At 36.2% G+C, this 139,925-nt stretch overlaps 17 protein-coding genes and 1 long non-coding RNA gene across 26 annotated transcripts; 7 read left to right on the top strand and 11 right to left on the bottom strand.

The window, feature by feature from the left end:
- Positions 1–2,622: 2,622 nt before the first annotated feature.
- On the bottom strand, positions 2,623–3,852 carry LOC120004751 (adenosine kinase 1-like). Its single transcript, XM_038854040.1, has 6 exons — positions 3,816–3,852; positions 3,651–3,748; positions 3,479–3,549; positions 3,315–3,381; positions 3,036–3,219; positions 2,623–2,946 (listed from the first exon to the last, which is right to left on the bottom strand). Exons 1-6 carry the CDS (start codon positions 3,850–3,852, stop codon positions 2,804–2,806), a joined length of 600 nt encoding a protein of 199 aa, XP_038709968.1. The 3' UTR covers positions 2,623–2,803.
- Positions 3,853–6,019: 2,167 nt separating this feature from the next.
- Positions 6,020–10,264, bottom strand: LOC120004750 (thioredoxin-like 3-2, chloroplastic). Of its 2 annotated transcripts, XM_038854039.1 has the most exons (6): positions 9,817–9,955; positions 8,993–9,108; positions 8,395–8,469; positions 7,880–7,946; positions 6,702–6,719; positions 6,020–6,405 (listed from the first exon to the last, which is right to left on the bottom strand). In XM_038854039.1, exons 2-6 carry the CDS (start codon positions 9,019–9,021, stop codon positions 6,301–6,303), a joined length of 294 nt encoding a protein of 97 aa, XP_038709967.1. In that variant the 5' UTR covers positions 9,022–9,108; positions 9,817–9,955; the 3' UTR covers positions 6,020–6,300. The 2 variants fall into 2 exon arrangements, with proteins under 2 accessions (XP_038709967.1, XP_038709966.1); XM_038854038.1 differs by lacking the exon at positions 8,993–9,108 and having other exon boundaries at positions 9,817–10,264.
- Positions 10,265–11,187: 923 nt separating this feature from the next.
- LOC120004954 (protein WHAT'S THIS FACTOR 9, mitochondrial-like) lies at positions 11,188–13,465 on the bottom strand. Its single transcript, XM_038854337.1, has one exon. It carries the CDS (start codon positions 13,150–13,152, stop codon positions 11,932–11,934), a length of 1,221 nt encoding a protein of 406 aa, XP_038710265.1. The 5' UTR covers positions 13,153–13,465; the 3' UTR covers positions 11,188–11,931.
- A 19,323-nt stretch (positions 13,466–32,788) lies between these two features.
- LOC120006503 lies at positions 32,789–34,949 on the bottom strand. Its single transcript, XR_005470025.1, has 2 exons — positions 33,238–34,949; positions 32,789–33,130 (listed from the first exon to the last, which is right to left on the bottom strand). It is a non-coding gene; the product is annotated as an uncharacterized LOC120006503 (long non-coding RNA).
- A 2,063-nt stretch (positions 34,950–37,012) lies between these two features.
- On the top strand, positions 37,013–40,717 carry LOC120005745 (putative disease resistance protein RGA4). Its single transcript, XM_038855553.1, has one exon. It carries the CDS (start codon positions 37,152–37,154, stop codon positions 40,485–40,487), a length of 3,336 nt encoding a protein of 1,111 aa, XP_038711481.1. The 5' UTR covers positions 37,013–37,151; the 3' UTR covers positions 40,488–40,717.
- Positions 40,718–41,006: 289 nt separating this feature from the next.
- On the bottom strand, positions 41,007–47,209 carry LOC120005748 (OVARIAN TUMOR DOMAIN-containing deubiquitinating enzyme 9-like). Its single transcript, XM_038855557.1, has 12 exons — positions 47,012–47,209; positions 46,296–46,347; positions 45,747–46,129; positions 45,397–45,662; positions 45,115–45,188; positions 44,974–45,028; positions 44,087–44,161; positions 43,874–43,947; positions 43,721–43,769; positions 43,098–43,182; positions 42,240–42,296; positions 41,007–41,311 (listed from the first exon to the last, which is right to left on the bottom strand). Exons 3-12 carry the CDS (start codon positions 46,120–46,122, stop codon positions 41,265–41,267), a joined length of 1,158 nt encoding a protein of 385 aa, XP_038711485.1. The 5' UTR covers positions 46,123–46,129; positions 46,296–46,347; positions 47,012–47,209; the 3' UTR covers positions 41,007–41,264.
- An 832-nt stretch (positions 47,210–48,041) lies between these two features.
- On the bottom strand, positions 48,042–50,157 carry LOC120005747 (lysM domain receptor-like kinase 3). Of its 3 annotated transcripts, none has more exons than XM_038855554.1 (3): positions 48,793–50,157; positions 48,532–48,632; positions 48,042–48,221 (listed from the first exon to the last, which is right to left on the bottom strand). In XM_038855554.1, the coding sequence occupies exon 1, from the start codon at positions 50,119–50,121 to the stop codon at positions 48,907–48,909; it is 1,215 nt and encodes a 404-aa protein (XP_038711482.1). In that variant the 5' UTR covers positions 50,122–50,157; the 3' UTR covers positions 48,042–48,221; positions 48,532–48,632; positions 48,793–48,906. The 3 variants fall into 3 exon arrangements, with proteins under 3 accessions (XP_038711482.1, XP_038711483.1, XP_038711484.1); XM_038855555.1 differs by having other exon boundaries at positions 48,580–48,632; XM_038855556.1 differs by lacking the exon at positions 48,532–48,632.
- A 58-nt stretch (positions 50,158–50,215) lies between these two features.
- LOC120005749 (probable acetyltransferase NATA1-like) lies at positions 50,216–52,974 on the bottom strand. Of its 3 annotated transcripts, none has more exons than XM_038855558.1 (2): positions 52,223–52,974; positions 50,216–50,352 (listed from the first exon to the last, which is right to left on the bottom strand). In XM_038855558.1, the coding sequence occupies exons 1-2, from the start codon at positions 52,884–52,886 to the stop codon at positions 50,276–50,278; spliced, it is 741 nt and encodes a 246-aa protein (XP_038711486.1). In that variant the 5' UTR covers positions 52,887–52,974; the 3' UTR covers positions 50,216–50,275. The 3 variants fall into 3 exon arrangements, with proteins under 3 accessions (XP_038711486.1, XP_038711488.1, XP_038711487.1); XM_038855560.1 differs by lacking the exon at positions 50,216–50,352 and adding an exon at positions 51,502–51,539 and having other exon boundaries at positions 52,223–52,973; XM_038855559.1 differs by lacking the exon at positions 50,216–50,352 and having other exon boundaries at positions 52,021–52,970.
- A 352-nt stretch (positions 52,975–53,326) lies between these two features.
- On the bottom strand, positions 53,327–64,440 carry LOC120005789 (probable lysine-specific demethylase ELF6). Its single transcript, XM_038855611.1, has 7 exons — positions 62,886–64,440; positions 62,220–62,298; positions 61,604–61,671; positions 59,082–59,232; positions 57,739–58,292; positions 56,618–56,770; positions 53,327–56,117 (listed from the first exon to the last, which is right to left on the bottom strand). Exons 1-7 carry the CDS (start codon positions 64,042–64,044, stop codon positions 53,590–53,592), a joined length of 4,692 nt encoding a protein of 1,563 aa, XP_038711539.1. The 5' UTR covers positions 64,045–64,440; the 3' UTR covers positions 53,327–53,589.
- Positions 64,441–66,006: 1,566 nt separating this feature from the next.
- LOC120005523 (phenylalanine ammonia-lyase G4) lies at positions 66,007–69,534 on the bottom strand. The gene is made up of 2 exons (XM_038855192.1): positions 69,077–69,534; positions 66,007–67,991 (listed from the first exon to the last, which is right to left on the bottom strand). Exons 1-2 carry the CDS (start codon positions 69,460–69,462, stop codon positions 66,242–66,244), a joined length of 2,136 nt encoding a protein of 711 aa, XP_038711120.1. The 5' UTR covers positions 69,463–69,534; the 3' UTR covers positions 66,007–66,241.
- Positions 69,535–76,891: 7,357 nt separating this feature from the next.
- On the top strand, positions 76,892–82,346 carry LOC120006666 (long chain base biosynthesis protein 1-like). 2 transcript variants are annotated; one of them, XM_038856795.1, is made up of 13 exons: positions 76,892–77,049; positions 77,753–77,878; positions 78,095–78,189; positions 78,494–78,585; positions 79,105–79,198; positions 79,276–79,348; positions 79,442–79,574; positions 79,751–79,925; positions 80,645–80,785; positions 80,896–80,991; positions 81,191–81,332; positions 81,680–81,807; positions 81,912–82,346. In XM_038856795.1, the coding sequence occupies exons 2-13, from the start codon at positions 77,776–77,778 to the stop codon at positions 82,086–82,088; spliced, it is 1,449 nt and encodes a 482-aa protein (XP_038712723.1). In that variant the 5' UTR covers positions 76,892–77,049; positions 77,753–77,775; the 3' UTR covers positions 82,089–82,346. The 2 variants fall into 2 exon arrangements, with proteins under 2 accessions (XP_038712723.1, XP_038712724.1); XM_038856796.1 differs by lacking the exons at positions 76,892–77,049; positions 78,095–78,189.
- A 1,151-nt stretch (positions 82,347–83,497) lies between these two features.
- Positions 83,498–89,426, top strand: LOC120006286 (synaptotagmin-3). 3 transcript variants are annotated; one of them, XM_038856275.1, is made up of 13 exons: positions 83,498–83,683; positions 83,851–83,977; positions 84,759–84,857; positions 84,945–84,995; positions 85,067–85,190; positions 85,671–85,789; positions 85,894–85,995; positions 86,105–86,179; positions 86,317–86,393; positions 86,966–87,215; positions 87,987–88,358; positions 88,842–88,970; positions 89,054–89,426. In XM_038856275.1, the coding sequence occupies exons 2-13, from the start codon at positions 83,867–83,869 to the stop codon at positions 89,204–89,206; spliced, it is 1,662 nt and encodes a 553-aa protein (XP_038712203.1). In that variant the 5' UTR covers positions 83,498–83,683; positions 83,851–83,866; the 3' UTR covers positions 89,207–89,426. The 3 variants fall into 3 exon arrangements, with proteins under 3 accessions (XP_038712203.1, XP_038712201.1, XP_038712204.1); XM_038856273.1 differs by having other exon boundaries at positions 83,498–83,977; XM_038856276.1 differs by lacking the exons at positions 83,498–83,683; positions 83,851–83,977; positions 84,759–84,857; positions 84,945–84,995; positions 85,067–85,190 and having other exon boundaries at positions 85,686–85,725.
- Positions 89,427–94,762: 5,336 nt separating this feature from the next.
- Positions 94,763–99,455, top strand: LOC120005379 (E3 ubiquitin-protein ligase WAV3-like). The gene is made up of 2 exons (XM_038854988.1): positions 94,763–95,468; positions 97,207–99,455. Exons 1-2 carry the CDS (start codon positions 95,238–95,240, stop codon positions 99,112–99,114), a joined length of 2,139 nt encoding a protein of 712 aa, XP_038710916.1. The 5' UTR covers positions 94,763–95,237; the 3' UTR covers positions 99,115–99,455.
- Positions 99,456–100,244: 789 nt separating this feature from the next.
- On the bottom strand, positions 100,245–102,615 carry LOC120005921. The gene is made up of 5 exons (XM_038855806.1): positions 102,568–102,615; positions 101,921–102,104; positions 101,271–101,472; positions 100,567–100,693; positions 100,245–100,488 (listed from the first exon to the last, which is right to left on the bottom strand). The coding sequence occupies exons 1-5, from the start codon at positions 102,613–102,615 to the stop codon at positions 100,411–100,413; spliced, it is 639 nt and encodes a 212-aa protein (XP_038711734.1). The 3' UTR covers positions 100,245–100,410.
- A 613-nt stretch (positions 102,616–103,228) lies between these two features.
- On the bottom strand, positions 103,229–107,959 carry LOC120005260 (BTB/POZ domain-containing protein At5g03250-like). The gene is made up of 4 exons (XM_038854801.1): positions 107,662–107,959; positions 106,142–106,211; positions 104,376–105,599; positions 103,229–103,947 (listed from the first exon to the last, which is right to left on the bottom strand). The coding sequence occupies exons 1-4, from the start codon at positions 107,718–107,720 to the stop codon at positions 103,417–103,419; spliced, it is 1,884 nt and encodes a 627-aa protein (XP_038710729.1). The 5' UTR covers positions 107,721–107,959; the 3' UTR covers positions 103,229–103,416.
- A 1,803-nt stretch (positions 107,960–109,762) lies between these two features.
- LOC120006167 (dolichyl-diphosphooligosaccharide--protein glycosyltransferase subunit 1B) lies at positions 109,763–116,339 on the top strand. The gene is made up of 8 exons (XM_038856100.1): positions 109,763–109,921; positions 110,836–110,880; positions 111,548–112,179; positions 113,611–113,758; positions 114,332–114,511; positions 114,660–114,728; positions 115,074–115,163; positions 115,830–116,339. Exons 1-8 carry the CDS (start codon positions 109,808–109,810, stop codon positions 115,953–115,955), a joined length of 1,404 nt encoding a protein of 467 aa, XP_038712028.1. The 5' UTR covers positions 109,763–109,807; the 3' UTR covers positions 115,956–116,339.
- Positions 116,340–118,463: 2,124 nt separating this feature from the next.
- Positions 118,464–126,452, top strand: LOC120004920 (protein ENHANCED DISEASE RESISTANCE 2-like). The gene is made up of 21 exons (XM_038854269.1): positions 118,464–118,920; positions 119,412–119,486; positions 119,608–119,661; positions 119,744–119,809; positions 119,889–119,950; positions 120,105–120,235; positions 120,316–120,362; positions 120,440–120,540; positions 121,760–121,855; positions 121,929–121,993; positions 122,102–122,173; positions 122,907–123,053; positions 123,161–123,480; positions 124,030–124,093; positions 124,216–124,391; positions 124,880–124,981; positions 125,126–125,176; positions 125,257–125,400; positions 125,506–125,601; positions 125,769–125,870; positions 125,987–126,452. Exons 1-21 carry the CDS (start codon positions 118,768–118,770, stop codon positions 126,077–126,079), a joined length of 2,217 nt encoding a protein of 738 aa, XP_038710197.1. The 5' UTR covers positions 118,464–118,767; the 3' UTR covers positions 126,080–126,452.
- An 8,020-nt stretch (positions 126,453–134,472) lies between these two features.
- LOC120005821 (GATA transcription factor 8-like) lies at positions 134,473–137,561 on the top strand. Its single transcript, XM_038855668.1, has 3 exons — positions 134,473–134,741; positions 135,485–135,740; positions 136,388–137,561. Exons 2-3 carry the CDS (start codon positions 135,516–135,518, stop codon positions 137,147–137,149), a joined length of 987 nt encoding a protein of 328 aa, XP_038711596.1. The 5' UTR covers positions 134,473–134,741; positions 135,485–135,515; the 3' UTR covers positions 137,150–137,561.
- Positions 137,562–139,925: the final 2,364 nt, after the last annotated feature.

The raw sequence follows: 139,925 nt of genomic DNA, 5'->3' as shown, positions 1-139,925 counted from the left end.
TTTTCAACTTTGTTGAGAATGCTCGTGCATCTCATTACTATTTCATTTCTGCATGAGTTGACTGGTCAAAGTCAACTCCTTTTTATATCTCTTTCGATTTTAAGTATTTTTTGTTGCATTAAGGCTTTAGGGATTACACACTATTGAGGCCGTGATCTTGAGCCAAATCACCAAGAACCAAGTAGCTAGGCAATTAGAGAGCATCGACGAACGTGGCAACGGTTGATGGGGCCACGTGGAGGAGTAGCTTACCTGTTTGACCGACCGATTATGTTTTTACATACACGTTGACACTTTGACTTGTCTTCGCTTCATCAAGAGCCACGTGTTACAAGCAAATCTAGTTTGATAATATGGTACTCAAATCTCGACCGTCACCGAAAATCTTAGTTACAATAACTGCTGCCAGCAAAGAAAGTGTTGTCAATAGATTAGATTTTTCAAGGCAATTTCCTGGCTTTGATTCTCCAATAAACTTTTTTCAAGCTGTTTTTTTGGGCGAGAAACTTGGGATTGGGCTGACATCTTGAGGCCCAAGCTTCCAAGCCCAACATGGCTTGAGAAAGAGATGTCATACTAAAGCCCATCCCTATAAGCCCATGACCACCATATAATTTGGGTTAGAGCGAGCGTAAGCAAATTTTTTATTCACTTAAGCACATCCCAACACATATGGGCTTAGAGCAACCACAATGATGGGTTTTTACTGGAGCATGAATAATGTATGAGGATTTATGTTTTGCTGATGTGGTTGAGAATTGATATAAGGTGGGTATAATGGTGTAAATTTACCGGCTTGATTTTTGTGTAATAGAGATGAGACCCACCAAAAAAAATGTGTGTATCATATGAGACCCACCAAATAAGCCATTTGCAAAGACCAACCAACTTTCATAGCTACATGGTTGCCCAAGCAAAATGCACCCAACAATATGGCTCCATGCCTCTATTGTACATCTTTTTCTTTTTTTTCATTAGCCTTTATTTTAGACAATAAAATCCCTCCAGGGAACAACAAAAATGCATTGTTGTGAATGCCCTTATACAAACAACTTGAAAAAGAAAAGAAAATTGAAAGAGAAAAAGATATTAAAGAAATGAGGTACTAGCCTACTAGGTTGTTTTTCAATAATTTATTTATTTAATCACTATTCTTGAAAGCAAAGTAATATGTACTAGGTTGTTGGCCATTTAAGCATTTGTATGTGTGTGTGTGGCTGTGTGCTCTCCTTTACAGCACTACTAACCACTCTAACTAGTTTTCTCTTCAATTAATTCTTCCACCATTTATGTTAAAAGATAGCCTTGTTCTTCAATGACCTTTTTTTTTTTCTCTTGATATTCGTTCATATGGCTTCAATTAATCTCGCTATTCTCTTCACGAATACTACTTGTGTTGATCATATATATATATATATATTTGAAATTTTCCTATGTGAATCTAAATTGTGAACTAATTTCGTGAACCTACATTTCAACCATAAATGTGACGGGTCTTACGAAAAATTGGTGATCCCCACTTTTGTTTTGTTTTATTACAAACATTGGATTTGAAATTCACAAAGTTAATGGTGTGGATGAGTGAGATGACAAATATAAGAGTCTAATATAAGGGTGTAAAATAAGGGTCATTTTTTAATGGTGTGGATGAGTAAGATGACAAATGGGCCCCATTACTTTGGTCCCACATGTTTTAAATCAATGGTGTAAACATAAACCCTTATTTTACACCCTTACATTAGACCATTATGTGTGAATTTCTCTCTATATATATATGTATGAAAATTTCAAACGAAAGATCTTGGACTTCTCAGGTACTTCGTGGGCATCGAGGTCTCTCGAAGTAGAAAATGCATTTTTCAATCTCAGAGAAAATATGGTCTTGATTTATTCGATGAGACAGGTATTATTGGAGCACTATCGTGTGATGCACTTATGATACCTAATGTAAAACTTACAAGTGAAGATAGAGATTTATTTCTTGACCCTGAGCGATACAGGCGATTAGTTGACAAATTGAATTGTTTTACGGTGACATGTCCTGATATTGCCTTTTCAATCAGTGTGGTTAATCAATTCATGTACTTCTCTTAGAATGCCTCACTGGGATACCGTACTTCATATTTTGAGATATCTGAAGAGTGCACCAGATCGTGATATTGTGTACAGGTATTATGGCCATAATAGAATAGAGGGATTCTGTGATGCAGATTGGGCTGGGTCTCCAATAAAACGATGATCTACTATAGGGTATTGTGTATTTGTTGGAGGAAATTTGGTGTCGTGGACAAGTACGAAGCATAATATTGTGGCGAGGTCTAGTGCAGAATCTGAATCTCGAGCCATGGCCCCGTCCACATGTGAGCTTATGTGGATCAATCATTTACTCAAGGAAACGAAACTTAATGATTCCACTCACCACTGTAATGCAATTATGGTGTGATAATCAAACCGCCATCCATATTGCTTCTAATCCTGTATTCCATGAGAGGACGAAACATATTGAAGTTAATTGTTACTTCATTCACGAGAAACTAGAGTAGGTATTAATTTCTCTTAAACATGTTAGAATTGGTGATCAAGTAGCTGATGTATTCACTAAAACTACTTTACTTAGTAATAAGCTGGGCATGATTAACAACATCTTTGCTCCAGCTTGAGAGAGAGTATTAGTGGATATAAGGGTAGTTTAGTCATTGGGGCTTTGCTGAGACCCATATATTATTACGTGTGTACCTCTTAGAAGTTACGAAATATACAGTGAAGGGAAGTCAACCAAGGGGGAAATGGAATAGCTTATAGCTTAGTGAAAATCTGGCTTGTCTGGGTATGTGCAGCCAGACCTTTGGATGATAACATTGGCAGCATAATTCCCAGCTCTCACACATTCTTCAATTGGTTTCTCTTGAACCAACTGTGAGAGGAATCCTCCGACAAATGCATCCCCTGTACAAGACAAATAGATTGACTCAGTTTTGCCTATTTGTGATTTTGAAGCTTTTAAGACCTCTAGGTCCAGGAGAACAAATATTTACCTGCCCCATTTGTATCGACAAGTTTTTCCTTAGGCAATAGTATGACTGGGAACTTCTTAACTGTCCCATCCTCGGCCACCACAACGGGATCTGCACCCTGAGTAATAACAGTGATTCTTTTGTATGTTCCAGAAGCTTTGGACAACTGGGAAATCTTTACTGCTATTTCTTCAACATTATCTGTCTGTTCATCAAAAGGAAAACCCACTTAAACCAACCGGTCAGCATTTCAAAATAGAAATTAGATCTGATCACATGAAGCACTGAGCAAGACATTACATTCCAGCCATGAACTTTTGAGAAGGCTCTTGCTTCTGTCTCATTGCCGAAGACATAGTCCATATACCTGAACCCCCCAAAAAAAGAAATCCTCTTTGAAATGTCTTTCTTGAAGAAATCTGACTAGCTAGCAATATAGAGGAGGAAGAAGAAGAGTTGCTTACGGCAAAACTTTCTCCTGTGCATCCTTGGAAAACTCGCAGATAAATCGAGAAGAAAGGTTCATTGCGAATACCTAAAAATAATGTTGAGGAGTGCTTTATTTAATTTTAAACCCCTCTTGAAAAACAATCCATATCAGTGTGCCTGCCATAGATATATCTCAAGATATGATACCTTGTTATTTGCAGCTGCATGTTCGGCAACGAGCTGTATGGAGTCTGGTGACCCAGTGAGAAAAAATCCAGCAATATAAAAGTACTTGGCTTTCTCAACTGTTCAAAAAAGATTACAATCAGTTACTGCATATTTAATCAGAACAGGGGATTTAAAAATATTTACCTCCCGCGATGCACTCCACGTTGTACTTGCTACCCATTTCTTCATTCCTGGTTAAACATTCAGGTGAAATCAGGCTTACTACCTTTGCGATCTTTCATTCTTTCCATGGTTGAACTAAGGCAATTGCACAGCACTAGAAGAAAGAACTATCATAGCAAACTAAAATATCAACCATGATAAGAATCCCATTTCCTTATAACCTTTTCAAGTTGACTTGATGAGGAAAAATTAGGCAGCATGCTGAGCACAAATATCATAACAGATTGTGCATTATATAGTTGATCATAACCTTAATTATTGGGATAAATCCAAAGAAATTACTTACATTGGTATGTGCTTTTCCTCTGCACGAATTGCATTATTCAACTTGATATCATACCTTTCACCAAAAAACTTAAAATCAAATTAGATCCCAAAGCAGTGAAGTTAAAAATATCCGTAAAACCGCGCAACTCTTCATTCAACTTAAATAGATTATGTTGGGTGAAATTCAGTATAAACCCAGTATTAAGTATGAGAAACACCATTCATTCAAAAGCTTAACAATCCTCCTAAAGCTTTTTTTTTGAATGGCAAAGCTACAACGAGGACAGACCAAGTAAATAACATAGTACGGACATACTTGTTCAAGAACTCATCGTCGACAACAGCCAATATATCCAAGAGAGGGTTGCCCATCCCCAATAGAATTCCCTCGCTCGCCATTACAAGCCGAGCCATCATCAACTAAACCTGACCAATCCGATGAGTTTTGTCTACCGACCAAGCCCTGAGAACTGTCAGAAATGAAGCCACAACAACTTCACGCTTTAAGCTCTTAATCCAGTGAATTAGCCACCACCCAGTTCTTCCCAATGAAGCCACACAAGCAATGTTTCCAAGCCCAGTGATGTCTAATCAATCTTAAAGACAAGCAGATGCTGCATGATAAAAAGGTTCATTTTACACCAACTGTAAATGTACTGGATACCTTGTGTCTCGGACCACTGTCTTTGCAAAATGGTGAAATACTAATTGAAATAGCCAAAAAAGAAAAGAAAAAAGAAGCCACCACCAAGCAAGAAAACCCAGAATAAATCCCTGAGACAAGTTTGGAAATGTTGATGACATGATTGATGATTCTAAAAATGGTTTGAAGTTGTTTTTGGTTCATGTGGAACGAACACCAAGAGGTGGTTGGTTTGGTGAATTTATTATAAAAATTTAAAATTTTATGATCTACGCTTAACAAGATTAATGTATTTAATAAATATTGGGTGTGATTAAAGTTTTCCGATAGTTGTTGAGTCACTCCCATGAAACTATTCTAAATAAGGCGCATCTTATTTAGTGGCTATAGTTAAATCTCGGATCCAGTGTAGATAGTTGCTAACTCTGTACACATAACAAAATGTGCAGAAAGCTCATTATCAATCATGGCAACTGAGGCACTCAGGCTCACAGGGCGAATTTGTGAGCCCACAATCACAATGGCAGTCTCTGCAACAATTCTTGATTTGAAACAAAAAAGATTTCACGGGATGGAGACCAGAAGGAAATTTTGGAGGACAGTCGCACAATTGAATCATAGTCACTCCTCCACCATGTAATATATGTAAACCCTGAGTTTCAGCAAATCAATGTTATCGTCAGGCACCGATCGCAATTGCAGAGTATAGTGACGGTGAATGAAGGACATGCTGTGGCTCTGTTGAACTACAACATTGAGAGGGAATTGAATTGGGGTTTGGTTCATTCATTCACAACACCAAAAGTAGCCATGTCTATAATTTATCTATAGTATGAATGATTTCTGTTTTAAATCTTGTAAGCCAAATCGGTTTCATGAGCAGAATTTCTCTCCTTAATGTTGCCACTTGGTTTAAGAATAATTGAAACTTTTAAGTGGCTTTAACTACAATTAACTATATGAATAATCCCATCTTAATAAATTGAATTAAGCATTGGCGTGTCAATTGATACCCTAAAAAAGTAGTCCGCAATTTAAACCCTTATTGTAAGTCCGCATAGGAGAATTTATACTTTAAGATAAATTTTGTCGAATGCAGATTATTCTACTACAACCAAAATAACTTTTTTCAAGAGTTCCTCCTTTCAGATTCATACGAACAATAATTTAAGGTCAGTATACATTTTATCTATCCCCGACACTGCCCACATTGCGGGAGCCTTGTGCACAAGTGTCGGTTTTAATCACATCATGATCTTGCAACTTCAACATCTAGATTTCACTTCAGAATCCCCGGAAATGGCACAAAATACCAGAAGAGAATGTCGACAAATTCATAAATCTAGTAGACATACTTTTTTTCTTTATTCTGTGCTCTAGATTTTCAGAAATAGCTCGTAACAAACTAAAATTTTGGGATTTCTTTATTCTGTCCCCAAAATACCACCAACTTTATTACCGGTGAAATGAAACTATTTGTAAGAAAAAAAAAGTGAATACGAATATCAAAGAATGCTCGCTGCGTCGTAGCGTAACTCACAAGGCACAATCGTTCTCAATCATTTCCCGTACTTCGTTGACGACCAAGTATGCCTTATGGCCACCAATCAACTCAGCCTGTTTCTTACCATCCTTCCATAGCTGCAAAACACAAGTTTCATTAGAATGCAAGGAACACGGATTAGAGTCTACAGTTTCAAAACAAACCAATGTCTTCACAATTAGCTTGTCATGGAACAAGCTTGAGATTGTTCATAAATTAAAAAGCTGATCCTGATAAAGGTACTTTTCAGTAAAAAGGCTAAGTATAAAATATGCCTGGGATGGACTGCACCATAAGCCACTGCACTTTGAGTTGCAACCTATATTTACAACTTGTTCATAAACAGAAAGGAGCAAAAACAATCTCAGATATGTCAACTAAAAATAGAATTTACCTGAATAGTCGGCATTTTCTGCAAAATGTTGTTGTCCATGAATCGAGATACATGAAAAGAGAGAATTTGAGAGTCAATCACCATTCTGGAGACATATTTTGGAACTGTGACTTTGATGAGATCAAATGATTCGCACAATAATTGGATGCATTATGCTCTAACACATGCACTCATTGCAATTAAAACTCTTAACTCAGGTGAGAGAGAGAGAGAGACAAATAATTATTCAACCTTGTCCACTGACTTTGAGCTTCACAAATGATTTGCCAAAAGATATTTGGTTCTCTTTGTGGCATCATTTGTGAAGCTCAAAGTCAGTGTCTTGCAATGCAGTTGAAGAGACGGGTGTAGAACATTTAAACTAGCATATGTAAAACAATTAAGTTGCTCAACTTTTGGTGACTAAACTTCAGCCCAATGTTACAGTGTGGAGATTTATAAACCTATACACTAGAAGAAGTTGCACTTTTGTACAGAAGCTTCAATGGTTGGGGAACCTGCAGATCCATTTGCAACTCCTTTTGAAATATTGTCTGAGCAAGGTTAGCACTTAGCAGTCAGTTTATTCTTGGTACATTTGCATGTACACATGTAGGACGTCTAGCTGACACACACTTCTATCTAAGCTTGTTTGACTTGTAATCCATTAATGTGGTTCTCCTTTTTTTTTGAATGTAGAAGAATATTATTCAGCAGACACCAAAGTTACAAGCTATTTATGTGGTTCTCAAAAGTCTGGATGTGTATGCTCGACAAAATGTTATAGCAACACCAAGTGGTTAGTATATAGTGTTCACCTCAAAGGAGGTGCTTTGATTTGCAGCTAGTGCATTGCATAGCACAAATAAAAAAAAGTACATATACCACTAGGTTTGATAATTGCTCATATTCTGGGACAAGATCGGAGAAGTGAGAACTATTGTCGAACTTGAACAATACTTTGATTAACGAAAAAGAAAACAAAAGGTTTTCATAACTTCTATAACTAGTCATAGGTTAAAATTCAGGCTTTCTGGTGGTGGGTTAACAATCAAACCAGAATAAAGAACTTACACTTGGTTAGCATGTTATATATATATATATATATGTTAAAAATGCGGTAACACCTTGTGCAAATTAAAATTCTAAAGTTGACGAGCCAAAGTTATGACAAAAAGTGGCAAGAGAGCATAACTTACAGTGACTCCTGCACGAGAAACAAGCTTGTGAGGAACGCTGTTGACATTCACACTATAGAAGCGCAATCTAAATACAATCATAACCAAAAATATTCCAGCGAGCCACATGTTAGATATCATAAAGAGAATGCAAACTGCATAAAATGTCAAGTTTAGGTAACATAAGCATGCACAAGCCTGAGGTTCATGATTGTGCGTGTAAGAGGGGGCGGGGGGAGGGGTTTGGGCCCTGGACAAGTAGTAATATCCGATTTCATCTCAAATAATGTCGAAACTAAAACGAATGAACATGATTCAACTGAGACAGTTTGGAAACTTCAGGTGAAAATTACTTTTCAAATTCGTGCAAAAGAAACATGGAAACCTGAAGGAAATAATAAATGTGACTTTGTTTGGGAAGGAAGTAAATGCAAAGTGGTGTTAGTGCAGCAAAACAAAGCAAATATACATCGCCCTAAATTTTCAACGTAACAAACCATTAAAATCTTGATACGAAAAAGGGCAGTCAATCAAACCTTGGGTGGTAATCAGCCGCCAACTTTTCCAACTTTGGTTTCAAATAAATACATTTTCGGCACCAGTTTGCCATCCTACAATGTCATTTACTGTGTATTCAGATGCAAATCAACACAATTTTTTACTTCAGCGACAAAAAGAAAAAGGATAAGCTAAATCACAATATGAATCAACCCTCAATACTAAAACGAAAACAAACCCTATTATGATAAATTAACAACTCAGACTAGGAAAGTTTCACCTATATGGCAACTATAACAAATCCGAAGAAAACCGAAAGTAAGGTGGTAGCTCTGAAATATTATTCCAAGATTAAGGTTCCCATCAACATGAGCCTGCAAACATCAACAACGCATGGGCAGGTTCGCGGGGTAGTTCTATTGTGCTTGACTTGACGCCATGTCAGAGGAACAGTAGGCAGTAGTGCACTAGTACTTTAAGGTCCAGAAAAGAAATCTACAGATTTGAAGCTCTCTCTTATATCTCTTCTCATTGGATCACTTGGACCTGCTTGTCAGTTGCTTATTTCCAACTTTTGGAAGTACTTTGATTTGCACCTTGGTAAATTTGAATTTAAGTCCAAAGAGAATTTCTAACCGGGTCACTTCACCAATGCAAGTCTCCATTGTATTCTACAATGGTCCAATGCAAGTCCCCACTGGAATTCTGCCTTGATCCTCAGCAGTCAGCTGTTGATATGATCTTACCCTTGGCTGTGGGATATGGAAAAGGGGGACAAAATGCGTGTTGCAACGAAATAAGAACAGAAACGTCTACTAAAACCCACATCACACACTCAAAAAATTGGCCTAGAGAGGTCAGATGATCATATTCTTTTGAAACTGAAACCACAACATATCATGGATAAAAGAACTGGAGGAAGGAACAGTCAACCCGAACTGGGTTCTTAGTTTCTCACTCATTTCTATGATAACAAAAAACACAAGAAAAATGGAAGACAAAATTTCCACTTTCCTGCAATCTCCACACTTCTCTCACTTGGTGACCAGATTTCAAAATAGGATAAACATCAAATTCCAACGAAAGATCCAACCACCTTGAAATCCAAGTGACTTATTGAAATATAACGACTATGCACAATTCTCATATGTTCTCAGCCACCAAAACAAGAGAGACCAAGGTGAATTAACCTCAGCGAATGAAAAAGAATACAAGAAACTCAACAAAGCAATGATCCTAAAGTACTTCAAATAGAATACCTTCAAATTCCCACCTTGCATCACAACACATAACTCAAACAAAGAAATCAGGTACTTCAATTATTAAATTGAAACCCATAAATTTATTGATACAGCAGGTCATTGCTTATATTTCATCTCCAGTCCAAAAATTTTCCCAGCTCCCCCAAGACATTATAAAGAACCCAAGCACCACAAAAATATCAGAACGATAAAAATTACCAAACGATGATAACAGGTTCCTCGAGCTGGTGCGCCTCTGCAATGACCCGATCGAACTGGCTCTCACTGCAAATGGGTTCGAGCTCGATCGACACAGGCGAGTCATCGAGTTCCTGCACGGTGCCTCCTTCATGGCCCCAAGAATCTTGTGCTCTGATCTTACCTCCTCCAAAGACGGGTGTTTTCCCGTGAAAATGAAAAGACAGAGACTTTGTAAGCAAACAAATTGATTTCGAGATTGGGAATGAGAGAATTAGCGGGGACGTGCACGAATCACGTGAGCAGTCACGGGGGACTGGTACAGACGTGAGAGATGCAGAGAATCTCGTAGTATCTGTCATGTCGACGGGAAGAGAAGATTCAAATACTAAAAGCGATGAAAACCTCCTTTGACGGAGGTACTGTAGACCCACTCACCAGAACGAAAATAGGCACTACAAGACCAAAAATAAAATAAAATTGTAAATTCGCTACCACCCAAATTTCATAAGGAAAAAAATCGGTTACAGGTCGAGGTCGGATAATGACATGTCTTCCACAAAATAGAATAATGCTTGAGACCCCCAAAAAGTGACCCAAAAAAGATCACTATTTAATGTGGAGTGTTAGATATGAAGTGGTCCCTACATATGTGTTTTTAATCAATGACTATTTTAATGCCACATATATTTGGGGGATTTTTTTGGGTTAAATTTTGGGGGTCTCTATCATTGTCCCACAAAATATTTATATGTCCGGATTCTATACCAAATTAGATTTCGGACATACTTAATTGATTAAATCTGAATAAGTAAATCATGCATAAGTTAATCCGAATTAGGGTTTGGATAAGTAAAACGAATAAGATTTCTGTTTTTGGACCTAGAGCCAGTTTTAAATAGGACAAAAAATTTATATTCGGATTCGGATTTCAGATATATAAATATAACGTATGTCCAAACTTGATTTAATCCGAATTGAACAAATTCGGTTATCTAGACAAGACAGAGTTTTGTCACTTCTAATTACATCCACCCAAAATGAAACCCTCATTTTACTCTAAATATATTGTGTGAAATATCCATTGACTATAAAACATGTACAGTCCATTTAACATTCAACACTTCATATTAATTAAGAGTTATGAGATTACATTTTGGATGCATGAAACATTATTCTTTAGCTTATTTTACTGCTGATAGAAAAACAATGGGAGCCTGGGAGGTAGGTTGGAAAAGTTAAACAAGATTGACGACTTTACTCCATGTCCTTCCCTAGCATAAGGATGCTATTTGTCACAAGTAGCAATAAAACAGCCCTGAAAACTTCGACAAGTAGAACATCAAAACAGACCGATTTGGAATTAACTGAACACATTAATACAATCTAATATAAAAAAAATGTCGCTTAGTTTTATTCAAATTTTGAATGTTTTACTGGTCTGAAATCAATGATATTGCTTCTGCAGACCATGGTCTAGTATTTCTCAGCAAGATTTTCAATAACTTGTCAGTAATAACATGACATACTCCACACAGACAGACATATATATAGATATAGATACATACATATATAAACAACTGATCTTTTCTTCTTGTTTTGTTATTGTTTCAGTACCCTAGATAATTCTTTTGAGCTTAAGTCCTACTTGGAAAATATAGCCATTGAACCTGCAGAACTAAATTATATCTTCCATGCTAACCTGCATGTGACAACGCAAATGGTTTTTGTGCAATGACCTTAGCATGTAAATGACCCCGAATTTAAATATATACGCCTCTCTGACAATGGTCATGACAAAACGCTTGAGAGAAACTTCCAAATCTGCTGTGTCTTAAATTATCTCAAGAAAACTTATCTCGAGTAAAGTCTTCATGTAAGCGCTCTCCATGCCTCCAATCATCTTTAATTCAGCTCTGCCTGCTCAGGGAACTCTAACATAATCTTCATCCATGAAAATATTTATCATCTAATGGTAAAGGGCAACCCACAGCACACGACTTCTGCCAGGGCAAGAGCATTGCAGATTGTTCCCACGGTATAAACTCATGACACGAAGATTGTCAGAAAATAATCCACCAATGCATCAAAGGCTAAAGCTCATAATTAATCCCCTGGAAATTGGGACAATCCAGTCTATAAAGTGGATTCTGCCATCTCCCCTCCATTTTCATCCACATTATCCAAATCCAGATCCAACTTTCCTCTTTCAACAACCCGATTATTCACCCTCCTATGCTTCAATAGACCCTCCGATTCCTTGATCAACGTAATGTACTTCTTCCTCACCCATAATATTGGGTGCTTCTCTGTAGCTGATTTACCATTATAGGCTTCCTTGAGAATTGCAGTACAAGTCTTGTTTCTAAAAGATATATAGAACATATGGGGATGCCTCTCAAACGCTTTGTGTACTTTCTGCGGCAAACCAAAGTATTTCTTAAGGCACAAAAGCTTCTTTCTCTCAGCTGAATGCTCAACAAACAGAGAAAGCAACTCGTGAAGAAATCCCACAACCCTCTTCTCAGCTATATCACTACTTGGATCCAACCGTGAATAATCCTCATAAGGTGAAACATAGGGAAGCTTTTGGAACTCATCTAACCAATTCTCAATTTTGCACCTCAACCTCAAACCTTTTGATGGAAACAAAGGAAAGGCAAGTGCCTCCATTGGCTGTCCAGAATAGATCCCTTTCGTCATCGCAGTTTTTTGCAACACAGACAAAACCCTATCCTCACTCTCGACAGCCAATCCCCTTAACCCATCTCCTATCTCCACAAACCTAAAAGACCCATCAAGATTTATTTCCGGATGATGCAAAAAATCTTCAGGCAACCCCAAATACCACTGCATACCCCGAATTATTTTCAAGGGCAAAACCTTCTCCTTACTCATCGATATCAACTTCTTCAACCTATCCTTGAAATCCTCCCTGCAATCCTCATACACCCTTCTCTCTTCTCTATCAATCCCGGCAGCTTCAGGGGTAAGTCTAAACCAAGGCAGATTGTAATTGGGGCCTGTAAATTCCTCAAAGATTGCTGGGTATTGCCTCAAAAATTTAGCAACCTTGATAGATACATCAAATTCTAAGCCCCTCTTAGACACTGCAGAAATTGGGATGCAGCCATTGGGGTCTCGAGCAATGCAATTCTTCAAAGAAATGATGGGCTTGAGCTCTATAGACCTGTATATATGCTCAATGGAGTCGTAGTATGGGTCTTTCTTCCACTTCATGTACACATCCACATAACCCTGCTTCTGGGTGTATGCGTATGGAGGTTTCTTGGTTTGGAGTAAAAGGGAAAAGATTGGAGCTTTTAAGGCTCTGAAGCAGCGGTTTTTCAAGAGCATGATTAACGTTTAAAGGACATTCGAATTCTGAGTTTCTAACAAGTGAATATCTGAGCTATAGAGACTGAAAAAATATCCAAAACAACTCTCGAAACTAATATGACAAGAACTAGAGGAGGAAGGGAGGACTCACCGGCGACGGCCAAGATTTTGAGGGACGAAATCAACTTGAACATCAATTAAGATGAATTGAATTGAAGAAGTGGAAGACGACGACGGAGGAGAACGCCCACAATCTGAAAAGAGAAGGGCCGCCCAACTATCATGCGGCCCAAGCCCAAGTTGTATTTTTTAACACTACATATTCACTTTGGCAATTGACACTGCAAGTTTTCGCAGACTGAAGCTCCACCAAAATCAATTTTCTGATCTTGTACAAAAAGAAAATATGTTTTAAGGTAAATTTCATATAAGAATAATTTGGTAAACTTAAATTCTTAAAAAAAAAAAAAAAAGTGTATGCAGTGAGATGAAATTTGTGTGGAAATAACAACTCCCATAACAAAATTGCTTTTAATTGGGATATATTTGGTAGTTATGTTTGATGCACTTATTTCTCTATTATTTAGGTAAGGTTGGGGTTAAAGGCAACAAATTAGAGAATTTCATTAGGGGTGGCAAAAGAAAAAAGGTTTTTGGTTGGACAACATCACGTTTTTACGAAATATTTACATGTTCGGAGCTTAATCTGGATTAGATTTTGGATGTGCTTAATTGACAAAACCCATATTGGTTTAAGTTAGGATAAATAAATCGGACAATAACTTAATCCAAGCTAGTGTCCGGACAAGATTTCCGTGTTTGAAACCGGATTCAGACATAAAACTTATGTCCAAACTTATTTTAATTCGGGTCGAAAAAATTTGATCATCTTAGCCTAACAGAGTTTAGCCACTCCTATAAATGATGCGTTCCCTTAGTAGCATTTGCAGTCTGTAAAAAAATGAAGACAGGTTGAGGAAGCATTACTTCTTCTTTTTTCGATAAAGGGTTTAAAACCCAACACTTCATTCCATAGTAGCAAACGTTATACCTAACGTTACGTTAACGGCCTAAGAATTTAAAAACACTAACAAAGGAATTACAAAACCAAAGAATAAACGTCAAACTAGCACCGGACAACACCGGAGCATTACTCTCTTGTTCAATGCATAATGCATATTTTTACTTAGGTTAGTTAAAGAAGGTATGTCTGAACTTTTTGTGGTAGAAACGGAAACGATTATAAGAACAAGAAATTATAAGCAGAGGAGAATTACCACTTGGTCAAGTATTTAATGCAATTTAAGATAGAAGAATTCCCATTGCACAGATTTCACATATATTACATTTGATGCATAAAATGTAAGTAACCATTTGAAATAGACATTTCCAAATTGTAACTCCCAGTCTAGGGATAGCAAAAAAAACCGATCCGAGCATTATCCGTAAGGTATTCGATCCATTTAAAATTCGAAAACTGATCCTATAGGTTTTGGAAACGGTTTTGGTTTTGGTTTTCAAATCCGTCATGGTTTAGGGTCGGGTTTGGTTTTTGGTGTCGGGTTTAGGGTACCCGAACCGTTTAATAAAAAGATTCATTATAGTAATAATATTATAAATCATCTATAAATGTATACTACTAGGATATTAAATTATAACATGATAAAGAATATTAAAACATATATATTTATAGAAGCAAACTAATAAAACTATAAATTAGACTAATTTGAATTATAAAATCATAATTAATATGGTAAACGATTATGAAACGGTTCCGGGTTTGGAAATTTAAATAGTTTTTTAAACGGCTTTGGAACGGTTTTGGTATAGAGTATCTTAAATGGAAACTGTTTTGGTATTTCCTAATTGGAAGGGTATCCGACCCGTTGCCATCCCTAACTCTCACTCCCCCCCATAGTCTCATTGTATCAAGAATACTCAGAATTCAGGAACTATTGAGAAAAAGAAAACACAGGCACAAAGAAACATTTCTATCCCCCGAGAAAGCCTAAAGTGCAAGAGGCAAGCACTGTATGAAACTGTCATTTATTCAATTAACAATGAGATCATCAATTTTATATTGACTTATTCAAATTCATAGTTTTTTTGTTCCATGGGTAACATTCCATATGAGATTTAACAACTCTACATGGACCTGTTTCATAAATATTCCAGATACATCCCCTGCATGAATCTCTGTGAGCTACGTAGATATCAAATCACGGAAACTGCCCTGGCCATGAAAAGCTACAATAGAAGAGTGTACTACTATCAATCCTAAGGATAAACTTAAAGTGATAATCTTGTTGATAAGTGATCACGTGTTCTTCAAGATCATCATCCCCTGAATGACAATGAATGGTGAAATTTGCATTGGGATCGCCGAATTTTTTGTTGACATGAACATGTGTTCTGAAAGGCCAATCTGCATCGCAAATGCTAATGCAAAATGAAATTGACACCAAAACTAGTATCATATATTTTGTGAAAGAATCCATATATGTGGGATGAATATGTATGCGATCTTCTATAATATTGTCAAAGACTACATACACATATATAGTGCCACATATACCATATTTTTTCAAAAGCTTTGTTGGGGAATTAATTTTTTTTATAAAAAGGAATAATGCCATATACGTATATACACGTATACTATTTAATTTTTTCCTGCCACATATGCCATGTACGTTTTCTCAAAAGCTTTGTTGGGGAATTAATTTTTTTATTAAAAGGAACAAAAAATATTTTCTTATGCATATTATAATGCCATATATGTATATACAGGTATAATATTTAGTTTTTTCTGCCACATGTCATGTACATTTTCTCAAAAAGCTTTCTTGGGAAAGTAATTTTTTTTAAAAAGGAATGATAAAATATTTTCTTATGGATATTATAAAGCCATATATGTATATACACGCATATTATTTACTTTTTCCGGAATAGAAACATTATTCATAAAATATTTTCATTTTCTAACTAGCAATCTATAACATTCTAAATAATTAAAGATTGTATTTTTTTTTAATGTATCATGCAAGTGGTTCTCTACCATTTGAATAGTATAGTAACGTGTATAATATTGCAAGATATCAAGTAATTAATATTAATTTTTTGATGATAAATTAGAAAGAAAAATACTACAAAACTTACCTATATATAATACACATTTTCATTTTTATGGTAAATTTCTATAAAGATAATTTCGTAAACTTAAATCTTTAAAAAAAAAAAAAGTGTGCAATGAGACGACATTAAATTTTGGTTACTAAAAGATTTTCCATGTTTAATTTACACACCCAAAGATTTTTTGTGCCAATTTGACACACCAAAATTTCAAATTGTGCCAAATTACACAATTTGATAGATTTGCCTAGTTTTGGTCAGTCAACGTGCTCATGTGACATGTTGACCGTTAACTTGGGTATTTTGTATAATAATGAATTTCCACTTTGGAAATAATGATTTTTTTTTAAAAAAAAACAAGTGGCTAAATCTAAGCCCTTGTTTAAATTATAACCAATATCCATTACCCTACACCCAGTGCCCACTCGCATAAGCAAAAATTTATCAAGTCCCGATCTTCCACACACAGCGCACGTTAGCAGCCCCACCACCTAGAGATCGCGGTGACTCCGGCAACACCTATGGCCCCACCACCTATTGCCTCTCATTCCAGATGGGTGTGCGAACTGCGAACATTCCCTACTCGGATGACTCCGTGATCAGATGGAAATATTTCTCATAAATATTTTATTTTGATATTTTAGGAAATCAATTGTTTGAAAATCAATTAGTATTATTTTTTTAAGAGTATAGTATCTTTTTAAGTATTTGTTTCCTATTAGAATTGTTTAGGGTTTGACTAGGGTTTCGTTTAGTTTACTATTTAAGGTTGTAACCCTCATTGAGGAATGACAGTTTTTGAATGAAATATTAAGACTTGACATACAAGTTTTTCTTTCCAATTCTTGGGCATTCATAGAATTCAATGAGAATTGAGGGCTTGATTTCGGCATCCATTGGATCAACGAAATTGAGTGGGTTTACCCTGGTATTCACTTGCGGATCAACGGGTTTAATAACACCATTATGCTATAATTGCATCAGTTGGTATCGGAGCTTTGCACGTTCTTAGTCATGCAGCCAAGGAGAACAGTTGCCGCAAATCACGCAACTTTGGAGAAGGTGTATGCAAGGGATGATGCATATTTAGTTCAACGCTTCGAACAGTTGGAAGGTCGATTTATGAGAAAGTTGGAGTTATTTGTGCAACGGTTAGAGGCTGCGTTGCATCTTCACCAGCAAACCCATCACCGAATTTGCAGAAGGCAGACGAGGCCGAATCTGACAAAGTCTTCGCTAACCCTTTTTGGGGATGATGGTTCAAGAGAAAGGAGACAAATCAAAAATCCTGATCCAAGACGGTGGGATGTAGGATTACCAGTCTATGACAATTATTTGGAGATCGAGGAAGGAGTTGGATGCACCATCAACGTCAATCTTTAATGAAGAGGAACAAGAAGTGATAGGTTTATCCAAGCCCTTTTTGGAGTTCGCGGATGAACAAGGTGAGCCAATTTTTTATGTTTATCCAGATGAATCAGATTTTTTGGTACAAGAAGATATTAAAGAAGAATTAATAGAGGATAAATTGGACATCATTCAAGTATTAAATCCCGGTAATCTTTTGGTGCCTGTTGAATTCATTGATTTTGTTATTCCATAAATACTTGAAAAACCACGTGGAGAGAACTTTTTGTTGATGTTGTTTCCAAACTTATTCAAGAGTTCAAAGTGGTTTCGTATATTGGGTACAAGGATGGTGATCAAGAAATCAGACGGTTTTCTATTACAAGTCTTCAAAACTCGAGATCGAGTTTTCTCCAACAAAGGGAGAATGATGCAGATGGAGATATTTCTGATAAATATTTTATTTTTGTATTTTAAGAAATCAATTGTTTGTAAATCAATTAGTATTATTTTTTTAGGAGTCTAGTATCTTTTTAAGTATTTGTTTCCTGTTAGAATTGTTTAGAGTTTGACTAGGGTTTCGTTTAGTTTACTATTTAAGGTTGTAACCTTCATTGAGGAATGATAGTTTTTGAATGAAATATTAAGACTTGACATACAAGTTTTTCTTTCCAATTCTAGGGCATTCATAGAATTCAACGAGAATTGAGGGCTTGATTTCAGAATCCATTGGATCAATGAAATTGAGTGGGTTTACCTTGGTATTCACTTGCGGATCTACGGGTTTAATAACACCATCACGCTGTAACTGCATCACTCCGGCAACACCTGTCCTGTTTGGAACGAGCGATTCACACTCCAACTGACTCGCCCGCTTCACGACGACTCCGTCCTCACCCTAGAGATCTTCCACTGTCACGCCCCTCTCTCCTAAGGTATACCGAAGTGTACCTAAACCCATAAGAACGTGACCGGCAGGGGACCCCATCCCCCGAACCAACCCTTAATCCAATATACCTAAATCAATATATAAAATAGTAACAACTCCTGAAATATAACATGGCATAGTCTCGCTAGAATACCACATATATACACCTATCGAAAACATCGGAGTATCTATACAACAGCGGAAATAAGAAGACTTATCTACCCGAGATCAGACTGAGCAAATAAGTAACATATATACAAATACAAAACCCCAAATCCTCAAAACCTGCTAAAGAAACAGCTCGAGGCTACACACCAGCTCATGCGTCCCGCCGCTGACCAGCATCACCTAAATCCAACTCACCTGAAAAAGAAACAAGAAGAGGGGTGAGCCAAGAAGCTCAGTAGGGCATAGAAAGGGAACACCGATATCAAAAAAAAAGAAAAAGAAATCCAAGGATATGACGCAGAATATGCAGCACAACAAATATACAATCATTGGCAATTCAACCAAGTAATATGGTAGCCGATAAGGCTATACAGCACCGTAACCACAAACACTAATCTCCGGTAATCCATAATCCATAATCCACCCCTGGACCCACCCTAAACCCCGTAGGGTGTCTCCCAGTCCAGGTCCACACCGAAACTGGATGAGGATCGGATATCCCGATAACATAGCCTACACCAGAGAGCGTCCCCTGTGATGCACCTCACCTCAGACGGTCTACAGGTACGTACCCGATTGATTATATAATCCATAATAATCCGATATATTGGGCTCCTATATGGGCCCCACAGTGTACCTCAACCACCTCCAATCACCCCACTCCCAAAGACGTACCAACAATGATAATCAACATAGAATACGTACAAATTATATAAACAGGTCGTATTTCCACCCCCGGAAACCGACAGAACCACAATATAGTAAGAGTCCGTGAAACCGGAACCCTAGAATCACACGCAAAATACATAGAAAACCCCTACCTGAAAATCAGAAACTGAATACCACGCACGCGTCCCCCATAAACCCCTAACTCTGAAAGTCAACCTGCTTCAAATCTCAACCGGGATCACCGTCTACATCGAAAAACACATTATACGAAAATACAGTTAAAATACGTTCGGTTAACCATGGTCAACGGTCAACGGGCAAACCGGATCAAATGGGTCAAAACCGGGTCAAACCAGGTGAAATGGATCAAAACCGGGTCAAATGGGTCAAATCGGGTTAAACCGGGTCAAACTGGGTTGAACCGGTCAACACATCAATAAAACGAGTCAACTCGGCCTGACTCGGTCAACTCGGCCGGAACCCATTCAACATCACCGCCGACGATCCGGCCACCCAAACCTGCCAAATCTTATATCAAATTGAAGAGCTCGATGAAATGAACTCATAGGTACCTGAATCAAGCCAAACCGTCGCCGGAATCGGCCGGATAGACCAAAGAAAGTTCACGGTGGCCGGAACTTCAATCTCAGATTTCTCCCAAACCGGAGCTCCGATCGACGTGATTCAAGTTGGGTTACACTCGTCTCGTCCGTACGCTTCTTTTGATACCAGCCTTGACCGTCACCGTCGCCGGAATCATGATCTCACAGTTGAACCCGTTTTAGAGAGAGAAAGAGGAGAGAGAGAGAATCGGGAGAGAAGAGGGTATTTTTGCAATTTTTTTATTTTTTTTATTTTCTTTAATTTTTCTTTTATACAATATTTTACTTTCAAAAACACCCATCTTTCAAAAAAACCCCTAACTAAAATGTTCAAATTAACTTCAAAAATTTATAATAAATCCAATTTAAATCCGATTCGAGTAATTCTTACGCCAATAATTTTCTTTTTAAATCCCCCATTTATTAAAAATATTTTCATAGTTTTATCTTGATTTAATTTTTATTCTCCCTAAATCTCGATTCACGATTACCGAGGTTCACTCCACCTCGTTCAACGTGTCAAAATACCATAAATAGTGTATAATCGGGTCAGGATATTACATCCACTCTAGGCCCACCTAGACTACGAAGAACAGACTAACAGAACAAAGTCAACAAGATGGAAGATTCCCATCGAACAGAACAATTGAGACGTTGGATAGTAAGAACAATGGTAACATACACCTTCTCTGCTTCTAGATGATGAACTAGAAGATTTTCTTATTAGGGTTTGAGAGATCTGTCTTAGAACGAAAATTGCCAAATTGGGAGTTTTCACACATAAATTTTGCCATGTCATCATCGTTTATTACACCGTTTGTCATGTCACCTATATTTATTACATCGTTTATTACCCGCCACATGGGTAGGTTGACTGTCCCAAAGTGGGTAAATTTGTTCGATTGTGTAATTTGACATAATTTAAAACTTTAATATATCAGATTAACACAAAAAATCTTTCGATATGCAAATTGAAACATGAGAAATCTTTCAGTGACTAAATGTGCTATTAACCCATTCCCATAACAAAATTGCTTTTAATTGGGATATATTTGGTAGTTGTTTGATGCACTTATTTCTTTATTATTTAGGTAATGTTGGGGTTTTAAGGCAACAAATTATAGTATCCGATTAGGGGTGGCAAAAAAAAAAAAAAGGTTTTGGGTCAGACAACAACAACACATGTTTACAAAATATTTACATGTTTGGACTCTAATCCGGATTGGATTTTGGATGTTCTTAATTGACCAAACTCAGATCGGCTTAAATTCAAACAAATAAATCACAAACGTTTTATTATTTATAAGCTTTTTATAGTGTTTTTTAACAAGGAATTAAACAAAATAAAGAAGAAGAGGAAGAAGAGGAAGAAGATGGGGATAATATAGTCAGTTCAACATTATAGTGAGGATATATTGAGAATGAAAAGTGAAATTGTGGTAAAATTGTTCGTTTGACCACAATTCCAAAATTGTTATAAAATTATTCAAAAAATTGTCTTGAAATTCGTGTGCCAAAATGATTGTTTGGCTTCCAAGTAACATATATGCTACCCAAAAGTGTTTGCTAAACGAACCCATAGTATTTGATGCAAAAAATGAAAGTAATCATTTAAAATAGACATTTCCAAATCGTAACTCCCACTCCCCCATAGTCCCATTGTATCAAGATTCCTCAGAATTTGAGGAACGCGTGAGAAAAGAAAACAGACACAAAAAACTCTTCATCCCCTGAGAGAGCCTGAAGTGTAAGAGGCAAGCACGGTATGAAACTCTCATTTATTCAATTAACAATAAGATAAGCAATTATTTACTTATTCAAATTCATAGTTATTTGTTCCAATCGTAACATGTCATATTAAATTTAAGATCTCTACATGGACCTCATTCATAAATATCCCAGATACATCCCCTACAGCTTTCTCTCCTAGCTATGTAGATATCAAACCACTGAAATCGTCCTGGCCATGAAAAGCTACAATAGAAGAGTGTTCTTTTATCAATCCTAGGTGTAAACTTAAAGTGATAATCTTGCTGATGAGTAATTACATGTTCTCCAAGATCATCATCCCCTGAACGACAATGAATTGTGAAGTTTGCATTGGGATTACCCAATTTGTTGTTGACATGAACATGTGTTATGAATGGCCAACTTGCATTGGAAATGCTAATGCAAAATGAAATTGACACCAAAACTAGTATCATATATTTTGTGAAGGAATCCATATATGTGGGATGAATATATGTGATCTTCTATAATATTGTCAAAGACTACATACATACATACATAGATATACACACACATATATATATATATATATATGTATATACAGAAATTCTTCTATGTGGACCAAAAGTGTGGACCAAATTTGTGGACTTGTTTTTCAACCATAGATGTGGTGGGTCCCATAATAAATGTGTGGCCTCCACTTTTGTTGTGGTTTATTACAACCATTGGATTTTGGCCCACAAACTTGATTCACACTTTTTGGTTTACATAGGAGAATTCCTGATATATACACACACAGATATATATATATATAGTGCCACATATACCATGTTTTCTCAAAAGCTTTGATGGGAAATTATTTTTTTTATAAAAAGGAACAGTAAAATGTTTTCTTATGGATATTACAATGCCATATATTTATATACACGTATAATATTTAATTTTTTCAGCCACATATGTCATGTATGTTTTCTCAAAAAGCTTTGTTGGGAAATTAATTTTTTATAAAAAAGTAAAGATAAAATATTTTCTTATGGATATTATAATGCCATATATGTATATACACGTATAATATTTAATTTTTCCGGAATAGAAAGATTATTCATAAAATATTTTTCATTTTCTAACTAGCAATCAATAACATTCTAAATAATTAAAGATTGTATTTCTTTTTGATGTATCGTGCATTGGTTCTCTACCATTTGGATAGTATAGTAACGTATATAATATTGCAAGATATCAAGTAATTAATGCTATTTTTTTATGATAAATTACAAAGAAAAATATTACAATTCACTATATATAATACACATTTTCATTTTTATTTGCACTACACTTTGTTGAGTAAACCTGGGTGAACGAGAAAAAAAAATTTAGTAATTAATCTGCTTTCCTTGGTTGAGTTCTCGACCGCTATTCCTTTTTTCGAAGTCAAGTAAGGTCTATCCATGACGATATCATGGTTCATAAATTAAACTCAATGGCTGAGAGTTAATTGAACTTTTGGTCACTGAAAGATAATGTTTATTTCAACTCGTCCCTCAATTTCAAACTTTCCCAATTCAATCACCCAAAGTTGGGATTTGTTTCAATTTCATCACTCAGACAAATTTCACCAAATTCGATCAATCAAACTGTCTACATGATGAGTTGATTGTTAAAAATCCGTCAAATATGACGATGTGGCATAACGGATTTGCTGACCAAACTAACAATGCTTACGTGACTTTAGTGTAAAACAGAAAAAAAAAACCCCCAAAATCATTCACACCCTCGCAAACCAAAAATATAACCCTATCTTCTTCAAAAAAATCCATACCCTCCGATGAAATTTCCTCTATGTCCGGCCTTTTAGTCTCAAGTGGATAAGACTGATCAGTCTTGCTTGATTCCCTAGGATCAGGCTGGTTTGCTCTCACCTTGACGTGGACGTCTTTGCAAATGAGTTTCTGGACTATTTGGAGGGTCAAAAGGCCAAGAAATGAAGTTCGGTTTAGTTGTTTATCGATAAATCTAAAAGTGACCGTAACTTTTGATCCGTTTGGAGTTATAAGACCCATAATATCTTTTTAAGGACTTATTTGAAATTCAACTTGGGCAACCTGTGTGAAACCCAATTAAAGAGTTCTAATTAGACCCAGAAAATGATGTTTACCCTCTCTACGGACGTGTTTTAGTTTCTTTTGGATTTCCTTATTTGTTTTCAAGTATTGTTCGGTTTTCTAGACTTATTAGGGTTTCTTATTCATATATATTTATATATGCCATTAGTAGGGTTTTGTGAAACAGATATTACTTTTGTCTTCAATAAGAATTTTGATTTTCCCCAACTCTTTGAATTCTAAACTTGTGGTTGCGTCACACCGATCCTCTTCATCAAGAGGCATGCTTTGATTATCGTTATTTAGGCATGCTTTCATTATCGTATTTATCGTATTTAGGCATGCTTTCATTATCGTATTTAGGCATGCTTTCATTATCGTATTTATCTCCTCCAACTCCGATCATCACACGAGGTACACTCAAACAAAATCCTCAATTAAAGTCTAAAATGTTTCTTCTGAATGCAGTACAACGCTCAAAGTTTGAGGAACCAAAGTCCTTACAAACAGCTCTCAAATCCAACTACTGGAGAGCAGCTATGCAAGAAGAAATAGATGCTCTTCATGCCAACAACACCTGGAAGCTTGTTCCTAGACCTCCCAACTCAAATATTGTTGGCTCCAAATGGGTGTATCGCATCAAATATAAGGAGGATGGGTCCTTAGAACGTTACAAAGCTCGTCTTGTTGCTAGAGGATTTACTCAAGTTCCTGGGATTGATTTTGATGAGACGTTTAGTCCGGTTGTCAAACCCACAACTATTCGCACCATCCTTGCAATAGCTGTCACCTCAAAGTGGACCATCCGCCAACTCGATGTCAAGAATGCCTTTCTTCATGGACTTATCAAAGAAACAGTATATATGGAACAACCTCCAGGTTTTATCAATCATTCTCTTCCCCATCATGTTTGCTTACTTCAAAAATCTCTATACGGTTTAAAACAAGCTCCACGAGCTTGGTTTGATCGCTTATCTCAGTTTTTGCTTTCTTTAGGTTTTATATGTGGACAAGCTGATTCTTCATTATTCATTTTAAAAAGCAATGATCATACCATATTATTACTTGTATATGTGGATGATGTTATAATTACAGGTGATAATGACAATTTTATTCGTGCCATCATCTCCAACCTTGGTGAGGAATTTGCTTTAAAGGATCTTGGGGCTCTTCACTATTTCTTAGGCATCGAGGTTAAATATTTCCATGGAGGGTTGTTTCTATCTCAAACAAAGTACACACGAGAACTACTTGAACGCACCCAAATGCTTGAGGCCACCAAACTCAACACTCCAATCGCTATTAAACCTACTGAACTCCTGGATGATAGTCAGCCTGTTAATGAAACAGAATACCGCAGCATTGTTGGAGCATTACAATATCTTACTTTCACTCGGCCAGATATAACACATGCGGTTAATAGAGTCTGTCAACATCTTCAAAAACCAACTCTCCTTCACCTTCGTGCCGTTAAAAGAATACTACGCTACTTAAAGGGCACCATCGATCAAGGTATTAGATTTATCACTCAAAGTAGTCTAACTTTAAATGCATTTTGTGATGCAGATTGGGCTGGTTGTCATGTTACTCGACGCAGCACTTCTGGTTATTGTATCTTCCTTGGTGCGAATTGCATCTCCTGGTCCTCTAAGAAACAATCCATCGTATCTCGTTCAAGCACCGAAGCTGAATATCGAGCACTTGCCTCAACTGCCGCTGAAATAACTTGGCTCACATATCTACTTCGTGATATTGGATTATTTTTATCTCGTCCACCTCAGTTGTTCAGTGACAATCTTGGAGCTCTACATATGACCATTAATCCTGTGTTCCACGCTCGTACCAAACACATTGAAATTGACTTCCACTTTGTTCGTGAAAAAGTGGTTGTAGGAGCTCTTGTTACCCGTCATATCCCCTCTACTCACCAAACAGCCGACATTCTCACTAAAGCACTCCCCAAGCATCTGTTTCACCACTTTAAAGTCAAGTTGGGAGTTCATTGCATTCCACTCTCCCACTTGAGGAAGGGTGTTAACGATAATAGCCCTACCACTCATGCAACTCATAGAGGAGATCAAGCAAATTCCCATATATCTCTTGTCACCTTAGATAGCCACACAAATCAAGGAGGAAATCATGCACAATCAAGTTTAACTATTGGACCGTTGGCCATTGACAATAGCCACAAACATCAACCCAACAATCAAGCAAACATATCATCTATTACCATTGAAAAATCAGAGTCAGTCAAGGAGAAAATCTCTCTTGGACCGTTAGACATCAACCTCATTCTATGCAAGGCAATAGCAAAGGGATTCACTAAAGCAAGGCTCACAAAGAAGAAACGTTAAAGAAAGAAGATATGAGAGATATATGCTTTCAATACAAAATTTATTCTTTCCTTATTTACTTGTTTTGCCCGTTGGTACCTTTGTATATAAACAAGTCATTTGTAATGCATTGAGTAACTTGCTCAAGAGTGATTACATGTATTAAACATTTCTCATTGCTTGTCAAGTCTTCTTTCTTTTTTGTCCATAAGTTTGAGAGAGATTTTTTCAGAAAGAACCATGGAGGGATAGGCAAACCAATAGAGCAATCCAGCTTGGATTAATCTATATGTCATCGTCCCCAGGCACAAAGCCAAAAAAAAAGGGACTTAGTTTTCTTTAATTATAAAGTTAATATAAAATTTATCCTTTATAACTGTCTCCAGTCCCAACTCATAGAACCACTTGCGTTTTTTCCATCAAAGGAATAAAAAAATGGAACATACCGTATTCCGCTTTAAACATAAAGACCTTAAAAACCCAAATTTCTAAAGAAGATCCTCTAGGGTTATTGTATAAAATTGAAGCTCAAATCAACTGATTTAAGCACAAGGTCTGCCTCTTTGCTCGTGTGATAACTTATTTTATAAACTACCTGGGAAGTTAAATTACCAAAATATTTGAAATTTGGTATTAAGTGTTAAAGGATTGAATAGCAAATATTCACTCGAGAAAGACCAAACCCAGATTTCGGATGTACTTAATTGACCAAATTCAGATTGGCTAAAATTCAGACAAATAAATCACGAACGTTTTATTAGTTATAAGCTTTTTAGAGTGTTTTTTTAATAACGAATTAAAAAAAATAAAGAAGAATAGGAAGAAGATGGGGGTAATATAGTCAGTTTAACATTATAGTGAGGATATATTGAGAATGAAAAGTGAAATTGTGGTAAAATTGTTCTTTTGACAACAATTCTAAAATTGTTATAAAATTGTTCAAAAAATTGTCTTGAAATTTGTTTGCCAAAATGATTGTTTGGCTTCCAAGTAACATATATGCTACCCAAAAGTGTTTGCTAAACAAACTCATAGTATTTGATGCATAAAATGAAAGTAATCATTTGAAATAGACATTTCCAAATCGTAACTCCCACTCCCCCATACTCCCATTGTATCAAGATTCCTTAGAATTTGAGGAACGAGTGAGAAAAGAAAATAGACACAAAAAACACCTCATCCCTTGAGAGAGCCTGAAATGCAAGAGGCAAGCAGGGTATGAAACTCTCATTTATTCAATTAACAATGAGATAAACAATTATTTACTTATTCAAATTCATAGTTATTTGTTCCAATCGTAACATGTCATATTAAATTTAAGATCTCTACATGGACCTGATTCATAAATATCCCAGATACATCCCCTACAGCTTTCTCTCTTAGCTATGTAGATATCAAACCACTGAAATCGTCCTAGCCATGAAAAGCTACAATAGAAGAGTGTTCTTTTATCAATCTTAGGTTTAAACTTAAAGTGATAATCTTGTTGATGAGTAACTACATGTTCTCCAAGATCATCATCCCTTGAACGACAATGAATGGTGAAGTTTGCATTGGGATTATCAAATTTGTTGTTGACATGAACATGTGTTATGAAAGGCCAACTTGCATTGCATTGCAAATGCTAATGCAAAATGAAATTGACACCAAAACTAGTATCATATATTTTGTGAAAGAATCCATATATGTGGGATGAATATATGTGATCTTCTATAATATTGTCAAAGACTGCATACACACACACACATATATATATAGTGCCACATATACCATGTTTTCTCAAAAGCTTGTTGGGAAATTATGTTTTTATAAAAAGGAATAGTAAAATATTTTCTTATGGATATTATAATGCCATATATTTATATACACGTATATTATTTAATTTTTTTTCTGCCACATATGTCATGCATGTTTTCTCAAAAAGCTTTCTTGGGAAATTAATTTTTTATAAAAAAGGAAAGATACAATATTTTCTTATGGATATTATAATGCCATATATGTATATACATGTATAATATTTAATTTTTCCGGAATAAAAAGATTATTCGTAAAATATTTTCATTTTCTAACTAGCAATCAATAACATTCTAAATAATTAAAGATTGTATTTTTTTTGATGTATCGTGCAATTGGTTCTCTACCATTTGAATAGTATAGTAACGTATATGATATTGCAAGATATCAAGTAATTAATACTATTTTTTTATGATAAATTACAAAGAAAAATACTACAATTCACTATATATAATACACATTTTCATTTTTATTTGCACTACACTTTGTTGAGTAAACCTGGGTGAACGAGAAAAAAAAAATTTAGTAATTAATATGCTTTCCTTGGTTGAGTTCTCGACCGCTTTTCCTTTCTTCGAAGTCAAGTAAGGTCTATCCATGACGATATCATGGTTCATAAATTAAACTCAATTGAGAGTTAATTGAAATTTTAGTCATTGAAAGATAATGTTTGTTCCAACTCGGTCCCTCAATTTCAAATTTTTCCTATTCAATTACCCAAACTTGAGATTTGTTTCAATTTCATCACTCAGGCAGATTTCACCGAAATCAATCAATCAAACTGCCTACATGGCAAGTTGACTGTTAAAAATCCGTCAAATATGACGATGTGGAATAACGGATTTGCTGACCAAACTAACAGTGCTTACGTGACTTTAGTGTAAAACCAAAAAAACCCCCCCCAAATCATCCACACCCTCGCAAACCAAAAATCTAACCCTATCTTCTTCAAAAAACCCTTCGATGAAATTTCCTCTATGTCCAGCCTTTCAATCTCAAGTGGATCAGACTGATTGGTCTTGCTTGATTCCCCAGGATCAGGCTGGTTTGCTCTCACCTTGACGTGGACGTCTTTGCGAATGAGTTTCTGGGCTATTTGGAGCGTCGAAAGGCCAAGAAATGAAGTTCGGTTTAATTGTTTATCGATAAATCTAAAAGTAGCCGTAACTTTTGATCCGCTTGGAGTTATAAGGCCCATAATATCTTTTTATGGACTGATTTGAAATTCAACTTGGTCAACTTGCGTGAAACCCGAATATATAAAGAGTTCTAATTAGACCCATGAAACGATGTTTACCCTCTCTTCGGAGGTGTTTTAGTTTTTTTTGGATTTTCTTATTTGTTTTCGAGTACTGTTCGGTTTTCTAGACTTATTAGGGTTTCTTATTCATATATATATATATATATATATGCCATTAGTAGGGTTTTGTGAAACTGATATTACTTTTGTCTTCAATAAGAATTTTGATTTTCCCCAACTCTTTGAATTCTAAACTTCCGGTTGCGTCACACCGACCCTCTTCATCAACAGGCATGCTTTGATTATCGTTATTTATCTCCAATGCATTGTGTGTCACCAAATCCAACTTGGTCCATGAATTTTGGCAACGATAGATTGCTCTCGACGAGGACCTGGTAATACAAATGATGGGATGATATGCTTACCTTCTCCATACAATATACGAATTGATTGAGCAATTGCTGATACCGTAGGTTGCAGATTTGGATCACTCACGGCTTCCTGAAGCCAATGGGGCAGTTTGTTCTTTGAATTACTTCCAACTATTTCCTTCCCTTTCAAATGAGAAATTAAGATTCGGCACTTTATTTGGGTGAAAGAGCAGCTCTAATTTTGAACTTTGGGTGAATGAGTTGGAACATTTTGAAATTGATGGACTAAATTGAAACAAACAACATCTTTCAGTGGTCAAAAAATTAATTAGCTCTATCTCTAACATAGTTCATCAAATAAATAAAATGTGTCAACTACTTGTGTAACATAGTTCATCACATTTATAAAGAAAGCTAATTGTGTGGGTGTTTTATTATTTATTGAAAATTATAGCAACAAAGAGTCATCATATATTATTTACATATAAATAATAATACGTTATCATGAAAAATATAAGTAATATTTTTATTAAGTTATCAAAAAATAAATAATTTCATGCATAAATCTTTTCAAAAAAATTTATGCAGATAAATTGTTAACGGTGTTGGATTGAGTTGAAAATTGCACAATTGATTCTCGACGATGAGTACTTTAAAACCAGTGGTTTTGTCACTACTCTAGTTGATTTTTTGTCAAACTCCAATATTTAGGCATTCATATATGCAATTTTTTGAAATTTATCTACGAGATTTTTCAATTCTATCGACAATGAGTCTTGCTTAAAAGGACTTTCCATGCTTGTTAACATATATTTATCTATAAAAAAAAAACACATCCATATATATAAACAGATAAAAAAAACAAACATATACCATAAAAAAATAAATTTAAGCATATAAATTGTCAGGAAAAGATAAAAAAAAATCAAATATCCCTAATCAATTAGATTAAATTCCTTATTTATTTTTCCTTAATTATGTTATGCATAATTAAGGCTATTTTTGGTAAGGAAATAATTATTTAATTAAATGATTAATTTTCAAAAATAAATTGCAAAAAAATTTTGATTTGCAAAGTGAAATATTAATATTCGAGATAGAAAGCCCAAAACCAATTTGTCACATTAAGATCTTGCGATTTATTTGATAGTTAAGCTGGAATTCACTTGGAAAAATCACTATTTAATTCTTAACAATCAACATTTCAAGGTAAATTTAATAAAAAATCATAATGATGGACTAGCATTTCGTAGCTAGGTCCATAGAATTACTTGGATCATTGTTTTATTAATTCGAAATTAAAACACTATATGTTTCATATTAATTAATTAGTACAAAAAAATTCATAGTTATTAGTTCCATTTGTAACAATAGCTTGGTAATCCATTATGTCTACATGGACCAGTTGGATAAATATCCCATATACATTCTCTACACTTATCTCTGCCATCCACATAGATATCGAATCAATGAAATTTCCTGACCATGAAGAGATACGATTGTGTGGTTTCAGCATATTTACTGTCATAAATATCGGTGCCAAAATCAAACTGATGAGAGGTTGGAGACTCAGTTCATCCGGTTCAATCGGTATAGCTAGTCAGCTGGTATAATGACATTGAAAAATTAAAAATATAACAAAACCTATAGATAAAAAATATTATAAAAATCTGAATATGCTTATATTCAAGTATTGACCTCTTGCCATATATTATATTCAAGTCATCCATCAACCTTTTCAACCCATCACATCACTTGTTTGTTTTGATATGTATTTTCCACATTTTGACTGATTTCATTGACATATAATTTCAATTTTTAACCATCAAACATACATTTTCTTCGAAAATAACATCTCATAGTAATTCTGTAATTAAGTGTGTTTTTGTGAGAGAATTATTGGGATGATCAGTAACCTCCTGGAAAGGCAAAACCGTGCGATCCCTATATATGTTTCGAGAAACGGATCTCCCAAAATGGATAATATTGTTGATCATGTGTATGGGATGGAAATTCTAGTAAGTTAGGTATAATTTAAGATTTAGAAATTATCTGTGAGAGAGTATTATTCAGGCTTTTATGGGTAGGTAATCATTATTCATAGGTATCCTCAGTGGTTGAGATAGGCGGGTGGAGTGGGGTCAAGTGACCCCACTCAATTTTTTTTAAAAAATTAATATATGTAATATGTTTGTTTTTATGATTGTGATTATTTGGGTTATTTTAACTAATATCATTTTATCCGCTTAGTAAGTTATTTTGGTATATAATTATTTATCATTATAGAAAGTGGGACCCCGGTGACAATCCATCCCAACTCTGCTACTGGGTACCCTTCCATTCGATGTCCCCTTTCATTAACTAAAAGAAATTAAACCCCAACAGGTAGTTACCTACCTAATTTTAGGGGAAAGATCATAGATAGATTATCTGGACTAGATCCTAGGAAGCGAAGTCTTGGTTCGAGGTATGCAAGTAGGAAAATCAATAGTGTAAATCTCTACTCGTGTCCCATATCCGTCTCACTAAAATATGTAACCTGTCACCGGATAAATTCCTACTCAGGTCTTCTATTCTTTTCCACCAAAATAGCTTTCCTGCGAGTAAATTCCTACTCCCTTATTCGCACATCCCGCCAGAATAATAGTCTACTCCAGTACTTTGTTTAACCTCATTTTCACACGTTTATTTTGAGTTGCATTTCCAATGAATGGCTTCATGCCAAGACACACGAAGTCATGGTAAATCCTTCATCATAGGAATATACAGACTCAGAGTGAAACATTTAGAATATTGTCCATTTATACTTTGCTTTAATTTGACCGTGAACTCGTATTTACATCTTTAGTGGTAAATGAAACCATAAACTCCACCATTTTATGGATGGTATCCATCTTCTGAGATGGGTGTCATGGGATGCCTAACACCTTTCTCATGCGTAAATAACCAGAAATTCACATGAATCTCTGGAATATAGACCAAACCTTATCTTGTAAGAGAAATGAGAAAGAAATAAAGCAGTTCATTATCATGTCCTCATGATTAAAATATGTTATATGACTACTTACTTGGTGTAGAAAATGTAATGAGAAATGTTATTTACACATCGAAAAAGTGTTAAGTTTATATCATTTTTAGAAATTTTTTATTAACATTTATATCCTTTATGACATATCTAATAATATGCCCTTAAATGAAAATAAATCAAGACAACAATCCTGATTTTCTTCTCAATAATCAACATGATCGTCCCAATTTTCTTCTCAGTAATCAACACAACGGTCAGCAAATATCCATCAACAAATAGCAGTTTCAAAACATACATACAATAAATGTTGTAGATCTCATTTCCCAGACTGGTAATGGTTAAAGAAACCCTTGAGCAAATCCATTATCATTGAAAGCAAAGACAATTAATATCTGTTACAATTTGCTGCAACGCTTCAAGGATTCAAGAATGAGCATGCCCAAGGAACCATGGCAGAAAATAACATCAAGTAGGAGGATGAATACACATGAGTAGTGTGAAACCATGGAAGAAAATATCTTCATTGCTCCTTTCACAGAGCCAAAACGCACACTAATCTGAAAGTTCCACTACATGTTAATTTTAAAACTTGCATTACAAACCCCAATTGAAAACTATGAGCACGAAAAAAAACAGTGGATTCTTGAAATTTGTAAATGATTACCTGATCCATCATGAAATTTCTAAATCATTACGTAATTTAGAAGTTATATGCGAGTCCATCGATGATAATGAATGCATTTCCATCCAACAAACAAGTGGCCCACATCCACTTACCCTTTAAATAGAAATCTCCCGACAAATTAAAGTGGTTGCAATAAGTCTTTAGAAGGTCGGTCTACCCTTTACATTATATAAGTTGGCCCACACTCCACTTTGCAGTTAATTGTATCCAGCTGGATATAGAAATTGCCACCAATATCCTCTACTTTAAATTGCTGACTATAGCATTTGTTGTCCAGACTCAATAATTGAAATAGAATAGTGGATGGACATCAAAATGTGGGTACTTATCCCAAGTGGTAGAATCGTGGATTAGTAATAAAATCGATGAGATTAGTGTGGAATCACAAGAAAATTAATGTAACTTTAATGGATGAATGCAAACAACTTATTAACGAGCTAAATACAAATAATAAGGAATAAAGTGCGGAAAATTTTAAAAGGGTCGAGAGCTCGGTAAATATGTGAACAAGTATCATACTAAAACAATAATAAATAAAATGATTAACTAAAAGCTGTAATTTTCAATCCTTCTCGGTGGATGTTCAATTCTCATGCTCAATGTAAAATTACAAACACAACCATTCACAACGAAATTATGTGATACCATCAATCATGCATATGCAATGAAAATTGGGCATGAAGACTTCAATACAAATACGAAGGTCATCGGGCTCATTGATTTACGATGAAAGCTTAGGGATAGACACCAAATCTTATTTATTAACATTCCTAACGAGGCTCGGCTTTGCTCACACCCTAGTTACACACTCAAAGACCAAATCACCATAATACCATACTCATTCAATAAATTCCACCAAAACCAATCATCCATACATATAATCAATAGCTATGCAATTTGACTCAAACAACTGAGAAAATCATGCATTGGACATTAATGACTTCTATTCAAGCATGCTAAATTGAGTTCCTAGATTACATGATGAATACATAACACACACTATATCAATTTTTATGAATTAATATTCTCCCTTGGGGCGTAGCCTAGTCGTCGAACCCGATTCACACTCCGAATCAAGAAAACACGATAAAAACATGTCAATTCATATGCACCCAACACATAAATACCACAAAATTGAAACAGAGATATCGAAGCTATGATTCTATAAATACCTTGAGCAATTGAATATCGCATCCGTCCTTCGGGATTAGAAACTAGAGAAGAAAACTAGCCACTCATGATTATTGCAATAAACATCCAATCTATTATCATCTAAATCAGAGTTTAAACAAAATAAAAGAGATGAACTAAGAGAAACAAAGAAATCTAGAGAGAGCTATTCTACACTACTCCTACTCCTAAGGTGGCTTGAATCCATTGAGAGAATGAGAACAATTAGGGTTTTAGCCCATTTTTCTAGCTAAAAATACCTAACAACCCTTACAAAAGTGTCCTCCATTGGTTACAATTGAAGATTCCCAAAAAGCCCTCAAAAATATGCTCTGAAAATCACAGGTCCGCGACAACTGTCTGAACGGCTCCTAGAGGTGTCCAGACAGCTAACCTTCAATAAATTTTGGCAAAGCCTCTGTCTTCATTTACTCTTTAAGTTGTCCATACAACTACTCTTAGGTGTCCGAATGCCTCTTCCTTTGCCTTGTTTTATAGAGCTCCTGGAGAAATTATGGTGCTAAAATTTGCCTAGATGTTTGGATACCTCCTTGTAACATTGCTTTGTAAGTGCTCTAACATGTTCGGATAAGTGAATAATTAAATTAAAATACACATAAGAACATTAACTAAACACTAGAACACCTAGATATTGGATACTCAATTTAGAGGTAAAACCAATAATCAAAAAGTAAAATGAAAGAGACATTACCAATAAAGGAGTGCCATTTTTTCCATGCTAACATGATTTTATCTTGCCATCAGTCCTTTCTCTGTAATGTCTCAATCAATTCTTCTCTCATTCACATGGTTGGAACAACGATATCATCATACAGTGCATGGAAACACGACCATCCCATTCAAAATGTGAGTCCTCTACAATAGGGGTGTAAACGAGTCAAGCTTTTAACGAACTGTTCGGGCTCGGGCTCGAGCTCGATTAGGCTCGGCTCGAGTTCGTTTAAGTTCGAGCTCGAGCCGAGCTCGAACAAAGGTAAAGGCTCGTTTAATATTCGAGCTCGAACTCGAGTTTTCAAGTGTTCGGCTCGAAAGCTCGATAAGAAGCTCGGTAATAATTAATTAAAATTTTAAAAAAATATATATACATTAAATATCAATTAATTATATATCTAGAATATTAATAAAATATTTTTGCTTGTTGATTCCTAACAAGTCAACATTCTAATGTAATTTTTTTGAGATTATGTTTGATTAGGGTTTATGGGATGGTTAAATGCTTGAGATAACATCATTCTTGTTTGAGCTCGAATTCGAACTCGTGAGTTCGTTCAAATTTTCGAGCTGAACGAGCCGAGCTCGAACACAATTTTGAGCTCGTCTCGAGCTCGAGCTCAAGCTCGAGCTTGTACCAATACATGTCGAGCCGAGCCTGAGCATGCTAATGTTTGGCTCGGCTCGGCTCGTTTACACCCCTACTCTACAATGTCAGTCTACATTATATAAGTTGGTCCACACTCCACTTGCAGTTAATTGTATCCAGCTTTATATAGAAATTGGCACCAATATCCTCTACTTTAAATTGCTACCTATAGCATTTGTTGTCCAGACTCAATAATTGAAATAGAATAGTCAAAAAGAAAAAATGAAAGAGACATTCCCAATAAAGGAGTGTCATTCTTTCAATGGAAAAACTGTTGTATCTTGCCATCAATCATGCTGAAGAGCACTCTTCCTTGTGCTTGTCCTAGTCCTACTTTGATGTTTTTGGTCCTCTTGTAGACTCTTGCAGACTTTTGATCTTCGGGATATTGAGTATGTATGCTAAAATGACATACCAAGAGTGACTCTTCAGTCTTGCCGAGGAGCTTTCCTATTCGCCTTTTTAGATGCTCATCCTAGGGTGCTCATCTTTTCATGTTCACCCTTCATGCCAGGTTTTATGACACGTGACAAATTTTGACAGGAGGTCATTTTAGTATCATCAGGGCTTTTCATATCATGTTGATGAACAATCTTGCTGACAACTTTTTCAACCCATCACATGTTTGCTTTGATATTTGTTTCCACATTTTGACTGATTTCATTGGGGTTAATAGGATATATTTGGTCACTAACAGATGATTCGTGTTTCTATATACACATCGAAAGTCATTTTGTGAGGAGTGATACTACTAGAGATCTTACATTATCAATTTATTACAAAATTAAGAATAAACATCACCTTGTAAGACAAATGAGAAATGATAAAAATGAATAAAGCAGTTGATTATCTTCTCTTTCCAGAACGAGTATTAATCTGAAATTGAGTTCCACTACAAGTAATTTTAAGACTCGCATAACAACCCCAATTGAAAACTATGAGCATGAATAGAATGTTCATACACGAATTTTCTAAATGCAATTATCTGATCCATCATGAAATTTCTAAGTCATTACGTGATTTAGAAGTTATTTTGCTGCATTTCTATCTAATAAACAAGTGACCCACGTCCACTAACCCTTTAAGGAAAAATCTACCGACAAAGTGAAAGTGGTTGCAATAAGTCCTTACTGTGTCAGTCTACATTATATAAGTTGGTCCACACTCTACCTGCGAAGTTACTTGTATCCAGCTGGATATAGAAATGGGTACCAATAGCATTTGTTGTCCAGATTCAATAATTTGAATTTGAAGGAGACATACTACCAATAAAAAGTGTATAACTCCTCAATACTGAAACACCACTCTTCTACCATCACTCCAAACAAACAAACAAACAAAAATGGCTGAAGCAATCTTGTTTAATCTTTCCGGAAAAATCCTGGAAAGTTTGGGATCTGTACTACTCCAAGAGCTTGGATCGCTATTTCATGTCAAAGATGAGCTCGCAAGACTTGAGCACGTTGTTTCTGCCATCAAAGTTAAACTTCTGGATGCTGAGGAGCAGAGTAGGAAGAGTAATGAGGTGGAGCACTGGCTTAAAGAGCTGAAATATGTTTTGTATGATGTGGATGACTTGCTAGATGCCTACTCCACCAAAATCTTGCAGCGAAATGCGATGAGTGGCCATAGAATGACAAAGGAGGTACGCATATTCTTTTCCCATTCCAATCAGTTTGCGGATCGTGTTAAGATAAGTCGAGAGATAAAATTTGTCAAGGAGAAACTAGATGATATTGCGAAGAACATGAGTAGCTTTAATTTTAGGGAGCAGAACTCGGAGGCAAGGGTTGAGAATTTTCGCAGGGAGCAGACTCATTCTTTCATAGATGCGAGTGATATTATTGGGAGAGGGCATGATAAAGAGAGGGTGATCAAGTTATTATCAGAGGTTAATGAGAATGAGAGTGTGTCTACGGTGGCAGTTGTTGGGCTTGGAGGACTGGGAAAGACAACATTGGCTCAATTAGTATTCAATGACGATGCCTTTAGCGCAGATTTCGAGCTAAAAATGTGGGTTCATGTTTCTGACATCTTTGATGTAAAAACGATTGTTGAGAAAATCTTAGTATCTAAAAGTGGAGAATTGGAGATGGAAACATTGCAACAGGAGCTTCGAAAAAAGATTGATGGAAAGAAATATTTGCTCGTCTTAGATGACTTGTGGAATGAGGATCTTGAAGATTGGCTAAAATTGAAAATATTGCTTGCAGGAGGTGCAAGGGGAAGCAGAATACTTGTGACTACACGAAGTGCAAAGGCTGCCGCAAGCACACAATCATTTCGGTCTTATGAGCTGAAAGGTCTGAATGAAGACGACTCTTGGTCTTTGTTTAGTAAAATGGTGCTTGGACAAAGAAATGAGTCAGAAGCTTCAATTTTCCAAGATATTGGGAGGGAGATTGTGAAGAAGTGCGTTGGGGTCCCTCTCGCAATAAGATCCATTGGAAGATTGTTGTACTTCAAAATGACAGAGTCTGAGTGGTTGCGTGTCAAAAATGAGTTTCTTGCAAATGCAAATCTAAGTATAAGAAAAGATTTGCAAGTTTTGAAGTTGAGTTATGATCATCTCCCTTCACATCTGAAGCATTGTTTCGCGTATTGCTCCTTATTTCCAAAAGGTTATTTATTCTATAAGAAAAATGTGATACAACTTTGGATAGCTCAAGGATTTGTACAATCCTCATGGGATGATCAACGTCTAGAAGATGCTGGAGATGAATATTTCTCGGAGTTACTTTGGAGGTCCTTTTTCCAAGACGCGAAAAAGGATTATTTGGGGAACATATGGGGATTCGAAATGCACGATCTCATGTGTGATCTTGCTCAATTAGTAGCGGGGACTGAGTGCTCCTTATCAACGTTGGATGCAAAAATTGTTGATGCAAGAACTCGACATGTATCATCCCTTTTCATTTCTAGTCCAAGTAGCTCATCATTGGTCTTTCCTATTGGCTTGCTTAAAGCCAATAGAACGAGGACACTTCTTTTGCCGGTTCAAAGTCACATTAGTCGTGAGAAGAGACATTCAAATTCCGATACAATTTTTTCAACTCTCAGATGCTTGCGTACGTTGGATTTGAGATACTTCAAATTCAAAAGTTTGTCTGATTCCATAGGTAAACTAAAGCATTTGAGGTATCTTCGTATTTCTGGTAATGATCTTATTGAACAGCTGCCTAGTTGCATCTGGAAATTGCAAAATTTGCAGACGCTCATACTATCTTATTGTTCTAAGCTTTTGGAATTGCCGAGTGAGATAACAAAAATAGCAAGCCTGAGGCATATTGAGATTGATGGATGTCATAGTCTGAAGCATATGCCGCACGGGTTGGGAAAGTTGAGTTCTCTTCAGACTTTGTCCTTGTTTGTAGTCGGTAACAGTCAAAGTTCTGCGTCAAGACAGGGAGCTGGGCTTTGGGAACTCAACATGCTGAATAACTTGAGAGAAACGCTTGTAATTCGTCAATTAGAAAATGCGGCCATTGCTTTGAACACTGCCTACTTGAAGGAAAAGGAATATCTACAATCGTTGAGCTTGTGTTGGAGTGATAAAGACAATGTTGATGTTGATGTTGATGTTGATGAGAGTGAAATGTTGTTGGAAGCTCTACGACCACATCCAAATTTGAAAAAATTGAAGATAACGTTTTTTGGTGGTCTGAAAATCCCCAATTGGATTTCCTCACTTCGAAATGTGGTTTCTATTAAATTAGTTGGGTGCAAAAGGTGCCAACACATCCCAAAGTTGGACCATCTCCTTTCTCTCAAAGAGCTCACTCTTACTCAATTGCATGCCCTAGAATACATATCCGATTCTATGACCACATCAACCACATTTTTCCCATCATTAGAGGAGCTCATACTGAAGGATTGTGGAAATATGAGGGGATGGTGGAGAGCAATTGATGTTGAGATTCCTCAGTTTCAACGCCTTTCTCAATTGGAAATCGAGAATTGCCCTAAGTTGACGTCAATGCCATTGTTTCCATTTGTCACATATTTGAAGTTGAAAAATGCCAGCCCAAAACCATTGCAACAGACACTTGCGATGCTCAAGATGAACATGGCTGCAGCACCCTCCAAAATGCTCTCCTTTCATGTCTCTCAAGTTGAAGATCTAAAATCTCATCTAGACCAGTGGCTACAATGCTTCCCTTCTCTTCATTTTTTATCTATTTTTGATTGCCCAGGACTAACATTTCTGCCTCGACATCTGAAACATCTTTGCTCTCTCAAGATTTTGTATCTTGTGAATGCGGAGGACCTTGATCCCTCTAGTGGGGATGACAAGGGTGAAGACTTCCAATGGCAACATCTTACAAGCCTTGATACACTATCATTCTCTGGGCTTCCAAAAATGCTTGCTCTGCCCTCAGCGCTCCAACATGTTACAACTCTTCAACGTCTGACGATATCAAGTTGTCCAACTTTAAAGGATTTACCTACGTGGCTACCCAATCTCAACGCACTCCACATACTTGAAGTCGAAGATTGCCCTGAATTGAAATCAATGCCAGATGGGATGCCTCGTCTCACTTCTTTGAGGGAGTTAGAAATCAGAAGTTGTGGCCAATTGTCGAAAAGATGTCGAAAAAACGAAGGCGAAGATTGGCCCAAGATTGCTCACGTCCCAGTTGTATTTGTGGATGGTGAAAGACAGTCGCTACGGGCCTGAGTAAAGATGCTGGGCTGCATCGGATGGGAAAAGTTCAAGTGCGGGTGAGGAATGCATTATTGGAATGTTATTATTATTTTTGTTGTTGGTTTCTGATGAATACCCATCATCAGTATCTTCTAACTCTGTTGGTGGGTTTGTTTTCCTCAAGTTATATAAGCTCTTTTGACTTCAAAACTAGGTGTTATTATTATTTTCTTAAATTCCAATGTCACACTTGATTTTATGAAGCGAAGCAATACATTATTCTAGAAACTTGCAATTGAATTTATCAAGGGAAGGGAGCTAATTCAAGAGGAGAAAATTTGCAGGTATTATTATTCCAGAAACTTGCGATAAGAGTTTTATCAGGCGAGCTTATTCAACAAAAAGAAATCTAATGACTTCAAACTTGCACCTCATGAAGATTTTGATAAGAGACCTCGTGCAAGAGGCAAGAGCTGTATGAAACTCTCATTTATTCAATCAACAATGAGAGCAATTATTTACTTATTCAAATTAATGCTATACAATTATCAAAATTTAGCCAATGGACTGATAAAAATGAAAATACCAAAGAGTTTTCCGTAGCAGCCAAACTCAAACAACTTCAAGAAATTATGTACAAAGAAGATCAAAGGCGACAAACAAGATCTAATCAGAAGATACAATGTATAACGAGGAAGCTGATGCGGCACGAATCAGTGAAAGAAGAATGTCAATGAACGGCAGATGCTCCCTTGCAAACAATGATTCCTTCAAGAGACCAAATAACCCAAAATGAAGAAATGCCTAGGCTCAAAGCATCCACCATTTCTTCTTCTTCTTCTCCACAAGAGGCATCTCTGCACATGAATCAACGATAAATAAGAAAATTGTTTCTGAATAGTGGATATAAACCCAACATGGAAAAGAAAAATCAATGCAACCTAGGAATCAGAATCAGGACAATAATAGTCAATTAAACCAGCATGGAATATATATATGAAAAGATGCAAATGTGTTTTCATTTCATTTTATCATTTTATTAAAGTCCTCGTAGTCCAACCAATGGGTTTCAGGTCTATTACCACTTACTAGGAACGCTATTAAAAACACAGGGCTACCCCACCTTCTTCAAAAATTAATGATTAAAATATGGTGATACTTTAGTCTTCTCAGCGTAATGACATCATTGGGACTCTCTTAACAAGCATTCTAATATCGTAAGTTTTTTCTTGGATATAGAAACGAAAGCAAAAAACACTACTCATATGCCTCATCGATATATTTCACATTTATATCTCCTTCCAGTCAAAGATATTATTGAAGCATAGTTTGCTGAGTGGAAAAATGGGAAGAGAAAAACATTTTAGTGAGTTCTTTTTTTAATTCCATGGAAAGTATTCGATATTGTCTTGATTGAGTAAAGAAAAGGGACTCGGCTATATCCCCATCATTAATAGGTAGTTTCCAAATGTTTCACAAAAAGCAAGCCCGTATACCTGCTCTCAAAATTTGGCCTCTGTCAGAAGTTATAAAAAATAGAGCATCATCATTGTTACAGAGGTTTCAAAGTTTTTCCCCCCATAAATTCACTCATGCTTCAAGTCAGATTAATGTTTTATAGCAATAAGATTACCATATTGTACTTTTAGATTAACTTATGAACAGATAAAACAACAGTAAACAAGGTGAAAAATCCAGGTTAAACCCAAAATATAGTAATCCAACTTGTACGCATCCCATCTAATTGTTTCATTATGTGCAAAATGAGTTGTTTGCAAATATTACCTCCTTCTGGATATATTGAATTGTAGTGCACCTCAGCCCAAAAGCTCAAGAAAATAACTGCATGGAAGGGAATGGAAAAAGAAAATCTCAGACGTATTGTCAATAAGACGTCATATGACAAGGCTAGAAAATCAAGAAGTGAAATATTCATTGAGATGATTGTATTTGCTAAATCATTCTAGCCTAACCAGGAAGAAATTCATAACCGGGTAACCAGATACTAAAGCACAATACAACTACAGCTGATAAGGACCACAATCAACTACAGTATATTACAGCTCTCACCAACCCCTTCTCAAATGGTGACTAGGATATTCAGCTGGTTGTTAAGAGAAAAGAGGGTTTACTTTGCAGCTAGGGCGAATGGTTTGCAGTAAAAATAACAGGCAGTCCAGACTTGTCACACTCCTGAGGAAACAGGAAATGATCTTATCACACTTGTTGATACTAAAGAATAAATATGGAACTATGCCAAAAATAACATGTATTTCTTTTCTAACAAGGGCTAATAAAAACTTCTGCGACAAGTAGCTTGAAACTTTCAACAAATATGTTGTTAAATTTTGTTTCAGCTGGAATAATATCAATCACAAGTTCACAACCTTGAAATCTTAATGACACTTACATGATAAGGTCAAATAGCAGGAATTTTTTTATTATACACACACAGACATACATTGACAAGACAAGGATGCAAGGCAACTATATCCTTTAAGTAGGTAATCTACCCAGAGTCGTGAAATGCAAATTTACCTCACTTCAAAGACGTGCACACAATCCTCTATCAAATTGAAATTGGGATTGCTCATACAAAATAAAAGGGGATTTAATGTACACAAAAAGACTTTGAAGCCCTACCTCTTTTGGACTTTAGCATGCTAGGGAGAATCTCAATGTAACATGTATTCTTGAATGAAGTAATGACAAATATCTTGACACCAAACTGCAAGTACATGGCAAACTGCATTAGCCATAAGCTGAACCATGGAGGGATAGGCAAACCAATAGAACAATCCAGCTTGGATTAATAATTAATCTATATGTCATCGTCCCCAGGAACAAAGCCAAAAAAAATGGACTTAGTTTTTTAATTATAAAGTTAATGTAAAATTTATCCATTATAACTGTCTCCAGTCCCAACTCATAGAACCACTTGTGTTTTCTCCGTCAAAGGAATAAAAAAATGGAGCATAACATATTCCCGTTTTAAACATAAAGACCTTAAAAACCCAAATTTCTACAGAAGATCCTCTAAAATTGAAGCTCAAATCAACTGATTTAAGCATAAGGTATGCCTGTTTGCTCATGTGATAACTTATTTTATAAACTACCTGTGAAGTTAAATTACCAAAATATTTGAACTTTGGTATTACGTGTTAAAGGATTGAATACCAAATATTCACTCAAGAAAGACCAAATAATCAGAACACAAATCGAACAAGGAAGGGGAATAGAAAAATAAAGTTTTAACTTGTTTGTACCCAATCTGCAGCAGCCTGCAATGTGACATGATCACCCCATTCACCAGTCCTAGTTTATCCAAATCAGGAAGAAACAAATTAAGGATGACATAGTCAAAGCGCTAGAAAGTAAAGAACAAAAAATTAAATAAAAAAAGGGCAACGAGATTATACTTGCTCATTTTCTTCAAATAGCCATCATAAGCCATTGGAACATAGCCCTCGTACAAATCTGGATGAGTCTTTAGCTGCTCAAATCAAAATGGTCAATAGAGAAGCATCAAACTTCATGCTAAGATGTACAATGATGTGTGTGACCAATGACACTGGTGTAAAATTGGCTCAAATTCAGCTTTTAAGAAGTATGCTTATTTGAACTCAAAAAACCTGATTAACGATTTGCTCTCTCACAAATCTGTGGTGATCAGAAGAACGATACAGTTGATCAGATAAAGATCGGAACTGCAAAAGTATGAAACTAATAAGAAACCTTGAGCTAAGAAGATGGACGATTGGTATTCAAGTAAGAAAAACAAGGTCGGTCTTTCATAAAATACATATAAGATTTTCAGGTAGAAATGGATTAGAATTAGCTCACAAAAATTAAACAAAATCTGCAATACATAAAAGTAAACCAATAATGATGTTCTCAAATTTGGCCTGCCTTTGGACTATAACAGGCAACAACATATCAGAACGCTTGGACTATTGCCACTCAAAAATCATAGAATGACTGCTTAAGATCCACGGTTTGTGATAGAAAAACATAAACGCTGTTTAGATGCATTTTAAACAGCAAACAACATGATTTAGGCAATATTGTTACTTACCCCTGAGCAAGGTGAAAATTGAACAAATTTTACACTTGCAGTTAAACAAAAAAGAAACCATCATATACGCTTGAAATTCTTTGCAAGAGATTCGCCACATTAAAAAAGTGAATGCCTACGTGGTACAAAGGGCATTCAAAGGTACAATCAGCTTGGAAAAATTATAAATAGAACCCTAACCTAAAAGATATTTTACCATTCACTAAACATTCATTTGCCATGTGTTTGAAAACTGGCTTAGAGTAACATATTTAGTATAGATAAACAAAAATTAGAACTAACAACTTTCTAATAAAAATTAGAATTACAGACTTTTGATAGAAAACTTCATATTCAACCACAACAGAACTGCTTTTCCCAACAAAAAAAAGGAGGGAATCAATAATTATGTACAATCATGAGCCATGTCTACATAAGCATCAAATTTTGAATCAAGAGACTAACCTGACAGTTACCATCTCCTTGAACCTTATTCTCTACCAGATCATATAACTGCAGTCTAAAACAAACCAAACATCCAACATCAAATGTGATTCCGGAAAAGGAGAAGAGGGAAGGGTGTGACTGAGAATTCATCAAAATGACCTGTCGAGCAGTCTTTGGTGATCTGATATCTCTTCATCAGGTGATGGTAACTCTCCATTTATTTTAGGAACATGCTGCAAAAAATTTTGCCATTCATTTGAATCAATTGCTTTACCAGTTTGGAATTTGTTGCAACAATAGCCTTCTCCAAACAACAATTAAATCATCTCACTAACAAACAACCAAAACTCAAAAAAAAGAGCTTTTGCCCTTGTGGTAGCCGTTTAACAAATAGATTATCCATTTGACGGGAATAATACAACCCACAAATTTTATACTTACAGGAACAGGGACCATGTCATTCAACCTCTTGCCTAGTTCACCATCAAGAGCTGACTCATCCACTATGTCTAAGGAACCAAATAAGGTATCAACAGAGTTTGACGTCTCTGGCCTATTTAAAGATGGACCGGAAATTCGCATTTCACCACCCTCTTTACTTTTCATTTTGATGGAAACCTTATTTTCTTCTTCCTTTTCCCAATGCTCATCTACCTGTTTTTGGTTTTTGCTTTCACCGTCTCTCCCTTGCTGATCTTTGTTATCACCTATAAATTGTCAATGTCACTAGACTGAACAAAGGGAGTGCATATAAAAAAAATACTATGACACAGCAGAACCATTTTCCCCACCAGAAGTAGCATGTCTTCCATGATGAGAACGCCAGTTCTGTTGAACAATGGATTCCTTCTCAGAATTATACATTCCAGATGCTTCAGCAGCGGCAACTCGTGAAAGTTCTTCTTGGAAAGCACGTGCAATGACTGCATCATTATCTACATTTGTATATAATACTTTATCATAACCTTCTCTCATAAACCGCAATTGACATCTGCCTGTTTCATGCTGTGCCACACTACCATCATAACCTTCACTAATATACCCAACTTGACTTCCGTCTGTTTCATATTGTGTAACACTACCTGAACCAACATTAGGAATTGCACAAACATTAATATGATGGAGACCCCATCGAACTACATCTGGATCTGGATCATGTGTAATCATTTTGTTCCTACAATGAAAAAAAAAAAAAGAAAAAACTCAGTTGGTACAGTTATATACTATGCAAAGACTTCAAATCACCAGAAGGAAACATATCAAGTAGCCATGACCAGGTTTAGGACACCATGATGTAAATAATCCAGGCTAAAGAAACCGAGTAGGCGAGTGGCACTCACCTTATCAAATGGTTGCCTTAGAAACCACTTAACATGTAGTTTGACCGATGAACTGCAACAAACAAATGAGGAAAAATTTTCATAAAACATTGACATGATTTCAGCACTGTCAATGTGAAAAAGATTTAACAAAATTTATAAGAAGAGGAACAAGAGAATCTGACACAAATTTTCTCAATCATAATTTCTAAAAACTGATATTTTTACCAACCAATACGGAACTCAGACACAAATAATCGGCATCATAATTCCTCACATCCATATTTCATAACTCAAGTGCAATCATTTTTTGAAATCCAACTAAAGGAGTCAAACTGACATTACCCAGAAATAAATATGCATACAGTTGAAGCCAATAATACGCAACCAGCAATCAAAAAATTTGAAACTTCATACATGCCATTTAAGGCAAAAGTTCAGAATCAGAAACATAGTGGCAACTAAACCTCGACAATCATCAACTTGTAAATCCTCATATCACAATCAACCCCCACAAGCCACAAAACCAAATAAATGAATCCGCAATTAACAAGTTTTGTATATAACACCAGATTCCTGCAACATATTCCACTAAATTTGAAAAAGCATGATCAATCTCTTTTCTTGAACCCAAAAAAAAATTACCCCTAAACCCTAAAATTCCCGTCTTCGAAACCAAACAAGAAGTTTTTATTTCTTCTTTTGTTTTGCATTCAAATATTTCAATTAATCAATACCTGTGATTTTCGAAAGAAAGGAGAGCCAGAACAGAAAAGAGAGAGCGTTGGGGGAAAGGATGGCGATTGATCAGGCGTCCAATCTTGAAATTCCGTTGGCTCCCTTGTATTTGTTAATCCCCAAACCGTCACTGCAAAGGATTGTTCGGCGTGTTTTTCTCATTAACCGGCGAGCATCCGTTTATGCCACGTGTCGCCCTGTTAATACCTTATTAGTTGCTAATTGAACGTTGCTTTGTTTCATTGATTATCCTTAAATTCCGAAATTAATTATATTGATGCTAATTATTAAAGAATGGAAAACTCTTTTTCTTATAGGATAGAAAAATATGATACAAATAATGCTACGTCCATCCATAATAAAACTCTATTTTATCAACAAATCTATATAATATGTAAAATAGTTATTGATTATAAACACACGTATATTATTCATTTAACATCTAAGACTCCATATTGATTGGGAGTTAAATCAAGGTCACGTTTTTGGTGGATGAAACATTATTTGTATCATCGTACGATATAATATTTTGTGATGGAATTAATAATGAAGAGTATTTGTGAAAAGATAACACAATATTAAAATTAAAATTTATGTAAATGCGACTAATAAATTCAAATCATTGAAAAATACAGCATATAAATGTATGAGACATGAAAAATTCTAACTCAAGGCCCAATTCTTCATGGCATAGATAACACTAATTGCCTACCATGTTCATAAAAATATTTATTGGATTTTTTAATGGATTTAAATGATTAAATATACTTCCATGTTCATCCCTACTTTTTTTTTTTAAATACCACACAGAATTATATTTACGATTGAAATCGAACATTATACACACATATGCATAACCTAACCCGATTGATAACCAAACCAACTCTCGTTGCTAATTTGATTACTACTTATCCTTGCACTAAGTCACCCTTTTTCCTATTATAATTATCCTGTATGTACAATCTGTTCTCACCCTAGACTGAAGACCAACAGACTATAACTTACTGACATGTCAACCTCATAACTATGTATTGAAGATGCTGTAGCCTTTTCTCATATCATCAGTGGAAGGAATACTCAACCAAAGCTGAGATAATATAAAATAATCAAACAACGGTCAATTATTTATTTCACATAAGATATGGTAATCCATACTTCTGCTTCATATGACCAGTTACCACCAGCTCGAAGGTTCATTCCAGTTTTCTTCTGCACAAGAGAAGCCATTGTTATAACATAAAGACCCAGAGACACAAAACAAAACATGCAAATTTATGCCTTAAATGACTCAGCTGATCTATATGATTGCAGATTGAAGGGATAGATCATAGAACCTTCATTCATGAAAAAAAAAAAAAAAAAAAAAAAGAAGAAGAGCACATGCTGATGTTTTGTTTTATGGTGGTTGGTAGGAGATCCAACTGCTAGCCATAATATTTTTAATTGCCATTTTATATCTCCAAGGCTCCAACCAATGCAGTTCTACCAGAAACTTTGAAAACTATGCAAAAAGGAGTACCTAAACATCTTTATGCAAGAGAAGAATTTTTTACACCAGACCAGAGACCTGATAATGTTGCTAGGGAAGTTCCATTATTGCAGCAAAGGCATCTCCTTCCCCTAGTAAGAGACAATAACCAAGCAACTACTAAATTTTGTGCAAAAAAATCTGCTACTGTATATATCATATCCTTCACAAGATGTATGTACAATATCAAACTTGATTAAACTCACAAAGAATCATGACTTGACAGATTTGCATCCACTCTAGTGCACTTACTCTTCTATATTGTAAATAGACTGTTTGCATGAGTATAAGACTCCTAAATTCTCAAAATCAATACAAACAAATCCAAAGCCGCAATCCAAAAATGCTGTATAAACTAAGGTAATCTCAACGGGGTGCCATGGAAACTGAGAAATCAATAGGCAAACCAATCCTCTCTGCCCAGTTCTTTGACTCCAAATACAATTTGGAGATCCTAACAGCAACCTGCCCCATGTCCGGCCTCTTCACCGGATCCTCTTCCACACATTCCAACCCAACAACCACCATTTTCTCCGCTACTTCCACCGGAAACGAATCCTTCAACCTCCTATCCACCCACCTCCTAACACCACCACCACCTCCTCCAACTGCCTCTCTAGCTAAATCAATCACATTCACCTTCTTATAGGTCCCATTCACATCATCAAACTCATACTTCAGTGCCTCCCGCCCGGACAACAACTCCAGTATTATAACCCCAAATGAATACACATCACATTTTTGTGTTGCCACTCCAATTGCCTGAAGCTCCGGTGCCATATACCCTCTCGTCCCCTCAATTTTCATTGACTTGCTGTCTGCTCTTGTTAAGGATGAGCTAGCACCTTTAGTCTCCACCGATTCTCCACACAACTCTGCTGTACCGAAATGACAAATCTTGGCGTTCATTAATTCTTCAGAGACAATAACACTAGAACTTGTGATGTGATTGTGAACGAAATTCGAATCCAAGCAATGGTGGATGTAATCGAGACCGTGACCAAGATCTGTCGCGACCTGCATCCGAGAAAGCCAGGACGAGAGGACCGTGAAATTGGGGTTTTTTGGGTTTCGAAGACAAGTCGCTAAATTGGCACCAGTATTATACTCATACACCAAATATATGTAATTCCCAGAAGCGCCGGCACCGAGGAGTTTGATAAGGCTACTGTGGTGGCTGCGGCAGATCATCAAAAGCCGTCTCTGCAGCTCCGGCAACTCAATTGGACATCGGAACTTGCGCTGGAACAGAACAACATCTTTCCCACGAATCACACAGCGCCAAGCGGTGGAGGAGGAAGAAGAGGAGAAGGGTTTCAATAAGAAATTATTCGTGGCCAAACGAATTTCAGATAAATCGTAGATATGTGGATTTTCAGGGAGAAGCGAGTCTCTGAGACTGGACAGAGAGGTTCTGCCTGAGATGGCAGAGGACCTGGAATTGTCTTTGTAATAGGAAGCTGAGTCGGTGAGACTTACGGGGTTGCTCGATGAAGGATCAAAAATGGAGGAAGATCGCGAATTACGTGATTTTGAGGTTGTGGAACGGATTACGTCTGTGCTCTTTTTGGATTTGCACATGGACACATGAAGATTAGACGAATGGGTTTAATTATCTGGGATCGTCGAAACTGATAGTGCGGTTTAAGGTGGACGACGATCAATATCGAGGGCGGTGGCGGCATAGGCACAACAGAGAAGAAAATGAGAATCAAAGATTGCAGCTTGGTTCTTATCAACGGAGATCTTGTTTAAGGATGATGATGAAAGGACTGAATGAAGATGAAGACAGCCAATACGTGTCATTTACTCCTAATTCAAATCAAAAGAAAGAAGTTAGGTGGGACCCGATTCGGCAGCTGTTTGGAAGACTTCGAAGTTTGAAGGCTTGAAGCACCTCGAAGAAGGGGATATTTGGTATTTAACACCTTATTGAGAGGTTTCCGACCTTTTCCTTTCTTCTTTTCCTATCCGCAATAAGAGGGATTCTAATTTTTTGTTACAATTGTAACTATAATTCTCTCCTAAAACCATGCTAAATCATGAATTTCTTTTATTTTAAAATGATATTAGAGTTTAGGACTTGGAATTAGTGTTGAAATTTAGGGTCTAAAATTTAAGATTTAGATTTTATTTTTTGAGTTTAAGGTTTAGAATTTAGGATTTTGAAAAAAAATATTTAAAATCTATTATATTCCAACATTAAAAAAATATTTAAAATATAGTATATTCCAACATTATGAACCTGTAAAAAATATGCCCTATATATAAAGGGCTAATGGCATACTATTTGAACACACACATAAATCCTGTCACATATTTTCCCTTTTTCTTGAAGAAATTTTTTAAGATCAAACAAACAAATCAAGCAGGTAAACGTTCCAGCATGAACTTGCTACTCCCATATCTTTTTTATCAACGAAATTCTCACATCAAATCGAAAAGAAATGAGAGAACAAACCAGTATTATACACAAACCATGATCTTCTAGATGGATGCAATAAGAACAAAAATTAAGAATCCAGAAGTACTTGAACAATCATCAGAAAAGGGCGGAGGAATTCTGTTTACCCCACCCTCACGCAAAGGCAACCCTACAAACCAATAATGGTCTTTACCTTTAAGGCTTCCTCAATATGACTAGAACCTTTTTCACGGCATAACCAGAGAATATCTAATAGAAAGAAGTTAAAAATAACATACCCAACACATGCCATTACATCAAATACGATAATTATGAAGGAACAGAAGGATATGGAGTCTAGAGGTGCAAGCTTAGACACAATATACGACGAGGGCCAAGAATCTGGCATATTGTGATATAATAAGAACGAGCATGTCAAGATTTGTCAATGTGCATATCAATCAATTGTTGGCCAGCAAGTAAAGGCAGTTTTTTGAGCAGGACTGATTGTAGCAATGGGTGGGTGAATGTATCATATTGGAGGTGTCTCATTTTATGATGCAACAAAGGGATCACGCCATCACGGAAATGATCACTGCAATCCAAAGACATACCCAATTCATCTCTCCTGCTACAAAATTAAATGTAACCAAAGTAATTTTTCTGTTGTTATTCCTGCATGTTCTCCCAAAAGTCTCAAGAGCACATCCTAAGTGGAAACAAAGCTTCCACATATAAGGCAGGGCATATGAACACAACCTAAATTCTCATATCCGTAACACTCAAGTTGCAAGCAACTTCACCACCATGTCAGCATTCATCTACCACCATGTCAGCATTCATCTACCACCACGTCAGCATTCATCTAGATACATTCTAGTAAATCATGAATGATCGACGACAAAATCCACCCTGAATAGTCTAAACTATGCAAGTAGTGATTGTGCAGGAAACAGGTTAGGCATATCAGATTCAAAGTCCAAATACAAAATCCCACAGTGGTCTCATATCCATATGCTTAACCCTAATGTGACCCTTTGATCAGGGGGAAATCATAGCAAAAAACAATGCCAAACAGAGAAGAATCTCCAAACAGGTTGAACATCAATTTAGTAGCAGAGTAAAATTTCTTTAATCTAACATGGTGCACAAGAAAAACATGGCGGTACAACAAAAAAAACACAATCCGCACCAGTGAAACTAATCCATAACTCTGTTGTTTGATTAAACAAGCAGAAAAGCCAGATTAAGCATCACGATAAGCTTCAAGAGCCTCACCAGTTAACCTGCAAATCCTCCATTCACTCAACACCTTAGCACCCATCAGCTCATTAAACTCGATAGCATTCACGTTCCAATCAAGGACCGCCCACTCCACTCTCCCATAATCCATCTTCACTGCCTGCTTTGCCACTGCCGTCAGAAGAATCCTCCCAAACCCCTTCCTCCTATAACACTCCCTCACAAACAAGTCCTCCACATAAAACCCAGGTTTCCCCAAAAAAGTAGAGTAGTTGGGGAAAAACAACACAAACCCAGCAACCACAACATCCCCATTACCCATCGATCGGAACTGATCTTCTTCTGGGTCAATCAGTGGCAGCTCACGAGTGATCACGCGTTCGATTGGAGTGAAATGCGGAGATGGTGGGAGTGGAAGGAGGGGATGGCGGGAGACTTCGAGAAGGAAGATGGTAAAGGAGTGGAAGGGAGGAGAGTTAAAGAGGGTAGTGGAGAGGGAGGACTCCGTGGCGGAGAAGAGGTGGGTGAGGCGCTCAAATACCGCCATTTGGTGGATGAGCTTGTGGATGTGGGGGACGTCGGCGGGAGTCGCTAGACGGATACGGTAGAAGATGGGATGCCCAATGGGTGCAGATTCGGGAACTCCAGTCGGTGGTGAAGGCGCGGGCGCTGGTGGCGGTGGCGGAGCGGCTGCGGCCATTTGGAATTTTCTGTGTGTAACAGTAACGGTTGGGTTGTTCTAGAGAGTGTTTTGGTACAAAGGAGATGTTTTCAAGCACAGTATTTAATGAACTTATCATACGGCACAATCGCACTAATGTGGTAATTGGGAACAGTCTATTATAGCCCATGAACATATTCTTAATCCAGGTCCAGCCGAATCCAATCCAATTCTTCAAAAGTTCAAAGCCAACCCAACAAATCAAAAGCCCAAACACAGAAAACTTATCTGATGTATTTATCTGAATTTAAATCAATCCTGGTTTGATCAGTTAAGTATGTCAAAAATCCGGGTTGAGATCCGAACATGTAAATATAAACATATAAATCTGATCCGATTTACATATTTGGATTTAAAACAAATCTGGGTTTCGTTAACTAAATCAGTTAGAAATCCAATCCGAACGTATAAATATTTCATAAACACGTATTTGTTGTCTGACTCAGAATTGATCTTTTTTCCACCCCTGCATCTAATGATCCAGACCAAAAAGAAAAACTACATCAACATTTTTTTTCCTTTTAAAAAAATTGGAGAATGCCTACTTACAAAAGTCTGCCTAATCCTAATTCTATGCCTAATCCCACGACATGATTTTACAGGCCTCTTTGGCCCCCAAAATTCCAATATTCCGTGTCACTATATTACAGAGACAGTCATACTGACCAACATCAACTCGTTTTCAGGCAGGCGAATTCACATAATGTCCTGTTTTTCGTCTATGCCTGCTATAATCCGAGACGAACCTGAAGGAAAGACCACAGCCGTCAACCTTGCATTGGTATGGCCGCTCTCCAGTGTGCACCCTTATATGCTCAGTCCTAGCCCATGCCCATTTGAATGACATGGAGCAGCCCTTCCATGGGCACTTGAGGGGTCTCTCATCCTCATGCACACGTTGATGAAGTATAGCATATTTATGGGACCGGAACTTCTTCCCGCAATCTTCATATGGGCAGCGGTTTCGTTTGTGCAACTGTAATTCCGCCTTTGTCTCAAAACGCATATGGCAACCTTCAAGGTCACATTTGTGAGACTTCTTTGTATTTTCTTTCCTTTTCTGGCAAGAAGAAGCAGAATCATCGGAAGACTTCTTAACCTTCTTTATCACCTTCTCCTCTAATTTTCTGTCAGTACCACCTCTACTTGTTGCATCTTTGCCGGCCTTCGATCTCAACCCTTCACATGGGCTTCTAACAAAGCCATTGCAGTTGAAAATGTCTTCCCCTTTCAGCCCCAGTTCTTTCTTTCTCTTTCTTCCATTTTCAGCAATTGATCTAGAGTCCGTCAAAGTGGACTCAATGACTCCAGGCTCTTTAATGTCTTGCATTGAACAACCTTCATCGCTGTTTAGCAGATTTTCTCCACTCACAATCTCTCCTTGGATGGGACGACTCTTTTCCATTGGGCAAGCCATAAGATGATTCTGTTCTCCCTTGCTCGTGATTGAATTAGTAACAAGTTCATCTGAATTACTTCTACTGGTACTCACAATTTCATGCTGCACGGCAGTGTCTAAAGTCAGATTTTCTGCATGGGCACTCTCTCCTTGAAATGTACATCTTTCAACTGCAAAAGTGACGGCATGATTTTCTTCTTCATTCCCTGTGATCGCAATAGAAAGAAGTTCATATGCGTCGCTTTTACTTGCAGTCACATTTTCATGCTGCACCTCAGAGTCTAAAGTCGTAGCATTGCATATGTTTTGTTTCGAACAGGTCCCAGCAGAAACTTCCAAACAATTTTCCTTTAAGACAAAAGCAGCCCGATCAACTTCTGTTGGGGCAGTAGAGCTCAAGACAAATGTCTCCTCACTTCTATTTGTATTCAGAATGTCCTGTTGCACCCCATTCTCAGGATTAACAGCCTCACATGAATCAGCTGAAGTGAAACACTTCCCTGTAACTTCAGAAACTTCTTCCATTGCAGCAGAAGTGGGCTGATTTAAAGGTCTAACATCTCTAGAAACGAGTTCGTCCTCATTACTCTTATTAATTCCACTTGCCTTTATTTGTTGTTGCTGCACTTCACAATCTACTGAAAAAGAGTTGCAAAAGTTCCCAGAAGCACAAATCTCTCTTGGAAATCCACAAATTTTTTCCACCGAGGTAGAGGCAGGTTGATTTATCATTTTATCACTATATAAAATGGTATGCAGGAGGTTACTTACAGTGGTAGTCTCACATTCTTGCAGCACTTCCTTACCACAATATTTGCCTGAGGGTTCCCATCTTCCTTCGGAAATCAGATCAGTGGTCTCATTTGGGATATCAATATTTTTCCTTTTTTGATCCTCTCTTTGCTGCTCAAATCTTTCACTAGGAGCAATAGCAGATGGACTCAAACATTTTCTTGCATTAGAATCCTCTCTCACACTGATTCCTTCACTAATCCCCTTTGCATTCAGTTCCTCTGAGGTTTGGTTCTTAATCTGCTTATCAAGACTTTCAACCACTAAACTTCCAGTAAAAAGTTCATCAGCAACCTGTAAAGGACCAGAAATTGAGCTGCTTTCCCTAGATGCTTCAAGTACTGGGATTTCATAAAGCATTTTAGACATTCCGATAGGAGAGCAACCCAACCCCGTGGAATTGCCTCGGGCACTCCCAACGCTAGTGAAGTTAGTTCCATATGTATTTCCATCATCCTTCTCAAGGTCTCCAAAACTAGTTGCTGAAACTTCTCCAGCCAGGTAATTGCTAGGGTGTCTACAGCTCATACTTGCATCTGTCAAACAATCACGTTTCACTCTGAACTTCCTTCTAGTATAGTGAATGATCTTTTTCTCTTCACTAACAATCACTCCCTCTGGATTTTGATTCATTTCATTCTTGGTTCCGATGCTCTCAGATGGTTTACAATGGTCTTGGTGATTTAAGTAAATTTTTGAGCGGGATCTTCTGGACTGCCATTTGATTTTTACTAAATTGGATCTGGAACTTCGTTCAGAAAGCAAACCACCCAATGTCAATGCATGCTGAACTTGCTTTGATGGAGAGTTTTTCCTGATCTTCACACAGTACCTTAGGTTAATACCCAGCTTGGATGTCCAGTCTTCTCCACGTTCATCATGGTCTTCATTATCAATTGCAAGATCAATTAAGTTCAGATCTTCCTGGAACGCACTTCCTAATGGAATCTCATTGTAATTAAATGAGCAACCAATTTCCTCAGCAACAGAAGCAGCATGAGCCTTTATCCTCTGATAGTCTATGAAAGTTCAAAGAAAAAACTTCATAAGAATTACAAAAAAAGAAAAAGTAAACAATTCCCGAGCACAATGGTCACTGCGGGGTCTGGAACAGACAGAATGTATACAGACCTTACCTCCACATAATATGTGGAGAGGCTGTTTCCAAAACCTAAGCATGTGACATCTAAGTTTCACCACTGCTACTCTACAATTGGGTCACTTGTTCGCCTGTAAGAATTACAATAAACTATTAAAAAATATTTGCAAATAAAAATAAAACGCCTGTACATTCTCCTAATAATTTGCTTAATGAATAATGATTGAATTGTGAATACAGTACAGAACTAACCAATTGCTGACAAATTATTTTGACATTTTACTTTATGAAGGGATAGGGAGCTTTAAAAATAAACAAAATTAGGTAAGAAGGGAGGGTAATGATACTTTCTAAGGATTGAATTCATTTTTGAATGAATCTCAGGATGAATTCATAAACCTAAGATCTAACGTCTCTCACCTGAATGGCAAATTACGAGCATGTTTGCTCCACCTTTAGTCTGCAACAGATCATCAGTTTGAACAGCGTGCTCCAAGCAGAAAATCCGAGGTCTCAGGAATTTATCAGAAGTGTTCCACCCCTTATTGAACTTCAACATTTTTGGTAGATCCTCTGAGGAAAGAAAAATATCAGAAATATGAGATGCTCTGCAGAATAAGGCAAAAATCAAAATAATTGAATGAAAACCCTACTATTTCAAATTTTCAATGTAGAAAGATAAACCTGTCAAAACCATCTGTTCTGCAGTGAAGTAAACAGGCATAATATTTTCATATGTTTCCATTGAAAAAGTAGTAGCGTACCAGAATTTCATCCATGAACCAGGAAGGTATTCCCAGAAATGCAAGTTATTTTCTATCAAAATTTTCTATTAAAAAATATTGAATATAACAATCCAACTTATACAATATTAGCGCCTTCTTTTCAGCACAATAAAATGAGTAATGTTTTTGGATTATCCAATGTCCTAAATCAGAGATAAGAAAAGGCATCATTAGCTAGCATAGTACTAGCATGCAAAAGACAAAATACAGGGACAAATTTTCAAAACAATAATTAGCATATAACAAGAGAATCTGCAATATAAAAATAAGAAGAGTAGAGTCAGAAAATATGCAATGATTATAGTGGGCATATGTGACGAATCTTCTTCTTTCCCTTAAGAGACACAGAAGACCACAAAACTTTAATACCCGTATACAACATGGCATATCATGTGGGAACAGAAAACTTATTGAAGGATTTGAATATCCGAACATCATATTCTAGCAATATTTTCCAGGTTAACCAGCTGAATGCACGATAACTACAGTAACAAACATCATATTCTAGCAATATTTTCCAGGTTAACCAGCCAAATGCACGATAAACTACAGTAACAAATTTTATTAATAAGGATAGCTCATAACGATATGCGAAAAAAACACTGATGCTTTTGCAATCCCATACTGAAGGGGAGAACAATTGAAATCATGCATAGATATAATATCCCAAATAATTGAAAAGAATTAAAACAGAAGCAGAATATGAATAAAGATTTTTTAAGTGACGGAAGAATAATCATATAATAGACCAGATACCTGAAAAGGAGTCCTTAACAGAGCTATCATTGTCTTCTGAGGAATGACCACCATCAAATTTTGAGCCCCCAGGTCTCTGGACCACAAGATAATCTGCAGGCAAAAGTTCCATTGATGCTTTCTCAGATGGTTGTACCACAGTCATAAATGGAAAACCAAGGATTCCACAAGCAACACATGCCAATGATCCCGAATCAACTTGAAAATCATACAAATTATCATCGTCCAAGTATAAACCATTTAGAGCTTCCATATACACGGTCATCTCGTCATAGAGATTCTGATTACTATCATCTCCAGAATGAATATTCGAGGCATGTTCACCGGCTGGGGTAGCAACAGCTGTTAAACTGGGCTTATTTGCACACGGCAATGAATCAGGATGCCATATTACTGAACGGCAAGATGATCTTTTACTGAGAAGTAGAGATAACGTTTTGCTTTCATTTACCATATCTTCCATAAAAGCCTTCTTTACCAATAACTCTCTCTCTTCCTTCAAGCGATCTCTCAGGCGAGAACTCCGACAACCTGGAAGTAAGGACCTCGGAACTCTGGCACCAAAAAGAAGCCAGTGGATGAAGATTGTGAAATTCCATTAACCACAATTTTATGTACACCACTTAATAAAGTTCTCTTTTTCATTCACAAAATAATTGTATGCACGCCATAAGCAAAAAATATGATATAGAAGAACATGTGAGCAAGGCGCGGGAAGTACATGTTTTTGCAACAGAATTTAGATGTGGTCGTCTTTGCTACCTAGGTTCCATCATAAAAGAGGGTATCACACAACGTGAAAACAAGATGGGAGAAATGGAGAAGCACAGAAGATCTATATGATAATTGCATCGCAGAAGGTCATCATTGCCACCAAAGTCTTCATTCCAAACAATGTTGGGTTGGCTACATGAATCCATACGAGGAAGTACTGAATAAAATAAATGTTTAATTGATTGAATAGCTTCCAATATCTCTATCAAGAGATAACAGATGGCACAAACCCATCAGTTTCTGAAACATAGGTCCCATACTAGATTGATGATGCTGTAAATATTTTGTTTATTTGAGATCTGATTGCAGATAAATTGACTCGGCAGCCAATAAGAAAGCTCAACTGTAAGATGTATTTAACATTACGTCCTCCCAAGATCTTAATTGTGATAGAAAATTCTGCATATATCATGTCATGGTCATGACAATGAAAAGTAGAGAATACATCCAAGTGCCAATTGCATTAGTTCAAACGCTTCGAAATAACATTGACAGGCAATTCATGCATTGTTACAGATCTTCATCAAGCAAAACTTCAGAAGCGTATTTCTAGAGTTTGGATACCTCACCTTGAAACAAAAGACATAGTCAACAGGTACAGCAATTGTTGATGGGAAAGCATGGGAAGATAATTCATTGCAGCTCTACGCACCGCAGCTTCCTTGGCCACTTTAAGCCACTGGGGAGTTCCAAAGTTAGCAGCCTCCCCACAGTTAAAACCTAAACAAAATATGAAAATCCATCAAAATAAATGCAAATAAGAATCCAGGGTAGGGACAACACAGATACCAAGAAATTCCACATTACAGCAGCTTTTCTGTGATGAACAGGTGACAATAGCTCACCAGTTACAGAAATTTTAAAGATGATTCAAACATTCCACCAATGACATTTTATTCATAAAAAATACTATTAGACAAATTTACTCACATTATAAAATGAATACAACATTCAAAGCATCATCTCCAGCATTTTTCTATCATAAAGATGAATACATCAAGGTTTAGAATCTTATGGTGGATTGGCCATATTGCCTTCAAATCTCTTAGAAGTTAGAACTTCAATCTTCATAATAGTTTTATCTTCGAAACTGACTTTGATAAGATTGGGACATCTTAAGTTAATTTTCATACTTACTAAAATAAAAGGTTTAGAATATAATGTTGACAAAATCTCTCGCACAAACTTCAGAATTAAGTGAAAGGTGGAACACTGGATGCTAAACCGTGCATACGTATATTCTGTAATTCTATTAAATGTCCTGCAAATTGCAGATATGCGGTCCTAAAATGTTGGGAGTAGGTAGAGGCAATAAAAATAGGAAGACTCCTTCATACATGAGAGTGCTGCGCTGGATGTGTGGCAACAAAATGAATGGTAAGATAAGAAACAATTTAAAAAATCAGTTTAGATGGTTAGGGCATATCCCATGTACAGATACTGCTGCACCAGTGCACAAATCAGGAAATTTAAATTGGAGTAAAAGAGAAGAGACACCCAAAAAAAATGGTTATAGCCTATAGGACTAATGGAGAGCATAGCTTTTGATCAGTAGGAGTAGAATCCATTAGCTTTTGACTAATGGATGAAAGTGATAAAAGCGTAGTAGAATTCCGTGGTGTTCCCAACTAAAATTTTCTTGTGGATTCATGTAGCTCATCTCAAAATGTTTGGGAATGAGAACTTGGTGATGTTGGCTTAATTTCTAACTAGAATCATATTATTATTTGAAGTGAAAAGTTAATCCAACTATTTGGACTTGATAGCCGCATTAAAAATAAAAAATCCCTATTCTGATGAATTGAACAACTTTTAATACTACACCCACGGGAACCCCGCCATATGGCAAAAATAATGCTATCTGAACTTTGGACAAAAGTAACACCAACCACTTCCAAGTTGAGGAACCTCAATATCTTCTCTAAAATCTTCAAAAGTAAGCAGCAGTACCCTGTTCTGATTATGAACTTTTTTAAGTGTATAATTTATTCAAGAAACCTCCGCATTGATTGATTAGCCTCATTTGGCAATGTACCGTAGCAAACAACGGGTGAAATTGTAAGCTCTAGTCACTAGGTTTATTAAGATGTGCCATTTGCAAGTTTTCTCCCTGTAAGCTTATGACTCCAATGTCTTCAATAGCTTTAAATCTAGCTAAGCATAAATGGGGAAAAAAATCTGTAGATCATATTCTGAAACTTAATTTGTTGAGAATTAAAATAAAATAAAAATTACTTAACTGCTGCATAATTATAGCAACCACATTAATTTGACAGCAAATAAAAAATTGCCATAATCAATAACCAAAGTTACTCCCCAAGGCAGGAGAAAGACGAATTACACTTACTTACGAGGGCCTTAAAAAGTTGAAGATACAGTTACGCATTTTTGGATCACATACAGGTCACAACTCACAAGTTTAGACTTATCCATGAATTTTCAGAATTCAGATATAGTAGAAAGATCTTTTACTAATAACCATATTCCCTGCTTTAGAAGATGGTATTCCAAGGCTTCACCTAAGTGTTTCATGAAATATCCATATTTCAATGTTCGTAATAAATCTATATACAATTATTAAAAGCTGAAACGCTTAGAACTCATATGTTGTGCCACATGTCACACAATAAAAAAGGAAATAAAATAAAAACTAATTTAGTTAGCATAATTAATAATATTTAAAAAGGAAAACAAATAATAATTCTATTAGAGTTATATTACTATAAATATAACACTATATATTTATAATTATGGTACATAACAATTTATAAAAAATAAAATAATAACAATTCAATTAAAATTCAGATAAGTGTATATTTGAACTATCATTTTAGACATGACAAATATATTAATTAACACTCAGTCCACTTCGTCTTATGTTATTCGTGGAGTAAAAATTGTTTTTGCTTTTTTTAATCATTAATCAAATAAATTATATTTTTGGACTTCTCATGCATTATGCGGGCTCGCGAGTCCCGACTAGTTTATCTACTATCTAGTCAATCAACCAAATGTCGTGCTTGTAAGGCAGTAATAGGTACTTTGTCCAAAAAGTTTTTCTCAATGCAAAACAAAACGGTAAAGCAGTTACCGTGGCTGAATCCTACATGGTAAGCCCTTGGAAAAGTCACAACAAATTCCCCGGGATTCTGGATTAACCTAAAGAAGACACGGAACAGATGTGAGTAACGTCAACAAGCAAAGTCAGAAGAATACACCAAATGGCACCCTCAGAATCACAAAATCAAACCAAAAGTTTATAAAGGAAAAAGAGTACACTAGAGTCTTGAATTTGAAAATATTAACAAGAAGAATATGATACAAAATTTATTAAAGAAAAAAAGCAAACCTACGAGGATCTGTTGCAAAATTCTAGTCCAAAATAACAACCTTGAGCAATTATTACTTAACCCTAAAAATTATAATACCATAATGTGAAGGCTAAACAATGTTATTTCCTCAAAGAATATAATTATAGAGACAACGTAAATACACATCGCCACAAGCACTCATCCAGTATCCTAATTTTACCCCTTGACAAATCTCTTTGAAAGTTAGTTTCAGAAAAGGTTCAGAGAAATATTCCTTCTCTGCTCTTTTCCCCTATGTCTTACATAGAGAACTACATCAACATAGCCGGTCTGTTTATGAGGGTAGCAGAAGGCCAGAGCGGGGGGAGGGGGGGGGAGAGAGAGAGAGAGAGAGACCTGCAACAAGGGATGCTAGATGCAACAATTACTTCAGGTGAAAGAAGAGTTGTCTTTTCACCCAGTAGCGAGAGAGCAGCTGCCAAAAAAGAACTACAGTTAAGTAAAACCATGCTTTGAGATCTTAAATTAAAGGAAAGTAAGTCAAATGAACTACAATTATAGAAAGACTGTTAAGTATAATGGTTTGAAGACTACTACAAATACTGGAATTCTGAGGTATGAAGGCCCAAAAGTTTGAAAAGCAAAAGAAACTTCTGCCCAATGCTTGTGAGAAATTGCTCGCTTTGGCCAATCAGGCCAAGGATCTAATAGTTTTCTGTAGACAACATGAGGTTGTTGCTTCTATGCCAAATTGCCAATTATAATGACTTGGCCTAAAAATGAGGCAGGGATCCCATATGCTACTTTTTTTCAAGAGAAGATTCCATGGAAACAATCTTACGATGCATTTCAATAAGGCAAGGAGATTTGGACAAATAAACAAGTTAAATGGAGCACATGAATCAGATCTTGGCAAAGATATTATTGTACAGTAGCGAATTATCCACCATCTATACGAAGTTCAGACCTGCAGCCTACTTTAAAATTTAATCAAACCTCCATTCAACACTGTGAATAGTATCTCTCTTTACTACAAGAATTAAAGATGTAAGTTTTACATACCTATACGGTCAGTATTACCATCATACGCCTCAGTGCAGAAAACTTCCTCAAAAGCAAATGCATAATCTCCTGGGACAGCATACCAAGTCTTTGGAGAGCCAGTGTGAAGAAAATTCATGCTATGAAGCTCATGATCTTCAACGTGCCAAGCAAACCAGCTGAACAACATGCCAATATAGACCATGGGAGAAGTAACACCAGGGATATCATCAGGCATGAAACGTGTAATTGAGCCAGGTGAGCGTGCAATAACTTGCAAGTTCCAGGGACTGTTGGAAAGCTTCCAACCTGCAGTACCTTCTGTGTCATTACCAGCATTTGAATTCTTTCTTCTAGAAGTATGTAAGGCTTCTTCTGATGACATCGTTGGCGGTAGAATAGATGGTTTGGATGTTTCTGTGCAATTACTTGGATCATGACTGATCGAAGCATTTCTAATCACATCACTACTTGAATCCTTAGCAATAGCATCATCCAATTTGTTTTTCTTGCAATCAGCGCCCTCTCCAATCCTCTGATAGGATGCCCTCTTCCTCCTCCTTCTGTGAAAGTGCCGCAACTGACCCACGGGTTCCCCAAATGCTGAGCCAGGAACATCATTGGCATATTCCACATATATTGGCTTCTCAGACGCTGCTTTCCAGAACAAAGACTCAATAACCAGTGGAGAAACCTCCTTGATCATACCCAGCACACTTCGTGCAAAGGCCTTTGACTTCGACTCAAACTGCTCTAACGTATAAACCTCTCCACTCTGCCACACTTGCTTATGAACACCTACTTGCAGATTATTAGCCACCCCCTTGACCCTCTTCCCACTCTGCCCCAATTCCTGGTGTCTAGTTGTAAATACCGCCCTAACTTCCCCAGCACTGCCGCTACTTCCAGAACCCATCCTTAGAGAAGAAGCTGCATCGATAGAATTCAAATCACTACCCAATTCCGCGGACCTCAATAGTGACTTGTTCAAGTTAGAAATAACGTATCTCTTTGAAGGTTTTGGTAATGGAGGTATAATCTTACATATACCAAATGCAGTAGCTTCCTTCTCAATTTTCGATATGTAAGCAATTGGGTCAGCAAATTCAGTATCAGTGGGACGAAACTCAGGCGCCAATGGCAGCCCTTTCAACCAACTGGGTACTTCCACACTACCCATCACAACAAAGATTCAGACGAACACCAAAATATCAGAATCACGAAACCACATAGATTTTTCTTAGCGATGTACGTATCATTCCGTCATTGCAGTTGTAAAGATGAATATAAGACCAAGCCCATTTCCATAACCTAATTTCCTAAGATTTCCGCGGAGAACTTAATTTCATACATGAATTTTCGAAGAAATTGAAGCAACTTAAAGCTTTGTATCTGTATCTGAAAGTTGAAAATTGAGGAGATAAATTAACAATAGAACCTGGTTTCAGCGAATAATTTTTTTGCTTTTGCCATATCCACAAAATCCATAGTAGAGCGAGAGCTAGAGAGAGAGACACCGAGAGAGGCAGGAGTTACAGACTTACAGTACTCTGTTTAGGTTTTTGTTACAGATACAGAATTATTACAGTACTTTTAGAGATTAGGGTGAAAATGTGTGCAATGTAGCATTCCTTACTAAGCAAGACTAAAATACGCTATGGGAACAGCGTTGACGTCGAATGAAATGAAAATCAAAATTACAAAATTGTTCACGAATTTATTTGAAACGTATGATTTGTGGGTCCAGCAGTTATTGCCTAATTTAGTAAATTCCTCAATTGACCCCAACAGGCATTTTCTTACCTTTTATGATCGAGGAGATGGATAATGGCGTGCTTTTACTTTGAACTATTTGGATCAATCTTTTATAAGTATCTTAGCAAGGTGAGAGTTGTTCATGTGTTGAGTTGAATTTGAATAGCTCAAGTAGAACAATTCAGATCATAGTCCAACCCAGATTGAATACTTTCATATTTAGGGAAACTATAAAGGATAAATCTCGAATTTTTCATTGACAAATAACAAGTTTAGAGTTTGCAGTAATTAGCTAGCGGCAAGAAAGAACATATGAAATGGCAAAGAAATCTGATCAAATTCTGCGTCGGTTCTTGATATTATTGACCTTCCCTGTGGTCCAACTCCAACCCGTATCGGCTCCGCCGGTGTTGCCACTAATTTGCTCGCAATATTTCTCACAGGCAGGATCGCAAGCATGAAGGGTTGCACCATCCTCTCTCATGCATGTGGGCATGCATTGTTTAGCACAATCTGAAACTGCTTCTCCCTCATTGGCATATAATGAAACTAACACAACAAATGCTATCACAAGACCAAAAACATTGCTTCTCTTCACACCCATTTCGGGTTTCTTATGAGATAATGAGTTTGAGGGATTAATAAGGGAGGGACTGATTCTATTAGGGGTAAGTGATGTTGATCCACATGTTTCTTGGGTGGTTAAGGAGTAAAACATGGGTAGACACATATATCAAGTACTCACATACAAGGCCACAAATATAGGAAAATGACTAAATTATGTACTGCAGAGACCATATATCAAAAAGCTTATGGACCAAAGGAATGGGTTCAGGAGCAAAAATAATCAAAGGCCGCCATAAGTCATTTTGGGGTAGACATGTATAGTGAGAGAAGTGAATAGATTTTAGAGACAGAGGGATAGAGATATGTCAGGTCGTTGAGAGTAAACGAAGAGGGGTTTTCTTCTATTTATAGTGTTCCAGATCACGTGATTGACATGCGCCGACCGTATGGACAAACTTCGAACATTGGGCTTTGATTGGGCCCAAGGCCCAAACGGGAACTTCCTTAGCATTGCGGGATTTGGACCTTATGTATATGATTTCACCTGCATTTGACTTTGTCATGGATTTTCACTCCAATTGGGCTTGACCTGGCCTCTTGTGGGTCTGCCTCCGTGCGGGTGTCAAGGCTCAAGGCCTATTCCAACAAGGTATTCGTGGGCCTTCCAACATGGATTCTGCAGTGCGTTCGTTCCTTCCAATTCTACCGGAACACTTTAGGTGTGAAATCTTCAGTAGGGCAAACACAGTTTTGAAATTTTGTTTTCAGTTAATTCAATTCTAATTTGTACAGTTACAGTAGAACAACTAGCTAGCTATGATTCGATTGCTGAAAATTCACTTTAGTATTGAAAATGTTTATTTGTTTGCAATTACAATGAAATGCTGCAGTCTGCAGACATTTCCTATAACAGTGAACATTAAAAAGAACCAAAGAACTTACAGAAAACACATATGCACTTTTCTGTTACAAATTCTTGTAAGAAAATAGAGAGAAACAAGAAGAAATATGAGGAGGATATTTGGCTATTTGCCTTCTGTTGTTGTTGAATTGTCCTAGCATATAGGGAGAGGAGCACCATTCCACTCCTGTAAACATTCCAGCATGGGGTCGATCAACTTTCCTGCGCACATTGCAGTGAACACCATGTCGAACTCTTCCCCCGGTGATCGAACCTTCTCGCCGGTCAATAAAGTAGTTCCCAGTTCTTCTCTCACAAACCTGTATAAAGGGTATGACCTGCATTCCTTGATCTTGTTAGAAATTGTGGGGTTTCCATTCTCCAACTCGAGTCGAGCGCTTTCTATTTCTTTGGGTAGAAGGGCCTTGAGTTCCTCCTCAAAAGCTCCAATCTTTTGGAAAATGGAGGTGGTTGGATTGTTCTCCCTGTCGCCATTGAGTAAGGCATGATCGACTAGAACCTGCCTTAGTTTCTGCATCAATGGGTAGGTTGCGCTGCAAGGGTCATCAGCGTAGGCAAACACGTATTCTCGGTCCACCACTTTTAGCAGATCCTTTTCGCAGAATCTTGATGGGTGAAGTGCACCATTAACACCCATGGTGAGGACTCTCTTGGCGACTTGACTGACTACATTCTTCACTGTGTTCTTCAGGTTCTCCTCCATGTGCCTCAAGTCGATGGCTTGACATAGAGCAACCAAGAAGGTGGAAGACATGAGCTTCAGTATGTCAATAGATTCAGCTGTCTTTCTTGAGGAAATCAGACCTAGAGAGTTGACATCCTGGTTGTGTTGCTCTGCACTTTGGACATGACTAGTCACAGGATTGGCAAGGTATTGAAGTTCTGAGCAGTAGGATGCCATTGCGATTTCTGCACCCTTGAACCCATAATCCAGGCTTGGATTGCGGCCTCCAGTGAGGTTTGAAGGCAAGCCATTGTTGTAAAAGTCATTCACAAGCTCAGAGAATTGTGCAAACATGAGTTTGCCAATGGAAGCAATGGCGAGGCGGGTGTTATCCATGGAAACACCAATTGGGGTCCCCTGGAAATTCCCTCCATGTAAAGCCTTATTCCTCGACACATCAATCAGTGGGTTGTCATTGACAGAGTTTATCTCCCGTTCAATCATCTTTGTTGCTGCTCTGATCACTTCAATCTGAGGACCTAGCCACTGGGGTGATGTTCTCAGAGCATATCTGTCTTGTTTTGGTTTCTGAAGAGGATCCAACTCATGTACCTTCTTAGCTGCTTTTACGTAAGCGCTACCATCCAAAATGTGTTCCATAATAGCGGCCGCTTCAATTTGGCCAGGATGATGCTTCAGTTTATGTGTCAAGTGGTCTGTGAATTCAGGCTTGCCTTGCATAACCTCCGCGAAAATTGCTGATATAACTTCCGAAAAGATTGCAAGTACATTAGCATCAAAAAGTACCATGGAAGCTAAGCCAGACCCAACTGCAGTGCCATTCACCATTGCTAGGCCTTCCTTGGGTTGCAGTTCAAAAAATCCACCCTCAATCCCAGCCAGCTTGAAAGCTTCAGCAGGGCCAAGTGATTCACCATTAGGCCCCACGGCCTTAGAATTAGGCCTGCCTGTTATCAGACCGGCAATGTAAGACAATGGTACAAGATCACCAGAGGCAGTGATTGTGCCTCGAAGTGGCAAACATGGGGTGATGTTATGGTTAAGGAGCTTGGTTATAGCTTCCAAGATCTCAAATCTGATGCCGGAGTATCCTTGCAGAAGAGTGTTGATTCTCACCAGCATCGCCGCCCTCGTCGCTGTGTGAGGCAATGTGTGGCAAGCCTCGGTATTGTGGCCGAAAATCCCAGCATTCAGGAATCTGGTGCAACAAAATTTGAGCAAACCATATAAGCAAAAGCAAACATGTCATTGGATAATATTCATCATCCAAGTTCCATACTCCATCCCAGACACTGAGCCTCGTCACCGTTTTGGGCTTCAGCCCAATATATACATCCATTAGCCCAATATCTTTTTAGATATTATTGAGCATAGACTAGTTGACTTGGTCAACAATTTTATTAGTTTAGTTTGTGTGAATATCTGATTGTTGGTCTCTATATGTTATTCAACAACTCCATTGACTAGGAAAGATGTCACCCACCACATCTGCTCTACTTTCTTCCCTTTTTTAAAATGAGAGGGGAATTCGAAAATGAACACTAAGATGATACACATCATTTTTATTATTTTAATTAATGATTCGGATATGTATGTATATATATATATTATTTATAACAATTAGATAAAGCAGTCAAAAGCAAAACCCAATTCTCCCAATCATGATTAACACAATCAATGTGAAAGTAACCAGAGTCAATTTCAAGCCATTATTTATATTATTTTCTTCTGTTAAAAGAAATATCACACTAGTAAACCAGTCAAAAGTGTCAGACAAGTCAAGCTGAAAAAACAACATTTGTTTTTTTAGTATAAAGAATCAGGTATATCTACCAAGGCAAGCCAGCCAATTAACCTAACCAGGTCAACAAAACAATGGTTAGTAGATTACATTTCTTCACGTTGTGTTCAATTAACTAATCTCAATTTCATGGAGAGTGGAGGAGGATCAGCCACATCATATAATATATATATATATACACACACACACATACAATTATATACATGTGGTGCCCCACAAGAGCAGACCATATGTCATGAACGTCTCGTTGAGATTTGAGACGATGAGTTATGAATGAACCGGTTTTTGTGGCAATTAAAGTGCCAGTCTTTAATGCCAAAAATAGCCAAACTGACATAGACCAGTTTTCCTTAATTAATAAACACTTCGTTATTAATTTCTCTCATTAGTTCATTAAACGAACCTTTCACCTAGTTATATGGTAACAGATCACTAAGAACCCACCTACCAAAATTATTAATTAAGAACTATTAATTAATTACCTTATGAGCTCCGTCTGGAGGGCACCGCCCTGTTTGGTTCTCCTATGGGAGGTCGCACCAAAACCTGTAGTGACGCCGTAACTGTCGGTGCCACGGTTCATGCTATCCATGACCCAATCACTACTAGCCTTGACTCCGGCTCGAGCCGCCTCGGACAATTCCACAGTGGCTCCAATGTCACGGCTGGCAATCGCGGTGACTTGACCAATGGACAGGGTCTCACCCCCTAATCGCACCACTGGCTTCCTAAACTCCTCCACCATTCTCTTCACCTCCTCTAAATGGCTCCCTTTCAGGGAATCCGCAGCCAATCCCCAGTTCAATGGATCACCACCACCACTTGTACAAAATGAATTCCCATTGGTTCCATTACAATTGATCTCCATTGTTTGGTTGTAGAGAAAATTGGGAGGAAATGGATTTTTTTTTTTGGGGGGGGGGGGGCTGGGGGGGTTTCTTTTCTTTTTTTGGGTGAAATTTTCAGAGATAATGAAAATTCCTGAGTTTGGGAAGTGAAATCGGGGGGCTTAAATAGAAATTTAGGGAGGAAGGGAGAGTGGGTGGGTGCTATTGAGTGTTGCGTGGGGAGGCCGGAGGGTTAATTGGAAATGTTTTGTAACCGTTGGATTTTTACTGTTTGTTTTATGAATGGGTGTGATTTTGACACGTGGAATTCAACATCTAGATGGGTCCAAGATGATCTGGAGGAAGGACGGGGTTGGTGGGAGGGGATTGATACGGGAGCATTACGTCATCAACAACCAAATCTTGATATGGAAAATGTATGGTGAAGAGAAATACAGGAAAGACATTTTTTGCAATTCAACATATTTACATATCTGATCACATTAAAAAGTGTAACCAAATCTTGATATGGAAATTGTTTGGTGAAAAGAAAAACAGGAAAACCATTTTATTTTATTATCATCTGAGCTACTCGTGGTTCTCCAAGAAAGACATTTTTCCAATTCAACATATTTACATATTAGATAATCAAAATTATATAACTTTTTTAGAAAGAAAAATTCATCCACCAGGGTAGGACCTATGTGAATATAGAAAATTACATGGATTATATGCAAAAAATATTACTTATAATTAACCTTAAATTAATCACTTTTACACCCATTGAATTTGTAAAATTTCAATATAATTCTTAATACCATTAAATTTGTTCCCTCTCAATTAACCTGTTGGGTCCATCCCTGATCTCCAATCAACTAATCCACACATGGGGATTAATCAATTTGGTTTTTTCGTTATATGGCTAATTCCAGTGCTTCAAAGCCCTGGGAGTAATCCTTGCTTCATATAGTTGATTTAATTTGCTGCCAGTTGGCTTCAAATATTAATTAGTCCTAAATTAATTAAAATTAACGAGTATATTTTATGAACAATTAGACTATAGAACCCAAATTTTGATTTGATCATTTACGCACATGCAATGCAAGTGTGTCACTGTTGCTATTTTTTTTTTTCAAGCGTTGTAGGAATTTGACCAAATTCATGCTACACGCCAAAAGAAATTCCAAAAATATCTCTTTTTTTGTAATAAAATAAAAAAGACCTCGCAACTCAAAACAATGGATGAATTTAATCTTCATGGGTCCAAGACAAAATATTATTCCAAATATGTTCATAATATTAATACATCAATCGGTAGAATTAATCCTAATTATGCAAAAAAAAACCCCCATAAAATAGCATGTATATTCAAGTGATTATTTTATGTGATTCATCCGAGAATAGACTATAAAAATAAGATTGATTTAAGTATCTAAAAAAAATACATGAATTAAAATTCATATATATATATAATATGGCCACATTTACACTTCCCATGAAAAAATAAAAAGTTTGCTGGCAAGTAATTAACGAAGAAAAAGCCATGGTATGAGGTCAACAATGTTAGGCTATAATATATATGAATAAAATATATGGATCTAGCTATTTCAACATGTTATATTGATGATCTGCAATGCAATAATTGATAAGAGCGTCCATGGTGCAACATGATCCAACACTCCAAACACCTCAAAATTTGTGTAATATTTATGTTTTCAAGTGTGGAGTATACTATACACCTATAATGGTTATCATCTCAAATGCTACAAAATACATATACTACCAACCTCCAATTTTCTCTATTTTTACCTCCTATCTAGGTTGCTATATAATAATAGAAATTTTGTATTTGATCAACTGTAAAATTTTACAGTTGTATCCTATCGATGGGATATTGTAATACGTCATCATATTGTACTCTTGAAAAATTCTTTTCCTTCACTTTAGTTTATCAAAGATTTACTTTTTAGTTTTTCAATGAAGGTCATTATTTAACATATGACAGATGGCACTTTTTGAGTTGCTTTTGATATTACTATACACAAACTACCCTATACTTCATTTCTCAAGTTTTCCTAAAATTACCGGTGTACACCACTTGTTTTCAAGTATGCAAAAATAACTCATTATGGGGCTCTAGTGTTGAACTTTTCTAAAAAGTGGGATATCAAATATGATTTAGCACACCCACTGTGGAGGCTCTAACCATGGAGTTCATCATTCCTGCATGAATATAAACACCACATGAGTAGCCTGACAGGTAGACAGGGATATATATATATATAGTTGTATGATTTTGACCAACTTTGCTAGTTTTGATGCATAAGGAAAACGAAAAACCTTAGGGCATATGCGTCTTATCATGCTTGATGCTTGTATATATCGTCGTATGATACAATATCAACGCACATGTCATACCATGCTTATGTAAATATACCTTCACTTGTTCATGTATATACAGTGCGGTGTCAAAAACATATATACCCAAGTTTTGGGCAATTGAATGTATCAATGTTATAATTTCAATAAATTGAAAGGGCGAGAATGAGGAGGTGAGAAGATTTGATTCAATTCATTTTAGGTATTACTCACGTTATAGGTTTAAAGTCAGTGTGGTTTTATCTTTCAAAACGCGTCTCAAATGTTTGAGGTTTGACTCATGCTTATAAATCATATTGATGATTTACACCAAACCGATTGAGATTTTTACAAGACAATCCAAAAAAAAAAAAAGAGTTTAAGATAATATATTTTTTACTATTAGTTTTGAGATATCTATTTCGTTTTATTTATTTTTTAAATAAGACATAGAACTCAAACTCTTCACCTCACTAAGATATTTTTTCCAATTATGTTTGTTGACTTCAGTATAGGAATGTCAATAGTTGTTGAAAATCTCATTTGTTTTTTTTTTTTATTTTGTCAACGTTACGTCCTTGATTTTCATTTCAAATTTTGAGGCTAAATGAAATTTCTTGACCTTTTTTGTCATTCCGAATTGGGGAATATATTTTGACAAGTCTGAATAAAAATATATTTATTAATTGTTTTACCCAGTGTGGCAAATAAATGGAAAAAAGAAAAAATATATATATAGTAGTAATTAAACAAGTTTACTTTAAGTCTTAGCTAATCAAATTACTTTTACGTGTAGTTGGTCATTTACAAAGCATGCATAACTTTGAAAAATGGGCCACGTAAAAATTACTTTTGCATGTGAAAAGATGAAAAATGAAATTATTTTACTTTCTAAAAAGTTAATTTAAAATTTAGAAGAAAAAAAGGTGTTGTTTATTCTCAACTTGTACTTATTAGTGGATAACCTACCAACCCAATTTTGCTTAATTGTTTTGTAGTAGTAGGTAAGATGTTGTCATAGGTTTGGTCTTTGCATCTACCAAACTAAACTCCATTATTCCTACCTTAATTTTCATTTCGTAATTAATTCCGAAAATATTTATTTTGTTTTACCACTTCAAACTTTTGATTCATTAAGAATATAATAATTATTATTTTTTAAACGGGGAAGGGGATTCGAACCCTGATTATTAGGGTGATACACATTATCTTTACCACTTTAATTAGTGACTCGAGTGTAAGAACATGAATATAATTAATTAGCCAACGTACATATTCTATTTTTATACATTGTCACCGTCAATCTTATAATTAGTGGGTCAGTTTATGCATATTTAAGTACAATAATAATAATAATATCAACTATTTAATTAGAGAACTTATATTAAAGTAAATCGATGTCACAGATTGTAAGTAGTTCAAACAACGTACAGCATCTCAATTGAATCATTTAGTTAACTATTCTCCGTGCTTTTGATCACACACACACACATATATATATGGATACATAAATAAACTGAATTTTGTGATAATTAATTAGCTAAAGGTCGTTATTAGGAGAGAGAATGAACTCAAGAAATGTTCTTTCCATTAATTATGATATTAATCTATATTGGAGTTAATCAAGGCGCAAGATCCATGCTGGCTAGTCTATATATATATATAATGATAGACATTAGTTAGTACATGTATACAGACTAGCTAGCATGGATCTCGCGCCTTGATTAACTCCAATATAGATTAATATCATAATTAATGGAAAGAATATTTCTTGTGTATATATATATATATATACACAATAATTCTCTTATGTGGATCAAAAAATGTGGAGTAACTTTGTGGACCAAAATTCAATGGTTGTAATAAAACACAACATAAGTGGGAGCCACACATTTACTTTGAGACCTACCACATCTATGGTTGAAACACAAGTTATATATAGAAGAATTCTCACATAAGTGTCTAAAATAAGGGTGTAAAATAAGGGTTTATGTTTATACCATTGATTTGAAACATGTGGGAACAAAAACAATATATATATATATATAGCATCAAGTTTGAGATCTCTCAATATTTGATTTGGTCACGATTAATATTTACTCAAAGCTTGAGTAGTTATGAAATCTGATACAAAGAAAAAACAAAACCAAACACACGTACACAAATTTAATTAATTAATTAGGTCAAGGGTTGTGTAGGTGATCAGAAAAAGGCATGCAAAATGTATATTTGAGTCACACTCATCACCAACCACCGCTTTTGTTTCTTTTAGGGTTGCTGGGTTGGTGAATTCATGCGCAAAAGAAAAGAGTAGTTAAGGACACAGAATTGTCAAACCGGTGGTATGATAATGTAGGTGGATTTGATAGACCAAGTCGCAATATATGGCAATTTTGACAGAGACGATTGGATCTCATCTAGATAAATAATTGGTTTGATTAATTATTCTTTAAAATTAATTAACTTGTCTCCTCTCTTTGCCGGCGATATTCTTTAGCTTTAATTTACTGCATTGCATCCGGCCGGTTATGGTTAAGGTTTAAAATTTAGAATTTAAATACGATATTACTTTGAAAAAACTTGTCTCCTTCTCTTAGGTAATTACTGTACATCATTGAATTTTGAGTTTCGACTTTTGTTAGTCCAAAAGTTACTCTTCAACCCATAAATATGCACATTTAAAATGCGAACTTAAGTACCTTTATTTTTAAGCTCCTAGACACTAAAATATTCATTTTTTCTAATTATTTAATTAAAACTAATTAACTAACTAACTAACTCTGTGTGCGTGTGTGTGTATATATGTACTTCTACTTACTGGAAGGCCTGCCAAATCCATTTGTATTGAATTGATTTGTAGCTGGTAGCTAGGATGTAATCATTGGATCTTTGCATGTTTCTACCAACGTTTCTCTCTATGATTCTTAATTTTAAGTATAATTAATTATGATTCTTAATCCTTTAATTAAAAATATATATGACTAAGTCAAACTGTTAATATTCATAGAGGTTGTCACATATTGAAGTAGAATAAGTAATGATTAAGTCGACCAAATCCAAAATAATTAGAGTATTGGTTTCAGCTCTTCGTTGGCTCTCCCTTTTTCTTTTCATTATTATAGAAGTCCCAATAGTAGTTGAAACAAACGAATCATCATGTATATTCATTATTTTATAACAAAAGAGTGAAATTGAGTAATTATATATATATATATACAAACGATTATTGGCACCAAGAAACGATTATCATCTCCAGTAAATATATATTTTTATAAATAATAACTGGTTTCACATATGATGTTTATTGGCACCAAGAAATGATTACCGATACCAAGAAATGATTATCGACACCGATAAATAGAAAATCTTGTAAATAATAATTGGTTCCACATATGACGTTTATTGACACCAAGAAATGATTATCGGTACTGAAAAATGATTATTGGCACTAGTAAATAGATATTTCTATAAATAATAATTGGTTCCATATATGACGTTTATTGGCACCAATAAATAGACATTTTTTTTTCTATAAATAATAATTGGTTCCACATATGATGTTTCTCGACACCAAGAAACGATTATTGGCACCAACAAATGATGAGGTTTATTGACACCAAGAAACGATTATCGGTACTAAGAAATTATTATCAACACCGATAAATAGACAATTCTGTAAATAATAATTGGTTCCACATATGACATTTATTGACACAAAGAAACGATTACCGGTACCAAGAAATGATTATCGACACCAATAAATAGACAATCCTGTGAATAATAATTTGTTCCACATATGACGTTTATTGGCACCAAAAAATAATTATCGACACCGGTAAATAGACATTTATATAAATAATAATTGGTTCCACATATAATGTTTTTCGACACCAAGAAACGATTATTGGCACCAACAAATGATATATATATATATATATATGGTTTTAAAAGTAATATATCTAAATATGAAGCCTAGCTAGAATAAAGCAAAGTCATATATAATCACCACCAACCACCATTTTGATTCTCGAAGGGTTGGTGAAGGTTGAAGAGGAACCACAAGACAAATATACAAAATTGTCAAACTTTTAGATAATGTACATGGACATGATATATATATATATATATATATATATATATATGTAATGTAGAGTAGGTGTACAATGAGAATTTGATTAGAGTCAATTTGAAGTAATTAGCTAAATTTAAGTATGATATGATTGATTATAATCCGTAAACATCAATTGTCTCTTCCTTTTTGATATACATGCATGTGTTTACCTAACTAAGACACTTGTTTTTTACCAACCAAATCTTGAATGTTTGTGAGACAAGACAGAGAGGTAGGTGACATAGCCGTCCAAATATAGAAATTTTTTAAAAAATAGAAAAATAAAATAAGTTTTTTAAAGAAGTAGGAGAAGACTAGGACTTGATCCTACATATTAAATAAAACTTTTTAGTTTTTTTTTATTTTATAATTTGCTCTACCCAACTGCCGGAGATTAGTAATAGCTTCACATTTTATATTTCACAGAAGAGTAATGATACGGATTCTAGCAGTTGATATTCCTGTCATATTAGCCGTTGAATTGTATGCATACAATTTTATGTGCATCGACATGTGAATACCACAAATTCATTTGGATTATGTGCGTCCAATTCAACTGTTGGGATAATTGGGATAACGACTGCTGAGATTTTTATCATTTTCAAAATAACTCTTACTCATTTTCTGATTCTTAGAAAATACGTGGTTTGATTTTTAAGAACTAAATTTCAAAATTGATAACCAAACCAAACAACTTCTACATTTTATATAAAAAAAAAAGAGAAGAAGAAGAAAGGCCAGGAAACTGTCAAACCAAGCAATGACTTGAAATTTCCCAAGCTTGGGTATTTAGTTGAACTTGGGCTTGAATTTAATAAATGGGTTGAATTTGGGCTATGTGGCCCACTTATCTTGTAATAAGGGTGGGTTACGCCGTTAAGGCATTGTTTGGAAAAGCCCGGTTTTGTTCTGTTCCGCACTTCTGCCTACAAAAATACTAGTTGAAGTATTGACATTGGCCCATGCTTGCTTTGGCAGGCCTGATACGGAGCGACGGATAGGCAAGGAGACGATAGGATACGTTCATGTCCTGTCCATATGCTTATATGGATTTGAAGTTTTGAACATTCCGTCTTCTCGCAAGTCATCGAAGTTCGTCTTTCTCTGTCTAGTTTTTGTAGGGTTAACAGGCTCACACGCACCACATACCTCCAGGAGGGTAAGCTCTGCTATATGCCTATATCTCTATATCTATTTATCCTTTTATTTTTATAGACAAACACAAAAGCTTCAGCTCCGGTCCTGATCTCTTATTTTCGGTTTTATTTTTGAGTTTTCTTTGGTTGGATCTGAATCTGATTATTGATTCGAGATTTTTTGAGGATTTCTGCGTTTTGATCCTTTATATCGTGATTAACATATCCATGCCTGTTACCGATTTATTTGTAATAATGGAGAATTTTCAGTTTTTTTGTGCTATGAATGTGAAGTGTGCGTTTCTGTCTATACATGTCATTTTCCTTCAAGGCTTCAACTTTACTTCTTTCGGAATTTACTTTTATGAATCGGATTGGAGCTTGTTCTAATTATGGTAGGTGTTGATTTGATAATTCATTATGTTTTTCTCTTATCCGGATTCCTTGAAAGTCTAAATCACTTTAGCTGTTCAATTGAAAAAGAATTTCTAATGATCTGAACCACTCAGTATTGAACATACCTTTGGCTATTTTTCAGTACTAGTACATTCCATTACAGATTTTGAATGTACTGATTAATATATGCAACTTCCTACCGATTTGTTGTAATTGTCGTAGTGGGATTTTTGTCCCTTCACTGATTTGTTTCAGTATCACCTTTTTTGCGTGAAGTTTTGATAAATATATGCACTTTAAATGGTTTTTGTGTGTTATCAATGTTTATAGATGCGAGACATCATCTGATCATAATGGCATCTGCTGTAATAAACTTTATAAATGCCACTTCGAACTGGATATTGGCTTTGGATGCTCCTTCTGCTCGAGCCGTCGTCTTTGGAGTGCACATAGGAGGTAGGCTCTTAATTCTTCTTTTTCTAACCAATGAAAATTTCTTTTTTTATCATAGGTTTAATTCTTGGAAACAGCCTTTTTCACATTATTTGGAGATAAGGTCTACGTAATCCCGTTTGTTCCCGACCCCGCTCACTGCGGGAGCCTTGTGCATGGCAGTTGTTTACTTCTTATTGTTGATGAACTCAACCCCTATTTATTTGTATTTTGTTGAAGGTCATCTTTTTGTGGAAGTTCTTCTTTTTGTGGTTATCGTTTTCCTGCTTTCGCAGAAAAGTTACAAGCCTCCTAAGCGACCATTGACGAAGAAGGTCCGCATGATAGATATAATGCTTTCATTACTTTGTTAATTTTATGTTTCGGTTGATAGAATTGCATTTTATTTATACATACATGTTTTGAGTGTTTATATACTCACGAAATGAAATGTAATGATGAATAACATTTTACTTCAGCTTGTGTTATGAACCTTCTTCTAAGTGAATGCATACTAAATTGATGATAAAAGAGAATCTGGTTCGTCAAGGAAACTAGGCCTCCATGATGTTTTTTAAAGTAAGCCAAATCTCCTGAGTTCAATAGCAACTTCCCTGACAAGCTTTCTAATGTCTTCAGGAGATTGATGAGCTATGTGAAGACTGGGTTCCAGAATCCCTTATCCCCCCAATTACAGAAGAGATGAAACGTGAACCTCCAGTGTTGGAAAGGTGAAATTATTAGTTTTCTATATGGGATTCCATTTTGTCATACTCAGACCTAAACTTCTGCTGATATATTTTCATCCACTTTAAGTTGTTGAGGAAAACAGCTTCTTGTAGTTGTTATTATGTCTTTCTATCTCCACGGGTCAGTCTCTTTTTTGTGTTGGATACATCTACCTTTTTTTTTTCTATGTACAACGAAGGTTTCCATGGGCAGGTGTAGGGCTGCACATAACCAATGTGCGTTGCCATCATGTCATGGCCCACTAAACTTACCAAATTCCTTTTTAACAGCTTTTGATATGTGTATTTGCATTTGTATATGCTGCATTGTAATATCCCCTTCAGTTTGAGTTACTTTTCATGAATCATCAAACTTTGTACTTCTGTTCTTTAGGGCTGCACCTTCTTGGTGCTCCTTTCAAGTATTCCCTTGTGTATGAATTATTTTTTTACCGTTTACAATATGCTCTCCTAAAAAAAAATGTTACAATTATTGCACTAACTGAAATTTTCTTCCTGCAGTGCTGCTGGACCACATACAATAATCAACAGCAAAGAAGTTGTGAACTTTGCATCTGCAAATTATCTTGGATTGATAGGACATGATAAATTACTTGTGAGAAAGCTTTTTATTTTGTTTTATGATAAATTATTTTGGATTGATAGAGCATTTTTAACAATGTATTACCGCAGGAGTCATGCACCTCTTCATTGGAGAAATATGGTGTTGGTTCTTGTGGTCCTCGTGGGTTTTATGGAACAATAGGTTAGTTTCTAGTTTTAAAGCTTCCAGATTTGGTTTAACATTACTTTCTTTTAGATGGAAAGCATGCATGAACTAACAAGCTTCTTTATTTAGATGTCCACCTTGATTGTGAGGCCCGAATAGCTAAGTTCTTGGGAACTCCTGATTCAATTCTCTATTCTTATGGACTTTCCACCATGTTTAGTGCAATTCCATGCTTCAGTAAGAAGGGAGACATTATTGTGGTGTGAGTATAGCAAACCTTAGCTACTTAATTATTTTTGGAGGGTTGAGGGTTCCATCTATGCATTTCTAAGTAGTCTTATTTGATGCTGGAATATGTTTTTAGCATTTCTGGGCGAGTTTATTGGATGAGGGATGTATTTGTTTCTCTACATGATTTTTGCTTTTGTTCCTCTGAAGGGATGAGGGAGTTCACTGGGGAATACAAAATGGCCTTTATCTATCTAGAAGCACAGTTGTGTATTTCAAGCACAATGACATGGAATCTCTACAGAAGACACTGGAAAAAATCACTGCAGAGAATAACCGCGTTAAGAAAGTTCGACGTTATATCATAGTTGAAGCTGTTTACCAGGTATTTTTTGTCAGTGATTGATTATTAAAAGGCAGACTGTGCCAAAAAGTGTTAGCACATATTTTCAGGAACTCCTCATGAATGTCGTTTGAGCCCTTCAGGTTGACATTTTTGCATGTCAAAACTCTTTCCACTTAGCTGAGAGATATTGGAAGAACTTCATTAGACTTATAGAATAAGAGAGAGAGAGAGAAAGTAGAAAGTAGGAACATAGCAACTAAGTTCAATCTGAAAAATGGCTGTTCTCAAAATATATTTTCTTGCTGGTTTTAAGCTTGATTTCTGAAAAAGATTTCCAGTGACTTATTTTCTTGTGTTGCACAAACACCGGATATTCAGAAAATATATCCCTTTAAGTTCTTAAAGCGAAGCAAACAGGTCCTAACACACTTATTATGACACTACCAAGGTTGAAGATTCATACCTGCCTTCTCTCACTGGATTAGAAGTAAAAAATCTTATTGCCTAAGCAATATTCTTTTTACCCTAAATAATATATACCATGATCATGTTACTTAATTTGCAGCTTATCAAATTTACGCTATGCAAGGGTTATGTTTGTTGTTGCTTCCACTGCTAGCCAAATAAAGCATAGTTGCATACAATTCTCCAGTATCTATTGTACTGCTCTCCAAGTGTGCTTTGCATTTCTAAGACAACAAGGACATTTTTCTTAGTGGGAGATCACTAGTTTGAATGCTTGATGGCTAAATTTGCAGAATTCTGGCCAAATAGCTCCCTTAGACGAGATAATCAAATTGAAGGAGAAATATCGCTTTCGTGTTTTGTTGGATGAGAGCAACTCATTTGGTGTACTTGGCGTGTCTGGAAGAGGTCTCACTGAACACTATGGGGTTCTGGTATGTTTAGCACCTTGTTATTTTTCCAAGTGATCTGCTGAGTTTGCTATTTTCCCAAGTGATCTGCTGAGTTTGTTATTTATGGAAGTGGTGGCGGTGCGCTCTTGCAGATTGAGAAGATAGATATTATAACTGCTGCCATGGGACATGCATTGGCCACAGAAGGAGGATTCTGCACAGGAAGTGCCAGAGTCATTGATCACCAAGTATCGAATTTTTTACGAATTTTTTTTTAAAAATTGTTAAATACTTTTTGCTTTTGTACTTGAACTATTTGTTGAGGGAGAGAATTTTTTAAACTTTCTCGGCATTATATCACAAATATATTATTGAATGATGATGGTGATCTTTTGTCTGTTTCCAAATTATGAGTACTAATGCTCCATTTTTTACCAATTTTGTCAGCGCATTGGCAGTTCTGGATATTGCTTTTCTGCTTCTTTGCCCCCATATCTTGCAAGTGCTGCAATTACAGCTATAGACATCCTGGAGGATAACCCTGCAATGATAAACAAGCTGAAGGAAAATATTGCATTAATTTGGAAAGGTTTGTCTTTTTTTATTGTGCTATTTAGTTGTGCATCGGGCATCGGATCTTTTATGTGAATTGTTTATTCCTTGCTAATGTGGTCGAGAGGTTAATATTTTGCATATACAATACAATAACTCTCCTAGATTGACCACCTATGATTACATTTGTTGTCAGAATTCATTCCTTGTAGATGCTTGCTATAATGCAACCTTCTTTTGTTGGTTATCTGTATCAATAAAATGTTTCTGTTTCACTCAAAAAATGTATTTAGAGAGCAAATAAATACATCTATCTAAGATAGATTCCTAATTTCCCTTCTATTTCTTTTTCAAGGACTTTGGCTGACTTTCTATGGTCTGCAGGTTTGTCTGGGATACAAGGCCTCTGCTTAGCAAGCAATCCAGAATCACCCATTGTTTTCCTCAGACTACAGAAATCCACCGGTACCACAAAAGGCGACTTACATCTTCTTGAAGAGATCTCCAATCGTGTAAGTCATTAGTTCCTCAGCGTTATTTCAATCGTCCTCACAAGCTAATCTTTTTAGACCTATTTCTTCCCTCCTTTTTGTGTCTTAACAATTTCTCCTTGCAGGTATTGAAGGAAGACTCTGTGTATGTGGTGGCTTCGAAAAGGTCAACACTGGATAAATGCCGTCTGCCTGTAGGAATCAGATTATTTGTTTCGCGTGCTCATTCTGAATCTGATCTACTGAAGGCATGTGAATCATTGAAGAGAATATCTGCATTGGTACTTAAGGATCATAATTAATTCCTGCACATCAGATCACGCCATGTGCACTTTGATTAATCATCTCTCTCTATTCTAAGCCCAGAATTCATCGGTTTGACGATTCGTATCACTAGTATATCAAGAGGGCTGTGGATTTTGAGAGTTACCATATAATACTCTCTGTATGTGATTATGTTGAGTTGCACTATTTTTGTGCTACCCTATTGAAGATGCAATGACGACATTTGTAGTTCGATGCAAATAACCTTATATTAGTTTTCATAGCCCCATTTCTCATTGAGACTCTGCACTCTACAGAGCACCTTTTTTTAGCTAATGTTAGCGTAGGGCTATCTCCCTCCCTATTTGTATTAGAGCTTTCGATATTTGGGTAGGCTACTCCACCAGGGTATGGGACCTCTGGATGTATCTGCCCCGTGTAGGCCAACTGTTAAAATAAAAGGAAAAGAGAAAAACCAAGTACACTAATGGATTATTTGCATTGATTTTTTTACATATATTTAGCAAACCGATGGGATCTTAGTGTATTTGGTGAGATATTCCAAAACTTTACAACTACTATACCCAACAACAAAGCCATTTCAGTTTACAAAGTCCAAGTCCAACCTTCCCCAGTGGAAACTACAACATGGAACGAGGTGTTTGATCTTAATTTATAAAATATTTAGTTTTCCCTCGACTTTTTGAGGTGGGGCGTTTTTATCTTAACATCATTATCGTATGTGTTGTTTTCGTAATGCTATTTTATTGGTTGTGTGGATTCATTTGCTTCTTTTTCTTCAAACCTAGGGTTGGTGACGAATTTTTTTTTTTTCTTAGTGTGAAATTAAAGTAAACAATGATTTCTTAGGGAAACCATCTATGTATTCTTATTTTGAATTTATACACATTAACATTATATGGATTGAATTTAAATTATTAAACAACGTAGGTGGGTTATATGTATGAAGATTGAATATAATCATATCCAAAGAATAAAAGAACCATCATGTATCTTAAGGAGAAGAAAATTACAATAAAAACCCTCTTATAGCTTGCTCACTCTTTGGAACCTAATTAATGTATTGACTGACATAATTTAATGAAAATCCTTAATACTTTTCATTCTTATTATACGGGTTCAATGATTCATTGATGTTAAATGCTCTCCAAATTGAAAAATAAAAAAAAAATCAAATTCAACATGAATTTCAATTCTGGACGATTGGATATAAACAAAAAATATTATATATATTTTTCATGTTGAATTAGAAAAAATTCAAAACAAAAAATATGGTTGAATTCGTGAAATCAATTAAAATACAAATATTTTTCTTTTTAGCCTCCATAATGAATTTACAGCGGGGCAGCCCATGCTTTTACATGAAAAACAAATGGCGCAACTTGAGGACCTTTTGGGTATTAAACTAACTTCACGGGTAAGAAACACAGCTATGACAATTGACAAATCAACGAAGGCGTAGTCTGGACTGGACTGGACTGTGTTCAAGTAGAGTAGTTGATTTTGAAGATTGTATTGGAGCAAGTATTATCTCTTTGCAGGGAAACACAACAAGTGTGCTCTGTTTGGCGGTTTCGTTGGGACTCTGTCCATTCGTTACGCTTCCCACGACGTACAATACTTTTTCCATTGGATTTTACGCCGGCTTTCGCCTTCTCTTATCTATTTCTCTTCATCATTGTGTATCTATTTCATATATATTTCACATAAACATATGTGTATGCACTGTTAATATGTTTGTGATCTGCTTTGTTAAGTTTTTGTTTTTTGGTGTTTTAGAGGTTGCAGGGAAATCATGGGATTCTTGAGCACTTTTGTGGGAGTCGTTGGTTTTGGGATTGGAGTTCCACTAGGACTCTTGGTGGGTTTCTTTCTCTTTGTATACTCCCAGCCCAAAGATGTTGAGGTAATATTTTCTCTCAGCTGGGTTATGTAGTTATGGTTTGACTATTTGTTCTGGGAATTCTCTGGAGCATTTTATCAGTTATCAATCTTGGAAAATGATGTGGGTTTCCTTTTTAAATCATTGACAGACTCTATCATCAATTGTTTGTTTTCCGATTGAGAAGGCTTTGGTGCTTCATTTTTCTTGCAGAACTTGTCAGAGTTTTGTTTTCCGTACTTTTGGTTTGGTGCAATACTGCAATGTTCTTGGTGCAAAATAGAAATTTGTAACTGTGTTTGTATTTTCTTTGGCAGGTAGTCTAGATTGTAATCATAGTTGTGTTATAATGCCAAAATTAATAATGCAATATTGATCAAATTATCTGAAACAGACTTTGTTTGAAAGTCGCAATTGACTGCTTCATTCACTGTGGCTATGGTATAACAGGATATTCAACAAATAATGTGATATGAACAGTCTTTTCTTTTTGATGCTTCTGATCTTTTTAGCACTTTCAAACATAGAGATAAAGTTACCAAAAGGGATGGATTCCTAAAGGGTCGTTTGATATTTATGTATTGATTCTGAAACATGAGTTGTCATATTACTTTTGTAGTAATTAAACATGTCTTTATTATACTCCTAATTGGAAATTGTGAAAAGAGCTTGAAAAGCTTGCCTGATTCATGATATAAAACTTTTGCTGTAGGTGCAAGTGTTTAGTATGCTATCCGTATTATAGATGTCTTACACGATGAAAAATGTGCTTATTCCTAGCTAATACCTAGATTATAAATGACAGGATCCAGTTTGTAAGCCACTTACCGAGTTAGACGCCACTGCTTTGCTTGACGTTCTACCTGAGGTTCCATTATGGGTAAAGAGTCCTGATTATGATCGTGTAAGTGCGTACAGGTCTTGTGGCATGTCTTTGAAATCAGGCTTTAGGGTGCAAAATAAACTCATTGATAGACATATGTGATCACAGGTGGACTGGTTAAACAAGTTTGTGTCAGATATTTGGCCATTCCTTGATAAGGTGATCTCACAGCTTGAATTGTGATTGTCTTATAGATTATTTATTAAGTGTAAGTTTGATTTAATTCACAGGCAATTTGTGCTACCATAAGAAACACGGCAGAACCTATGTTTGCGGATTACACTGGAAAGTATATGATCGAAGCAATTGAATTTCAGAAATTAAGTCTAGGAACTCTACATCCCACATTTCAAGGTAAGTTCTGGATATTGAAAAACCATGAAATCACTTAGTCATTGGTGTATCATATATGTACATTTAACAATAGTCGCTCTCTCCTTTTAGGTAATTACGTAGTGGGTGCACATTATAACCTTCATATTATGAACTGGGAAAGCTATATGTCACACGCAGACCTAAAAACAGGACCGACAATAAAACATTCATTAGCTGCTTAAAATGGTTTAGAACATCAGAGAATATGTGCGCTTAGGAATTTCAAATATTAGTTGTTATATATTTAATTGATACTCAAATAAATGGCATAAACTCCATAGGATTAGTTGACAGTGTAGCTATTGATCGGGAGAATGCCGAAGGAGAATTCATATGGTGGATTCTCACTAATTTCTCATAGGGATTCATGCCAGTGATGATAAAACGACTATGATGATGATGATATTTACTTCATGAGTTTCTGAATTGTTTAATAATATAAATCATCCAATGTTGCAGGTATTAAGGTGTATGAGACTAATGAGAAGGAGTTGGTTATGAAACCGGCAATTAGGTGGGCTGGCAATCCCAACATTACTTTGGTTTTAAAATTGAAGTATTTTCGAATTACAGTTCAGGTCAGAAGAGCCCAAAATGCACAATCTTTGGCAGAAGAACATGATTCTTTTTTCCATCATAAATATGTTTTTCTCCTAGAAGACTGATACATCATCCTTTGCAGTTAGTGGATTTGCAAATATTTGTAGCACCTCAGATAACTTTGAAACCTCTGGTTTCAACATTTCCATGTTTTGCAAAAATTGTTGTCTCTTTGATGGAAAAGGTAAGATGACTTCTTATGAAATTGAAAGTTCAATTTGTAGTTTTGTACTTCCAATTGAAGTAAGATATATGAAATTCTCTTATGTGATGATTTTTCTTTGGATCAACAGCCACATGTGGACTTTGGACTGAAAATATTGGGAGGGGATGTTATGTCCATACCAGGCCTCTATCGCTTTGTCCAGGTGCTGCACTTGTAGTACCTTGATGGGTAGGAATTGGGATTTAATTTGTTTATTTGAAAATGGATGTTTAGCGGACTGTATTTTTTAATGTGATATTCCACTGCCTTAAAATCAACTAACTATCAAGTTGTTTTCAGGAAACCATTAAAAAAGAAGTGGCAAGTCTTTACCTCTGGCCTCATACTCTTGAAATTCCTATTCTTGATGCTTCAAAGTAAGTTTCTTTTTGAATGATATAACATGCTTTGGTTAATATTCAGTTGGCTATTATTCACTGATAAATCAACATCTTTTGTCTTTTCTCATTTTGCCAAGTTAAGAATGTGTAATTTGAGCATAATCTTCCTCTTCAAGCTTGGTTTATTTCATCGATTATGCATCTGAATACGCACATGAAGTTGTTGAGAGTATAAGATTTAAATTATTCGGACAGTATTTCTGTCTTCTGAGATTTATCTGGAGTACAAGACCTTGCATAAGATTAATCATTTTATTTAGCACTGGAAAAAAACATTCATATAGTTTCCGTTGAAATAAGTCTACAATATTCCACAGTAGTTATCCTTGCATGAAATTACTTGTCTGAAGTTTGTGGAAATTAAATTTCATCTGAAATCCGCGTGGCCCTTGTGGCTGTAGAATTGTAATGTCAAATAATCAAAACTCATTGTAGATCTAAAGAGCTTTGTCTTATAAGTTCTTCACTGCATTTATTGTTCACAAGCCATTGAAATTATTATAATTATACTGCTTTTATTTGTTGTGATTTTTATTTGCTTATTACAGAGGGGCCATAAAGAAGCCTGTGGGCATCCTGCACGTTAAGGTTGAGCGTGCAATGAAGCTCTTGAAGATGGATTTTCTGGGAACATCCGACCCTTATGTCAAACTCAGCCTAACTGGAGAAAGATTGTCAGCAAGAAAAACCACTATCAAGAAGAACAACTTAAATCCTGAATGGAATGAGAGCTTCAAGCTTATCGTGAAAGACCCCCAGTCTCAAGTTCTTCAGTTACAAGTCTATGACTGGGACAAGGTTACTTCATTATCTTCTGCTTACTTGCCAACAGAATTTAGGAAACTAAAAGGAGCCTGAAATTAAGAATGGATTTTCTGTGTTCCTCTTTTGAATAGGTCAACTTAACCAACTCGTACATTTTGGTCTTAGGCATCTAAACTCTAAAGAAGCCTCATAATTTTCTTCTGATCAATTTTTAGGTCTTACGTTAGACTTTTTGTCATTTGCTTCTCTTCATCAAACATAGATGGGTTGAAAATAAATGTAGTTTGGTCTTTCATGTTAACGTTTATGATAATCTTTTTCAAGCGTTAAATGCTCAGTGATAGGGTTGCACGGATGCAACTTAAAGGTCACATGTTCAATTTTGGAAACATTCCACCCACATTTTATGTGGGGTAAGGTTGCATACATCCTGTCCCCGACCATGTCCACTGGGAGAGCATTGTGCATGATAGTTGTTTACTTGTTTATCTTTTTTACTCAATGCTCATTTCTATTTGACTAAGTAGAAGAATAGTCTCTAGAAGTTACTAGACTTTTCATATGTATTCTCTGGTTAGCATGCATATTTTCTATTACATAATCAGGAGTTGACATGGTCATACAGAAATTTGGTATGTACCTGCTTGTTATATATATAGAAAGTTGCAAAAAAAGTGTGTCTAAAAGTCAGGTATATTATTTTAATTTGAAGGGTATGATCTTGTGTATTAGCTCAGAACATCAAACAAGATTGCTTATGATGTCAGGTGATGATTTGCATTCTTTGTCTATCATTGTTCACAGGTTGGTAGGCATGACAAGTTGGGAATGCAATTAGTGCCCTTGAAACTACTTACTCCTCATGAGACTAAGGAGTTAACTCTTGATTTGCTTAAAAGTACCAATGTGAGTGATCCAAAAGACCAGAAGAAAAGAGGGCAAATTGTGGTGGAGTTGACCTTTGTCCCTTTTAAAGTAGACAACGGTAGCTTTCATGAAATTCTTGAGAGATATGAAAGAAAGCAAAGTGGAATTGACAGTTCATCAGATGATGAGACTCTGAGTGGAGCAGGTCTACTCTCAGTTACAGTTCAAGGAGCAGAAGATGTAGAAGGGGAGCGTCATAACAATCCATACGCTTTAGTACTTTTCAGAGGAGAAAAGAAGAGAACAAAGGTATAGAAGCATAATTTATAGTTTGCTGTAATTGTGTTCTACTGTAAATCTATTAACATCCATGATCCTGTCAAATGTGAACATTGCTAAGAAGGCAATTAATAGAAGTAAACAAAAAAAGTGCTCTTAAAGACATAATTCCTCGCTTAAATCATTTTTTCATCCAAATTACAGGAATAATTTCTACAAATGTAAATTCAGGTATCCTTGAGAACTGAAATGTGACGGTCCTCGTTTGCTAGCCTATTCCTACCCATGAATGAACCGAAGCTTTCCAGTTTCTGAAGTTGAATGTTATTTCCTTCCCATTTGGTCTTCCGTAGAAAGCTGTTGGGTTGAACTAAAATTTTATTAGAACCTGCATTCCAGACCCTTCAACGTGCATTCATCAGCCATTTAATACATGTGATACCAGATATTTAGACTACTGTCATCCAATGTTTTCATGGTATTAATTGTTTGTATGCATTTTGGTTTCTGCAGATGATAAGAAAAACTCGCGACCCACGTTGGAATGAAGAGTTCCAATTCATGCTTGAGGATCCTCCTTTACATGAGAATATCCGTATAGAGGTCATGAGCAAGCGATCAGGCATTAGTTTTCGTTCAAAGGTATCATGATAATATCCTACTTCCGCATTATTTTACCTTTCATGTTCTACACCACCTGAATATTGAGTACATCTTCTCTTTAGGAATCACTCGGATATGTAGAAATCAATCTCACTGATGTTGTGCACAATGGACGTATCAACCAAAAATATCATCTGATAGATTCAAGGAATGGACTGGTACATGTTGAGATAAGATGGACAACCGTCGAGGATCGGGACAACGCTACAGCTTGAGTATTCTCCATTTTCACAAATATACAAATTGATGATACAGCATGTTCTAGTAAAAGGCGCTTCCATACAAATTTCTTTGAGGTACTACTCTTGTACAAAAAAAGTTTCTGTAATATTGTACCTGTTTTGGATTTTCTTTTCCCATTGATGAGGATACATGTTTTTTTACCTACTTATTTATGAAAATGATTGCATCAACTTAGTTCTGCAACTTCTGATAGTCTGTACTTCAACTTGGGCCAGATTTCAGAACATCTAATAGTCCACATGAAATTGTTGGAAAAGAAGAACAAAACTGATTAATTTAAAAAGTATTCAATAGATAAAAGTCCTTTGCACAGTTGAATCATGGAATTGAGAAGGTCAGAAGTGCCAGCTTGAGATCATTTACTTAAAGAGTTAAAGTTACTTGACATCATCAACCACATCCATCTTTTTAAATGACACTTTTCATTGTCTGGTCATATATCATAAACTTGTAAAGCTTTTTTTTTTCTGCTGCCTTGATGATAATTTCCCAACCAATTAGTTCATCTCTTTGTGGCAACCCTACTTTATGTAATAAACCATTTAATCCTATCCATTTGTGCATACTTTTTAAATAAACCTTGTGAAATTTGTTACACTTATTTACTTGAGGATTATGTTATGTGCGTGCATGTACCTACTGCTGTTAATTAACCACAGATTAGGAACAGATTAACGAAAGAGACTTTCAGGTAATCAATATGAAACATGTTGACCCCACTTCATACATGGATTAGGTTTGACTTTCTTGATGATAAGAACATGTGAGTATGTATCATGATTATTAAGGAAAGTCATGGGCTAGTTGATCATCTTTTCCTTTGCTGGACTACACATCATGTTAGTGAAGTCTCATATCTTTTGGTAATGTGGAAGTAAACCCAAATCACATGGAAGATCCCATAACCTCCATGTATTAGTTGAGACTTGGGTCGAGACTTAATGAAAGGATAACGCAGTGTGGCATTTGCATACGCTTAGTTGAGCAAGGGTTCATTATGCAAATTGCGATAATGGAAACGTCTATGAGACTTGAACTCACAACATCTCTTTTACGCTAAAAATTACCACAATAAGTTCACCATCTCAATCAACGGAAGTCTATATTAATTAAATGTAAGACACATAGGGAGACCTACAACCTACACGCTTAATTTTTCAAGTCCTGACAGGCATCCAAACGTACATCCAAAAACCCACTTGCATTCTATATACCTTTTTTTTTTATAAGACAGTCTCTCAACTGGTACTAGCTAGCTAGGTTTCGAAATCCTAGTATTCTGTCTTGCTAAATGTTGCATTACCTATATAACTATAGATATATAGAGAGAATCAAGGAATCTGTGTAAGAGTGTCAATTCCAAGTCCAAGGCATTCCCCACTAACCTTAATCACCAGTTCACCACAACCCAAGTGGGAGACACCATAAGATAAGGGAGATGTTGCCTTTGCACTAATGCAGATCTTCATAGTGGACGGATATATATATATATATATATGGAGAGATTATTTTTAGGAAATGTAATTGTAATCTCTAAGTTACACACTTGAAACTCTATTATTGTACCACATATTTGTTTGTTGACTTGCTCTAGAAATTCTGGCAATTTTAAAGGTGTTTAAAGGGAATCCAATCCCCCTCCCCCAACAAAGTACAATTTTTATGAGAGGATTCTTTGTTAATGGATCTCCACGAACCGTATATACCCACATATATATGTGCATGTATATATGTATATTTAAGAGAGAGAGAGAGAGAAGTGTGGTCTCAAAAGGATAGGCGAAATGAAAAAGGAGTCATTGTCTTGGTTCTTTGTTGATGATGTTTAGTGGGGGGAGAGGAATATGCAACTTTTTGCAATTCAATAATAAAAGATAGACAAAATTTTCTTTTAAAAGGCTGTCTTTTGAGGGTTTGTGTAATAAACTTTCATGGGAGTAGGGAAAACTCCATTACTCGTGATGTGCATGGATAGTGCACTCTCAACTACATCATTTTTTGATTCCCCAATAGTAGTAGTATGTAACCAAATTAACCTTTGAATGTTGAGACATAATATGATAATATTCTCCACTCAAAAAGCTAAATACACATACATTATATACACCCAGATATATATATATATATATATTCTCTAAATAATGTAGATGTTGACTTCTACTGGTCATCTAAGAATGATTGTCAATGGTCCATTACTTTTTTTTTTGAAGCTTATAAATTTTAAAATATACTGTGCTAAACGGGTCCAATAACAAATGATGTTAGATAAATCACGTATATTTTGACATAATTAGTGGTAATATACACACTGAAAAAGGAACACATGAGATAAAATGATTGTATTTCTAGTAATTATAACAAAGTTGAACACATCATTTTAGGTTGAAAGTTCAACACTATTCCAAACCTAATGGATGGAATGCACTAACTTTATATTCTTTCCCTAATTTTCTCGTGAAATGTATTCAAAACAAAAATGTAGTGTTTTTTTTTCCTGATTTTTCTGGACTCAAATATCGTAAAGCGATGATTTAGAAAAATAAAATCGTGCGGGCTTAATGTATCTATAATGAATCAATAATTTTAAAATGGATAATATTGTGTGCTAGAATTTCTAACATAATTTCGAAGTAATGTCTCAATCCAATTGAACGAGTCTCTACCTGTCCATTTGTTGGGTATGTTGTAACCTAATCCATAAGTGCGAGAGAATAGTTTATAAGCAACGTCCATCTCTTATCACATTAAAAACACATTTTTTTGGTTCAAATACTAATGAGAACGGTTCATGAAAAACAAATTCGTGCGAGAATTTCAACAATTGGCTAAAATAATCTAATGCTTTTAAATTCCACATAAATTTGCAAGTACTCGATTATTAGAGAAAAGAAGAAGAAGATGGGAGTGGTGGGAACTATGCATCCAAACCCATGATGATGAAAGATATGGAAAAATGTCAACAGGGTTGGCATGGGTGCAATGATGTGCACGTGTGTGGGGATATACTCATCATCTCATGTGAAAAAAATAATGAATTATTAAACATCATTGCAAAAAAAAAATTCCACTATTTTGAGTCATGCCCATTAGCCCAAATCATCATCACAACACATATGTAATGAGACTATTAAAGATTATGATATATTAATGATCCCACTAACATCAATTATGATTATAATATTAGTCAAACAAGGATAGATTTGACAAGCATGCACAATCAAATACACAAATGGTGTCATCCATTCATTCTAGTAAATAAATATTAAAAATAGTTGAAATGGCCTCGTGGAGGTATCCACCAACCACACTAGGCCAACTTTCAAAATTAGTGTGTCAATTAGTGCAAAATGTTGACAAACCTAATGTATAATCTTCAACCTAATGTTAAAAATGTATATGGGTTTGTGTTATTATAGACTTTCCTATAATAAAAATAAGAATATAATATAATAAATGCAAAAGGGTTGTAGACAAATAAGATTAATTAGACAAAAAAAAAAGAACATGTACCAAATAATTAATGTTTTGTTGTATGATTTCTTCAATCACACGCGGCTTAACCCCAAAACTTAGTCTAATGCTTCTCCACCACATTGTTTATGGCACACTTTTGTTGACATTTAAAAGAATGTTCTTCCACTTTATTAAATATTGATCTTGTTAGCACGCATTTAACCAAAAACATGAAGGATAGAAACGAGATTATTTTAAATTAAAAAAACAAAAAGATAAAATTTTAAGGACATAAAATATGATTTAGACAAATCAAATGATAATAACATGTCTTCCAAGTCTAGTTGCATTCGGACATGATATTTAGTTCATCAAGTCATGAACTTTGTATTAGCATATTTTGGTAAAATACACATGGTGTGAAGTAGCCATCCATGTATCATGAATATAATATTTGTTCTGACCTATCCAATAATACCCAAAATGGACAATATCTATATCTATATACACATAGGGTGCGTTTGGTATGAGGGTAAAAATTTAGAGGTATAATTTGTTACTCATGTAAATGTTACAAGGGTAATAACAATTATGGAGAATAAGTGTTACCCTTGTTTGGTAAAGAATGATAAAATTTACCCAAGTATTCATTACTCTTGTTTGTTACGACTATACATTACTGGTGTAATACCATTACCCTTGTTTGTTATTATTGTAATGAACAAAACTAGAAAAAGTGAGATTATGTTTTTTATTGTTACGACTATCATGTACCAAAATTTTAAAAATATAGATACATATGCATATATATATACACATAGCCAGACATATATATATATATATATATATATATATATAACAATCGTTAACAATTTCAACAAAATAATTTGATAACAGTCAAATCCATGACAAAGACGTAACACAAGAGTAGGGGTCACCATTTGACCCGCGGGCCTAGGTCTGAGCCCGGCCTTGCCAAACCCCTTGGGCGGGCATGGACTCCATTTTTTGGGTTAGCCCAACCCGAATCCCGACACCTCGGGCCAATTTTGGCCCAGCCCGAGCCCAACCCAACCCAAGCCCGATATCATTTATATATATATATATATATATATATATATATATATATATATATAATATAATATGCATATATTTATATTTATATTTATATTTATATAAAATATGTATGTATATATATATAATACACACACATACACAGACAGTGCATCTGTGTATATGTATTATGTATATATGTATGTGTATATATAATACATAGACAGTGCATATGTATATATATATGTGTCTGTGTATATGTATATATGTGTATATGTATGTGTATTATATATATATGTGTGTGTGTAATACATAGACAGTGCATATATATATATATATATGTAAGTGCATTATATTATATATATAGATATATGTAAGTGTATTATATATATATATAATACATAGACAGTGCATATGTATATATATGTATACACAGACAGTGCATATGTGTGTGTATATATGTGTGTGCATAAGTGTGTATATATATATATATGTGTATATATGTGTGTGCATAAGTGTATATGTATATATATATATATATATATATATATAACTTATGGGTTTTTAAAATTTTTTATTTAAACAGGTAATAGATTGGAGTAAAACTTCTCATTACTTTTTATTACCCAGGTCCCCCACCAGTAAACTTTATTACAGGAGTAAAAGTTATACTGACATAACAAACACAAGTAAACTTAAAATTTAATTACCCTTGTAACTATTACACCCCATTACCCTGGTACCAAACGCACCAATAATGTAACTACAAGTGAATGTAAATAAAGGGGAAGCAAGAGTCAAATGAACAGATACTTGGGAAGCAAGAGTCAAATGAACAGATACTTGGGTTGGTAAAAGGGTCAATGAGGAGAATAATTTGCAATAATGAAGGAAAACAATAAAAGCACGCAATTAGCTTTATTTCTTACTTTCTATTTTTATGAAATTAATTTTTTTGTTTGGAACAATAATGATATGATATGTTTTGTTTCTTTTACCAATTCTCAAAAGTCTCAATAAAAACCCACACACAGATTAAGGTCAAGACTCCCCATCTATCTCTCTCTCTCTCTTCAATGGCGGCCATGGATTACAATAAGAAGAAGGCAAGTCTTACTCTTTGTATTACCACAATTACTCTCAAATCTCTGAAACCCATTTTCTCTTGGCGACAAAGTCACAACCTTTGACATTTCTCTACGTCTACTCCTCTGTAAAAACCCGAGAAAACTCTTACCTCCATTGCTGCTTGTCTTGGTTTTCGTGTTCCATAACTTTTCTTAAAGACCCATTACCTCTATCTCTTTCTACTCTCCCATTCCAAGACTTCCCCTTAAACAAAAACAAAAGCAGCTTAATTCCAAGAAAAGCACTTCGAGATCTGGTTTTTTCTTGGTCTTGCTTCGGCCTTGTAGATTTTATAGGAATTTGGAGCAATCTCTCTTTGAGTTTGGTTTTTGGGTTTCTTGAGACTAGTCTTTTGGAGAAGAAGAAATAATGGGGAGTAAATGGAGAAAAGCAAAGCTTGCTTTGGGTAGAAATCTTTGTGTTTACGTTCCGACAACTTTAGAGGACTCAGCACCGCCTGACTCGACTGAGAGATTATCTGATGCTGCTCTGCTTTCTCAGGTGGCGAATTGTGATATGCGGCTCTCAACACCGATGACACCAACACCCTCTTCTCAGGGGTTAAGGTTGCCCAAAAGTTTGAGCAACAAATCCTCCAAGGTTTGTTTTCAGTCATTTCATGAGTTTGCTACTTCTGGGTTTCAAAGGTTTCACTTTGTGACTTTGTTTGCTCTTGTTGTTTTTGATGGGTTTCGTTTTCCAATGGAGTTGGTATTTAGGCTCTGTTTGTTTCCTTTTTCACTCTCTTCGTCTTTGATGGGTTTTGACTCTTTGAGCTTCGTTGCTTGAAAATGGTGGGAGAATAGCTGCAATGGAGTTATGGGTATCTGATTTTTGTGCTTTTCTGGTTTTCACTTTGGATTTGAGTCTTATTGGTATGTCATGTGTTGATTGTTTAAAAATTGACTGGGATGATGAAGTTGCTTCAATAATTGGATCTTTTCTGTTTAGTGATCAATAATTGGATTTTTGTGCTTAACTTGGGTCCCAATGAGGCCAATAATAGTAATAATCAAATAGGAAGTCAATTTTCATTTGCTAGGCATCCAATTAAGGAAGAGGGACTTAGTTTTGAAGCATTAATTTGATCACTCAGCTTTAAATTTCTCAGTTTTTCTATTATTGATTTGAAATTTTGCAAAATCAATTTGGACCTCTGTTTTATGGATTTGAGGATTTCTTTTCTCATGCTTCTGGTGAAATGGGTAGAATTACTTGCTGCTTATATAATTTTTTTATGTTAAACATATGGTTTTCTTTATGAATAATGTGGTTTGCTGTTATCTTAAATTAAGTTGTATTTAAAATAAGAGGTAGTTCATTCCATCTGTTTTCACCTAGTTGGGCTTGTGAGTAAATGCATGGTTCACTTTTAGGACCACTGTCAATTCCCTCATTAGTATAAGAAGACTACAGGTTTTACTTTCCTTTTCCTCTTTCACTTGGAAAGAAGAAAGGCAGCTTTAATGTGACCTTGTTTGTTTGCTGTTTGATTACAAGCTTTCTAGCAAGGAAATTCATCAAACAAGTAAAGGAAAAGCTAGAAAAAGAACATCTTAAAGCAATGCATGTTTTCCCTTCCTTTGATAGATGGGCTTTGCAGTTGCCTCCTCCTGTGTCTACACGTCTCATATTCATTAGTACTGCCGAATAGTTTGCTTGGAAACATTTCAGAAGTGACTATTGGTTTTTCTAGCTTACTTCCTAGTTTACCCAATCCATAAAAAAAAAAAGTTGAACTTCTTCCATGCACAATGCTCCCGCAGTGGCGGGATCGAGGGTAGACAGGATGTACTTAAACCTTACCCTAGGATGTTTCAAAGAATTGAACTTGCAACCTCTATGTTGCAACTTGCACCCTATAACTCTACCATTGCCCCTCTTGTTTACCTACTCTATGTTACCTAAAATGCTTACCCTCTTTTCTTCTCTCTTTTTTGTTAACTTTTCTCCTCTCCTGCTCTGTGTAGGACCATACTAGTTCGTCGTTGCTAACTTGCTTTGTTTTAATTATTGATGCCTGCCTAGGATGAACTCACACAGTAAATGGTACTTATTGTTATTGGAGTAAAATGAGGTGCTAAGAATGGATCAGTAGTAATTTTTAAAAAAGGTAGCGATCGGTATACAATTTGTCTCCAGCAGTTTTTTGACATTGGCATGATTCATGAAAGCTCAGTGTTTGTGATATGGTCAAAAGCTTGTGATCGGATCATTATTTATTTATGTTTTTTATTTGTTGCTCCTCATCCTGAATCTTGTCGTACTGTCCTTTCCATTTTGATAAATCTTATCATGTGTTTAAGATTTTTTGTTCGCGTTTATTCTCTATATGCAGCAAACGTGCTCAATATGCTTGACCAAGATAAAACAAGGAGGCGGCCATGCACTTTTCACTGCTGAGTGCTCGCATTGCTTCCACTTTCACTGCATTGTTTCAAGTGTGAAACACGGCAACCATGTTTGCCCCATCTGCAGAGCGAAATGGAAAGAAATTCCCTTGCAAGCTTCTGGTTGGGATCCTCCATTGGGTTGGCCTCAAAATAATGCTTTGATGACACTCCGCCGTCCTCCTCGTCGAGATCTGAATCGCCGGCATATTGTTCCACTCCTTCATGCTCCTGAGCCGGGTGTATTTGATGATGATGAATTATTGGGCATTCAACCAACATCCGCTGAGATAGGCCCTTGCAACGGAAGTTCTGCTGATAGCAAATCCAGTAAAACAGTAGAGATTAAGACATTTCCAGAAGTATCCACTGTTCCGCGATCCAAATCTTATGATAACTTTACTGTTTTAGTTCATCTTAAAGCTGCTGATACAGTTTCGAGAACAAATCCCAGCAGAAACCTGGTTAACTTGGCACAGCTCTCACAAACTCCTCGTGCTCCAATTGACTTAGTTACAGTTCTTGACATCAGTGGCAGTATGGCGGGCACAAAGCTTGCATTGCTAAAACGAGCAATGGGGTTTGTAATACAGAGCCTTGGCTCCAATGACAGGCTTGCAGTTATTGCGTTCTCATCCACAGCACGTCGTCTCTTCCCCCTCCGTCGGATGACTGAGACGGGCAGACAGCAAGCACTTCAAGCTGTTAATTCATTGGTTGCTAATGGTGGGACTAACATCGCGGAAGCCCTCAGAAAGGGTGCAAAAGTAATAGAAGACCGAAGGGAAAAGAATCCTGTTGCAAGTATAATTCTGCTTTCTGATGGGCAGGATACTTATACTGTCTGTGGTTCTGGGGGCAACCAAACCCAACCAAACTACCGGTTGCTTCTTCCTTCGTCTATTCATGGTGGTGAAAATGCAGGATTCCAGGTCCCGGTACATGCTTTTGGCTTTGGTGCAGATCATGATGCTTCATCTATGCATTCAATATCTGAGATCTCTGGGGGGACCTTTTCTTTTATTGAAACTGAAGTTGTGATCCAGGATGCATTTGCACAATGCATTGGAGGTCTTCTGAGTGTTGTGGTGCGGGAGCTGCAAGTAGGAGTTCACTGTATTCTCCCTAATGTTCACGTTGGTTCACTAAAAGCCGGAAGTTATCCAAGCCGGGTGATGGCTGATGGGCGTGCAGGATTTGTTGATGTTGGAGATTTGTATGCGGATGAAGAAAGGGATTTTCTGTTTTCTGTTAACGTACCAGCAGAGTCTTCTCAAAATGAAACCTCATTGCTAAAGGTGAGATGTATTTACAAGGACGCCTTAACCAAAGAAATGGTTACGGTGGAAAGTGAAGAAGTCAGGATTGCAAGGCCTGAAGTAGCCAGAGAAGCAGTTATATCTATTGAAGTGGACAGACAGCAAAACAGGCTCCAAGCTGCTGAGGCTATGGCACAAGCCAGATCTGCTGCTGAACAGGGAGATCTAGCTGGTGCAGTTTCTATCCTTGAAAATTTTCGGCAGTTGTTGTCACAGACCGTGTCAGCTAAATCCCACGATCGCCTCTGCATTGCATTGGATGCCGAGCTCAAGGAGATGCAAGAGAGGATGGCAAGCAGGCATGTATATGAGGCCTCTGGGAGGGCGTATATTCTTTCAGGACTGAGCTCACATTCCTGGCAAAGAGCAACAGCAAGAGGAGACTCTGTTGATAGTTCAAGTCTTGTTCAGGCTTATCAAACCCCGTCTATGGCTGAGATGCTTACTCGATCTCAATCCATGTTTCTCGGGAGTCCCTCAGCTCAGAGGCTAGTCCAACCATTACTGTCATTCGGATCACAACCGAAGCCAAGGTAATTGCAGCTGTTGGTGTTATCTTGAATCAGCTATTCCAGTACCCTTTTTTTCTCTTTATTTTTCAGATTTTTATTGGAGGGGGGTGAACGTTGGATTAGATAAAGGAAGGGTTTTGAAGCTGTTATTATGCTCGTCATATAATGTGTAAATGAAAAAAAAAAATTAAGGGTGAGAGACTATATTTGGGTAGGGGAAAAGGAACACTAGGTAGGGTTTACAACATTTTGTTTTCCTTTTTGGTGCTGTTGGGATGGTGTACATAAGGAGAGATGGTTTTTCTCATTGGGATAACTGGGTATAAGTTTGTGATTGTGAAATGGTTGGGTTTACTCTTTTCCTAATGTATATTTCATATGCTCTGAATTCTTTTCACACTATTTACTCTCTCTCCCCCACCCCCCCCCCCCCTTTTTTCCCCCACCCTTATGTGGGACGAGCAGTAGGACACAGGCACATCCAACCATTTGGGCAATACCTTAAATTTGGTCGAGTAAGCTTTGATCAGACTAATCCGGTTCACAAATTTATTAAAGAGCCAATTCCCTTAAACCGTCCAAGACATATGGATTTGGACATTATTTTTGTTAAATCCCTGGAACATATCATGAAAGTATAAAAGTTGAACCAGATCATATTCTATCTGTCTTCAAGTTCAGGGAGCTATCATAAATTCATAGATCGCTGTCAAACAATCAGCAATGCATCCTTGCCACCACACCACCGGGTAGTGGTGTCACTGCCAGGCAGTGGCGTGGCGGATTCTTGACGCTATTGAAAGACATAATATTGCACTCCCAATTCCAGCATTTACAGAAACATATCTGAAGTATTATTTGTTGCGACTTCCAGATCTCTTTGCTCCATTTCCACAAGCACATTATAAGATTACTCTGCCTTCTGTTTGTTTTCTCCTCCCCCATTTTCTTTCCCTTTCTACTCAAGTGTTGTGTGCAAGGAAGATGCGGAACACAGACATCAAAAGAACAAAAATAATTGCTAGCTACTCTAATATATTGTATCTTTCCACCTGAATTTGTTGTAGACAAAATTACGAACTATCTTCTCTAATGATGAGCAAATCAGGGTAATAAACTCAACGAACGCTGAGAATGTTATGCATACCACGCACATCCACGAATATACACATCAAATTTCATGGCAAAATTTTATTTCTAGGGTACAATTCAGCACAACAAAATACTTTGCAAAAAATCAAAAATAATATCAACCGTGAGTCCTAGAGAACTCATTTTGTTATGTAGTGACAAAATAAGAAACTGAAAGATGTGCCTAGAACTAAGCCGACTTGCTTTCATTTGGCTTAGGAATTTGCTTGTACTCATAATTGTTTATGTCCACCTTCTCCTGCAAAGCCTATAACAGAACGACGTGCAAGTAAGCTATCAATGTTATCAATAACAGTTCAATAAAGATACAAGCAAGCCATAGTACCTTTAGCTCCTCCTCCAGTGAAATCTTCTTTGGCTTGTATGCATCTACTGGTCCAGTTCTCGATAATGCCTTTCTTGTTTCTATGATTTCCCACTCCTCATCATCCTTCGCCTTAGCAACATCCGTTCTGAACAAAGAAAATACTACATTTTAATATGAGGATTGGAGGAAGGAAAATGATGCTTTAGCTAAGATTGAAAACTTGAGAAGCTGACTGAATGCACAAACTATCTTTCTTCCTTTAAAAACTAAATTATGTGAAAGGCTAACTAAATGCAAACAAAGAGAGAGAAAATAAGACGTCTCTGATCCCGAATCAAAGTATGTATACTAGAGTTTATAACCACGATAATATACAAAAGAGAATACACAGCAGATTAACAATTTATTTGAATAAGAGGAAATTATATATCACAGCTTAACATAATAACATGCCACAATGCTCTCAGATTTCTACAACCTTGGTACAAACCACAAGCAAAGAATTCTGCTATAATATATAAAGTAATCAGGAGCTACAGCACAACACCGTCTAACTCATAAATATAGTTTAGACGGAGAAAAAGTATTCTCGATTGATTTATAGGTTGACACATGAATCCACAAGTTTCTAAATCAAATTTATTGATGGATGCAACATTACATTTTCATCTAAGACAAATAGTAACAAGAAGACAAAGATTCAAAGCGGAGAAGGCACTAACCTCCCCTGCAAGAGATGAGCAAGGCCAAAAGCCCCAAACACAGTAAGTGAAATCATAGGAAGACCATATCTAACAAAGGGGTGTTTTCGACCCCATCGTTTGAATGAGGGAATTGAACCCTGCATCTTAGCAGCAGTAACACTCTTACGAGGCTGAACACTATCAGAATCAATTGTTGCCATTGCCAACACCACAAAGTCACCTACACTGAGATATCAAATCAAAATAAAATTAATATCAAACATGATTCGGGGCAATAATCAAGAAGCCAATTCAGTATAGTTCACAATTACTACCACCTGCTGTTTCAAACCTAAACCCCAAAAGATGCCTTTTTAGATAATTCAAAATTTAGGGTTTGCTAACAATAACAAAATCCAAACAATTAACTGCGTTTCCAACTACTCTATCATCTCTACACTTTCAATTCATTCATCTGCATAAAACATTGTCTTTTTACATTTCCTAATCTCCAGCTTGTACTCCCAACATACTAGATAAATTTCTAAGATCATCATTGAAGGGAGAATAAAAAGACCCACAAATTTATACGAAGGTAAACACAAGTAGCCATTTTTACATTTCTTGCCACCCGAAATACGAATATGTAGCTGAGTTCTTCGAGGAAGGTAGAGATTTCACACAAGTACCTGGTACGGATGTCAGAGTGGAAAGCGCTTTGTAATCTGCGTTTGAATTTATCAAATCTTCGACGGAGCTTAACAGACCGTCTCGAGCAGAGGGAGCCGCAACGAAGAAGAGAGAGACGAAGGGGCGGGTAGTTGGGCTTGATGAGTGGACTGAACCTAGAGCCCAGTACTTAGAGCTAAATGTCTAAAGTACCCATATATGGATTAAGCATGTGATTACATACATTATGGTTTTTGTTTGGATGGTTTAGTCATTTCATGTAACATATGATGAATAAAATACAGGTTACCATGTAAAATAATATTGATAATTATATCCTTATCCACCTTGAGAAGGATAAGGACACAATATGTATGTGAGATTGGTCTCATTAAAATTATAATTATTATAGATTTTATTAATTAGTGCAATAAAAAGGAGTTTACTGTATAATCTTCAAATGTCAGGGAAACGTAATGGTTTCTTATTTACTGTGACAACAAAAATGTTGGTCCGGTCCCACCTCTATTACACAAAAAATAATGTCAAACACGTATTTTAATACAGTCACATCAACAAAACACATCTTCTAATACAACTACATTAACAAAACACAAATTTTTGTTAAATAATTTTGAATTAGAGTAGTTGCATTCCTAAGAAGCACCGATATGAGTGCGGGAATACGAGATATGGTCCTATGGAGATTCGACATTTCTCCTAATGATCTGAGTGCAGCGGAATATGGCCTCTATAAATATAATTTTTCATATATTTATACAAATGTATTTATGTACAAAATTACAACTATTCAATAAACATCCTTTATCAGTTAACAAACATCATCCTCAGTTCATCAATTAGACCAACATCATCATCAATGTATCAATTAGACAAAATCATCATCAGTTCACCATCCAAGTCGTACGAATCCAGCCACACCCACACCCCAAATGCACCCAGTGTGGGTGCCTAAGGGTGTTGCACGTATTAGTTCTTAGAGTTGCACATATCCATCATTGGAAATTCTATGTAAACCATTAGTTGCTACAGTTCCATAACCATGCCAAATTACAACACAAACTTTTTGTTTGACCAGGAAGGCCCCAGCCCAACTGTCACTTATGACCCCTGGGCCAATACCCACAAAATCTAATAAATCACGTTCCACCGGCTCGAATGCCTGACTTGTGGGATATTTCACTTTTAAGCCCGATGATATAACCGTTAGGTTAACACCACATTGTTAACACAAACTTGGTGTACCAGAACTTTTTCACTTCAATTCTTGTTTGCATTGCAGTATTAGATACTGAAATGACATAGAACAAGAGCTGCTAATCTCACTAAGAGAAATAGAAAGCTGAAAGATTAATCAGAGGATGCAAGTGTTCAAGATCTACCGTCTACATAAATTCCATTGAAACTGTATGGTAAGCGAAAAGGTTAGACCTACCTAGCTTTTCAGAACAAAAATATTAAAGCAATAAACATTTTCTTCTTCAGAGTTTCAAATTCAATCCCCTGATTCACCCTTAACATTTCCTCTCCCATCCATGACAGGTGTTGCAGATGCTGGCGATGCTTTGCCATTGCAGGGTTTTGAAGCTTTTGAAACACAAGACTTTGATTTTGATCTGAAAAGCTTTTTTGGGAATAAACTCCAACCTCCCTTAGTTTTATCTAGCTTCTCAATCTCTTGCTTTATGGTCGAGCATTCTTTCTCAAGCTCGGAGACTCGTTCCCTCATGTCATCAACTGCTACAACTTGCTCTTGCGAGGTTCTCGCTTGGGCAGGCATTTCACTTCTAGCGAGTGCAAGATTTCCACTTGTATTTTGGGAGTTGTCAAGGTTGTCAGAGACAAAAAACCAACCGGCAATAGATGTTCGGAGCCGTAGTTGTTCGAAGAATAAAACTTGGACAATAACTCGAAGAGGCAGTCTCTCATTTTGGGCGGCATGGGTGCTGCCTTCCAATGAGAGCTTCTGGCAGTTCATGAGCCTGCATATTTGTTCCCTTTCAGAGTCCGTCAGCCATGGATGTGCCTGAAAGAGTAAAGTGTATTAGCATTTACAGGAGTAATGGAATCAAACAAGGAAATAACCCAGAAGAAGAAACGGACCCCACTTGCTAACATGGCTAACATGGCTAAAGTTCCGTAAAATTTCATCTGGTGATATTGGATATGACTAGAGTTCTTCGTCAATGCATTGTTACAATCCTGTCTACAATAGATGAAGCTATTTCCAAGGCAAGTATAACAACTTTCACACAAAAGTAAAGGAAAATAGTTTCACAGCCACCAAAATGCTAATAACAAGCTAATGAAAGCACTTTTAATGCATGAGCATTGAGCACTTATTAAATTGAGCAAGTTATACATAAAGTCATCACCAAAAGGGTCCAGATGCACTATCATTTTGGGCAAGTAACATTATCACTGGCAGAAATCAAGTATGAACATCCAATTTACCTTGAGATATATATCGATAGCACGATAGATCCCATCGTCTAATGGCCTGGCATAATCAGGGATAAGCGCTGCAAGTGACTGAAATTTCTGCATTTTCAAGTTGACATCAGGTGCCACCTCAGCTAGATATCCATCTATCAGATTAGCCACCATCGTCATTGGGGTCAGAGAATGGGAACTGCCCATCAACGGCACATCTTCCACAATACAATTTGAGCTTGGATCAAGTGTATCACGATCCACCAGCATGAAGTGATCAAGAATCCTCTGAACACAATCAATATCATACAGGGTTTCCACTGAATATCCCATATTTGGTATTAGAAGATCTTCAAGAGCTGCTTGATCCAACTGCGCCCCAATCCGTTTCTCTAAAGTCTCTCGACACGATGGGCTGGCATGTAAAATCATAGATGTTCGCAGAAGCCTAAGCAGGAACTTGGTCTGCGTGACACCCTTCTGGTCTGGCAGTAGCTCTACTATCTCTTCAAGGAGATTTCTTTGATCAGCCTCAGATGGAACAGAAACAGTTGATCCAATTGAAGCACGGTTTCCATTCTTGAAACTTGATTGCCTCCCCAACAAGGGGAGATGTCTGTTTGCATAGTACATGAGGGCCCCAGCAACCTTCTCCGGCTTCAATCCATTGGAACGAACTGCAAGAATCAACCTTTTATACAAAGGTAATCTGAGGAATGACACATCCTCATACCACCAATCCTCACTTACAGGTTGTGCTTTGGCTGATATGCATATTCCATTCCAAAACACAATGCCCTCTCGGCTCTGGACATTGTTACTTGTAGACACAGGCCAACTGAACAGGCTGGGATCTGCACAAGCTTTCATAGCCAAAGAATTTAAGCATCTTGAAACAATATGAAGCTCTTCTGCATGTGGTAGAACCTCTTCACAAGTTTCAAGAGCTTTGATCGAGTCTGTCCAGTTGCCAAAGATTTCATTGAGAAGATTTTCTGTTTGCATAATGAGATTTCCATCTCCATAGTCCTCCGTCATTCGAAGATACTCAGCTGCACATCTAAGGCTGACTGTGTTCACTGCTGTGAGTTCAATTCTTACACCATAACAGAACTTGGCTACAAGCAAAAAAGTCTTGACTCCACCAGGTATATCATTAAGTTGTAGAACCGATTCCTTCTCATCTTCATCAGAAAATTCTCCAATAAGCTTTTCTAGTACTCCACTTCTGGACAACAATGGAAACTGGAACATACCAAGAATATGCAGATCATTATGAGATGAATCACAAACAAAACAGAAAGCAAGCACACATCTGGAGAGTGTTTGCGACAAACACCCTCCAAACTAATTTTTCATTTACAAGCAAGTATTTCCAACTTGAGACACAAAATATAAGTAACATCTCAGTTCAGGGGAGCGCACAAGAAGGAGGGGAAAAAGGGAAGAAAACTAACAAAATTCGGAATTAGGAATTTCAAAAATTGATCAATAGATGATGCACATAAATATTTTTCTATTATATTCTTCAAAGATAATGTGTGTTACAACTAGCCTTTTAAACAACAATAACCTAGGATATCAATTTTCTGAAATAATAAATCAATACCACTGCAATGCTTCGATCTGCAATTAAGGCAAAATATGAGATACTAAAGCAGAAAAGGATTGAAACTTTTCTTGCTATGAAAACCAGCTGAAAACAAAGTGGAGCCGCCACTCTTTGTATCCACGTAAAAGCACCTTTTGGCTCATAAAACAGAAAGGCATGGATAAACAAAATACACCTTGTGGAGATGGAATGAGGTATCTCCAACTTCAACAATGACATCACTGGGAAGTCCTGTAGAGCAAAGCCTGCAAAAAGAATATGTCATAGCCTCATCAAAACCCATAATCGAACACAACAGTAACTGGTAATTTAAGCAAGAGGTACATCCACATGATTATTGTTGAAAAATATGACTCGGGAATCATTCAGAATTTACACTTATTCAGAGCGAGATGACATGTTTGTAAACCAGCATCAGGAAAGAGTATATTCCATTGGCAAGTTTGAGGACCAGAGGATCTCAAACTTATTTATTGCTTATCAAGCATCACGACGAGCAAATTTACTTCCACATTCATCTAGACTTCTGTTTATTTTGTTCTTTGTGATCTACTTATAATCACTATCTTGCGTTCAACTTAATAGCTTATATTACTCAGCAGTCTAGAGCATAAGGCTTTCACTTTGACGTTGAGGAGAGCAAATATATGCAATCTTGCCCCGGAATTGCAGAGGTGGCTTCCATGGTTTAAATGTGTGAAATTAATGTTGCACTGAAGCATCCTCAACACTGAGCCAGGGACTGGATCACTAATGTAAATAGATCATATGTGTTCATATTTTTGTGGAAAGTTAGATGTAAGTGGACATATCATGCTAAACACTTACAAGAGCTCATCTAGGAACCACAACTAGTCCACTTGAATCAGCTTTTTTTCAATAACAGACAATTGTGATATACTAATTCCTTAATGCACTGTCAAAACTTTCTGAATTTATTGTCCTTTTACCAGTTTGCAGAGCTAAAATCTCACCCAAGATAGATTTACGATTTCGGGCAGATTTGATTGCCTCAGACAACTCAACAACCCAAACATATTAAGACAGATATTTAACTAGAAACATCACATATCAATCTTCCTCTGCAAGCTCAATACATATTCTAGTCATCCCTTCTCCCAATTCAAAATCCGCCAAGGACATGTCTTAGTTCCCATATACATCACTACCTTCCTTTCAAAGACCTAAGAAAAAAGGGGAAGCCAGGGAGAGAAATTCAGAAGGAGAGGAAGGTTTCTTAAGGTCTTTAGGCACTTACCCAAAAAAAAGGTATTTAGGCAAATTGATGCACAACCCTCAATTTACATAATAATGCACATATACATACAAGTATACAACACAGGTTGAGTATGATCAGAGAACTTAAATTGCATATACAAGTTATCAGCTGAGATACAGAATTTACAACCAAGAACCATTATGATAAGTTGATCAAGAAAGCCAAGCATAGCTGCATTTCTTAAAAGAAGCACGTATTTTTCTTCCATAACATAAACATAAAAGATTCCCAAAACTTCTGATTTCAGAGATGCAGAACAAACAAACTCATTAAGTAATTTCCAACACCATGACCAACCCACATCCAGAAATGCCCACACAAACACATAGCAATCATAATCATAGTCATTACCCTAAAAAATGTTAAAGATGCACATCGTACACGTATGTGCAAAAGAAGGAACAAAAATGACAAACCAGGTTTGGCCATCAATGTGAAACACTTCAGATTTGGATCCCAGCTTCATGCACGCCATGAATGACTCAAAGTCCACACTTCGTCACCATTGAAAAGAGTTGCCAAATGTAGCCAATATACACACAATTGAAGCGAAAAAAAAACAAAAACACAAAGCAATGCCAATGGTGAAATGGGCAAATTGAAAAATTGGTTTTGTCTGAGTAGGCAATCTTATCAGCTTTTCGGGTACAGAAAGCGATAGTCCGAGTCTAAAGGGATCCAGGAGCAGACTCGGTTCCTGCTGTTACACGCATTAGGCAGTGTTTGCCTCGTGTAACCAAAAGACTAGTATGATATTACTTTCCTTCATTAAAATATATTAAATATTTTGTTAATATTGTATTTAATTCACAATCAATTACATTTAATAAGGCTCTTGTTTTTATATTGGGGCTCTAATTCAGAGCTCTAATTCTCTCTCAAAGTTATAATTATGTTAAATTATGAATTAAAATGTTTGATTGAGTATTTTTGGTGTCCATAATATTAGAATACTAGTTGCATTCCCGCGCTTCGCGTGGTACATATTTTGATTGGAAAATAGAGATGTGTGAAAGTTTTTCGATACTTTGTTAACATGAAGAGCAGTAGAGCTTTAATTGTAGAAAATAGAGATGATTGTGAGATGAAGATAAAATATGTACAATACTTGTTTTTTAATTTGGTAAGAAATTTTTTTTCTAATAGGGTGTAAGAAATTTGATGCATAAGGAATAGGTATGGTAAGAGTTTATCAATTTTTATTTGCGTCGCTAGTATCTACAAAGTGTTATAAGTCACCAAAGACATGTTTATGAGACAATATTGTATGGTTAGTACAACAATCTCTACAAAGTGACATTTAATATCGAAAAGTACAATGTAACATAAGTAGTATTTTTGAATTGATATTTTTGGAATAAAATTCTTAATATTTTTAGAATAAGATTTTTGAATTTATATTTTTGAAATGTTATGTATGACTGATAGATTTATGCCTATAATCACTTTGACCTTCAACAATTCATTGAATTCTACCGTGCTTTCCTGTCACCACTTACATGTTTCAATACCAAATGGGCTGAATTTATTTACACATTAGAACAATATAGCATGAGAAAAGTCTCTCATGTTGTGTATGTTACAATCTAAACAGACTACTAAACCTGACCAAACTCTAAACATGCACAATACATCAACTAAATACTACAAAACACACAAAATACATCAAAAACGCACTAAATGATAAAAACACACAAAAATTTCCACAAAATGATGGTAATTAATGCCAAAAACATACAAAATGTTTTCAAACTAAATACTACAAATGAATTTCATTAATTGAGTAATATCAAAAGACTCTCATAATTAGCAATACATGACCTTTGAGAAACCAAAACAACATCAAACCACTCCTATGAAACATTAAATTCCCATACAATTCAATATAATTTTAAAATTATTTGAATACTATTAACTATATGAGTGTGGTTGTGGGTCTTAAAGTGTATGAATGTGGTTGTGGGTGTTAAAGTTTTGTAATATATTTACGTGTGTGGTTGTGGGTCTTAAAGTTTTCTAATATATTTAAAAATTTTATTTTGTCTATGTAGGCTTTTTTGTAAAGACGTCCACGTAGCACCATGAATTAAGGAGAAGCCTTGTGGATCCTCAGTTATATATATATATATAGATTGATGATTGATGATTGATAGTAAATTTTGGAAAAAAAATTCAAATACTAGTAAATTTTAAACAATAAATCATGATTTAACATGATTTTTGAATGAGAATTAAAACCAAAATTGGAGTTAAAGAATTGGATTCCCTCTCATCCCGTCTGCAATACACTTATTCAATATTCGAGCAGTGGACGTTCGGTCACATTGTATTCTTTGGTCCAAATGTATTGGGCTTTTCAGCCCACGCAATCTCACAACAGGGCCTCAATTCATTGGGCTTTTCGGCCCGCTTACAGAGGGGCTCAAGCCGTTAGGCTTTTCAACCCAGCCCACTAACTGTCTCCTTTGTCCTTTCTTCTCCACAGTCCTTTATAGACTCCCAGTCTCGGTCCTCAACACCCCGTCAACTGTAACTGGGCGAGAAATACAAGTCACAACGGCCATGGAAGCTCTTCTTCGGGCTCGCATAAACCTAGCTCTATTGATCGTCGCTCTTCTCTCTCTCCTTGCTAGATCCTCATCCCAAGATCTCCAAATCGTCGATGCCGAGCGGAGAGTGAGCTTCAGTTTAATTTGTCGCTACTAAGCCATTTTATTTTGTTGCGTCGGTTTTTCTTGTTTGCTTTTTTGTCTGTGATGCAATAATTGATTAGTTAGAGAATTCATGCTAAGCTGCAATTTTTTTTGTTAAGTTAGTTTATGTATTGGAAAGAAATCTGTAATTGCGGTATTTATTTGTGTTATTGGCTGTTATTTCATTTTACTCGTCAGTTATGAATCAGAATTCAAATTGAAAAGCTTTAACTTGGATTGAGAGATGTGTGCCAACGTTTCGTTCAATTGGAGATGGTATAATTGGCCAAGTTCTGTTTGGTTGCTGGAAATTTAGGAAATAGTTTTAAACACTTGAACATTGGGTTGCAGTATTCTGTACGCCTTATCGAAATAAATGCTCCACTTAAATCCCTACTGGGTCATTTGTTTACAGTAGCTTATTAAAGATCTGTAAAGAGATCAGTTTTAGAATTTTGGTATTACTTTACTGTCTTGGTTATAAGTTTTGAGAATGGTGAAACTTGATTCCTAATAGAGGACCATAGGTCCATAGGGATTGCCGCCCTGTACAGTCTATAGCATAACTACTATGGAAGAAAAAGAAAAGGGCATTCCTTTTCTTGTTGGCGATTATATTGTGAATTAGTACATGTTTTACTGGCTAGAATCGGGAGGTTGTGTTCTCAGTAAAATGTGCATTGATGCTTACTTGTGTGGCTTGAAATTGAAGTTTTCTTTCTTCTCGTGAATTTATTTTACTGGGTAGAACTCTGTTGCCATTGTGAATATTTCATTTACTAATCAAACAAGTTAGTACAAGTTATCTCCATTCTAAGTATATTACTTAGTATTTACTTTTCTGATTGAGGACATTTTTGATTGATTTTCTCAATTACTTGGTGAACATTGGTGCAGATCGACTTGACGTCACATATTGTTAAGGTCTTCTTGACTTTAAAGGTAACTCCCCTTTGAATACTTTTACATCATTGGTTTTTGAGGAATCTGTAGAACTTCATTTAACCTTTTTGTTGCTTCAGTCAATCAAAACGAGTTAATACTTTTTTTCATCATTAATCTGTTGTTCAAACCTCCAAGGAACTTTTCTCTGAAATTTGTCATCAGTTTTTGCTTTCTGTGAGAGCTAGGCAATGTTTTGGTTAGCATTGTTTCTCTGAAAGAGAGATTGATGTTTAGCCTCTTTCTTTTTTTGGTGTGGGGAGAGGGGGTGGGGTGGGAGTAAGGAGGCTGTTTTAGGGGAGAGAGTATTGTGGTTTGGTGGTTTCGCTTCTGCATTTTTGAGGAAAAAATGTAGTAATAATAAAAATTCAGTAGATGTTAGTGAAAATGAGGAACAGTTAAACAGGTCTAAACCTTTTCAACCTCAAACTTCATGTTGCTGTCTGTCCAAGTCCCCCATCTCCAGTCTGAATATTTTTCAACAAACTCTACCATGATTCTATTAGGGTGTCTTCCTTAAATTTTTGTTCTTCAATTATGATTTATATTTAATTCAATCATGACCAGTTTTTGAATTTCTGAACCATCGTCTTTTCTGAAATTCAATGTTTCTTTTTGAACTGCATTTCCGTTGTGTTATCGACATTTAACATTTGAATATTTTCAGATCGAAAATATGGGGACATCTGCAGCTGCAGATGTTCTTCTTGCTTTTTCACCTATTGAAGTTGATCATCTAGCTGTTCTCAAAGCAGCGGCAGCTATAGGCAAAAAGAAGAAGAAAACTTATACACCTCTTGATGTAGAACCAGCAGAGCTACCTGATGGTCCAAATGGAACTAAATACTTCACCATAAAGTTATCTAATCCATTAAAATCAGGTGAAAGTATAACGCTGGAAGTGCTGTACGTGTTAACTCATTTGTTAGAACCTTTCCCAGCAGAAATAAGCCAATCAGAATCACAGCTGGTCTATTACCGTGATAGTGCAACAACGTTGTCACCGTATCATATTAAGAAGCAGACTACTTTTATTAAGACACCAAGTACTAAGGTGGATTCATTCACAAAAGTAGATCCTACTAACCGTGCGGGTACTGAGCTGAAGTATGGGCCATATGACGATCATTCTCCATATTCATATTCTCCGATTATTGTTCATTTTGAGAACAACCACCCGTTTGCTGTTGTCGAGGAGCTAGTGCGTGAAGTGGAGTTATCTCACTGGGGCAACCTTCAGATAACTGAGCACTATAAGTTGGCTCATGCTGGCGCTCGACACAAAGGTGTCTTTTCAAGGTAGGATTAGCTGCCTCCTGATATTCATTAACATTATTTGAACAAATTCTCCCCAGTGCTTTACATCTTTATTTAATTTTTGTGATTATTCTATTTTGAAACATGATCCAGGGCTTTATGACACAATGGTATGACAAGATGATCATAACTAGTTTCACTTATTAATCAAGAAATTTGACCGACCTGATATCAGCAATACTCGAAGTTTTATCTTACAAAGCATTTCTGATTTTTGTGCAGTGTACGTCTTACCCTTCCCTGATCCCACTTTTATTATCAGAGCCTTGTGCGTTGAGTTGTTCATGTATATCTGATTTTTGGAATGCCAATAAATGCAAACCAAACTTTTGTTGCAAAATTTCTAAAAAACTTGGGTACTGAGAAATTTTCTAATTTTCAAATTAAACCATGTGAGTCTGACTTCAAAAATATTTTAGACAATGCGTATTCTTTTTATTTTAGCAATGCTTGAAAATTCTGGTATCCAGACAAATGCGTACAACGCATGGCAGTTGAAATCACTTTTTAAATCGTAAGATTTTGAGATTTTAGGTGTCAAAAAATAGGAAAATCGTATTGAAATCGTGAGTGACCTAAAATCGTGCCAATTAGGTTTTTAAATCGTGTAAAATCTATGATTTTACACGATTTTATACGATTTCGAAGCATGGCTACAGAAATGGCTATAGTCATGGCTATGTTAGGCCCTGGAGCGAATACCCCAGTGGCCTAGAACTACCACCAGAATCATCACAGCCTCTCTATGTGACTCACAGCTACTACAAGTATATTATACTCATTAGACAGATGGAGACTTGTCTATAGCTACAGCCTACAAGCACTGATTTTTGAGACTTGTTTTTTAGTTTTTTCTTTCAATTATACATTTTTGGCTGATGATAAAGGCAAGCATGAGTTGACTAAGAGAACATTGAAGAATGTTTCTTTAATTTTGTTCACAATAAGTTTATTATTATTTGAAAGATAGAAATCAAAGAGCTTTCTTCTTCTTCTTCTTCTTTTTTCTTTTCCTTCTTCTTGTCTTTTGAGCAAAGAAATCAGAGAGCTCTTTGTGGGATTGGATCCTTGATGGGGTCAATTAGAGGCTACAGTTGGCGAAAATTGAACTAAAATATTTTGAGGTAAGAAAACTAGCTTTTATTAAAATGAGGAAGCTCATATGCTTCAAGATTTGTAAGACGGTGGTCGAAGCTGCATCCTTCAACAAAAAATTTTGGAAAAGAGTCTTTCAAATATAAATTTGTCAGCCAGTTATTCTAAAAACTTTCAGACTTCAGCAAAGGAACTTCAAACTCTTATTTCAATTATAAATTCTCATGAAATCCTTCTTGATTTGTGGTGTCCATTTGTGGTTTCTGTTTGGTCTTTGTTTCATATGTATACCAATCTTTTAAGACTTCCTTTTGGCAGGGTTGAATATCAATCTAGGCCGTCTTTTAGTGGTGTATCTTCATTCAAACAACTGCTAGCAAGACTACCGCCAAGAGTTCACTCTGTCTACTACCGAGACGAAATTGGGAACATCTCCTCTTCACATTTACGTAGTGATTCTCGAAAGGTAATTACTTTAACACCCCAACCCACCAACGCTAAAGAAAGAGAAAAAATTTTGAGAGAAAACATAAGATAACCTGCTTTCTGTTTTGCTTATTGGAATTTTATGGAGATATATGGTCTTCAAAGGCAAGGTATGTCAGATTGCTTGACTTATTCCACCCTTTTGTATTTTTATGCTTTCTTCAATGTGATTGCATACAAAGTTTCTGGATAATTTTAGCTGTGGTTTTTCATCTTGACGACTTCGACTCGCACTAAAACTCGATGAAGTGATAATGTTGATGTAACTGTCTTGTGCCAAAGTGGTGTCACATTGAATGGCCAACAATTTCTCAAGGAAATAGTATGGTGAGAAAGATACGCTTACGCTTTCTTTGAGAATGCTAAACATCTCCAAATTTATCAGTAGTTAACTTCACGTTGCACCAGGGGATTCGAACCCTAGACCTTTTGGCACTCTTCATAGAGTTCCCTCCCTTACCACTGTGCTACCCTTGTTCAAGTTCCTTAAGTTTTATGATATGGGACACTATCTTCATGTCCATATTTTCCTGACTCAGAGTTAATTTTACAGTCCGAGCTTGAAATTGAACCACGATATCCTTTATTTGGAGGTTGGAAAGCCACTTTTGTCATTGGATATGGCCTACCATTGCAAGACTTCCTTTTTGAGTCATCTGATGGCCAGCGTTACCTTAACTTCAGCTTTGGATGCCCTCTTGCTGAGACAGTGGTAGATAAACTTACCATCAAGGTGAGTTTATAACTACATTTTTTTCCATTCACATTAAAATTTTCCTTATTTAAGTCGTTTTTTCTTATTACTATGCCTTTTTTTCACCCAAATTTCATTTGTAAAACGCTGAAAAATAGAAGTTCTAATGGAAATACTGTTTCCATAGGTTGTGCTGCCAGAAGGCTCAAAAGATCCTTCTGCTGTGGTTCCGTTCTCTGTAGATCAATATCTCGAGGTACTATTATTGCAATACTAGATCTATCCACGCACATCCAGATCTTGTTTGGTGCATGTCTGGTAACTGGAGATCAAATATTCAGAGTGCACTACTTGCTCGCTTCTTGGTTATTTCTTAATGATTCTGTTAGCTAAGACAAGAAAAATGACATGTTAGGATAGCCAAGACTTCAAAAAATTTCATTTTCTTTTCTGAATTATTATCTCCTTCTCTAATCAAGCTGATATGATGCATCAATGCTTTGGCAGCAAAACAAGGTGCTTGTTTTTTGCATGTAATTTGTCTGAAATTCCTATGCTATGTGGACTGAGATAATTTTTTTCTCATTTGGATTTCCTCCAGAAAAAGTATTCCTACCTTGATGTTGTTGGGAGGACTGTGGTAGTTCTGGAAAAGAGAAATGTAGTCCCTGAACACAACTCTCCATTCCAGGTGATTTCTAAATCTGCTGTGCATAGTTTGTTTAGATCGGTCCTTGTGGTGAAATGTCAGCCCAATGGAATGTGATTCAAGGGTGTGACTATTTTGATATTTAATTTCTCAAATCTAGTGTGACTGTATTTTGATATTTAATTTCTCAAAACTGTTCATTCAGCAGTGGGCTTTTATGAGATTGGTGTGTTTTTTTTTTTTCTGCTTGAATAATGTAGAATTTTGTGAAGCTGTTACACCTCATACTATTGAAGCCTAGCTACTAATTTTGATTGAGTCTCTTTATTTTAGTAGGTAAGTAGCACATGTTTCAGTCAAAGTGTTTCATCTCTATACACAGGGCATGTGGTTTCTTATTGAATTATGATTTGTTTATGTCTTTTTAATAATTCGTAAATTGCCATCTTTCTTGATGACAGTATTTTTTTCCATAGAGATTCCCCTAACTTGCATTATTAAGGAAATTCAAATTTTGAAAATATGAATTTATGGGGCTGATTGATCAAATCTTAGGTTTGGCGGGACCATGTCCATGTATTTTTTTTTTCCTGATTTGATTGGTAGGAGTAGTATACTTTACTTGCATCTACAAGGTTATTGTGTATTTATTATTTAATGATGAACACTGACCCTGTTTCTGTTGACCCCTTTTTTCTTTTCTTTCAGGTTTACTATACTTTCAATCCGATTTTCATGCTTGCCGAGCCACTGATGCTTGCGCTTGCATTTTTCTTGTTTTTCATAAGTTCTATAGCATACCTACACGTTGATTTTTCCATCCGCAAACAATAAGCATAATGTACTTCCCGAAGAGTTGCGACTTTTAAATTGGCAGAGATATGCCCACAAAGAGTGTTATTTTTGCGGTATCTCCAACTCTGTAGCTTGGGTATGGAGACTGAGGTATGGAGTCTTGTTTACATTATTACATGAGCATTACGTAACTTTGTTGGAGACTATTTGGGATACAATTTTATTTTTTTTGGGAACTTTGGAGCTAGTTTTTACAAAAATAGTTATGCAGTTGAAACATTTTTTGCTTATGCCTTGAATGTGCCTTTTGAAGATTGTGAGCTTTATGGCTTCTATCTGTTGAGGCATTGATATTTTCGTCCTTTGTATTTGGAATATAACAACTCATACTCTTGTAGCAATGAAACATGTTTAATTATCTTTCGCAGAATCACTTGAGTGATTAATTATCCTTCAAAGTGTCAACACCTGCTTCTCATGTTTGCCATTGGAAGCATCTGTCTTTTTTCGGGTCGCGTAGTTGGGAGATGTCAATTTGAGTATTGTAGAAGCTTTTTCCCAGTGTCTTGGTACCAAAGCAGAGTTTTTGGGGACTAATGGGAAGAATATCCGGAGAAATTTAGGGTTCATTGACATGTCTTGTGTCATCCATTTTCTGAGGTGTTTAAGCTTTGTTTCAATTCAGGTTTACAAACTCTATCAAGTTTATATTATAATTAACTTGTGTCTTGTACGACTTTCATAAGCCTCACATCACAACTCCTCAAGAGTCCAGACAAATGAATGCATCCACTTACTTCTGTTTTCCCATTAGGCAAGGTATATCACATGTCCTTTCTTGCTACTCATGAGTCATCTATCCGTTTCTTTTTTTTACTTACAAACTCCACTGCAATTAGTCATTTTTATAATGGTTTCTTTCATCTAATTGTAGACACTAATCTAATCTTTTAACTGACCTTTGATGTTACTTCTTGTTTTCTTGGCTTCAACAACACTAACCAACTAAAGGAATCTGAGCATCTACGTATAGAGAGAGAGGATAAAACGTATACGAAATAAAATAAAACTTATATTATAAATCCCAATTTGGGTTGCTTATGGTAGGTAAATCAAGCGTCTACCTGTATAAGGCTGGGATTAGGTTAGAAAGGCTACCAGAAAATATATATATATTATTATATGCTTCCAGAAATTGTAAATTATATTATATTAGGTAAATCAGGCGAGTCCTTTTTTCTGTTATATTAAAATAATATATTTTTTTTCCATGTGTGTTTTCATACATGGGTTCTATTGGGAAAGGGTCTCTAATTCTCCCCTAATCATGAATTAAAATGTTTTATTAAGTATTTTGATATTTATAATGTCAGAATAGAATTGATTTTGAAAATTTTGGTAAGTAAAAAAAAAAATTAACCCTAAATTCTAAATCGTAAACCCAAAACTTTAAACTCTGAACATTAATTTATAACTCCTAAACTTTAATATTGTATTTTTTTCAAAAAAAAATTCATTATTTAACATAATATTTTTAGGAGAGAATTTGAGTTAAGAATTGAAACCCCCGTCCTGGTTCTATTTCCGTGAAACAACAGAGCCCAATTCAGGCCCACAAGCAAGGTAAGAGGATCCAGTTTATTCGCTGGAAAAGGACAACTCATGATTGGGTGTTGAAGTATAATTATATTTATTAAAAAAAAAAGAAGAGAAAACGCCTGGATTTTAGGGCAAATCATTGGAAAGATTTGAGGATTCACTGAGATTTCAGCAGCATTATCCAGTTGGATCCCTCTTTCAACCCCTCAGGCCTCAACCCAACAAGAAAATCCTTGTTAATGTCGGTCCTGCAATCACGCTCGTGTTTCTTAATCATATATTAATATAATCATAAGCATTAATCATATGATTCTTTCCCTAATTACTTCCAACTTGCCACCCATCCCTTCTTTTATAGTAAGAAATATACCTAGTATGATTTTACCTTTATGCCCTCCCACGAGCTCTCAAATAGACATTTGAAGGTGCAAAATTCATCTACAATTGTAAGTCATTATACACTCTCCATTTTAAAATTGTTCTTTTATTATATATTACAACATTCCCTATAATCGACAACTTTAAAATTGTAAGGTATAACCAATGAGAGGTGGCTCGGTTGACAATTATCTGAGTTAAACATATGGATGCCCAAAATTCGATTTCAATGATAAATAATATGATATAGAGAGTTCCAAATGAAGTGATTTGTCGGTCAAATGTACCCCGTGAGAGGGTATATTGTTTTTTTTTTTTTTTGATATCGGAATCATTGGACTTCCCCTCTTAAATTCCAACAATTGGATCTAAATATTTAAAACACAAATATTTTCAAAACCAATGGTCAAAACTTAAAATATAGTAACTTTCAAAACTACATGAAGATTGCCAAAGATAGTAAACTAAAATTGAAAAAGAAAATTTCTATTTTAGAGCTGAAGGATAAAGGGCGATATGGTGATTCTATTATTTAGGTTCGGTTATTCGAGTCGTTTAAAACTTTAAATACACCGAAGAAGAGAAACAGAACGTAGAGAGAAGAAATAGAAGGTGTTTTTGCCTTGGAAGATCCATAAAGGGCTGGCATTTCCTGCAACTTGATTCTCTGGTTCCCGTTATTGGGAATCAGAGGATTGTCTCTTATTCTCCTTTCTTTGTATTGTATTGTCCAAGTACCCACATTGGTTTCTTGTTGCAGAAACTACCTTTTTTGTTAACGAAAGGAACGAACTTTGGAAGAATTTTCATGGAGGATTAATGGTTTTTATAAGGTTGAAGAAAATCAAAATCTGGGTCTGTGTGATTATCTCAAATGGGTATCTCACAAACTGAAGGCAAAATGGAAGGGTGGTTGTATACCATTGGCTCCAATCGGTTTGGTTTGCAATTCTCGCGCAAACGCTACTTCATTCTTCATGAAAACAGCCTCAAAAGCTACAAAATGATACCCACTTCAGATAAAGAGGTGATTTTTCTATTGCGTTTCTTCATTGGGTTTTTTTTTTTTTAAAAAAAAAAACAAAATTTCGTTGAGCTTTGGCCTTTTTTAAAAGTTTATATTATGTTTCTCTGTTGGGTTCTGGTCTACCCATTTTGTTAGAATGAGATGCATACGTCTGGTTTGTGTTTTAATCCTTTCTGGAGCATTTAATTGGTGAAATGGCGTACAGGAGCATTTGGTTGTATGTGGTGTTTGAATGAATTTGAGTTGGTTTTTTTGTAATTCATTTTGTGATTGGAAGATAAGAGAAGGTTTTGGCACTTTTTATCTGAATGATCAATTCGAATGGCTTATATGGCCTCTGTAATTATCAAGTTTTAATTGTTTTCCCCTGGATTGTTATTCTGTCAGCTGTTTGAGAAGACATTATATTGGGATTGTGCTCTTTATTCGGTATCTTGTTTGTAACTAAAATAGTTGTTACAAAACTAATTGATAGGTTTTTCTTTTGTCAGGAGCCAGTCAGAAGTGCCATAATAGATTCCTCCATTCGTGTTGCTGATGATGGAAGAGAGAGCATTCACAGAAAAGTAATCCTTGTATTTCATGTTTCTTCAATGGCAGCGAAGAATAAATTTTTTGTAACCTATTAATACGGATTCATCTTTCCTTGGATATTTTGCGTTTTCTAAAATGGTTTGCAAATTGCAGGTGTTCTTCATTTTCACTCTTTATAATAATTTAAATCATCATGATCAGCTTAAGGTAAGGTGCAAAATTGGAGTGATTTGAGTATTTTGGCGTTACAGTTCATTGATATTTAATCATTGAGATCATGTTTTTGTAGCTGGGAGCAAGTAGTTCAGAAGAAGCAGCAAAATGGATTCGTTCCTTAAAGGATGTCGCAATAAAGGTTTTATGAACTTTTAACTCATAATCTCTAAGGAAATGGTTTTATCGTGATGAAAGACTCATGTTTCAGCGTTTTCTAGGAGTTCCCAAATTCAGCAAATAATTTGGTGGCTTGTTCTAAAAAGGGATGGACACCTCTAAGGTATACAAAGTTCTGCCAGGATAAAAAAAAGTTTCTTTTGTTGGTGTGACATCTTCAGTTTCCATGCATTTCTTCAATTTTTTCATGTACACAATTCTTGCCAGTATGTAGGAACTTTTTTCCTTGTTTTATCTACAGAATCTTGTTTTGGCAGATTGTCTTTCACAAAAGGAAGAGAACATACAAGATCTATTGACTGGACTAACCACTTATCCATACACACAGAGGCAATGACATCTGATGTCATTGCACCCTCGCCGTGGAAAATTTTTGGCTGTCAGAATGGTGAGCCTATTTGTCATCTGCTTTAAAAGAAATTCCAACCACAAATGCACAATTTCGTTAAATAATTGATGCTTATACAGGATTAAGGCTTTTCAAAGAATCAAAAGATTGGGATTCCCGTGAGAGGGTATGTTGATATATGGACTTATATAATTTATATTGTTCTGCTCGGTTTCATTTGGCTGAAAAATGTTAATTTCTCAGCATTGGGATGATAATCCGGCAATAATGGCAGTTGGTGCAGTAGATGGATCTTCAGAGGCCATTTTCCGGATTCTTATGTCTCTTGGTCCCTCAAGATCAGAGTAAGATTACTGGGTTCTGTCTTCCTAACCTGTGACTTTTGTTGTGCCGTTGAAGATGTGACAAAAAAACATATTTAATAAAGCTAATTGTGCAATAAGATTTTTTTTTCCTTCTCAATCATATACATGGTGCATATATTCGCCAATGCAAGATATTTGATTGGTTGTCAGAGTACTCTGCTTATGTTTCATCATTGTGCCAGAGATAGATCCATTAATGTGGGTGGTAAAGGAGCTGTGGTGCTCTATTCTAAATCCATAATGTTTCATTCGAGTTAATTAACATGCTTAAATTTCTTTAGTCGATGTGGTTCACAGTCTACCTGCAAGAATCTAATTACTTGCATCCATCATTGTTGGCTTCTTATAGTATTCCTGCCCATGATCGTGTTCACTCCCATGACACATTTTTCCCCAGTTTCTCTTGAAAAGTGAAGAAATCAAAATCCTAACCGGATGTGGGGGAATCCCACTGTTTCTTTAATTCACTCTTCTCCCATTCTTCCCCCAATCCATCAATTTACGTGCAAGTAGAAATGCTGAGTTCATGTAAGATTTAAGACATTTCTATATCAGCAAAAGAAATATGAGTAAAAAGAGAACCATGTTCATAATACTCAAGGGTAATGTGGCCTAACCTTGTGCTATCTACAAATTAATTAAAATCTAATAATTGATGTACTTAATTTGGCTTTACCTTTTAGAATAGATGCTTCATCATTTATTATATTTGGCCACCGCTGTCTCTAGATGTCCAAGTAATCATGGACAGCGTTGTACTGACTGGAGAATATTTACCTACCAATTTATGCCCAAATATTTTTACTACATTAAGTATGAAGTTGATTTTCATTGTATACCTTTATGTTGTCTTTAGTCTTCTGTCCTGGTTCCATCGTCAAAGATGTTAGCTCATGGTAGTTCAAAAATATTCCACTGATTAGCATGCTGAAGGACCAAAATATCCAGTAATCATGAATCCACACCCCTTCTTATACCTTATTTACCCTTTTTGGGCAGTTTTGCAGACAGCAAGTCGGAGAACATAGTTCTTACCTTGAGTGCAGACTATAGATCCAATACTATTAAGCAAATTTTGGCTGCAAGACTGTTTTAGTCTTTTAGAACATAAATACATTCAAACTAACTCCTATCACAAAGTTTTTTTTGCATGTGGACTGTTGCGGTTTCAGAGTTTGAACTACCACGTGTCTTGCAGGTGGGACTTCTGTTTTTACCGAGGCAACGTGGTTGACCACCTTGATGGTCATACAGATATCATTCGGAAAGAGTTATACAGTGATTGGCTACCTTGGTCAGAGTCTGAACCTCGTTATAGATAATTCTACTGAACCACATATATATTTATTAGTAGTAACATTTTGCAGGGGGATGAAGAGGAGGGATCTACTGCTGCGGCGCTATTGGAGAAGAGAAGATGATGGCACATATGGTATTGTTGAAGGACAAAAACTGAAAAAACTTAATTCTTAAGTTAACATATGAAGTTGTTGTACCCTCTTTTTTCTGCCCTAACTGTCTTGGTCTGGACTTGTCACAGTAATTCTATACCACTCTGTGTATCACAAGAAGTGTCTACCGCAGAAGGGCTATGTTCGTGCTTGGCTTAAAAGTAATGTATGCTTTGAATTTTAGAAATTTCAGATAGTTCTTTCACTTCTTATTGTCACAAACTTAACCAAGTTTATGACATAATAATATGAGAAATAATATCATTTTACCTTTGTGTTCTTTTGTGTGGTGAATCGTCATGAATATTTGCCACTAAAGTCTTGCATAGGGCATGAAATTATTTATTGTTTTTCTCCTTCATTACAAATATTGGACCGGAATGTGAATTATGTTATTTTAGGTTCTCCTTGTTAATAAGTTATTAAATTATTATGAGAGTGTTCATTTCAAAAACAACGTTTTGGATTAATTTTGCATCTTATTTTTCTTTCATCTTATCTGAGATTTTCTCGTGCACTAGTTTTGATTGTTCTGTTGACTTAATGCTCTCAATGTAATGGTTTTATTCTTCAGACCTCTTGCCTCATGTGGTAAAAATTATATTTTCTACAATACTTTCAAAGCTAAAATTTTATGCTTGATAGACTCGCTCATAATTTAAACCAGTATGATGTCATGAGATGCTTAAAATCTTGGATTGCAAAAATTCTCAATGTTATTGAGAAACGAATTTGATCCTAAGCTCGTCTTTTTAATCCAGTTCTGATGCAATGCCCGCTCCATTTTTCCTAAATTTAATTTTTTTCGTATTCATCAAAACCCGTGGTTCAAGCTCTGAAAATGCATTCTTGGTTTAATCTGGTTTCTATGATGTTGCTTTGGTGAACATGCAGGTGGAGGATATGTAGTTACTCCTGTGAACCAAGGGAAACAGTCACTCGTAAAACACATGCTTTCTATTGATTGGAAGTTCTGGAAATCATATTTGCGTTCGTCTTCTGCAAGATCCATAACCATTCGTATGCTTGAGAGAGTTGCTGGTACCTCTCTAAGGATTAAGAGCTGCGCCTTTTGTTCCTTGCATCTTTTTTTTCTTTATTGTCAGTGTTTCATGAAATGATCACAGCTCTATATATGCATTCTGCAGCATTAAGGGAGCTATTCCGAGCACGAACTGGAAATTTTTCCTCAGAAATTTTATCTAGAGAAGTGGGGAGAGCCACGGAGTTGCTTCAAAGTGACAACACAGATGCTAAGAATGAAGTTCAAGAATCAGAAAAGAACGAGAAAATCGGAGAGAATGCAGCTTTACTGGATGATGGGCTAGAGAAAATCACATCTGGGCGTACGAGTTTGATGGGCCTGAATGATGCCTGTGATGAATTCTTTGATGTTCCTGAAGCAACGGATTATGACCACTATGAAAATGGGTGGTCTTGTGCAACTAGCCCTGATCTACATTCTCAGGTACTCTATGCTCCCCAGGGTTGAACTCCTTATTTACAGGCAGTAGTTTAAAAAAACTTTGGAAACCTACATGGGAACCTGTACTGGTTACTTGAATTGATTTAAAAAATTTAATGTCGTGAGCCTTGTGGCCATTGAAAATGAAAGTTCTGTTGGACAAAGAACGGTAATTGTGAGTGCTATGATCATTTGCTAATACTTCTACTGGTAAGAAGCTTGGCTTCATCGGTACATCGTGATTACCATCATGTTCTTTGAGATAGTCTTGTCTGCATAGACTTGTTATGGCAATAGTTGCCATTATGTCCAAATATCATCTACCTTTCTCCATCTAAATGGAGATATAATAATTCCATAAAATTCTGCAAAGTCCTTTTTGCGTCAATGAAAATGCATTTTTAAGTAGCTTGTGTGTTCAAATGATATGAAAGAGAAAGACCATATGAATTGACTTTCATTACTGGACTTCTGAAAATATTAACTGATGTCATGATTAACCAGTGTAACACTTTGCTTTTCTGACATTCTTTATGACATTGAGTTGAACAGAGTAGCCACCAGTCAAGACTGCCATCTGCTGCTGGTCTCGTGAAAAAGTTGCATGACCTTGCTGGTTAGTCCTGTTATGGTAGTCAAACTCCTTTACATAATTGATATTTCAAAGTATGTGATTGATAGTTTTAATTTCAGATCTTTTTATGATTCAGAAATGGCTCAAAACTTGTTATGATGCAGTTCAGAAGAAGGGTTACATGGATCTACAAGAGGTGGCTAGGGAAGACGGCTTCTCCTGCCCCTATGGAGCTACCCTCCAAAAGGACTCGAGCTGTAGTTTGCCTTGCTCTTGGGCTGCTGCTGATCCTTCCACTTTTTTAATACGAGGAGAAAATTATTTAAAAGACCATCAGAAGGTAATTCGTTGGCTCCATTTAGTTTTGCCAAGCATGTGAAATACAAGCAGATTAATTAAGCTGTTGCGCCTTTATCTTCTTCCTTTTTTTTGCACGGATACCAAGATAGTTTTGTCAATTTTTTATAGATTTTTGCATACCTTTATGATGTTGATCTGTTAATATAAATTTGGAAAGATGTCTAATAGAATCTAGAGGGAAGGGCAATATGATTAGAATGATTTCGAGATATTCTTGCCTTGGATAGAGTATTAATATGGAAGAAGACAGTTTGTGTGTTGCAGGACTAGTCAGAATACCAGAGATAAGGGTTTCCTTGCATTTTTTTTTATTTTGTTTACAGCAGACATTTTCTTATAGCAGGGTTTCTCTTTACTTCTCCTTACTGATTTTCAAAATATCCGGTTCACACTTTTCAATTATGCAAATGACGATGCTGATGTGCTGCTTTTCTGACTTCTGTTCTTCATGATTGCACTTTTTTCTAGACGAAGGCAAAAGGCACCTTGATGCAAATGGTAGGTGCAGATTGGTTAAGATCTGACAAGAGAGAAGATGATCTTGGCAGCCGCCCTGATAGTATTGTCCAGGTTTGATCCACCCTGAGTCCCTCATTAGTTTGCAAAAAAATAACCATTCATGGTCTCCCTTATCTGAAGACTATCACATAAAAAGCATGGTCATATGATTGAAAGGAAGTCCTCTTCAACTATCATGTTATTGTTTTCTTGCAGAAATATGCAGCAAGAGGTGGACCAGAATTTTTCTTCATTGTTAATATACAGGTTTGTCTTATATGTTCCGCCTTCATTTTTATGATCAAAATCAACGAATGTCTTACTTATCGCGCACTACCTTGAACCAGGTTCCTGGCACAACCACGTATACATTGGCATTATATTACATGATGAAAACTCCCCTAGAAGAAAATCCTTTGCTCTACAAATTTGTAAATGGGGATGATGCCTACAGGAATTCAAGATTTAAGCTCATACCATACATTTCCAAGGTAAAAAAAAAAGAAGCAGCAGCAGCTGAATTCAGTACCACAAGAATGACTAGTCATTGATTTAGGTATGGTAGATGTGTCATGAACTTTTGATTATTTTCTCAGGGATCATGGATAGTCAAGCAGAGCGTAGGGAAAAAAGCGTGTTTGGTTGGTCAAGCGCTAGAAGCAATTTATTTTCGCGGGAAGAACTACTTGGAGGTAACATTACCATAATTTTATTGTGTGCAGACTGCAGATCAATGGCAGTTAGAAATGTTAAAATCTTGGTCATTCTTCTTCTATAGTTGATGACATAATATCAGTTTGAACCAGTATGGTAAGAATCAGAATGATATGCTAACCTTTTGAACATGTCGAAATTTCAGCTTGAAATTGATGTTGGGTCTTCGACGGTGGCTAGGGGGGTAGTCAATCTTGTTCTTGGATACTTGAACAACTTGGTCATAGAAATGGCATTTTTGATACAGGTAAGCCACACATCCCTCTTAATACACCTCCACATACACACATGTATACATGCAGTACAAAAAATAATTTAGCTATATAAATTCATCGATTACATTGGACAAATAAAAAATTGCAGGGTAATACTCAGGAAGAGCTCCCCGAAACCCTGCTTGGGACATGTCGAATCAATTATTTGGATGCATCGAAATCCGCCCTAGTAGTACCATGATCATTGCTAAAGGGATTCATATGCTCGACTACGAGGCTGGTTGCGGGAAATGCAGCATGAGGAACTAAATCTTGTATAGCTTCCTTTCTTCTTTCTGCTGCATCTTGATTCTCTGGTGGGGTGATTCAATGTGCATAGTGTTTATTCTGTAATTATCACTTGTTATTCTTTCCTTCTTTGTTTATGATGAAAAATCATGGGCCAAAGGCCCATGTAAACACCGGGTTCGTCATCAGTAAGAGTATCTTGTGGAGGTGTTGGTGTGAAGTCACTGTTTGTGTAGTAATTGATATTATACAGTTCTCTTAAATTTTTGCTTGTAATACTAATTATTTAATTAGTCAATGAATGCAAGAAGAAAATTTCTTGTCAACAAAGCTATTTAAGGACTTCCTTGACCCTCTGACAATGGGCAGGTGTCAGCTCCCATACATGGTCTTACGACTTTGCGGAGACCTGTGTTTTTGGTAAATAGTCGCCCAGGCCTGGTCATTACGACCCTCTTTGTGAGGAGGCACCCCTTCTCCCGAAGTTACTGGGCTATCTTGCCGAGTTCCTTAGAGAGAGTTGTCTCACGCCCCTAAGTATTCTCTACCTACCCACCTATGTCGGTTACCCTTTGTTGAAGGTCGTTCGAGCTTTTCTTGGGAGTATGGCATGGGTTACTTCAACGCCGTAGCACCTGGTACTCGAACATTGGCTCGTGGCATTTTCTCTACCCCTTCTTATCCTGAAAAAGTAGGGACACCTAAGGAGGATTTTCATGTAAGCCAAGGCTCTAACACGTCCCTAATGGGTCTGGCCCTTAGCCTATTTTTTGGACCGCCCCATTGGTGCGCTGATAATGGGCCAATGCATGGGCCTAGGTGAAATACCAGATTGTTGTTTTCCTTACAAGTAGGCTTGGGCTGTAAACCAACTATGTCAAGGCCCAATACAAATAGAGGCAAAAAAAAAAAATTTGTCTAGGAAATTTTTAGAAAAATGAACTAAAAACTACACAACATAATTCAATTGTATTTTCTTCTCACTTTTAATTATCTTTAAAATTAAATTTATGATGTTTTCAATTTTTTTTTAAAAAAAAGTGAATTAATATGGAATACAAGAAAAGGGAGCCCACTAATTGAAAATGACAAAATTGAATAGCATGAACTACCAAGTCTTAATTGAATAAAAAAAATCTAAGAAAACAAAACAAATAATAAGTACAGTCACTACAGTGCACCCAACTGGACGATAAATTCAAAATTCAAATTATCTGGAAATAGGAAAAAAAATTCAAATAATAAATCCATTATTGAATTCGTAGGGCATGCACAGTGCTTGTTATTCATTTGATACAGACATTGCTTCTCCCTTCCCTTCTGTTAATGCCTCAAAGAGGCGTCGGTTGTCATAAATTTCAAAGGCCAATTACATTTTTGCCCTCCCAAGACCCCAGCATCCGAAGGGCAAGATTGCCATTTCGGTAGACATACATACCAAATTAAAAGAATTTGGGACATCGTCCCCACGTGGCACATGGTTACAATCTAAAGATTTTTTTTTCTTTTATAATCTTTGTGTTTGTTTGTTTGTTTTCATCAACTTTCAAATGATTTTGTGTGTTTATTCATTCTTAATCATCATGTTTAAGTACAAATCTCACATGCAAACATCGCTTTCATTTTGTTGTCCCTGACTCCCTGTTCCCGGCGCCTATAACGGTAATCACCACCATAAAATATACATAATAATACATCTAATTTAATTTTCCAAGTCACCGTCATCGATCGTGCATATTATTTTCCCAATATAATATTGTCTAACCACGTGGCACCATCACATGGTGCTACCTGTTCTTCCCCTGCAGTCCAGCACATCATTAGCAGTAAAGCATTGTCGTTAGATTTAAAAAATAATAATAATTTCAGTCTCACCAAATTACCATTACCTCTATATTTAATAAATAATCAATACGTAAGCTACATCACATTGTCTGAAACACACAAGAACTTTCGTGTTCAGTTTCATACAATATTTATATGAGTACAATTCGAACAATACTGGATGCCATGGACAGATTTTTTTCTGGTAGTAATAAATGTCAACCGTCTAAAAATACAGGGAAGCAACAGAAAACCGTTAAAGGTACGGAGTTCATAAAAAAAAAAAAAAAAAAAAGGCACCGACGCGTTAAATTCCTTCATGCATTGGTGTTTGTGTATTGGGACCTTCGGTAGCCGGTTACATTTTTTGGAACTGGTCATTGTCCCCCTCTCGTACCCGGTAATTCCGTCGGTGCCCTATAAGCGTCGGCACCGACACGCAATATATGGTATCGGTAAATAACGCCTTTAATTTAGTTCTTTTTTTTAGCCACGAAAAATCTTGTAAAAGTCGGTGTGTTCTCTCCATATCATATATGTATTGGGGTTTCAGGAATTAAGGGGCTCCGTTTTGTTTTTGCATATTATTTAATTGATTGTGATTGAAGGGCATGTAGGGCTTATGTGTTGCCATCACTCATACAATTTATACATGAGTGTAAGGTATGGAGCCCCTACAACTTATAGATGATATGTAGTATTCTTGGTACGTTAGTCTTGTGTTGATGTAGTGTATTAGAACTAAAAGGGTAATATCAATTCATAAGTGGGGGATGATAATTTATGGGTGGTTGGGATTGATAAAAAGTAGTTAATTTATCGTTAAACTATTGACCTCAGACATACCACATCAACATGGATATCAGGGATTCAGGGGTACAGGACTATTTCTTTAACCTCCAAGAACTCGACCTGTTAAAATATGTATATCTCGATCGTAATTGTGTGTATTAAACGCAGCTTTAGAATCTATAAAGCTTTAATCAACTTCTTCCGCGCGTCGGCGTGTGTATACCATTGTTGTTGTTTGGTTGTTCCTGCACGTACATCTTCGGGTGTGAAAACGGCATCGTATGTAATTGATTAGTTCAAATAATTTGAGCACAAAATAATGGACTAGTATCTTTGGATTGTACTACCTAGTCAATACACACGACAATGTCCTACAAAGAGTCCTCTCATATTACAATTTGTCTCAAAGCCATCTCTGTACGTCAATGTTCATCGATTCCTGCCCCACATTTGCAATTGATCTTAAACATCAAGTGGCCAAAAACTTTCACAAACAAAGAACAGATAAATGTCCGCCTGCCAATGTGTCAAAATTTGATACGTCCACGTGGTAAGTTTGTTCGCCTTGTACACAGTGACACTGTGATGAGAATCTCATATTGAAAGATGGTGGATTTAGAGTCTAGATTATAAGGGAGGACAAATCTCTTATTATCAACCTGAGTTTTCAATAGAGAGTTACGCACAAACTTGTAATGCTAGACTTATGAAGGATATTCATCATTGATGCTTTCATTGAGAGTGCACGCGTCTGCGTGTTGGAAAAGAGAAAAAGACGTAAAAAAGAAAGAAAAAAGTCATTCAAGTAACTGGGAAAGACCTGATCTACTAGATTGGTAAGGCTATGTGATCATTGCTCACGGGTCTGAGGCAGAGGATTGATGAAAATCTCACATCGAAAGATGGTGGAAGCTTATAAGGGAGGACAAATCTCTTATTGTTAACCTGAGTTTTCTCAGAGTTAGGCTCAAACTTATGATGCTAGACTTGAGTCTCCATCCGTGAAACGGATATTCATCACACTGCCACAGCTGGAGCCTAGCAGGTTTGATTGGGAGCGTGGTGGGTCCACGCAGTAACACGGTCAAATCTGTATCCTCCGCCAAGTTTGGTCAACATGTGGACCGACTCTCTTGATGGGTCCCACAAACAACATGGCCCTTACTTGATCGCACGTACGTTGCATGTGCCTTCAGCCTTCCCCTTGCCACTGCCACGTCAGCCTCATTCCAACTAACAATAAATTTACTATTATACCCATACCTTAATCATATATATATATAGAGAAAAAGAAAAGTGAAGGGCCATTTCGTCATAATAGAGTAAGAAGGTTACACGGTCGAGTTCGCTTATCAACCCTGATATGGTAACGTGACAACCAATTACAATGTAAACAAATTTCAAAACTCCACAATTGCAAGCGTGGTCTTGTGATATGAGACAAATCAGCAGCAAAATAAGGTTATAAAGGTCACATATGTTCGAGGGTCAAAATCAAGACCATGTCGGGGGGAGTTGATTTTGCCATTAATTAAAAGCTATGGTGACTTTATTTTTATTTAAATTTTTGTGGTGCTTATAATAGCGACATGTTACTTCCCAATATTATTAATTCCTTATTGCAATTTTTAAGTCAATACATGGTGACCTAGCTATAGTTAGGGCACAAGCCCATGTGCCATCACCCTATAAGATCTATTTTTTTTGTACTTGTTAGAAATTCCCTTACCGACACGCATTGTTAATCGACTGTTAGCAATTTTGTGAATTATTTCCAGTATGGAGAATCAAATAAAATTATCAAATGAATGGAGAATAAGAAGAACAATAAGATGTGAGACAGATTTTTTGCCCAATTTACTTGACATATTGTCCACGTTCTCTGTTCAAGACTTGTGTGAATTTGTCTTTCAAAAAGCGCATCAAGTGTTTAATCTTTGGCCAAACTAGAAGTTTGACCTAAAATTAAAGGTTTTTTTTTATAACTTTTTCAAATTGTATCAAATTTGTGAGTATCTTTGAAGGAAAGAAACTGAATCTTCATCATATTTTTTATATATATAAATAATGCTTAAAAAATTAAGTGGAATATACATCAATTGTTCATGGTGCATAGCTAGGGTAAGCGCAGGGTTGGACCCATGCATAGTTGAGTTGGGTCAGTTGACCCCAGTCAAAAAATTTATATTAATGTTATAACAAAGTATACTTATATTTTATAAAAACTCACATTTTATCCCCACTGAAGTTTAAAATTCAACCGTTATCCCTAATAAGTATAAATTTGATCCTATTCATGCTAAACCTTGAGTCAGTCCAGGCGTCCCTAGGTAAGTGGGGCAATTTAAATACTAGGGAATTCACGTAGCACCAAATATAATAAAATGTTTAAAATTAAGGACTCTATGGTATAGTAGTGGATCTCATTGCCCTTGCACAAATTAAAGTGCGTAGTTTAATTTCTTTAGCAACTTAAATGAAAGAGCTACTCCTTTTTAAATATTCATTTATCTGGTAGTATTTTTTGGATGCAAGAAACCAAGTCTAGGTTCCCCATTGTTTTCAAGTCCATGTAATGTTCATTTGTTTGTCATCATGGCAATATATGAACCAATATGAGTGGTGCTTGGAGCCTAACCATTTACATGTCATTGGGTTGTACCAAAAAAGTAAGTCAAAGGGTGCACTCAAAGCATGGCCATAGCCAAGGGGCAACACTAGGCTATAGTCCGCCTAATTCTTTTTAAAATATATATTTAGTTTTTTATCGTATAAAAAACTATACTTAACCTAATAGTAAGAAACAATGCATAACAATAATAACTTTGATATTATCCATTCCATTATTGTTAATATTAAATAACAATACTCATTTTTTTTGTTTTAAAAAATTAGATTGCATTTGAAACATGGCTTCTAGTTATATAGTTATATATAGTTATATGTACTCAAAAAAAAAAAGTTATATATTTATATATTATCTCATATTGTACATGTTATTTAATTAATTTTTACCAATTTTAATATGTATTTATGTTAATTTTTTGGATTAATTATTTATAATACCAAACATCAAGATAAATATTTATCGATAATATTATTTGAATGAATTGTATTGTATCAAAATCGTCTCGATTTTTTTTTCAAAGACATCACCTTTGAACTCCCGTTAAATTATTTCGTACAAATCAAAATACTATTATCTTAATCTTAGTCCGCCTCATTATGGCTCGGCCCTTGAATCCAAGTAGTTAGCAAAAAGAGAATTGGGTGTATCAAAGAAATAAACCCTTTTTCAGTGTTGAATTTTGTGACGGAGAGTATTTTGGAAGGTATTGGATACAAAGAGTACAACTCAAGTTAGTTAAAAAGATAGTGAGTGTGTAAGTGCGGCTTATCATTATATTTCAGTCCCCAACCAAACATATACATATATATATATTGTTTCTGTTTTGCAGTCACTTTAATTAACCTTTCTCTATTTTAAAACTAAAGCCACTAAGACCTTTTTAAAAATTAGTGTTAGTGCATTTTATTTGTTTGGCCTTGTCCTAACACTTTTTAGCACACTTGTTCCCCACTTTGATAAATTCACAAACTGGACACAAATTATCTGTTCAAACTTAATAGCTTGACTCGTTAATGAACGAGCTTAGTGTGAAGTATATGATTATAAGGCTCGCAACCTTACTAAGTTGCTTTGGAATCTGAAAAAGAGTTTTTATAATTTGCACTCTTATTGTCGGATTCACAAGTTCGTAAGAAAATCTGATTACTGATTGGCATACCCTTCATTTGTCTACATATGCAAATACAAGCGATTATGGTGCAAAATTTGTAATTTTTTAATTTAGAAAAATATTAATTTCACTCGGAACTCGAAAGTATGGGATATACCCTCGAGCTTTAGGGGTGCCCAGCTCCTGTTGTAGTCCAGTTTTGAACCTAATTTTTTTTAAAATAATAAATGCGTAATATTCAGTCTAACGAACCCACTTGAAAGAATTTTACAAACATGAGTATGATACTACACAACTTGATATTTTTAAGTTTATTTGTTTCGGTGAAGGGTTGGATATCCGATTTAATCGGTGGGTATTGTCGGTATTTGAAAAATTGGTACTAATGCGGTCTTCGTACTTCATTCTGCCCCTATATTTTAATTTATCCAGTAATTTTAGAACCTACAGAAGGGCAAAATAGGAAAGTCGGAGTATCCAAAAAAGATGTATATACATGTGAAAGCCTATTCTTTTTCCTCTCTTTAATTTTCTTTTTCTTCTCTTTTGGGAAACAGCTGTATAATCAAGTTGATATTTGCGTTGAAACAACAGGCATGTAGGGGATGGCCCACATAATTTCAACCGTGTAGACCCCACACCAAAGCTGGATTTTTCTTTCTTTCTTTCTTTCGGTATTAGTGTGTTCTTTTTTCTGGGTGCGCATACCTAAAACCTAAGAATCAGAAACCTTAACCAATCAGATTTACAACAACTGTGGTAATTAAGTTTGATCTTGTCTTGTCCAGATGTAAATATCAAAAAGAAATAATAAAAAATAAAGATTAATTTGTAGGGACCACATAACCTAGGTCATTGTTAAGTTGATTTGATCATTCAATATTAATATGACATGATAATACCAAAATACGGCTCATCTTAGATATTGATGGATGTCTATATCTAAAAAAATTTATATTGGGGAACACCTTGATCACCCGAGGTGATCCTTGTGGGTAGATAGGTAAATCATCCCATCATAAATGGAATGTTTATTTTCAACTCCTACGATCATAGAGGAGCAGTTACAATCGTAAAAGAACAATTACAACTATAAATGAGAGGTTACATTAGAATCATATATAAATAAGAGGGATATTCACTTAGATAAATCTCTCTCATATTTTTCACTTTTTACTATTGACTAAAGGTAAAGCTAGCTCTCAATGCCGAGCAATTTCCTTAACCGTTCTTACTACCAAATTGACTTGATCGTTGGAATGTCTCTCTGAGAAAAATCTTAAGCACTCTATAATTCACGTTTACTACATGTGCAGAGAATAATAGCAGCCCAACAGTTCCTGATCCCATCAATTGAGATTTGAGATGATAAGAGACCGGAGCAACATTTATTTCTAACTAGTCCGATCCTGCTTGACACATTAGGCTTACGAATTTTAGTTTTGTTATACAGTACAAAGTTTCTCTTATGGGTTTATTGTGATAGGTCATAGGTTTATATCCTATTGTCATAGGTTTATATCCATCATTGGTTACACGGCTTCTACTTCTAACATTATCGAAAGTTGTACGAATTTAAGAATAGAAGCCGCAGCCCCTAATATTTCTTCTAGAAGTGGTAAACACGTAAATTATGGGAAAACTTTTATAAAAATCAGAATTGACTTCCTACAAATTAGAGAAAACAAAGTACCCGGTGAAATAGAAACACCGCCCAATCCTGCTTGAGTAGAAGATACGTGCAGTCACAGCGCGTGAAAAAAGCCTCTCTGACTTGAGTTTTGGCACTTGTAAAGGATAAAAATCAGATAAAAGGTAAAAATCAGAAATGGTAAATATCGGTAACAGCGGCGGTCAAAATCTGACAACCACTGTTACTGTAAATGTAGACGATCTTTATCTGTTTTCAAATTTTTGAGAAACCAGTAGCGCTAGGTTTTTAAACTTACAATCCGTGAAGAGGAAAATAAAAAAAATTAAAAAGAAAAGGGAAAAGAAAAGGCGGGGGAGTGCGGTGGGGCGATGAGTGTGGGACCCAGGTAATGAGGTGGGGAGAGGAGACTTCAACATCAAGAGAGAGAAGTAAATTAATTACAGCTAGCAATGGAGGTGGAGGCTCACCTACCCATCACTCCCTCCCTTTTTTAGCCTTCACTTCTCTCTTCTCTCCACTTTCAAAACTCCCCTCTCTCTATCTCTTCTCCGTCACTGCCTCTGCTTCTCACTCTCTGTTCCCGGTACCTGCTGTGTCACTAGAAGGTACTCAATTGGAGACTCTTGATTTTGTGCCTTACTTGTTTGTGTTTCTTGTTGGACAGTATTGAATTCTAGCGCAATTGTCTTGAGATGTTGGAGTCTCGAATGTCGTCGGCATTTTGAACTCTTATTTATTGTTTGGTTGCCGAGAAACTGGAGCAAAATTTTGACAGCAGTACTGCTTCATTGTCTTGGTAATTTTGAAAAGTATGGAAGAACTCGGCCTTATGTTGAGAGTTCTGTTATACTTTCTCACAAAAGAGTCTTTGAATTTTATTCAAATTTTCCTTTACTTCGTTTTTACGGAAACAATCATGGCATGAATTAATTTAGGTTTTTCCTGGAAGCTTCAATTCTGTCAAGTTTGAATTCACAAGGTTCGCTTCACCTTCTTTCCGAATAAAATTCTCTGCTGATGATGAAATCCAAAGACTTAATAGGACCTCCTTTTTCTAAAGTGCGCCAGCTGTTAATGATAGTCGCCCATTTTTGACTATAATTTTCACGCTTTGCGCGTAAAAACTGAGAAAAATCTGTGAGTTTGAAACCGGTTTGGATTCTCTCGAGGCGGATAATTTGAAACTTCCATTTTTAAATTTCGTGACGTGTATATGCGCTCAATGCTAAAATACACCACACGGTTCCTCTGCACCCCCACTATAAAATCTACCCAGTATTAACTGTTCTCCTTTATAAAACCACTCGAATTAACACATTTCCGTTTCGTCTTTCTGTCACTTTCTCAGGAAAATTAACAGTCCGAAAAGAAAAGAAAACATGATTGGATCGAGCTTTGTAGATGAGATAGACTGCGGCAGTTTCTTTGACCACATCGACGACCTCCTCGACTTCCCTACGGAGGACGGCGAGTGCGGGCTGCCTCCTGCGGACTCAAATTCATTCCCAAACTTCTGGTCGCCTCAGTCAGAGTCGCTTCCTGGTTCCGACTCGGTGTTCTCTAACAACCGCAGCTCCGACCTCTCCGCAGAGCTCTCTGTACCGGTGAGTTTAGTTCTGGTACTTTTTGGATAAACGTTGATGACGTCATAATTAAGGTGCCAGGCTGGCAGCCGCGTTAATGGGTAATTATGATAGATACCTGTTACGTTTGAAAAAATCACCATAATAAGGGTGTTTTGGTCAATTTATTCATAGGGGTATTTTTTGGTAAATTGCGGATGCCGGCGATGATGTGGTATGCACCGAAGCACCAGCTGTGAAAATGAAAGAAGAAATAAAATTAATGGGATTCCGTTATGGATGTCACGTGGTCTGCCATGTGGTTGATTAAAAGTGTTATCACGTGAACAGTGCATAAGTTTTTTTTAAAAATAAATAAATAAATATTGAGTAGAAGTTGTCTTCGTATTGAAGTGTTGCATTTGAGTTCTGAATTCAGTAAATCAGGCTTTGTCCCATTTAGGATTTTACATATTTCAGTTGAATTTAACTGCAATGATTGATTGCATTATTGGGTACTGAATTTGTAATATGGGTATCCTTCTTGGTTATCTATTATGGAGTTGTGGGTTTTCCATGATTGAATTAGGAGAATAAGATAAAGCAGGTCAGAACATGAATTGAAAATGGTATAATCTGTGGAATTTTACTGGGATTCTGATTTAGTTTTATGTAATTATGAATTGCAGTATGAGGACATTGTGCAACTGGAATGGCTTTCAAACTTTGTTGAGGATTCCTTCTCTGGAGGAAGCCTCACCATGAGCAAAGAGGAGTCATCGTTTGCCAATAAGGACTCATCCCATCAACAATTCCAGACCTCCAGCCCAGTCTCTGTCCTTGAAAGCAGCAACTCCTGCTCAGGAGAAAAGACCACGCCACGCAGCCCTGAAACTGTTGTTAATGGAAAATGTGGACGTGCTCGTAGCAAGCGTCCTCGCCCTGCAACCTTCAATCCCCGCCCAGCGATGCAACTCATATCACCTACTTCCTCAACTGAGCCTAAGGCACTCTCAGATTCTGAGAATTTTGCTGAGTCTCGACTTTTGATTAAGATACCAAAGCATGCTCTCTCCGGCGAACATAAGAAGAAAAAGAAAACGAAATTGTCCCTCCCTGCTGCTCCTACTGAGGCGAACCAGAACCCACCATCCCAAGCAGTTAGGAAGTGCCTGCATTGTGAGATAACCAAGACTCCACAATGGAGGGCAGGGCCCTTGGGGCCAAAGACCCTTTGCAATGCTTGTGGTGTTCGGTATAAGTCTGGCAGGCTCTTCCCTGAATATCGTCCTGCAGCAAGTCCAACATTTGTTCCGTCCTTGCATTCCAATTCCCATAGGAAGGTTCTCGAGATGAGAACCAAGGGTGACAATTTTGATGTTGCTGGGACTATATCAAAGATAGAAAGCGTGCCTGAGTTGATTCCCAATAATGCATTGGATTATATGTGAGGTGGGACGCAGAGAACACAGTGTTTCAATTCGAATTGGAATCTCGTAGCTGACTCTCGATCCTCTTCTCTCTCGCGTTTAATTAATCACTGTTATTTAATTCCTTTGTTCATTGGGTTTTGTACAGGAAAGGAATGGTGGGATTAGGAGCTATAGATGACAGTATTTTTAGTTAAGTTGAAAAGGGTTGTAGTGAGAGAACTGGAAATTTAAGGTTAGTGCAGTTTTAGGTTTTGTAATGACTAGGTCTTTAAGTTTTATTAGGCGTTGGAGTCTGTTGTATTCTTTTTGCATTCTTTTTCCTTTTTAGTTCCCCTGTAAGGGAATTCTTTTTGCAGTCTCATTTGTTAGTAGAAATCCTGAAACGAGTAATGAAATTAAGGTCTATGATTCATTAACATTCTTTTCTTGGCAGTGTGGTTTCCTTGGATATTTCATTTACATTTTCCATCTGCACATAAACCTACTTCTGTTAAAGGAGCCTGGTTAACTAAAAGAAGCCTTGATTCTTCAAACGGTTATTTGTGAACAATGCTGGAGTCACTAATGACATATTCTGAACTGAGAGAACTATGAATATCAGTTGGTGCAAAACCCAATTGGCTTTTAGATTTTGGACATTGAAGGTGGTGTCCAAAAGTGGGTTAGTTATCTCCCCAAGAGGTATCATGATTAGTTGTTGACTGCATGACACTCTTTTCATGTTTCTTTTGCATGAATCCACCAGCAGGGTTAGATAGGGGAGTGGTGGTGAAGCTTAAGCTGAAAACTTACTTGCTTTTGGTTAATAAATCTTAATCATGCAGTAGGTTGGGCAAAGGGATGGCAATGAGTCTCAATCCCACCCAACACTACCAAATGAAAGATGATCTTCAACTTAATCATTATCAATAATTCGATCGTACGCAAGCCATGAAACATGGTCATCACAATTCACATCACTTATTTATTGCATACACTTACTTTCACCTTTTTAAAGTTGATTGGACACCTAATTATGGGTTTGGTGTTGTGATATATTTTTTTTTGTAACGACATGTTTTAAATTAGGATCCCAATACAAATCACTCTAGAATATATGAGTCATTTCAAGCCAACTGATCCATCCCGATTGGTAATGAGTTTTATAGCCCAGATTGATTTTCATTTTGACTACCCTACACCAACAAACCTAAACGATGTCATGTTGCCTTTACAAAAGCACAAAACATGTAGGGGTCATCATTAGGCCCACGGGCTAGGCCCGAGCCGATCTCAGCCCCAGCCCGGGGGTCAAAGCCCTACCCGGCTCAAAATTAGACCAGGCCTCGGCTCCATTTCTTGGGCCGTGCCCGGCCTGAAGCCAGACTAGACAACATACACTATATATATATATAGTGCACTGTCTGCATATACATAATACATAATACATATACATATATATAATACATTTTCCTGAAAAAAAATACATATATAAATATTATATAGTCAAAAAGTCGGGTCCGGCCCTACAAAAAGGCTCGAGCCTTAAGGGCCAGGCTGGGTCGGGCCTCATATTTCTGGGTTGGCCCGACCCGATGCCAAGCCCTAATAACATGCCTACTTGGGGTATTAGTGGGGAAGTATCAAAATGAGGTTGATTTGCATTGATATCACCTCATCGCAATGAGTTCGAAGTTGAAATTGTGGGGAGTTGTTTCCACTCATGATGCAACATGGTTGTTCGCATTTTTGACGTCAAAACACGAAGATTATTTTTTTCCCAATTTTGATCTCAATCAATTTTATTATTCTATTTATATTTTTACAAAAATGAATTCATCAAAATTTAATTGATGTGAATGTAAAACGTTCAATTTTATCCTCACCTCGTCACAGGAGGTCGAAACACAACACACTTCTAAACGAACCCATTATATAAAATGTCGGTAAAAGCCACACATGAGTAGGGAATAAATCACAGATTCACCTGCTCCCTGCCACCATATTCATATTGGATTCATAGTATTGTACGTAGGGCACAAAAGCAAAGTGTAAACTCTCCTGCTTCAACATGTACTAAGGCAAGTAATTTAATGAGCCCACAAGGAAAATATCACAACACAATTTATCAGCTAACTTGCTGGAGATGTCTGGCAAAGATCACATATATAACCTATGGGCTGGACTTAATTTGAAGAGCATGTGGGCTTTTAATTGGGCTACAGTAGTCATTTGGGCTTCAAATTATTTCAGCCACAACGATATTCAACAACATAATATGCGCACACAGAACTAGTTAACGTGAAAGAGGGTAAAGAGGAGACATTATTCCCTTACACAGCATGGAGCTGTTGTCGTCTAAAGTTCCAAACCCTCAAAAATTAAAGAAAGAAGAAAGAAAATAGAGGGAGAGAGAACTGGACTGGAGAAGGGATAAGATGGTAGATGGATCTTCCTTTCCCTTAATGGGCTTAAACCCTATTTCTACAAAGGACAATGAATCTAAACTGCAGTTTTGGGCCTATTGGAGCTTAATTTGTTTCGGCTTGGCCTATTGAACTTGAATGGACTCATTTGTCAACAAAGTCGATCGAGAAAATTTGTTTTAAGGGCCAAACGTGGGCTTTGTCGAGTACCATATGGGGCTTGATTTTCGAACGTTGGAGCAGCTTGAATAATGGTGAGCTTTATTTACACCACAGTTTTTATCAATCACACTCCGATATATCTACACCTGATAGAAATTGAAAAATAACTAACCACACTCCAAATAATCAAAAACTAACACATTTATTAAATGCACCCCAATGACAAA

The sequence above is a fragment of the Tripterygium wilfordii genome, chromosome 9 (assembly GCF_013401445.1).
Source record: "Tripterygium wilfordii isolate XIE 37 chromosome 9, ASM1340144v1, whole genome shotgun sequence".
Taxonomy (NCBI): Eukaryota; Viridiplantae; Streptophyta; class Magnoliopsida; order Celastrales; family Celastraceae; genus Tripterygium; species Tripterygium wilfordii.
The sequence above is the reverse complement of the archived record's forward strand: the minus strand, read 5'-3'. Positions and strand labels throughout refer to the sequence as shown.

Excerpts from the sequence above, each read along its gene's own strand:
- LOC120004751 (XM_038854040.1), bottom strand. The coding sequence starts at position 3,852 with ATGGGTAGCAAGTACAACGTGGAGTGCATCGCGGGAG. Across the intron at positions 3,382-3,478 it reads GCACAGGAGAAAGTTTTGCC|GTATATGGACTATGTCTTCG; the intron begins GTAAGCAACTCT and ends TGGGGGGTTCAG. Across the intron at positions 2,947-3,035 it reads TGTCGATACAAATGGGGCAG|GGGATGCATTTGTCGGAGGA; the intron begins GTAAATATTTGT and ends TGTCTTGTACAG.
- LOC120004750 (XM_038854038.1), bottom strand. The coding sequence starts at position 10,157 with ATGACAGATACTACGAGATTCTCTGCATCTCTCACGTCTGTACCAGTC. Across the intron at positions 8,470-9,816 it reads GAACCTGTTATCATCGTTTG|GATGGCAAACTGGTGCCGAA; the intron begins GTAATTTTTATC and ends ATGACATTGTAG. Across the intron at positions 7,947-8,394 it reads GCGGCTGATTACCACCCAAG|ATTGCGCTTCTATAGTGTGA; the intron begins GTTTGATTGACT and ends GATTGTATTTAG.
- LOC120004954 (XM_038854337.1), bottom strand. The coding sequence starts at position 13,152 with ATGCTCTTGAAAAACCGCTGCTTCAGAGCCTTAAAAGCTCCAATCTTT.
- LOC120005745 (XM_038855553.1), top strand. The coding sequence starts at position 37,152 with ATGGCTGAAGCAATCTTGTTTAATCTTTCCGGAAAAATCCTGGAAAGT.
- LOC120005748 (XM_038855557.1), bottom strand. The coding sequence starts at position 46,122 with ATGATTACACATGATCCAGATCCAGATGTAGTTCGATGGGGTCTCCAT. Across the intron at positions 42,297-43,097 it reads CATGCTAAAGTCCAAAAGAG|TTATTTTCTTGAGCTTTTGG; the intron begins GTAGGGCTTCAA and ends CCTTCCATGCAG. Across the intron at positions 41,312-42,239 it reads TTCAATATATCCAGAAGGAG|AGATGCCTCTTGTGGAGAAG; the intron begins GTAATATTTGCA and ends ATTCATGTGCAG.
- LOC120005747 (XM_038855554.1), bottom strand. The coding sequence starts at position 50,121 with ATGTGCAAATCCAAAAAGAGCACAGACGTAATCCGTTCCACAACCTCA.
- LOC120005749 (XM_038855558.1), bottom strand. The coding sequence starts at position 52,886 with ATGGCCGCAGCCGCTCCGCCACCGCCACCAGCGCCCGCGCCTTCACCA. Across the intron at positions 50,353-52,222 it reads GAGGATTTGCAGGTTAACTG|GAGTAAATGACACGTATTGG; the intron begins GTGAGGCTCTTG and ends GATTTGAATTAG.
- LOC120005789 (XM_038855611.1), bottom strand. The coding sequence starts at position 64,044 with ATGGGTAGTGTGGAAGTACCCAGTTGGTTGAAAGGGCTGCCATTGGCG. Across the intron at positions 58,293-59,081 it reads ACTATGTCTTTTGTTTCAAG|AGTTCCGAGGTCCTTACTTC; the intron begins GTGAGGTATCCA and ends TTTTGGTGCCAG. Across the intron at positions 56,118-56,617 it reads GCTCGTAATTTGCCATTCAG|ACTATCAGAGGATAAAGGCT; the intron begins GTGAGAGACGTT and ends GAACTTTCATAG.
- LOC120005523 (XM_038855192.1), bottom strand. The coding sequence starts at position 69,462 with ATGGAGATCAATTGTAATGGAACCAATGGGAATTCATTTTGTACAAGT. Across the intron at positions 67,992-69,076 it reads CTCCAGACGGAGCTCATAAG|ATTCCTGAATGCTGGGATTT; the intron begins GTAATTAATTAA and ends TTGTTGCACCAG.
- LOC120006666 (XM_038856795.1), top strand. The coding sequence starts at position 77,776 with ATGGCATCTGCTGTAATAAACTTTATAAATGCCACTTCGAACTGGATA. Across the intron at positions 79,349-79,441 it reads TGGGTTTTATGGAACAATAG|ATGTCCACCTTGATTGTGAG; the intron begins GTTAGTTTCTAG and ends TTCTTTATTTAG. Across the intron at positions 79,575-79,750 it reads AAGGGAGACATTATTGTGGT|GGATGAGGGAGTTCACTGGG; the intron begins GTGAGTATAGCA and ends GTTCCTCTGAAG.
- LOC120006286 (XM_038856275.1), top strand. The coding sequence starts at position 83,867 with ATGGGATTCTTGAGCACTTTTGTGGGAGTCGTTGGTTTTGGGATTGGA. Across the intron at positions 85,790-85,893 it reads ATTTTCGAATTACAGTTCAG|TTAGTGGATTTGCAAATATT; the intron begins GTCAGAAGAGCC and ends CATCCTTTGCAG. Across the intron at positions 86,394-86,965 it reads CCTATTCTTGATGCTTCAAA|AGGGGCCATAAAGAAGCCTG; the intron begins GTAAGTTTCTTT and ends TGCTTATTACAG.
- LOC120005379 (XM_038854988.1), top strand. The coding sequence starts at position 95,238 with ATGGGGAGTAAATGGAGAAAAGCAAAGCTTGCTTTGGGTAGAAATCTT. Across the intron at positions 95,469-97,206 it reads TGAGCAACAAATCCTCCAAG|CAAACGTGCTCAATATGCTT; the intron begins GTTTGTTTTCAG and ends CTCTATATGCAG.
- LOC120005921 (XM_038855806.1), bottom strand. The coding sequence starts at position 102,615 with ATGTCGAATCTCCATAGGACCATATCTCGTATTCCCGCACTCATATCG. Across the intron at positions 101,473-101,920 it reads CACTCTGACATCCGTACCAG|GTGACTTTGTGGTGTTGGCA; the intron begins GTACTTGTGTGA and ends ATCTCAGTGTAG. Across the intron at positions 100,694-101,270 it reads GCTCATCTCTTGCAGGGGAG|AACGGATGTTGCTAAGGCGA; the intron begins GTTAGTGCCTTC and ends TTCTTTGTTCAG.
- LOC120005260 (XM_038854801.1), bottom strand. The coding sequence starts at position 107,720 with ATGGCGTGCATGAAGCTGGGATCCAAATCTGAAGTGTTTCACATTGAT. Across the intron at positions 106,212-107,661 it reads CACATTGATGGCCAAACCTG|GCTTTGCTCTACAGGACTTC; the intron begins GTTTGTCATTTT and ends TTCTTTTTGCAG. Across the intron at positions 103,948-104,375 it reads CTATCGATATATATCTCAAG|GCACATCCATGGCTGACGGA; the intron begins GTAAATTGGATG and ends TTACTCTTTCAG.
- LOC120006167 (XM_038856100.1), top strand. The coding sequence starts at position 109,808 with ATGGAAGCTCTTCTTCGGGCTCGCATAAACCTAGCTCTATTGATCGTC. Across the intron at positions 112,180-113,610 it reads CACAAAGGTGTCTTTTCAAG|GGTTGAATATCAATCTAGGC; the intron begins GTAGGATTAGCT and ends TCCTTTTGGCAG. Across the intron at positions 114,729-115,073 it reads CTGTAGATCAATATCTCGAG|AAAAAGTATTCCTACCTTGA; the intron begins GTACTATTATTG and ends GATTTCCTCCAG.
- LOC120004920 (XM_038854269.1), top strand. The coding sequence starts at position 118,768 with ATGGGTATCTCACAAACTGAAGGCAAAATGGAAGGGTGGTTGTATACC. Across the intron at positions 119,487-119,607 it reads GAGAGAGCATTCACAGAAAA|GTGTTCTTCATTTTCACTCT; the intron begins GTAATCCTTGTA and ends TGCAAATTGCAG. Across the intron at positions 125,871-125,986 it reads AAATGGCATTTTTGATACAG|GGTAATACTCAGGAAGAGCT; the intron begins GTAAGCCACACA and ends AAAAAATTGCAG.
- LOC120005821 (XM_038855668.1), top strand. The coding sequence starts at position 135,516 with ATGATTGGATCGAGCTTTGTAGATGAGATAGACTGCGGCAGTTTCTTT. Across the intron at positions 135,741-136,387 it reads CCGCAGAGCTCTCTGTACCG|TATGAGGACATTGTGCAACT; the intron begins GTGAGTTTAGTT and ends TATGAATTGCAG.